Source organism: Patagioenas fasciata, chromosome 1 (assembly GCF_037038585.1).
Source record: "Patagioenas fasciata isolate bPatFas1 chromosome 1, bPatFas1.hap1, whole genome shotgun sequence".
In the NCBI taxonomy this organism is placed as follows: Eukaryota; Metazoa; Chordata; class Aves; order Columbiformes; family Columbidae; genus Patagioenas; species Patagioenas fasciata.
This window is the reverse complement of record NC_092520.1, coordinates 32,973,759-33,117,937: the sequence shown is the minus strand read 5'-3', so window position 1 is coordinate 33,117,937 and position 144,179 is coordinate 32,973,759. Positions and strand designations below refer to the sequence as shown.

The 144,179-nt window shown below is 41.7% G+C and overlaps 1 protein-coding gene across 13 annotated transcripts; it reads right to left on the bottom strand.

The window, feature by feature from the left end:
• Positions 1-43,397: 43,397 nt before the first annotated feature.
• On the bottom strand, positions 43,398-137,633 carry TSC22D1 (TSC22 domain family member 1). 13 transcript variants are annotated; one of them, XR_011738092.1, is made up of 7 exons: positions 136,834-137,632; positions 133,357-136,220; positions 105,027-106,435; positions 103,574-103,635; positions 100,741-100,897; positions 99,493-99,663; positions 96,347-98,505 (listed from the first exon to the last, which is right to left on the bottom strand). XR_011738092.1 is itself a non-coding variant. In XM_065852720.2 (4 exons), exons 2-4 carry the CDS (start codon positions 136,185-136,187, stop codon positions 44,553-44,555), a joined length of 3,141 nt encoding a protein of 1,046 aa, XP_065708792.2. In that variant the 5' UTR covers positions 136,188-136,220; positions 136,834-137,614; the 3' UTR covers positions 43,398-44,552. The 13 variants fall into 13 exon arrangements, 4 of the variants coding, with proteins under 4 accessions (XP_065708792.2, XP_065708710.2, XP_065708862.1 ...); XR_011738093.1 differs by having other exon boundaries at positions 103,574-105,104; positions 106,331-106,435; XR_011738096.1 differs by having other exon boundaries at positions 106,331-106,435.
• Positions 137,634-144,179: the final 6,546 nt, after the last annotated feature.

The window sequence follows — 144,179 nt, the reverse complement described above, 5'->3', positions numbered from 1 at the left end:
ACATAGCGGTCACTTAGTGCTTTGAGTGCTTGCTCAATACGTATGGTGACACCCTGGCCAATTGGGGAAATTCAGACACATGCCTTTCTTCCTATTTTATTTACGGCAACATATAGAATTAAAGAGTGTAACTGAAAGGAAAGTTTTCCACAGACGTGAGCAAGGCTGGAGAATTCACTTGCAGGGAAATAAATTCTATATGAATATATTCCATAGGTTGATTCAAGTTATATTAAAGAGATGATCAAAGCATTTAAAGATTATGAATCACTCTATCCAGATTCCAGATGTAATACTCTTTATTATTCTTAATTTGTGTGAAGTTTTCTCATCCCTTCCCCTCCCATTTAAGAGATCATTTGCTGTATAAAATACTCCTTTACAGTTCTACCTCATACATGGAGCAGGTGATCCTGAACGCATTGCAGCAGGCATAGCAGCTGATATAAGCTCCCTGGTTAAGGTCTGACACTAACCTCTGATGCAGAGCTGCTCCAGTGTCTTGCATATAAGGGAAAACCAGCACAAATGTATTTGATTTGTAACTTTAAAAGGACTTTCATGTGGAGGTTTAAATTTCTTTTATTAGTAGACTTAAGAGGAGGGCATCATTAACACATAACAAAGGAGGCAGCACTAAACTATTACCATAACGACAATGTTTTAAAAAACCCACTACTTAGAGGTTTATAAGGTTCCTTTGAAAGATTATTATAGCAGCCACAAAACGGAAACAGAGGAGAGAGTTTCTTAGCTCTGTTGTGCCTTCCCATACTCTTTTGGCCCTACACAAAGAGCTGTGCCTGGTCTAAACACAACTGTAGCCTCCCTTAAGCAACCTCCTTGGCTTGGGGCCACCCAGAGATTTCCCTATGCCAGAAAGATCCCCTGATAGGATTTAAGATCCCATTGTGCCATTGGAGTGAACTCAGGAGAGTCTTAGTAGTAAAACTGGAGGAATAATTTAACAGCTGAAACAACCACTTTTCTTCTCCCAACAGCCATGTATCAAATAAGACTCTCTGTTCAGCCATTTTTTTTCTGTTTCACTTTTCATGTTTTATTTTTCTAGGTATTTTCAATGAAAGGTACCATGGTACTGAAAATTCTCCAAGCAAAGCATGACGATGTTTCAACACAAGATGTCTAAATGAAATGCTATGTCTTCCCTAATACTTTAATATTTGCTCATTTTGGTCATATCTAGCAAAGAAATTGAATTTCCAAAGCCTCCTGGTTGCCCTCAGAGCTGCCTTTAAGTGTACTCTCCATCAGATCCAGCTCTGCTTACCCAACGCAAGGTTCACACACTCTTAGAATCCCATATGATAAAGATGTCATTAAAAGCTGTAAATATGCATTATTTCAAGATATTTCCAGATAAAGCAGTGACACTGTATTTTAGCAGCCTTTATTTTCTGCAAAGCCCTGTCTGAGTTGCAGAGGAAGGAAGGGGCTGGCTGGTCCGGGAGAAGGAACTCAGCTAATCTTCCCCTAGTTCCTGCCAAAGAGCATCCCCATGCCTGCAAAGCTGGCACTGGGCCCTCCTGGCCGGGGCTTTCCTTCCCCCTGTCTCTACCAGCCAGCCAAAACTGGCACTCTCCTTGGGGTGCTGAGCGAGATTCACCTGTCCCTGGTCAGCCCAGTGGTGCTGGAGATCAGAGGGGAACTGGAGATCGGAGAGGATGGGTGACTGTCCTTCAGGCAGCAGCTGCCTTTCTTCTTGCCAAGGAGAGTCATTGCTCTAAGATGGCATCCCTGTGGCCAAGACAGTTTTCTGGTCTGTGAAACTTATTTTTTACTTCATCACCTGTATTTTCCCTTTCGGCTTTTTTTTTTAGGACCTGCCTCAGCCTTAGTGCAGCATGACTTAATCCACTGCTTTTGATACTCTAATAGATTCCACTCCTCTGGCCTCGTCCCATGACCTCACTGCTCTGCTCTCTCCTCTGCCTGATCACCATCTGCCACAGAAAACATCCCTTTTTCAGCACCCAGTCTCCCTTGTGTTGTCTCCTCCCCACCCCACATCCTCAGACTGGTTTGTCAGAAATCCCACGGCGTGCTCCTCACAGATGTGGGGCACTACCCCTCCCAGCTCCCCAGCGCAGGGAAGGACTGGAGAGAAAGCTGTCTGGAGCATGAGCTCATGTTTTCCTAAAATAACCAGGAACCATGCGCTTAAACTCAACACCTGGGGCAAAGCAGGAGTCGCTGTTAACACTGTGCAGCCTCCAAAGCAACCCTCGCATGTGGCACAGCACAGTGCAAGCCAGAAACACCAAGGGGCTACCAGTCCTCCAAGGGTGACTAATCCTCTGCTGCTAAAAACAGCTTCCAGGGGTTTTCCATAAGCAAATTTCCCTGCAGGTCGAATATTGACTTTTCACCTGCTAAATACAAGAACTTTACTGTAACATCCACACCGATGGATTTTTCTTTTTTTTTTTTTTTACCGGCACAAACCACAGCTGGTAAAGGAAACCTCGCTCTTTCATAAGTGATGGCAGCATCTGATCCTTGTTAACACCCTGCTCAAATGCCAAAAAATTGCCCTTCCAGTAGATTATGTGGGAGTGTGGAAATGAGAGTGAAGGATGTGAGATAGACATGCAAGAGAAGACTGGAATGTAAGGTATATTGCATGTATGGACGCAAATGTCTAGGGTCCAAAGAAAAGGTGTAGAAAATAACCTGTTGATATGGTTGCTCGGAGAAGCACAATGCTACATCAAAATAGGTGGTCCTGCCAAAAACACATCACGCTTGGCAATTTCAACAACAACAACAAAAAATGTAAAAACACACAAGTAAAACCCTCCAGACCCTCCTTTCAGAAAGAAACTGCTAAGAACAGCCACCAGTTCTTCAGAGATACCAGGATCTCTGTCCCATCAGATCTACAGGGTCTTGCTGCTCCTCTTCTCTCAGGCCACCAGGCCTCCACATCCTTTCAGCGCTTCTTCCTCCATGTGAATAAAAGCCACATCTCCAAGAAAACTGAATGAACACACGGCTCAGGTCATTTTGGGGAGAAATGTATACACAGGAGGAATTTCTGAACTTGTTCAATTAACATCTTGCCTCAACAGACTCCAGCACTATGCTCTGCTGCATATTTGAGGTTTGCAGTCAAGCAGTGGAACTGTGTAACCCACTATCTGAGACATGACATATTGTTTGCCAGTCCTGACTGTCCCTGACAGGTTGATTCACCTTATAAATTATTTGGGTTTCCAAATGAAATAAATATTGATTTTATTTTGCTTATTTTAGGATCAAGCAACCCACAGGTGGGTGTGTCAAAGTGCCTTCCCCATACCTCTCCTAGGAACAATACCGTCCTTGCACAAATGTTAATGAAAAGTAGAGAAAGAGGTGTGCATTTGCAATTGAAATGAGACTACCTTGAGAAATTGCCAAAATATCTATGAATAAATTTCCCCGTTAGCAATGTTATACCAGCTGCTGAAGTCTATGGAAAACAGGTACACCTATCTCCTCCTAGTTTAGAGCACTCACCCTTCCACCTTAGAACTTCCGATTGTAATTTTTGCTCAATATCTAAACACCATCCAGGCCAATGTGAGCGCTATGGTAAGGACCAGAGATCTTCTTTTAGGAGGCTTCATTTAATTCATGGTGCTGTGGAGGCTGTGAAGAAGCAGTACAGGATGTGGCATTTGGCAGTGCACGGCGAATGGATTGGTGTGGGGCAGATCACTGTGGCTCAGGTCCTTGAGAACATGGCAAATCCTTGAAGGCACTCTGTATCTCCATCCTGAGGACTCTGCAGCAGCTCAGCGTGAAAAAGATGGGTGCCAGGGGGTGACCCTGTCCTGGTCTGAGAAGAGTGATAATATAATTCTTCTTTTGGTTTTGACTCCAGAGAAGGGTCAAACAGCCCAGTGTGGCAGAGAGGCAAGGTTTCAACACCTTGAAACAATCAATTCTAGTACTCCCAAGAGGCAAGAGACTGCCTTCAACTTACTTCTAATTAATTTACAAATTAGCTGGCTAGCCCATAAAGAGCATCATGCACTAATTAAGCCCAGCTGCTTTATGGGAAGAGCTACAACAAAATCTGTAGACTTCTGGTACTAAAAGGAAATGTCCTATCTGCACATTATTCAACTAACACTCATTGCCCCTGGATGTTGTTAAAGCTAAGAACATGTTTAGGCAGAAAGAATCCTAGATCCTGAGGATATTCAAAGTTATGATCAATAGGGAAAAGAGACAGTGTCATTAGTGCCAGTGGCTACTTAGGATTTGCATCTCATGTTGGTGGAGAGCCACAGTTGAAGCTTTTCTCACAGTCCCAGCACTCATAAGATGCTCTCCCATGAGGTTTCTCCGGTTTCTAATGAGCTGTAAGCTCACCCTGAGCTGGCACCAGTATCTGTCTCTCCTCACTGGGGACCAGCTTACATTCATGAAACCTGTAGGAACTTAACTATTTGTGAGACCTCCTCTCCTCTGCTCCACGTGGGAAAGATTGGAGGTGTTCAGAAGCTGCTGGAGGCAGGAGAGCAGACAGGGAGGGAGTCAGGGCTTTGCACAGCCAGGCAGTGCATTGGTTGCATAAGCCCTGTGTCTGTGGGAAATCAGACTTAAAACCTTTTCAGAAGCAATATAAACATGTAGCCTTTTAGGACTAAAGTCGTTTATGCAGAAATTTCCCCTGTGGTCAGACTATTTCATAATTATCCACACTGGGATGTCTTGCATTTTGCTTTGAAGCATCTGGTTCTCGGCATGCCACCATTAGTTTGATCCAACAGTTCCTACCCTTATATAATAGCAAACCGTTTCATGGCTATTTCACACAAGATGTCTCTCTTTTTGCCCACTAAATGACCTGGAACTAGAACACAAACATTCTGTTTGCACAGTTTTACATAACATTTGCCATAGTTTTCGCACAACACTATTAAAGACTAATTTGTTTCTGTTCCCAGGCTGATGGAAAGCAGTTCTTTTGGTAGCTCGATTGCGTCAGTGTTCTTTGAAAATGTAAATAAAGATACTGAGATAAGACCTGTCCAACTACAGAGGCCTTTTTCTCTTTATGTTTACCAGATACTTCAAGCTAAATAAAATTACTTCTTGCACTTGATCTACCTAAAAACATGCTCAATGAAACGATAATCAAATTTTCTTATATATCACACCCCCCCCCCAAAACATATTGTGGTCACAAGCAGCATCCAAGAGGATCTACACAAACATTTTTCAAAAAGGCATTCTGAAAAACTACTTAGGGTCCCAAATACCACTTGAAAAGCAACCTAACTCCTGAGATATGGGATTTTCAGGGAGATTTAGATTCTTGAGCATTTAATGGCCAGCTTGCAAGAAGGAGCTTCTACTTAGCAGAATCTTTGAAAGTGTTGCTTTACCAGCTCCTATTGATCTGGATGGAAATGCATTACCTGTTGACACCTGACAATCTCACTGAGCACTCACCATCATCTTCATTGCTAGAAAACACCTTTGCAATGGGATTTAAGTATGTTTTTTCTAAACTGTCTTTAAATCTTTCTTGCTAGGCAAATGGCAAAAGTATTCTCTCTGCTTGGTTCCTTTGGGCATGGTGACTTGGAGGTCCATTTCCTTGGCAAGATTTCCTGAATTGCTTGAATTTTCAATAAAAACATATGGTTTCGGAACAATATCTTGCAAAACTGGCCTTAGAGTATTTTTAAAAGATGGAAATATGGTCCACTTAACATGTGAACCACTCTCTAGAGATGCCCAGTTTTGAAAGACTATGGAAATTAGCTGCATGTTTACCTCTGATGCTCCAGGTACAGGATGAATCCAATCCTAGACTTTTGACATATAGCCTCAAAATATTTAAATAAGCTTAACAGGTCTGGCGGTAGAAGGTGCCTACAGTTAAATGGAAAAAGACAGTGTCTCTTTCTGTCTTCATCTTTGTCTCTGCCTCTGCCTTTGCTAGATTATTTCATCCTGGACTTCATTTCATCAGATGCTACATAAGGATCTTCTGGTCTCTGAAGCAGAGAAATCACCACCAATTAGAAATAAATGATGACGTTACATTCATTTTGCTGGGGTTGATGTTTTAACAACTACTACAGTTGTCACGGTCTTTTATGTAACATCCTAAATAAGAAATACCGAGAATCCCTAAGTGTAAAAATAAGTTAAACGAAAAGCAAGAAATGCAGGAGGCAGAAAATGATTAAGATCACATCAGTTTTTTATAAAGACTGAACACAGGGCATGTAACACAAAGTTACATGAGTGAATTAGCCTTCAGAAGGGCACATGAGCTATCTGCTGTTTATGGTACAACATGAAACTGCAAAAACACATTTCAAAGGGAACATTACATAGAGTAACAGAATTTTACTTGTTCAGTCCATTCATCTTCTGACACTTCTTGGGTTTTGTTTTTTCCTGTGTATTTTGATAAGCCTAAAGAAATGTTGTCAGTTTGGAATTGCTACCTTATGCCAGATCCCAAGATTTATTATTTGAAAAAAAAAAAAAAAGAGCAGTCAGATAAGAAACCTGAAGAAGATTAGTCATTGATAGAGGAACAAGGCCACCTTCAAGGTCAGAATATTTCAGGAGCCACAGAAATTCCTCCTGAACAATTCAACATCACATCCAACAGTGCATGACAAGAGTTTCTGGAGGCAGAGTGACCCAGGGAGGTGTTTTGCTCCCACTAGGCCTATGACATTGCTTGAAGCAACAGGCCAGACACAACCATTTCCCTGTGTTGGCTACTGATGGAAATGTCTTTAGAGGAGCTGAGAGCCCAGTAAACCTCCCCCAGAGTGAAAAAAATAAACAACTCAGCCATGCCTAGCACTTCCAAATTCACCGTGCATCTTGCTGGGGACAAAACCATGGTGGCTGAGCTCTGAAGCACCTCTCACCAACACAGTGCCCCGGAAAGGCTGTGCCAGTTCAGCTTTATCTCTATGTTTAATAAACAACCAAACATCTGTTTGATGAAATCAGCTTGGACAGAAGTGCTGGACATTTCAAGCACATTTTAACAATGTCTGTGACCTTAAAAGATTTGTTGTTTCCTTAGTGGAGCTTGACACTGCTTGCATCCCCTAAATCCCTTTGCTCTCTTCCCCCTCTTTTCCTGCCCCCAAAAAGGCCACAAAAAATTCAAGGTGAACTAGTATTGAATTAGTAGCTACAACCAGAACCTTCATCAATGTGAACATGGTATTCATAAATCTTTATCACCAGCAATTTTTTTACATATCTGGAATGCACTACACTGCAAATTAGTCCCATTTGTCCACTCAGTGCTAATGCCATTAAAATCAAACTTGTTTGCCGAAGTACGAGTCCACAAATCCCTGGACTTGCTAATTTTTCCGTTTAAAAAAATAATCTTGATTCCTAAACTAGATTTTACTGAAAGAAACCTCATTGTAGTTGGAAACTACACCCTTGTAACTCAAAGGAAAATTAAGAGCAGACCACCCTTTGTTTGAGTTGGCACTGAAGGGCACTTTAGCACCTGTGCTATTTTCTTACACCCTGAGAGCAGCCCCTCATTCGTTTCCACTCCAACCCTGTATTTTTCACCTCTGTCTCTGCCTGTGGTTGCCACAGAAATTTCAGCGTGGCTGGGACAACAGAAAATATGATTTCTCACTTTCCTAGATACTGTTCTGAAAAAAAGAGGATCCTTTTCCCCAGAAGCTCAATATTTTCTTTCCATATTTTGTTACCAATCCCCCCACCTCTTAATGCTTTACAACTAGTGCTTCACCTTTGAAATCTGGTTTCTGATTCCAATTATTTCCATTTTCTAAATAACTTCATAAAAATTCGCCTTAGCTGACTATAGATGTTAAAAAGTTCAGCTTTTTAGCTGAGGAAATACATGCCTTACTTGGCCATGGAGAGATAAGGTGAGCAGACAAAGCAGTAAAGGCCGGTCTACTGCATAAGTGAGGGTGTATATTTTTGAAACAGGGAATGCAAAACTATACATGCTGAAACTACCTAAAATACAAGAAAATTAAAAAAAAAAATAAATAACTGCATCATTTCTTATCTCTTCTACATCCTGTTTGGTGAAGAAAACTCTGCAGTGTCATGCAAGAAGCCTTAAAATGGATATTGATCGTGGACACAGTACAACAAAAAGCCAAAGCTTTGATAACCAAGCATTTTGCAACCTCCTGTTGTGTTTTAAGAGGGAACGCAGCCCTCACAGACTGCCCAGGATGCCGTCAGGTGGGTGAGATGCGTATGGCTCATGAAAACAGGCACAGTTAGTGCAGGCAAGAAAACAGCTCTTGACAAACAAGTCCTCTTCCCTAGGGGATTCAGCAAGCACCAGCAGAAAGGGTTAAGAAATCGGGTTGCCCACTGTGAGCTCCTATCTTGTCCCCTGCTTTTGGTCACCTCTGAAACAGTGATGCAGGTTTATGCCGTAACCAACGCCATCCTCGTGCATTTCTAAGCCAAATGTCCTCTGCACATCTGTGTAAGGATTTGGCATCCCACTGAAGTGCAATTTGCCTTAATCAGAAATAGAATTTGGCCTGCTGCTCAGTGACTACCAGCTGCTGTAGGAGAGAGGAGGAAGACCCAAAGGACCATGGCTGCAGCCCACAACCACCGCTCCAAAAACCCACCTTCCAATGCTGCACAGGCAGCATGTTGCCCGTCCCCACCACGGGCAGCCCACCGAACGCTGAACCTCAGCATTGCTCCCACTCCACCACTCCACCTCCCACCCAGTACACTGTTGTGGGCAGGCACAGTGGGGAGGGCAGCTGGCAAGCAGATGATGGGCGAGTAGCTTCAAAGGAGGTGCCAGCCACTTCCTGGGGACAGCAGCAGCACCACAGCCCTCCATATGTGTCAAAAATTGATGGATTTTCCAGGCCCCACTGGCATGTCACCCTCTGTGTCTTTGTCACCACTTCTCCTCATGCCCCCTGCTGGGGCTGACACCTCTGAGCAGTGTCATACAGGACAGCAGCAGGACCAGCCAGCCACCAGACTGGCACGTGGTGATGGGATGTAAACAGGCATGTGCAGTTGCCTTTTGATGCACACAGTCTAGGGAGCATGGCAATGAGGCAAAGACTGTGGGCATGTGAAGTGGAGAGATCCAGGTCCCAGGTGAAGGAAACCTGTCAGAGCTGGTGACACGTCCAGGCAAGATGGAGAAGAGAATCATATAGTCATAGAGTCATTTAAACATGGAATAGTTTGGGTTGGAAGGGACCTTCAAGGCTCATCTGGTCCAAACCCCCTGCAATGAGCAGAGACATCTTCAACGTGATCAGGTTGCTCAGAGCCCTGTCCATCCTGGCCCTGAATGTCTCCAGGGATGGGGCATCTACCACCTCTCTGGGCAACCTGGGCCAGTGTTTTACCGCACGCATTGTAGAAAATTTCTTCCTCATGCCTAGGAAAATTTCTTCCCCATGACAGATGCTCACCTAGGGAGGCATGGCAGGGGCCAAAACATGGTGGATGGGTGAGCAGCTCAGCACGGTCCCGTGGCCTGAGTTGTCACCCAGGGCAGCCTGAGTGGGGAACACTGTACATAGTTGCTACTTTCTCCTGAAACAACCCCAGACCATCTACCCAGCAGCTCCTGGGTTGCTTAGCCCCGGTCAGCTGGGTCAGCAGGGCTGGGTGTCTCTGGGACAGCCTGACCCAGCTGCTGTTCCCAGCCCTGCTTCTGCCAGCCCAGAGCTGCCTGCTTCATAGCACATTTCCCAGCTGTGCTCCAAGGACTGTGTCTTTGGGAAGTGTTTTTGCAGCAATAAAGCAGCATTGTCACTGGGAAAAGTTGCATTTTAATAGCAAGTGGAGAGGACTGTTAAATGCTGCAGCAAGTCCCATTTTGCACTAGTCATTGCCTCTTTTTTTTCTCCTCCATATGTACCCCATATGCAAGTATAGCTGAGAAGCTGACGTAGACATTTGTAAAACAGGAGAGCAGCATCTGAAGCTGCCCTGAGAATAATGTTCTGGGCTCATTAATTCTGCTTTTTCAAGAGCTGTGGAGACCCCAGAGATCTGTTATATCTGCACTTTTGAATTCCCTCCTTGCAGGTAATTATTATAATAACATGGACAACTGTGATGGGGGCGTAGGGGAGAGACCTTCCCACTCCTTTGGTCTTGTGCCATGAGCACAGCTCCACAGCTGACATGGCATAGGTGGGTGGATCCCCAAAATACCAACCCACTCTTTGCAAGGTTGTGATGAGTCTGGAACAGTAGGAATGGGTCTGCAATGGGTCTCCCACCCCAGCCTCTCCTACAGGCCCTCCACTGCCGTGAGTATGGGGCATCCAGCAGTGCCTGATCCATCAACCTGCTCTCACTCTCAGGGGTTCCTCCTACCACAGAGTGGGACATCACCCAGAAGCAAAACCTACCTCCAGGCCAGGTTTCATGATCCAGTTTCAGCCACAGAAGAAGTATGGCAGTCCTCTGCTCTGTCAGTGGGGAAGTCATAAGATCCTTCTTCAGTTTTAGCCGAGGAATCCATTGCCCTTGGAATCATGGGTTGCATGTGGATGGGCTTCTGTGTCCTTTCCGCCCTTCTGCTCATAGGGAATATTAATTAGCTTCTCTTCTTCATATACCCATATGAAATATGCCATGAAATTAAAAAATCATTAAATAATGGTGTTCAATGGTGTTCAACAGCATCACTGTGCCAAAAACTAGGCAAATCAGACAAAGCAAGCTAGGCCCAGAGAAATTACAGGGAGATCTTAGCACATCACTTAAAAGGACTCGAACTGCAGCATGAAAAGCTCTTTGTAAGCTGCTCAGGCTCCTGGGTGGCTGCAGCGCTTGTGTTTTCCCCAGAAACATCAATTTTTTTTGAAATTCTGGTCCTTATTCCCACATGGACCACAGGGTTTGTGACCCTTCGAGTGCCATGCGTAGGTGAGTGAGGGAGTAGGCTTCCCTGGGCTCCCTACCACCCCTTCCAGCTGGTCCCTAACTGCCAAGGATGCTCCCTTCCCCATCCAAAACCCCAGTCTCCCATTTCCAAGTGCTCCATGGAGGTAGCTCCCAGCAATATGTCTACGATGGGGCCACCTGAGGATCATTTGCTGGATCCCCTGCCCTCCTCACAACAGCTGGCTGATGGCTGCTCTCCTCTGCAGGGTATTTTAAAACATTAGCACCCTTTTCATGGCCCATCAGGTCTCCTAAGTCCCTCCCTGCTTGCTAAAATGTACCAGGAGGATGGGGATGAAGATGTGAGTCCTCTTGGCTTGCTCACCAGCTAAGAGAAATTGGGGCTGCATCTATCCCTATGGCGAGAGGAGACCAGCTACCAGCCACAGACAGGAGATCCTCTGGGACCAGCTCATTGGGCATTAACCCTCAGGCAGAATCACCCTCTCTCGGCAGTAAGACAGAGAAGCAAATGAGAAAAGAAGATGCAAGGCAAGGTGTAGAGCTGAGGAATGATGGATTTAGGAAGTGGACTGTGACAGGGAAAGTATTTTTACAGGTCTCCATATTATCTACTGAGAAAGAAAATTTTTGATCCTATTTTGACCTTTGTTTACATTTCAGCAGAGCAGACAATGACACAAATACGATTCTCTTACAAAGAGCAACTTCTCTTTATAAAGATGTGTCATTGTAATAAACACTATGCTTGATAGTACTTAGTTGACTTTTCTATGAGTAAAATTAGGCAAAATATTCAAAAACCTACAGCAATGGATATCTTTTCTGTAGCTTTTAGGAGCCTTCCTTGAAGAGAGACACAATTTACAAGAATATCTTAACAGGTAGAAAAGGTAAAAATTGTCATTTTCTCTTAAAACCTTTAGGACATTTTCTGCAAAACTTCTTTAAAACGATTTGTCTTTAGGAGCTCCTAATATCTCTTAGTTTAGCTCTACCACTTTAAGTGTTGTTTTAGAACCACTTCAGCCCTGTTAATGTGCTTCTGTCAGACAATGGAGCTGATATGAATTTGCCATTAATTGGAGAGTGAGGCTTCACGTGTACCAGACTAAGTGATTTACTTTCAAAGTGCTGTTATTATGGTTGTAGACTGCATTTGGTTGCTTAGAAACCATCCTTATCGATGTTTCAAGTTTTTTCCTGATAGCACGGTGAACGGATAGCACCTTTATTTTTCTCTCAGCAGTTGTCAGGAGAAACTATTTTGTCAAAACCACTGCAAAAGGCAGCATCCCTCTGTGGACAGGTAAGAGGATAGCTGGCATGTTGATTTAGGCTGAAAAGGTCCATTATTCCAAAAGAGGAAAAATCATTTTAGAAAACAGTATTTGGCAGTGGGATGCTCAGAAACTTATTGTTCAACTGGGGGAAGAGGAAGAAAAAAACTTTCCCATTGGGTGGGAAGACGGATCTGACAAACAGCCTATCTAACAAGCAACAAATGCTAAGAAGAAGGTCTCGGCAATGTTTCATTAAAACCACAGACACATTACCAGTGTGGACTTTAGGCTGCAACTCATTAGTAAATGAATTCTATCTGTGACAGCCTTGTCAAACCCAAGCTTTACTGATTACATTTGGCTTTTAGGCAGTAATCCCTAGGGAAAGTGATTTATTTCAGCACTTGATGAGTTACTCTATTGATGGTAGCGATAATGACATTATCTTGACATAGGTTAGCATTTATAGGCCTCTTGGAAGGAGTGAGTGTTCAAGGGGGATTTAAATGAAGACAGGAGGGGAGCCAAGCACAAGGGTGAGAGAGCAGTTAGAAATGCTTGGAAAGTGCAGCCCACCTGTAATAGCAAAGTGTTTTACAAAGCTGGGCAAATGCTCGGCTGGACACCTTCCACAGGCCAAAGCAGAGAGGGCTGAGATGGAACATCACCCCAGGCTGGACAGCAAGGCTGCCCACCACCCCACCTCCTCTCCCAGCTGGGCAAAGCTGGCTTTGTCTCCTCTCATCTTGCAGCTAAACCAGGAGCTCCAGCAGGGAATGAAACCCTTCTTCATGTCCTGCTCCCAACCTGGAAGCTTTTCCAGGTGTAACCAGGAAATTAAGTCAAACATGTGATTATCAGGGAGTAATAACGTGTAAAACCAGAAAGAGATACAGACACAAGCAAAGCACCGACTTAGAATGCTGTGAAGAGTAGAAACAGGGTGCTAATAGCTAAAATTAATGCCTACGTGCTTCCTCAGTAGTCAATGAAGAGAAAAAGGGGAGGGAAGAGGGACAGATCTGAGCATCCAGCAGCTCTGACTCCTGTTTAGACAATCTTTTTTTCTTCCACTATCCCTGGATCAACAGAAAAACATTGGGTTCCTTACGGAACCAAGTCTTAAGATCAAGGTAACACCCCCTGGAAATCCAGGCATTAACCTACCAAAGGAATTTGTTTCAGCCTCATGTCTGCCACTATAATTCATGCAATGCAGCTATGGCGGCCCAAGCTGTCTCAACTAGCAGGACATAGAACAGGAGATCCAGGAGAAATCAGAGCTGCCTTTAAGGTACATCTGATATAGGTACCATGGGTGAGATTGCTCTGTAAGATCCAAAGTTGTGCCAGTTTGAGTTATGAAGATGGTCCCTGCAATGTAGGGGATGAAACCTGAGGCCAGCCAAGGCCAGGAACCAAGGCTGTCCCAGAAACAGATGTTTGGAAACCCCTTAGTTTGAGAAGTCTTTTCCAGCTTAGGAGAAATCAAAAAGGGATCTGTAGACACTCGACAGCTCTTTAGTAGGTTAAGGTTTCTGTTGTCCTCCAGCTGGCCTAGCAAGGCTCATTCTGCAGGAGGAAAAGCACAGCAAGCCACCCTCGGTATGCCATGGACATAAAATTGAAGCACCAGTGCCTTTGGGGATTGATGCATTCATAACCTGTAAAACAACATCACAATCTCAATTCTGCTGATCCATCTTTAAAGAAAATATTGCAAAAACTTACTGCATGGCAGCAGCATCTGTGGGCCTTGCGCAAATTCAGGAGAAGGTTTTACATCTGCTGAAATTGTTCTGTCAATTTTCACTTGAGAATATGTGTCTCAAAGTGCAACGAACATGTGCCATGTCATACTGATCCAGTATCACCCCAGCTGTAACAATGACAGCAAGAACAGCTCATCTTTTTCAGTAATTAACTCTAATCTGAGAAGACATAGGTGAGTAATTGCAAGAATAAAGGCTGTTACACCTCCAAGAAATAAAATTTAATTTGTTTTTTTTTTCAGCTTCAGTGTCTAGCTGGACCATTAAGTTGCTTCTGTTGCAAATCAGAAGTGTGATACAATTAAATAGCAAATCTAGTGTCACTGGTTTTATGGCAATAATACCTTTTAACATCCAAGCAATATCACACCAAGTGAGCTTGAGATACGATCTACAAAATTAATTTACAGCTTTGGGAAAGGAGTCTAAACGATAGCAAATGACTGGATTTCACAAAAATTTGTTTTCTTGTTTAAGGAAAAATGTCAGACTAGCACGTAGGGCAGAATGTCAGGTTAGCACATAGTCCTAAAAAGCTGTTTCAAAACAAAAAATCTGTGTGTTGAGTCTTTCACTGGATCAATGTCATACATATTGTAAAAAGCCATAGAGTGGACTTCTATTTACCTAAGGAACATGGGTATTGTAAATTGTAATGAATTATTATGTGAGAGCAACTATCAATGAAGAGGAATTCTGGAGGAACTGCAGGAGGAGATGAACTGAAGACACATTTTCTCTGACACACCTGACTCCCACTGGGCAGCGCACAGCCAACCCCCCCGCGGGCACCAGATCCTCAGTTCCCAGGAATATTTTCTAGAGAACAGCTCAGCTCCTGAAACAGTTGGAAGTGATGTGTGTGAATCAAAAGAAAAACTATAGGACTAAATGAAGTGAATGGCTTAGTCATAAGTCTAAATTACCAAATAATGCGGAGAATAATACTTTTCACCATGTAGCCGTATTAATTTCCACGCACACCAGTGAATTTTGAAAACAGCATGGGGCGGAGCCACTGGCAATATGTGGCTGCTGTGCTATTCCAAATGGCCTGTCTATGCTGAGGACAATGCAAAATATTATTTTATTAATCTTTCATTCTGATTTCATGGCAGTCAGTGGTGTTCGTGACTGTGCACAATGACAGGCACCAGTCCAGAGCCTGTGCTGGCACAAGTTGGATTTGTTCCATTGACCCCAGCAGAGCCGTGCTGATTTACACCAGCTGAAATCTGACTTGTAATTTCTGCCTCGAAAGGATTAAACTTAATTATTCCTTTATGTTTGACCCACAGCACAGGGATATCCCAGCAACCCAAACCCAAGGGCACCCATCTCTCCCCTCAGCTGTAGTAAACACCCCCATTCAAGCCAGTCTCACAACAGCTGCCTGACAAGAAGCAGAAATTGTGCTGTGGCACTAGACCCATTGACCGGTTGGTTTGGCCATGAGGAGTTACAGACCAGGGCTTTCAGAGTGAGGGGGATTTTCTGGGGGGCTCCCAATGCCCACCCTTGCAGGTGTGGCTTTCAGGACCAGCCCCACTGGACAGTGGCCCCCAAAAACTGAGACCTCCCATGGACAAAAGAGGGGTTTGACCCTTCCCAGGGGCTCCCCTTGTGCTTGATCTGGTGGTGGCTTTGGGGTGCCCTTGCTCTGGTGAGGATGGAGAAGAGTGAGTGGGGTGGCCTCATCTGCCTTGCAACGTGTCACGTGTGTTTTGTCTATCAATATTCCATCATGTCACCCTCCTGCTGGCTGTCTCTACCTCCTTGTTTTTCTACCGCTAAATTACCCTTCTTGAAAGCTAATATGGAGTGGGCAGACTACTGCAAAACTGCAGGTTTTGCAGTATGCCCTGGAAGTCTCCAAATCTTGGACCAACAGGGAAGCAGAAAGTACTTTCCAGGGGATGATTTAACATGCAGGTCCTGCCCGCTGGACCATCTGGACCACCCGGTCCTGCTCGTGATGGCCTGTGGGCAGAGAGACTTAAGTCAGGCCCTCTGAGAATGTCGGAAGTCAAATCATTTGGGACTTCAGAGGTTAAAAAAGAAGCACCTTAGATCACGACCCTGTGCCAGAGCCAAGCAACAGCCTGCCGGATCCCAGCATGACCCATCGCCTGTGGGAAGTGCTGCTGAATGAGGACACATTGCCACACTGCCCTGCGCTCACTGCAGTTTGACGGATGCTTATAAGCAGCATCTTACACAGAGTCCATTGTAGTGATCGTGCCTTAAGGCTGTGTCCTTTCTTTCCAAGCAGAAGAGGTTGAAAGCATGCATGGAAACTATTTCTCACTGGGCATATCGGTGCAGAAAATTCCAACAGCCTTTTTCCCCCTTGCTTCTCAGCCTGCACACCCTCACACTCCTTTCAGTCTTTAGTTTTATGCAATTATTAGGACAGTTTAGGTCACCTGTTGATGAACAATTTGCAATAAGCACATTATTTTTTGTCCTGCATTAAAGGGGTTCCCTGGTGACGGGGCTACAAAGCAGGACAGGAAAAACATGGAACATGAAATGCACTGTGTTTCCCCCTGCACAACCCAAGACAAGGCAGCATGCTAGGGAAACCCTAGCTCTGATGAAGTCAGTGATCACCTCTTCCAACAGCCTTAGGATTTTGCCTCAAATTATATATATTTTTTCCTGTATGGAACTGACCAATCATCTGTTACGTGAGAAACAGTGTCTGAGTTTGTTTTGCAAAGCATAGCTGGGAATGTCATGATGCCTGCTTTTTACGTAGGCGCAAACCAATGGCTTGGCTATAACCATTTAAAAAACTGCTGTTGCTAAGCTGTACCTATATGGAGTTGATTTCACTCTGTCACTTCACTTGAAGACCTGCTGAAATGCAGCTGTTAACCCTAAGGTATGTTTCCTTACATCTCTGAAGAGAATACGCTGGTTCATTAATTTTGCTGTTTCATCTGGGAAAGATCAAATCTGGAAACTTTTTTCTTTTTTTTTTTTTTTTCTGTTCTCTTTAAGTCAGTAATTACACTGTCTGTGAGAAAACAGCAGAAAGGAAATTGCTTCTAAAGGACGTGGTAATAAACATGTCACGTATATCACTTAGCTGGCTTGTGTTTATTATTAACTCGGAATGGGAGAAGACTCGAGCCGTGGTGCGGGAGCGTGGCAGACTGGTTTTCCCAGGAGTGTGATTCCAGACTGTGCTGATTATTTGCACTGAGGGGACCCAATCCATACCTCATTAACCAAGTGAGGGACCTGGGAACCCCATCACTGCAGACACTTCTCCACAGTTCAGCAGCAAGGAATTCCCTAACATTTCCCTCTTTGCTAATTTCCACTAACTGAGGATTTGGCTAATTTTAATTAAACCACTTCGTACTGAGAATAACTTCTCTGACTTCATGCTAATGCCAGCCAGCAAAGATGACAATCCTCCTTGGAAGTTGTCAACTTGACGAACTTCAGCTGTGATCAACTGAACTCTATCACCCACAGAGATTAACCTAAAGATGGTGGCTTGATGTTGAATACCAGACAGGAGTCCCAGGGTGGTGGGTGAGAAACCCTATGAAAAGTCTCATAAATTTCAGTATAACCAAGATTTCACCTTTATCTCTAAAGCATGTATTTTTTCAGGGTAGATTTGCTATCCTTTAGATAACTCCTAAGCTGTAAAACAGAGCTCAGTCTGCTAAACAAGTAGCTACTTAATCTGGTTTTCCTGTTTCTTTGCCTGAGTGAAATGGCAAAAGGCAGCTCGCAGGTATAGTTGAATCTGGCCAAAGCTTGCCCAGATTTTTCTGTTGGAATAATTTCCTTTACAGAAAGACCAGGTAGCAGCAACCAAGTAGCCATTGCAGGTTGGCTTTTGGGCAGCACTGGAGCTAGAGAAATGGTTTGGGCAGTCAGTTGTATTGTCAAGTTCCTTTGTTTTTAGCACAACCTGGAGTAGCTCTGTTTGGATATCTGATGGTGGGTCAGCTGCACCAGGGGCCCCGGGGCAGAGACCCCCGTGTCTTTCGGGGGAGGTAGGAACAACCTCTCTATGGTGTATGCTGGGACTTTGGAGCCATCCTGAGACACTGAAATTTCATTTTGGTTTAGGAAGGATATTCAGATCGGCTGGCTTTGGGTCACTTCATGGAGCTGACTGCACAGGAGTGATGCTTGGTGAGGAAACACATGCTCTGATGGGTGTTGGATCATGCAAGTGTCCAGATCAAACAGGGCCAGTGTAATTCTCTGTGGTTGGTCCCAGGGTGAATATGACACACAATCAAAAACAAAAAAGGCACACACATATGCACAGCTCCATGCAGTACATTTCCCAGGGCACGTATTTTGAAAGATGTCCATTGGCTTTGGTTTTTTTTCAGGAAATTAAAAGGGTGGAATCCACCCTCAAAAACTGTTTCTACTTAATTTAAGTTAATAAGCTCCACCAAGACAGCAATTATTTTTCTGTTTGGCTGCTGCCTCTGTTCATTATGCGCATGTGTATGTTATTGTTATTTATCAGTAATCTCCTCAGAGCTATACAATAACACAAGATTATGACATTTGCTGCTCCCAGAGCTTGCTATAGCAAACACAAACAAATGATCAGTGAGAACTATAACAACTGAGCTGCTGATCTGAGCCAATCTTTCATCTGTGGTCGGAGAATTCAAGGAATCACGAGGTGGCTTTTCAGATTGTCAGGACCGTGAATTTACATATGATCCATCAGGAAAGGCTAGGACATAATTGATGCACATATTCTTTCGAGGATGCTAGAACTTTTTCTTTGGTTTGGAATTTCTTTCCCCCACACATGGCACTGGTTTGAAAGTATTTAAGTGGTGATTATCCCTTATTTTCCTACTTTATTGGCAACAGTGAATCATGGGGACAAACAGAATGTATGCAATGGTGTGGGGGAAAAAAAAAGTACATTTCTGAGTTAAGAAAATGAACTGTGGAGCAAAGACCACAGCTTGATTACACAAGCTTATTCACTGATGGAAATAAGTGCTGTGGCAGGCAATTATTTCCAGATCTTACCATGCAAGAAAGGCAAACTGTTTGCTGGAGAGCATTCATGAGGGTCAGATGATGGAGGGAAAGGCCAGGAAGACAAGAAGGAAAGCTTTCACATCTCTTTTTCAAGCTGTCACATGAAAGAAATGCCTGCAGTAACACTCAGTGAATGTGAACAGGGGGATGCTTGCAAACTGCCAAAAAGTCCCTCAGTGGGGCGGAGAGAGGAGAGAGAGAGAAGAAAATTATCATTAAATAAAACAATAAGAGAATTGCGGCCATTTCCTGTTATTTTTGTTATCCAGAGCTGAGTGAAGAGAAACAAGTCATGCCCGTCCAGGGCTACCAGGATGCTCTTATAGGTGATGTACAGATGTCTCAGGTGTTGCTGGTGAGGGGCAACTCAATATGGTTGCTGGTTATGTGCCTTGGGTATTCAAGGGCAACCAGGAGGAATCAATCACAGTAAGAGCAGAGTCAATAAAGGTCTTGGACTTGACTCAACACCACATGAGAAAAACAGTAGTGCTAAAAGCATGCGCTACGGACCCCATCCTACCTGCAAAATCACCTGGTTTTGTTCAGAAACTGTACTGGTCCCAGTGGCATGTGTGCGCACATCAAATACACCACACGTACTTATAGACTTCTGCTAAGCGGGAACATTTGCTGTTCAGCCCCATGTTGGCACCTCGGTGGCTGCAGCACCCCTAGATGATAGGCACCTGTCCTGGACGATGGGCGCTTGGAGGGTTTACAGTGGCCCCTCTCTCCCCTTGGCCACAGAGGGGATCCAAAGCATATGTGCTTCTGCCAAAGACACCTGAGTGAGGTGTTCAAAGCTGGTGGAGCAGCTCTGGACCTGCAGGTACAGGTAGAGCTGCTCCAAGGTGACCGGGGACCAGCATGCCCTTATCTGCAGGCACAACAGCTCCATTAGCCCAAGGAGCTGCTCAGGACGAAGCGACGCCTGCAGAAAAAGCTCCTCAGGAAACGCAGCCATTCGGGCGTAAGAAAGTGGGTCCTGCTATCTGCAGATAACGGGCTGAAAAACAGGAAGCGGAGGTCAGGAGCAGACAGCCAGTTCTCACAACGGCGGCATGATAGCAGTGACCTTCCATGGGGTCTGTGCAGCGACCTCAGCTGCTCAGCGTCTTCATAAATGGCCTGGAAAAGGGGTGAGGACTGAGGTGAGACAGTTTGCCGATGATAAGAAGTTATCCGAGGACAAGGACATGCTGTGGGAACGGCAGATGGCGTGAGTGGTCAAAGGGCAGAAATTCGACACAGATAACTGCAAAATTAAGTATTTGGAGTGAGAAAAGAGAGTCCTAGATTCATGTGGGCGCTGTCGGTCAAGAGCTCGGTCCTGTGTTTAGTGTCCACCAAAACACAAGCTCAACACCTGGCAGCAGTCAAAAGAGCAAATCAAGCACTAGAAACCTGCAGGAAAGGCACAGAGATCCCAGATGTTGGAAGGAGAAGATTCACAAGCCCTCTTCTCCCTCCTTCCAAAACATTTGGCCGCAGCTGGAGAAGGACACTGGGATGGATGTGAAACCAGTCTAACCCAGGCAGCCAAGCCTGCTCTGTCAGCCACAGTGTCACATATCCCAAATGGGAGGTCTCTGCACCACACAGTGTCACAGACACCACCTTCCTTTCTCTGTGCCCAGTAAAATGAGAAAATATGCAAATAATATGAAAATTAGGCCCCTACGCCTTTCTGCAAGGATAGCATAGTCCCCATCAATGACTGAAGTTCTTCCCAGAACTTAATGATGAGGTTTGAAATGTCAACACCCAAGGCAAACAGCAGAATACCAACCTTGGGAAGCTCCATCACGTTGTTTGCTTGTTTGTCAGCTGAAAGTTGGCTTAAAAAGCAAGTAGCAATAGGTTTATTGGTTTGTGGTTGTTAGTAACAATCTACTCTGGTTATGGCCATGCAGCTACACCAAGGAGCACGCTCTCTCTTTTGGTACATGTGGTCACACTTCTATGACATCAGTCTTGTTGCAGAGCTACTGCAAGCAGCTGGACAGTTTGCCATGTGTTTTCCACACTACAGCTTGAAATAATTCTTGGGGACGTGCTATATCCTGAAAGCTGAGATAGCCCCAGACTGAAGGAACTGGAGAGCTGCCTGCACTCACATTTCAAGAACCAGTCGGTCTATCACAAGTGGGCGAATTACACCAAAACACTCACATTTCAAGTCCCAGATTTCTCCCTCAAGGGAAACCCTATATTCAAAGGGCTTGAAATAAGCGGTGCTCATCAGAGGATGATAGCATGTATCACAAGAGGAAAAGGTCTTTGCTTTCAACTCAGACAGCATCCTTGCTGTCATGAGAGCCATTTATCCCAAATTCACAAATTGCCACCTAAGGGTTTGGCAGCACATTGTATCAAGGTGTCAGCAGCCTCCACGGACCCAGACACAGCAAGAGATGGGACAGCAGGGAGGGTCTGTGTGGGATACACAGAGAAGATGTGGGGAACAGATGTAGAGGCATGGTGGGACATGCATTTGGGACCATTGGGGACATTCACGGGGTTTGGTGGGACATGTGGAGCATGTGAGGCACATGCACGGCACACGGGGACACTCATGAAGGTGCAGAGGGACATGTGGAGACAGCGTGGAGCACACTGGGTATGCTTGTGAAGGGGAACACTCATGAGGTTGTGGTGGGACACATGGGAGCACAGCTAGACATGTGGAAAAGCACAGCTGGACAGCCATGGGAGGACAGCAGGACACATGCAGGGGTGCACTGAGATGTGGGAGAATGGAGGAACGCATGGTCACAGGTGGGCGGCACGTGGGAGCATGGTGGGGGCAGGTATGGCCACGCATGATGTGATATAGGTGGCAGGATGCATGGGGGGTCACAGAGTCGGGACAGACTGTGGGGCTAAGGGCGACACACAATGCTTCCCCTGGCAGGCGTGCCCACCTCCCATAGAGGCCGATGTGTGTCCCAGTGCCATAGCCTGTGGTGGGAGAGGGGACTTGGGGGGCTGCACACGCATGGGGGACCAGAAGAGCTGGCATCAGCAACCTCCGCTGCATACCCTCCCCCTTACAAAATGTATGTATAAAAGAATTATACACAATAAAACATATACAACAAATATATTTGTAAAATTATATGTGTAAATATGCTTACAATTAATTCATATATCTATGAAACAAGAAAGTAATGATGGTCAAACAGTGGATGTGGATGGCAAGTGAAAAGCACAACGAAACCCCCACCCGCCGGAGAGGAAAGGCGGTCCAGCCCTGGTAAGGCAGTACTGGAGTGGCACACGGGGTGACAGGGCTCTTGGGGGTACGCTCCCCCTGCTCCTGGGGCAGGCAAGGGTCCTTATTCCTTGGCATACTCTACAAAACGGAGGAAAAAAAACCCATGCCAGTTCATTGCAAAGAGTGCATCTGCCCCAGCGAAACCAGTAGAGGAAGTGTGAGACCCCACCCTGTGAAAAATAAATACATACGTGAGTGTGTCTGTACATCTCTGCATACAGATGGCTCACGGGAGGGGTGGCTTTGTGGCCAGAGGGTGCCAAAATCTCCCCTTTGTGGCTGTGGCAGCTCTGCCTGGGCTTCACCACCAGCGGGTCCACCCATCCACCAACACCCCTCTCCAGCATTTGGACTGCTGAAGCTGAAAATAGCCAAAAGCTGACTTATGAAAGAGGGATTTTAATTTAAGCCTAGCCTGTCTTAATTTAAAACTCATTTACAGTTCTTGCCTCATCTAAATCCACCAACAAAAGGAGATAGTGGAAAGTAAAGCGTGGATGTACTCCTTGATGTGTTCCAGTCCTTAGGGAAAAACAGTAGATTTACTTTTCTTCTAAAAACCCACAACTCAAAGTCAACTATTACAAGCTAATTTAAAACGCAGTGTTTCTACAGCCCAGTGCCTTTCTGATAACAAGATTCAAGGGTTTGGTTGGAATTTTTTTTTCATGTTTACATTAAACCGAGTCAATCTGTTGTTTTCTTTCGCTACCACCACTTGTTGATGTGCGAAGCAGCACTTGCGCTTGGAGTGCCCATGACTAACATCAGGAGTTCCTGCTGATGGCACGAACAGCCTGAGATTTTCGGTTGCTGCTCCAGTGCTTCCTCTGCCCACGGTCTCACACAGCTCCAGGTCTCACCCCTTGGGTCAAGACGATGCTCCTGCTGAGTTGCATTGTGCCAGTTAGCAGGATTTTGCACTTTTTGCCCCAAAATTGTGTTCGAAGTTTGATTGTCACACTCAGCAACATATGGGTGCATCGCCCGTGTGGGGGAGACCAATGTGGATGAGACCCCTCGAGTTGATCACTCTGAACCTCCTTCTAATTTAAAACAGGGGTCACGGGGGTCGGGCACAGCTGGAAGGTCTGCCCAAAGCCCCCCTGTGCCAGCAGGGACCTGCCCCAGGACTCGTCTTCACAAGGTGGGTACCCAGAGTGGGGCAGAGGACGGGAGGGCTGTTGGAAGACACTAATGGCACCAAAATTAAAAATGGGAAGGATTTTTTTAAAAACAACAAAAAAAAGGGAAAGCCAAAGTAGGAATTCAGTCACTCTTCAGAGCCAGGGGGAAGGAATCAAGCCTGTTACACAAGCCTGTACTCTGCTGCTGCTAAACTCTACCCATTGAACAAGTTTAATGAGTAATTATCAGTAGATGTCAGCTGTTATTTCAGTCCTGGCAACAGCTGCATTTTGCATTTAGAGAACATCTGGTTTTGTTGGGTTTTGGGTTTTGGTGGTGTTTTTTTGTTTGTTTGTTTATTTTTTGTGGGTTTTTTCTGTGAATTTGTTAAGTGCCATAGTTATTATATCAGTATTTAATTCTTTTTTTCTTTTTTTTTTTTAATCTTCAACGTGTTCCGTGAGTACCATGCTAGCAGCATGCATGAAAATGAAACTCAGCAGTCCAAAATTACTATAAATTAATGAACTTCTCCTTTCTGTTTTCTTGCCCAGCTCCAGAGCCTTGCCTCACGCTGCGTCATTGTACTGACTTGAAATAAACTGAATAGAAGTTGCAACATCTTAGCACATTTCACATAAGGATATTCCTGGCACATGCTGAAAAGCATCTATTTTAATGGGGTTTGAGGAAGGGGACATAATTTAGCTGGTTGTTGGGAGGAGGTGTCTGTATCAATAGTGACCGAAGCATCTCAACAATAGAAAAAGAAGAAGAAACCTCCTGGGAGAGAAATGCTATTGGGCTGTTGAAGCTGTCGGATCCTGGAGCATCCTCTATTTTATTTACAGCTCCTCTGTGACTAAATGCTATTTTCCAATTACTATATTGTGTTTTTTTCAGTTGGGCTCCTTGTCCTTTTTTCGAAGCAACATGACCACATTGTAAACTGTTTTTGAGGAGCGTTTACTGTTTGAGGTTAGAAGCTGAAACCACAGAGTTCCTTATCTTGTCTTTCTGCGACTGTTTTGACATGAGCTAGTAGGGCAAAAGAGCAAAGCGCTAGCAACTGAAATCTTCTTTTTCCCTCTGTCCCCACCCATATTCTCATGGCCACAGGACCAGTCTTCTGTAGGACCCAGCTGCTGTCTCTCTTTGGTTTTGTTGTCCATGGAGCAGGTATGAACATGCTTCTGAAGGGTGGGAGAGAGGGGAGGCAGCGGACTGAGCTGGAAGATACAAAGCAGTCCCCACCCTGGCATGGGTCCCACTGAAACCTCTCTTTGTGGCTTAAGAAAAAGCTCTGGAAAATGCAAAAAAAAAAAGTTCATTTGGCCACTTTTCCTCCCCAAAATTTCAGCATTTATTTTTTAACTGCTGCTAAGTTTTGCTAACAAATGTGTCTGGACTTGAAAGCTGGCGGGAGTTTTGCTCAGCACGTGGGGCACTGGGCAGTGTGGAGATGCTGCTTGGGGACTTCTCACAGGCTGCAGGTTGGCATGTGGTGTGAGAGTGCAGTGACTGTCACTGCTGCCATCTGAAAAAGCTTTGGTGAGCCCAGGTGACAAAAATCTGCTCTTGTGGTTCAATTTTAGGTTACAAGCTTATTAGAGACTTCTAACAGGGATGAAATGGGTCACCTTCCTAGGAAGGGATGGGGCTCCTGGGGGGGCTGTGAGGGTCAGATCCCTGTCTTGCACCACACTCTGTTGGTACCTGGAGGCCCTTCAAACCTGCTCAAGCTTTCACAAGCCTTAAAGTGCATTTTGAAAGCATTGCTTTTTCCATGCTTCAGTGGTCATGAGGGATACATCCCAACATGACGTTTTTATACAAGGACAAGCATGTTGGTACAAATCATTTTGTAAGGCTATCTCCTTGAAGCATCCCAGAATTGCATGGGTTCAACAAAGTCTGGCCAAGCTGCATTTGGTACTTAGTCCTGTTCTTTAACAACAGCCATATTTGGGCTTCTGTGGCTTTTTTACTCTGTGACCTTTAACTAAGAAGAAAAAGGTTAAAAAAACAAACAAACAAACAAAACACACACACAAAACACAACAAAAACCCCAAAACAAACAAACAAACAACAACAAAACCAAAACACAGCTTCTTAGACATACCTGTTTTGTTATCATTATCTACAGAGAATTATTCCTTGCTGTGACAAGGTACCCAGCAGTTTCAGGCATCCTTGGGCAGACAGCACAAAAGCTGCCTCCAGTGCATACTCCCTGCATGTTCGGCACATCAAACCAGCCCAGCAGCAACAAACGACACAAAATCTGCCCCAGAGCACCTGAAGCACTGAGAGGAGGATGGAGAGGAGGAGGAGGCAGCAGCGAGTGCGGAAGCTGAAGTGTATTGTGACCAAGAGCAAGTCAACAGCACACAGCAGATTAGGTAGCTTCATTTTCTAAAGCACATGGCTGGATTCAGGAGATGACACAATTTTTCTAGCAGTAAATGAACGTCTTGATCGACGGATTGATTTCTGAGCAAAAACATTTGTAGTATTGAACCCCAAGCGGTGTTCATTATTTGTGCTCAGCTGCAAGCGAATTACATGGAAATTTCGCCTGAGAAACAGAATTAGTTTCATTATCTGGAGACCCATCTTGGAAACACTGTGCTGATAATGACCTGGGTTTAGTGCTGGCTCCCAGAAAATCTGACTTTGTTCTTGAATAAGACAGCCAGGGGGGCTGTGTTTAGACAAACGCTTCCTGCTGGCAGAAGCCATTTCCGAATCATTTGTCCAGCTCCGTGCGAGCCTGGATGGCTTCACCTCGGCGGGTGACTTCTCCCCACCGTTCAGCCCTTATCTCAAAGTCTAACCTGAATCCTGCTCCTCCTTCAATCTTCAGGCCATTGCTTCTTGTCTGCCACCTCCAAGAGTGAAGCAACAGCCTTTGTTTCTGTTGGTACCTGTCACTGGAACTGTCCCCATCCACCCCCTGCTCATTTCTTTCCAGGGAGGGCCCTTAGTGACCTCAGAATTTACATGCACAAGTCTGCACCTTCTATGTATTTGAGCTAGTTTTTGTAAACCTCTCCTTAGCACCAAAGGTCAAAAATGCAAACCACACCTCAGGTTGGCCTCTATAGCTTTAGCCTCACAGATTTTACACATAAACTCTCTTTCATATGGGATCAGCCACCATTTCACTTCCCACAGTTCTTCTCTGCAATGCTGTGACATTGAGCCTAATCTTTGCCTTGCTGGTAACTGCTCCCTGTCCCATCCTCAGGGGCTTGGCAGGGGTTTGGGTTCACAGCTCCAGGGTCCCACCTGGGGGAAGTGATTGAAGGATATGATTGTGTTGCCTTCCCACCATGTGTGACTGGTGACCTTCACAAATGGAACTCCCAGCACAACATGTCACATCAGAAAGGGCATCTTCTTGTTAGCTACTTCATCTCCTATACAGAGCAAAAACTTATATCTCTTGGACACGAGGATGAAGTGTGATTCTTCCCCTCCTTCTTCATTAATCTTCTTCTACAATCAGTAGAAGCCACCAGCACCTGGTACAGGTGCTGCTCGGCTGAGGCTGGTGGCCGGAGCTGCAGAGGGGATGAGACAGTGAATGGCACCTCATGGTGATGGTGTGAGTGGACCAGAGATGTCCCCCCTTTAGGGCATCCCACCAGGTAGCATCCCTGCCTGAGCACCAGCCCAGGCACTGCTGCAGGTCAGCGTTAGGGCAACGTGTCCCACTCAGAGGTAACATAATTCAGGTGTGGAGGGAGGTGTCTCCCCCTCTTCCTCTCCGCTGGCTAGTGAGGAAGTGGGGTGACCTGCTCAGTTCTAGCTCATTGTTAAATATCTACGATCAAAACCTGTATATGCTACTCAGGGCTAAACTAAGGCTTGCAAAGTGCCTGGGAGTGAAAAGCATCCTGTGGATGTGCAAGGTCACTGCTACTGAAGGTGACCTCACCTGCCTGCACAGCAGTGTGAGACTGATGCACATTTCCATGAACTGGAGCTGACTGAGGAGCCCAGTGACCTCTCTTCTTCTTTTCTTTTTTTTTTTTTTGCTAATTTGTTTGTTGCACAAAGGATTGACAGGTCTTGCAGCATGTTCCAAAACACATGTTGAAAGCATCCTCCTCCCAGATGCTTGCAGAGACTGCAGCACATTTGGGTACCACAGAGGACAGACCACGCAGCCAACACCTGCTCTTCTCGCAGCTTCTCCCCACTTCACCCTTAGCAGGTCGGGTACCAGAGGTGCTGCAATTGCTTGTGCTGGTGCTCATGGGACATTTCCCCCATCCAACCCCATCCACATGCCCCAGATTCTGAGAGTGCCCAAAATTCGGCACAGGCCACAGGCCCATGCGCAGAGGCGAGCTCAGCCCTCCAGCCTCACTGGAGGTTGAAAGCATCCCTCCATGTGCCCCCCCCGCACCTCGTCCCATCTCACACCCTTTCTACGCTTTATTTCCTGTAACGAATTTGCTGTGCTGGATCTGTGGAAAGCAGCTGGAAGGGTTTCATGCCTGCGGTGTTTTTCTCTTTCTTCATCCCCCTCACCAAGCTTGGATCTATTCAAATCTCCTTTTTTTTTTTTTTCTTCTTTTCAGCACGGCTTCCTACAGTTTCAGGTTTTTGGCTGACATGGGGCTTGAAATCTGTCTTTCCTCTTCCCTGGTGCTTCCTCCTGCAGTAACCCTTCGTGCACCACTTTCTTGCTTTCTGCAAGTACGTGGACATGTGTTATGAAGAACACAATGGAAAGCTGGTGCCTTTTCAGCAGGAGGGCTCCCACCATTCCCAAATTACCCCATTAAGCTCCTGAGGGTGGTGGGGGCATTGGCTGCTTCACCCCATAGATGCAGACATGCGAAAGAAGAGCACTGGGGCGATGTGCCTCCAGCATCCATGTGGTTCCTCACCTTCCCATGGGCTTTTCCAGGAAAAAGTGGTAGTGATCCCTGTCTCAGAGCCTCTGGGACATGGGGTCTGCCTCCTCCCCAGCCCTCCTCATGTTTTTAGGATTTGGCATGAGGTTAACAGCACCTGATCTGAGTGACAGTACACCGGTGAAGAAACCAGCCTGATGGTCCACTAAACATCAATCCCTTTCAACATTGTGCTGTCCCCCTCCATTCTCTCTTTGGCTTTTTCCTAATCATAGAATCATTTTGCCTAGAAGAGACCCTCAAGATCATCGAGTCCAGCCATTAACCTAACACTGTCACTAAACCATGTCCCTGAGAATCTCATCTTTTAAACACCTCCATGGATGGCGACTCCACCGCTTCCCTGGGCAGCCTGTTCTAACGCCTGGCAACCCTTTCTGTGAGGAAAATTTTCCTAATATCCAATATTACAGGCAACACCCAACAAAGCCACATATAAGGAATGCCATGGTGATGAGATTTCAGGGCACAAGACAAGCTGTGCCAACTCCATCCTGCAGACGGGTAAGGTGGATAGATGTCCAGCACTTCGGCAAGTAAGAGGATTGCAGGATTACATGCTGAGGAACATTTGGGGAGCACAGCCATCTCGTGTCACAGCTGCCTCTCTTGGTAGAGCAGCTGTGCCTTGGGCTTGGATACCCCCAGTTTCGATGGCATAAAGGCAAACAGGTTTCTGGCTGTCTCACACCTCATGCCTGATCCAGGAAGGCCAGCAGTCAGCTCTTCCATTTGGCAGATGCCTATGCAGCTGGAAGCCCTTACTGGGACACCAGCATGATGCTCCACCACCAGCCAGCCGTGCAACTGGCAGCTGCCCATGAGCATCCAGCATTTGCAGGACACAGGTACCAAACATCTCAGCTGTTGCTGTGTCAGTGGTGATGGCTGCACGTTATTAGTTAAGAGTTAAAATAGGGCAGGATGAGTTAGCAGAGAAAGGGGAGTGGGAAACCTCACTGGGATTTTACCAACCTACCTAATGGCAAGGAGCTGGAACAGAAAAAAACATTTTTGCTTTTCTGTTGATTTTTTACCGTATTGGTGAGCTGGTCTGATGATTTCCCTCCACACTTGCTGGGGTGTATTTGTGTGAAGACTGCATGTGTGTTTGTTTCTGGATGCCTTATGCTGTGTGTATACTATCATAAGATTCTGTTTGATGCTAGAACTTTTAAAAGTATTATTATTATTATTGCAAACAAATGCTTACGCACAATGGTGTGACGTTGGTGCCCTCTTCCCAAACAGCCGACTCCTGATGGTTTGAGTCAGGCTTGTCACTCAGCACTCTTGTTCAGATCCCTAGGTACCACAGTTAACCGTAGAATCATTTGGGTTGGAAGGGACCTTCAAAGGTCATCTAGTCCAACCAACTCACGTTTCTGCTCACAAACACCAGACCAAGCAGTTCTTTTAGGTTTCATTTTTGTTTAATAGATGTATTCACCAAAAATATACTCTTGCTCATCTGGAATTTTTTCTTCGATATTAAACAAGCCAAAGGCAACGAGGTGAGAGTCATCCTTGCTGGACTGGTCAACCTCATCTTTTTAAACAAGACAGGTGTTTCCAGCTCCCAGCCCTGCTCCGTGCCCCATCCCAGCACTGGTGTGGGGGAGAGGCTCAGCACCCTGCAAAGCCAGCCCGGTCAAAAGTGAATGGCAAAGCACAGACCCCCCCACCAAAAAAACAGTCACCCTCTATAAATGTTCTTCCCTACTTTCACTTCACTTTTTCTCTATGTTGCTTTTTTTTTGTATCATTTCATGGCATCTCGTTAGTGTCGCATATTATATAAGAATATCTTACTAATTTTTTTATTCTGTTTCATTTTAGAACTATTAAAACCATCTGCCACTTAGTAAACACTAACATATTTTCTTTTCTAGATCAAAGTGTCTCCTGTCTGTGTTGTAATGGAAGTTTGACATTATTTTTTTTCAAGACAGGCAGGAGACACTTTGATCAGGTGCCAAACTGTTTCACTACAACAAACAGGCAACACTCTGCGCTAGAGATGATAAGATGTTATTATGCACCGTGATGATTTCACGACATGTCAGCCACAATGTTAAAAAACCCACCCTACGTAACATATAACATTCAAAATATCAGTGTGAAATTGCAAAAATTTTTCATGAAGAATTTATGAATTGAAAGCATTCCTTTCATATGTTTTCTCTACAAAACTGTGACCTTTTTGTAGCATTTTTTGAATTTTTTTCAATATTTTCCATTTCAGCAAATTGGTATCTTCGGTCAAAAATGCTCTGTTGAAAAAATTCTGATGGTGTCGACTTGAAAAGCTTTTCTTGAAAGCCTTTCTTATATACAAAAAAATATTGTCCCTGTCAGAGAACAAAAGAATCACCTGCTGGCTTTTTCGTCATTCCTAAATAAATTAATTGCTCAAGGATTATTTCATCCATGTTTCACAAACACGCCGCTCCCCCCCACTCCCTGTACACATTTGCCTCCAAGGAGAGCCCCCAGCTTTCTAATAATGCAAATATTGAAGCTACGTGCTGGGGGTGGTGGGGAGAATGCACATTGTCTTTTCTGTCTTAATTTGCATGCTGAAGAGCAGATGGGCTCTTTCATAGTCATCTACAACAAGTTGCAGGGCACTGAAGAGAAGCTGGACATGACTACATGACCTGTAGTCCCCAAACATGGGAGTTGCAGGTGAAGTAGGTGAGGCAAACAGCCCCTCTTCCTACCCTTAAAAGTGGATCTGCTCTGGTTTTGTCAAGAAATGCCATTTTAGATTGCCAGGTGGACATCCACAGCCAAGAAAGGATTAGTTGTCTCCAAAGGGCATGGAGGATGGAGAAGGTACCTGAAGCCCAGAATGAGTGGTGGCGGAAGGGCAGCAGCAGGCACAGGCGGAGCTTGTCTCACCAGCTGGGAAACACGGGCACTCATTTGAAACTTGAAATTTATCTCACCCTAAAAGAGGTGAAAAACTTCAGAGGCCTGAAATTTGGTTCTCTACAAAGATTATAAAGGAACCAATGATGACTCTGTTGTAGAAATCAGACAAAAGTTGCATCAAAGAAAACTCTGATTCGGTGTTAGGAGGAAAAACAAACAAACAAAACAAAACAACAACGACAAACAAACAAAACCCACAAACAAACAAACCAAACAAATAAACTGGATGAGGTTGTCCAGAGTGGCTGTGAGATCTTCATCCTTGGAGGTTTCCAAAGTTCACCTGGACATGGCCCTGAGTGACCTGCTCTAACATCAAAATTAGCCCTGCTTTGAGTAGGGAGTTGGATCAGATGACCTCCCCAGGTCCCCTAAAGTTTTAGTCATTCTACACCCATGTTGTGACATCCCTACAGTCATGTGGGATGAAACCCAGCTCAGGAGAGCCTGAACCTCGTTTGGCATCCTCACCTGCTGCATCAGGGACATCTGCTGGGTCAGTGGTGGTGCAGATCAACATCTCCCACACTGGGGATGTGCCGCTGGAGGAACAGCACTCAACCCTTCCAAGACAAAGTACTTGGCTTCCTGCGTAACTTCATTCCATAACATGTGTTTGAACCTGTTTGGGGTTGAAGGTCTTGTATCACACCACCCAAGGTCAGGAGGAGACCCCAGGCAGCACTGGTCTGCGGGCATTTTGACACAGGGGGGTTGTTTGTAGCAACAGAGCCGCATGTTGATGCAGCATCAACACACGGAGCACATCCAAGCGCAGCCCAGGGCACCACTCACCAGGGTTTTGTGTCAGTACAAACACACACTGAGCATGGGCCACTTCACACTGAGCTCTGCTCTCCTCCCCTGGTGCTTTGGGTCGGCGGGTGTCACTGCCTTGAGAATGACTTTCCAGCATCGGTGGAGCAAAGGCTGCTCAATAAACGACTGAGCCTTAGCTCTTCTTCTCCCCATTTAAACGCAGGCTGTTTAGAAACAAAAGCCGCAGGATTGTGTAAGTTTGTCATTTCAACCCAGTGGTAAGTATTTTAATGTGCAATAAATCATTATTGAGGGAAAAGGTCAGAAAACCAGAGCCTGCGAGGCTAGAGGGGAGAGCTGGCCATTGCAAACCAACTGACAGGAATACAAGTCAGGTGTTTTGTTCCCTAGGGCTCCCCCAAAATGCACAGCTTTCATGCTTTTCTTCCTGAAAGATGGCATTCAGGGTGTGTCAGTGCCAGGCAAGGTCAGTCTATCCTGCAAAGCTGAGAAGTCGGTATTTTCTCCTCTATGAGAAGGTTGTTTATTTCTTATTATTACTGTTAGTACCTCTTCCCCTTTCCTGCCCTCTCCAGGCAAAAATCAAAGCCTTTCCTACCACCTGCCACGCTTTAGTGCCCCACAGGGTCTGCAATTAGTTTGTGCCCTTCCTCCACACCCCACATTGTGGACAACTCAGCTAACCGCATGGCCCAGCATGCCCAAGGGCTTCCCTCCTCACCAAGAGAGGGAAACCAACAGGAAGCAACAACCACAACTCCCAAAGAGCCCATCTCTTCCCACAAGAAAATATTTTGGAGCTGTGCCCTAAATACAACAGTTGTTGGCCAACAAGTCAGGACAGTCTACAAAAATCTCCCCACTGGCCCAGCATGAGGACCACGTGGTGCCAAGGAAGAGATGAACACCACAAAGCACCATGAGCCTGTCTTGCTGCAGGAGGCACCATCAGCTGTGCTCGTTCATCTCAGTGAAGAAGGACTTTGATTTGGGCTAACAAAGGGGGTAGGGGCAATGCATGCCAGGATAAACAGAGTTCATAGGGCCACAGCAGAGACCCTTGGAGAAGTGCAGCATAGCGAATAGCACACCCTTCGACAGCAGGGAGAATCTGAAGACCACCAGGGTACCATGCTGAGGTGCCTTATACACTGACACCCCAGGTCCCAAATGTGTCATTTGCCCCATCTGTTCCTTAAACAGGTTTTTATAAGATATCCACGCCTCTCCCAGCACCAAAGACATCTCCAGAAGGACTGATCTATTATTATGCTCCCCTCTTTGAAGCACCTTGCCCCCATTAAGTAAACAGTGCAGAACACCCCTTGTATTTACCTGCTCCAGAGAAGCCCTTTGGTTTAACTCTGTGAGGACACATCTGCTGCAGCAGCAAGGTATGGTATGTTCTGTCTCTCTGTTTGCATGGATCATGAAATGGGTTGCCTACACAGCCATCTCCAGATGGAGCAGTCCCGTGCGCACCCAGACCTTTGTTAGCAGCTGCCAGACTTATGTGGTACGTGAGAAACCCCTTACATGTAATTATAGGGCTGTGGTGTTTTGCTTAATTATTTGGCTAACAGTAGAAAACAGCTGTCAAGAGAATTTCTCCCTTGGAAACCTCCGTGTCCACACATTTTAGGACAGGCAAGATGATAAACTAAATCTCCTAACGGGCTCAGGAGAGACAGATACTATTATGTGGGTGCTGGGCAAGAAAAGGGTCAAACTTCCACTTTTTAGAAAAACATCTCTTTTCTCCTTCACTACGCTCCTGGTGCAGTTCTGCACAGACAACAGTACATAAGGGGACTGGAGACGGGATCATTACCATGGCTGGTTATTTTTGTTGGAAATGGCCCTTGCTATTTTTCAGTCTGGTTGATTTAGCAAAAGAGTTTCTGGAGAACAAAAAAAGTCAGTGCTTTCTCTTGACTTTGTATTGCAAAACTCACTCTGAGCTCTAGCAAATTGGTTGTCAGAGGGTTCTGGTTCCCCAGACCTGCCCTCCCTGGGGGCCACGGTGAGAAAACACAGAGGGCTGTGTGGTGCCACCAGCTCTGGTTGCCTGGGCACCAGCTAGAATCATAGAATGTCCTGAGTTGGAAGGGACCCACGAGGATCATCAAGTCCAACTGCTGTCCCTGCACAGGACAACCCCACAGTTCACACCATGTGTATGTGACAGCCCTTTCTCCAAGGAAGCTCCCTACTACAGAGCAGTTGGTGCTGCACAGTGCCCAGGTTGTAGATGCTTTAGTAAAAGCACTCCGGAGAGTCTTTTGGGCTGAATAAATGGATGTCATTGATTTTGAGAGGTTGCAGGATTGTGCAACCCCAATTTGGATGCTGCTTCTCCTCACCTGTTTGTTCAGCTAAAAGCCAGCAGCCCTTTGCCTTTTCCATCTTTGTTAAAAACAAAAAAAAGGTTGCAACCTTTATTTCTGCCTTAAGGAACAGACTTAATTGCTTCTGATGATCCAGAACAATGCCATCATTTATTCCCTCTCCAAAAGCAACCAGTATTTCAGCTTGATTATTTGCATATAATATGACTCACCAGACAAAATATTGCAGGAAGAAAAATGCTCTTTGATAGATAAATCAATAAAAGGTATTTAAGAATAAGGATCCAACATACACTTAAATATCTCAAAATTATCACACATCAAGCAAAAACTTCAGCCCCACTTTGTGACCTGGGAAGACTGATCCTGTGTTTCTGCTTATCCCCAAACCCTTAATTAATTTATTGCAGGATCAGGGCACCATACCACCCAAGGCAGCTTGTGCTACTATCAAAGCACACAAACAAGGCACAACAACACACCAACACAATTTCAGAGATGTTGAAACATCAAAAACTCCCAAAGTCAGGCCCAAATGTGTAATTTAATCTTAAGAAATAATGTTGGATTTTTTTTCTCTTATTTCTTTTCTGATTTCTGGCTTGATGTATCATATCTCATCCATATTTTCAGCTCTTTTTCTCAGAAACTGGGAGGTAGAAGCTGATTCATTCAGGAACTCAGACTTTAATGGGAACATCACATCTATCTGGCATTATGATAAGGTCATCAGAAAGTAAGGCTAAGTAGCCTCATTGACAAACTTTGGAGTTAAGTATAGCTAGAAATGGAGTTTTGTGAAAATTCAGACCAAAAGTGAAGGTTGCTTTTATTTTCCATCATAAAAAAAAAAAAGAAAAATTAATATCTGTGAGTTTTCATGTGCAATATCTCAAAAGTGTGGAACCCTTTTCATTTAAACCTTCCCTTAGCTGTGTTTGCCTCAGCCCTGCCAGGACAACATCTTCCTCAGAGAAAGGGAAAGTTTGCATGGGAATGAAAGGGAGCCATTTAATTATGTTTTGTCTAATGATTCACCCATGAGAGCAAATAAAATTGATGCTAATAAGGGATGCCAACACTCAAAGTCCTCTCCTTTCCCGAAAGTGGAGAATGAATTCTTCTAAGTGTCCAAGCGGGTAGGCAGAGATGAAGGTGAGGAGACAAGGTCTGCAGAGGACACCATGTGTGAGCCTACCTGAAACCTCAAGGGTGAGGACTTGCAAAGGAGCTCATGACAACGAGTGGCAGGCAACATGTCTAGAGCAGAAAGTCTGAAGTGATGCCCTTGGGCTAACAGCATGGGTTGCGGCCAGTGCTGGGCTCCAGGCATGCTGCCATGCTAGGGGGCAAGCATGAGCACTGGGGAGCCAGACTGGATGGGGACAACTGGGGAACGGTTGCTCTTGCAGAGTGAGCAAAAGGATGGAAATGAATTTAAACACACACCTGGAGGACACGTCCAAAGGCAACCATAAAACGTGGGAGTCCAGCTGCAGCCTTCAGTTTGAGAATTCCCTCAGTTGTTGGCTGCTGGAAGGTGAGAAGATGCTCAGGGACAAGAACTGCTCTACTCCTTCTCTCACGTGCCTGCTGCTGGCCATGGCCATCAGATGCTGGGCTGGGTCAGTCCTCATGGATAGCCCAGGTAGGGCTGTTACGGATGGGTAATGCTCCGAATTGCTCTGTTTATACTGAGCAGAAAAGCATCACTGTAAGCAGAGAAACATCAGTATCACAGCACTGGCACCAGATAGAGCAGCAGGAACAGCCCCTGCTGAACACAACTGAGCTCACACAGGAGGTCCCATGACTCCAGCAAAGGGGATGTCTAACAGAAAGTCCCACCTTTAAGAACATAACCATATTTTTTGGGGAGTAGTACTTTGGCAATGGCTTCCCAGGGACAAGACGGCGGGCAGTGTTCCAGCATTGGGGTGCAGTATTTTTATGCCAGGCACTTCACTAGCGGTGTGTTCTCCACCCACACTGTGGGTGCCACAGCACACACTTGGTGAGGCAGGAGCTGGAACTCCCAGGCTGTGCTGAAAGGAATCCTTCTTCACCGTGGGGTAAGACTTTCATGACCAAAGCCACCAAAAATCACCATGTGCAGAATTGCCCTTGCCTTCTGCAGGGTGGTTTTTGTTTATACAGGTTTGGGGTTGTGTTTTGGTGGTGGTGATTTTGTTTGGGTTTTGTTTGTTTGTTTTGGGGTTTTTTGCATTGCTCAATCTTCTTGACTAATCCAAATGCTCACCTTAAATCTATCTTGAGAAAAGGCAAAGGATCTAACCCTCCTGTAAGCAACAGACTCTAGATATGAGAGTTTTTTCCTCTCTAAATTACTAATAACTGATACCTGTATTTTCACGACCCCAAAAGGAAACTTTTTTTTAAAGAAAGGGGCATTTGCCACTGAAGCAGCATGGTGAAATGCAAACAAAGTTGTGCTGCGGGTTGATTTTACCTCCAGGCTGACAGTGAGCAGCCACGCTGAGATGAAATAAGAGCGCCCTAGAAAACCAGAGTGTTTTCCCCCAGGGTACGCAGTGCAGAGGTGCAGCCCTCTCCTTGTCCTATGTGCCTCACCATTCACTGGGGGCAATAACCCTCTTGATGGGACCACAGCTCCTTGAGGGAAGGATGGGTGGGCAATGGCCAGCTGAAAGGCCCCATCCAATGTTGCTTGGTCTTATGGACCCTCCACCTCCTGAACCAACAGGCTCAGGATGGATGGTCCAGGGGGTCTGGGCATGTACATTTGCTTTGCCAAAACCGAGAGGGCCCAGGAGTGGGTTTAAGCACTGCAGGTGTTGAGGATGCTCCAGTAGGATATCCCCCAAATCTCCTCTACTGGCCACCCTTTGAAACAGATAGGGGCGCATGCTAGGCTTCCCTTCCCCTGTGAGATTTCACTTCATTTATTGAAAGTATATTAAGAATATGTATTTCCATTACAGAATCACAGAATGTCAGGGATTGGAAGGGACCTCAAAAGATCATCCAGTCCAATCCACCTGCTGGAGCAGGAACACCCAGAAGAGGTCACACAGGAAGGTGTCCAGGTGGGTTTTGAATGTCTCCAGAGAAGGAGACTCCACAACCCCCCTGGGCAGCCTGTTCCAGTGCTCTGGCACCCTCACTGTGAAGAAGTTTCTTCTCATACTTAAGTGGAACCTCTTGTGTTCCAGTTTGTACCCATTGCCTCATGTCCTGGTGATACAGCTATTGCCATTCCTTAGAAAGCCCAATTGCATTTATGACACTTAGAAGGGTAAATAGAAGTAACTGCATTCTGGGCAAAAAGGCTGTCCTGGTCCAGATCCTCTACACAAACCCATTAAAAGGGCAGCTGCTGTTCATTGAGAGCACGACTGAACTTGATCCACCACCATTGCTCACTGGATTTAAAGATAAAGCTGATGGAGATGAGGAGAAGGGCTAGGGGACTTTTTCCTGCACTGCCTGTGAGTATTTACAATTCTGTCCTCTTCTCACCTCCTCCTGACAGAGCTGAAGCACTTTCATTATCACCATTAGGGTGGATCCCTCATGAATGACAGATAAGTCCATGGCTGCAGGCACTTACCAAGGCTTTGCTAAGTCCTGCACTCAGAGGGTCCAGGCAGGTAGAGCACCCGGACTCCTCGGGGCTGTACTCAGCTGCATTGCCATGACCCCCATTTGCTTGTCTCCCATCCCAGGTAAGCATCAAACACGCTTCTCTGTCAACTGCTGGCATGCATGAAAGTTTGCAGTGAGCTGCAGCCCACATCCACTCCCCACATTCACCTTCGCTTCTCTTTGGGTTTGAGGTTTTTGTCAACTGCATCTTTTTGAGAAGGAAGCCCACACAAACCTCCCTTCTGAACTGCTTTCATTTGTGATTTTTGCGAGCCTTTATGTTCAGTTATTAGAAATGCTTTAAGCAAGACCAGTAAAGCACTTTGTAATGTCCTTCTGGATCATTTTAAACAAGGTTGTAGCACATGTCAGGGACCTGCCTGACATTCACTCGTAGCTCACCTTTACCTGTAGGACCAAGGAAATATTTTTGAAGAGCTGTTCCTCACAGGGGCTCAGCGTTCTGGTCTGCCCAGGCGTCTGGGTTGCACCTTGGTCACCTCATAGGGTCACTGCAAGCAAGAATGGTGGCCCTGGAGCAGCCGGCACCAGGGGATATGCCCTTACAGCACTGGAGACTGCAGAGTCTGTGAAAATAAATAAGGCAAGACTTCTGGTGTGAACATTTGCATCAATTCATCATGCTTTCATGCCTATGCAAAAGATGCAATAAGTTATCCCTGGAGCACCTTTGGAGCTTCTTCATCCTACCTCCCAAAGCAAAAAGACACTACTCTACAGCAACCACTCATGATACATCATAAAGCAGATCTCGTGGTTCCTGACTTGTGTCAAGTTTCCAGCTTTTCTCCTGCTTTGCAAGGAAAAAAGAAATAGACTCCTACCAGCCTCCTATGAGGAAGGAATCCTCATTTCAAGCACCCGTAAGCAGAGCTGGTGGCAGGAAGCAGCAGTGTTGGAGCGGAGCCCTGCAGCCCTGGCAAGCCCGTGGTGCGGAGGGCACTGTGTTCTGGCAGCGGCCGGTTTTGCAGAGATCGTGAGTTTAAGCACATATCTAATTGAATTGCAGATGTCTTTTCTGATGGCTATCTGAGAGCAAAGCTTTGATTAAAGCAGCAGCGGATAGGCAGAACAGGCTGGTTCTCAGTAATAAAACTAATGGCAGGAAGAATGACCATTTACTGCAGCCTCCACCAGAAACATAACAGAGGCAGATACTTTAAACAAGATCTTTGGGGGAGATCTGAGAGCTCAGCATGGATAACCCAGCTTCCAACTCCAGCTCCTAGAGATCCTGACTGTATATTGGACTGAAAAGCGGTTGACTGTAATTTAAATAATGCACAAATAAGTCTCCCCCGCTTCCCATACTCCCTGATGAACAACAGATCTGCTTTCGTTTCTGAAGGCAATAGATGTTTGTTCTTCTTGACTTCATGTTTTAAAGACTAACAAATTTTATTTGCTGCCCTTTTGTTCCTTCCAAGATTCAGGTGAATTTGCCCTGAGCTTCCACTTGCCAGATCTCCACCTCTCACCATCTTACAGAGCCTTTAGAGCTTTTCGAGGGAAAACTTTTATCAGAGCTCTCAGTCCACCCAAACTAGAAGACTGTAAACTAGAGTGTTATGACCTTTTCTTCCCCCCACCCCCCGTAGCCACTTTCTCATGACTTGAATCGCATCCAACACGCATTACCACATGCACATCACTGAAAAACCACCCCCACCCAACACAGCTGAAGAATCAAAGTTAAGCTTCAAGATGACGTAAGAACCTGGCTTAGCTCAGGAACAAGCCTTTTGAGAACTGTTTTCCCTTTCCTCAGCTGGCCATTATGATGTACCCAGATTCCTGTTGTGCTACATTTTGGGGGACTCTTGGCCATGTCCTACCCAAACCCCCCTGCCTCTTGGCCCAGTACAACTCTCCTGGGGGCACCTCAGTGAACAACCATGGCCTGGGACTTTGTTTCAAGGAAAAGCCATCGCAGTTTCGCTCGTTTTCCCTTTTGAACTGCTGCCCTTTTCCGATGTATTTACAATGTAAGGAAGTCGGTTTATTCATGGTTTGGCTTTTAACTTCATTGCTGAGTTTGGCTTTGCTCCTGTTGGAAATTGGACCCCAATTCAGGAGGGCAGTTGCCAGCGTCTGCTCGAAACTTCTTGCCATGGGATGTTCAAACACACCGTTTGTTGGCCTGGCTCAGCACGTACTCAATGCGGTCAGAAGGGTTTGTTACTCATGGCAGGAAAAGGATCGGGCCAGTGTTAGGTGTTTTTCAGACTGTCCTCAAACAAGCATTTCAAGTGGCTGAGCTCCCTCCAGCCTTCCCAGGAGATCCCTCCAGCAGGCATCCTGCATTACGTTTTGTCCATGTAAGTTACATTGACCAGTCATGGATGGAATTGGGCTAATTTCCAGTTTAGGTGAAGCCTTGGATTTATAGCTTGTTTCAGGTTTGCCACAGCAGAAAACTCTCCACAAAGTTCAAATGCATAACCCCAAAGAGAGAGGAGAAAAGCAAGAAATAATGCAACGTCTGTAAGACGTGAACTGTTGCGAAGGCACTCAAGATGCTTAACAAGAGGTTTTGTGAACAGCATATGTTAAGCTGAACGAGTATGCCTTCAGTCAGCAAGCTGAGTACTGCTATTTTGCCCTACGAGGAATAAATAATAATTAAAATTCTTTGTATTGAGATTAATACATTCATTGTTAGCTACAGAAATCAAGGGTGGTAATTCCCAAATAGCCTCGCTGGGTTCTTTCTCCAGTCGAAAGGGGGGAAGCTGCCTCCCAGGCACTGATTTATTCCTTAAGAATTAGGGAGAGGCATCTCTGGGGCACTGCATTTACCCCACTGCTGCTGGGAGGTTTTGTCTGGGTGCTCTCCAGACAGTCTTCAGGCACGTTATTGAAGCACATTTCTCCAAGTATTTACAGAGCCCCTCAGAATCTGGACTTGCCTTAGAATTGCCAAAAATTATTGGTTTAAAACAAAAAGTCAGGAGAGGGAAAAAATCGCAACTTGTTCTCAGTGATAATCTGCTTAGATCAGTCTACTATATTGCTGTTAAAAATAAAGCAAGTGTGCAGCTAAATGTCAACAAAAAGTTAAATGACAAACAGCTTGGTTATAGCCTGAAGAGTTACTGAACTGGAGATACACAAAGAACAAAAAGCCTGACATATAAAAGACAGACTACATTTAATTTGATTCTCACTGTGGATGAAAACCTGAGCATTTCAGAGTTTGTACAAAGAAAAATTCTGGTGGAAAAAGATTCTTGACTATTGACAATGTTTGATTTAAAGTGCTCTGAAAAATCATTTGTTCTAGAACAAAAGCAATAATAAAAACAATTCATTCCAGAAGTATTACAACACAACCCGACTGAAATGCCTACTCTTTGTTTGGGTCTCAAGTGCAATTTTAGTCAATTTGAATCTGTTTCATGGAGGCTTCAGTTTTGACAGAGCTATTGCTAAAATAATCTCAGCAACAAAACGTTGCTCTGACTAACAATCCATAAACAGCTCCACAAACTGGCTCTGTGGTTTTAAAAGTATTTGGTATCCAAGACTAAATGATCAGATTTGCCAACATTAAAGCATCATGTACTAAAATTATTAATGTATTACCTAACTGAAAACCTTCAGACATCCAGATACTGTATTAAAGAACACTTAAAAAAAAAAACACAAACCCTTGCATTTAGAATATATTCAGGCTGTTCTTTAAACAAAGTAAAAGAAGTAAACCCAGAGGTCTATTTCTTTTTTAAACAAAAAATAATCCTTTGCAAATTTTGGTCAGTGAAGCAGGTGAAAAAGCAGATCTGTGTGTTGACTTTTTTATATACTCAGTGTTACAGACTGGAAGTGCTAAAGAGACATTCAGAATATAAAAGCAACTGCAGACAAGCCATTTAAACAGCACCAAAATTAGCATTCCTTTTGTCAGATCCAGATAATTCAAGTGCTGTTCTGCCACAAAGGCTATCATCAATTTCTAATTTTAGCTTAATCCATCAAAAGAAAAACATCTCACATTTCTCGCTAGTGTTTTCCTCATTAAGAGGACTCTTAAATTACGTACTGAAACCTCAAGAACACAAACTACGAATTAAAAGTTCACACTCCCACAGAGACACACTCACACACACGCTTTGATACACTAATCCCAATGAAGGTAACACAGCCCTTGCGCTGTGAGACAGATAAATGGTGTCTGAACTGCTGCATGACCAGTCCCCAAAAGCAAGAATTTAGCTGCAAATCACACAAAAAGGTGACTGTCCTGCCTTTGAACCTTCAGCCTTCTCGTTTCCTCTGCTGCACCTGACTATTCTGAATTACATGAAGTTCCACAAGAATGGTATCTCCTGATTTTCAGTATATGAAGTAAGCAGCCACATGAGGCCATGTAAACCAACTTTGTAATTAACATTTTAAGTGAGATTAATTCCTTGTATTCAAATTTTAGGATGCCACTTTCACAGTTGAAGTACTGTCTTACTACTCCTCAAAAGGACTTGACCGTTTTATCCCATTAATTGTGAATACTGTAAGTGTCCAACATTCACATCCTTAACACCAGTAAAGAGAATCCACCGTAAACCTGCAAATTCCTTCACTCCCCCAGCTACAGACTATCACATGCTATCTGTAATCTTTCATCTAGAAGCTCATAAGTTTAGATTTGGTTATATTTTAGTTATCACTACTAAAAAGGATTAAATGATTTTTCCAAACTGAAGGGAAACAGCTCTATCTTTGCACAGGACTGGGAATTCTCCTCAACACTTTCACAAGGCAGAAATAATACAAGTTTACACAATTTCAACTCACAAAAAATAAAATGAAATAAAAGAAATAAAAAGAAATAATCAAGGTAAGAGCTGTAGAGGTGAAAGCAATAAACTTTTGGACATGGAGATTTCAGCCTGGTCTCATAAGTGGCATTTTTCAAGAGAAGGCGATGCCACAGCTGACCTGCTGGGGCAGCAGTAACGCTCCCTGCCTTTGTCACCCCAAATTTAGCGTGTCAGAGCTGCTGCCAGCATGGGCTCCTGCTTCTCTCCTGCTCAACGTATAGAACCACACAACAGTCCTGACTGCACAGGACTGGACCAAAACAAGGAGCTTTGCTCTTAGTCAGGCCCACAATTCCCCCTTAATTTGACTTCACACTCGCTGTGTTTTTAAGAAGCAGTAGAAAGCAAGAGCTGCATTTTTTGGCTGAAACTAAAGCTCTGAAGCCAACAGAGAGGATCTTGCACCCAGACCTACGTTTCCTGACCTCCCTGCTCACGTAAAACTGCATTGCAACATGTTGGAAGTGACTGCAGTTAACATTAGTACAATATACAAACAGTGATTTATCAACATTGTATGCTTTATTGAAAGTTGACAAGTGCAACAGTTAAATACATTGACGTGTTACAACTGTTTAGAGAACATGCACAAAAACATATGCATACTACTATACAGATCATATGCAAAAACTCCATACTGGGAAATCGATTTTTTTTTTTTTTTTAAATTCTTTGCTAGCAAGAGTTTGATAATTTTTGGAGTGGTTTTTCCTGTCTTGAACCAAACTACAATGAACAAAGATTTACTTCAAGATAATCAGCAGCCAGGGAACTTCAGAAGTTACACAAACAGCATAAATCTGCCAAATTCTGAACAGTTGCGTAGGTGCATTCTTATTTATGTAGCATAAAAAAAAAAAAACTTTCCAAACTTCTTCAGATCAGCCAATGAAACAACTAAACTTCAATCTGTACAACCTAAATAGTTACAGTTTTCTATTTTACAAAGTAATTACACTAAATACACAAATATACAGTAGGCAAATAACCTTCATTGTAATTATCCTATGACCCAACTGTACGTCACCTACCTGCTTTCTATATATAATACAGCTTTATGCACCTGTCCACTGCTTCAGAAAACGGTGCAAATATTTGCACTTAAGGTTTCAGGTGACAATTAAGTGTTAAACACTGAATTTACCTTTCTCCCTGTTCCTTAGATCCTATGCACCAGTCCTCACTTTGGAACCCCAGTGCACTATGGGGGATTGAGCCATCGCTTTTTACTCCAGTCTATTTCTTCATATTTCCAAGCTTGAAAAGCACTTGTATTAGTTTTATCACTGGATGAGTGGAAGATTTAAAAAACAAACCAGAAAAATTCAGGCATGCAGCTTCGTTTCTCAGCCATTTGCAGAAGCTGCTCAAGTCCCCAGTGTACTTGTGCTAATTCTCTGGAAGTTTATTTTACTCAATCAACCTAAGAACAAAGACTCCTTCAAGCCAAAGGGGGAAAAGGAGGAAAGAGAGAGACAGATGAATGCGTAATTCACGGGGGGAGAAGCCCCTCCTGATGCGTGCAGGCTGTGGAGTCCTTAGTCTGGTTTGCAATGTGCATTGAAATGGATGAAGGGTGGCTGCGGCGGATTCCCGCTAGTCCTTCTTGCTCTGGGCAGTCCAGAGGCCAGCGATCACGATGGCAATGACATCTTGAGCTACGCTGATGGCCCTGACCCCTGTGATGCCGGCTGAGCAGGCTGCTGCGTTGTCCCTTGTGACTGGGAAGAGGAAGGCGGGGAACCAGTCTGCAGCTGTGCTTGGAACTGGGCGAGCTGTTCCGGGCTGGCAAGTGTTTTTAGCAGAGTGTTTTCTTGTTCCAGCTGGGAGTTCTTCTCTATCAGCTCTTTGATTTGCTCTTTGAGGACCTCCACCTCCTCCCTTACTGCGTACATCAAGTGACTCTTTACCAGATCCTGAAAAGCAGAGGAGAGCGTATGCATCAGGAAAGCAGCCCCATGCCAGTCACGGGCTCCCACCCAGCTCAGCTGGAGATGAAGCGAGCTGGTGCAAACCCAGCCCTGCTCAGCACAGAAGAGGAGGGCCACAAGCCCCCTGGGCCAGACCCGCGGCCAGCAGCCCTTCGGCAGAGGAACAGGGGCCGGGCAAAGCGCTCCCTCGCAGTGGCCGGGAGCTGACAGAGCCCGGTCGCCCCAGCTGAGGACATCACCGGGAACTGGGTGGGGGGGCGCGGTGCGGGTGTCGCACACGTGCGGCCCCGGGGCGCGCAGCATGCCCCGCCCCCGAGGTAAGCCCCGCCCGCGGAGGCAGGCCCCGCCCCCCGCGCACCGGCTGCAGCCAGTTCTCAGCGCAGGTTGCCGCATTTCCCTCCCTCCCGCCGGCCCTGCGCGGCCGCGGCTGACGTCAGAGCGCGGCCCGGCCAATGAACGACCGAGTTATTTATAGCCGGGAGTTAAAGGCTCGCAGTTTGCCTAGCAACAGTCGGCAGAGCCTCCCGTGAGAGCGGCTCCAGGCACCGCTCCAGTAACAAAGGGCGGCCGGGCCCCAGGCGCAGCGCGGCGGCACCGTGCCGGGGGCAGGGCGGGGGCCGGCCCGGCGGCCCCCGAGGGGCTGCTGCCGTTCCCGCGCACCGAGACGCCTGGGAGAAAGGCACAGAGGCAGAGGACGCTTGTGGCTGCAGCCCGCGGGGGATGCACCCGTTTGGCAGGGGTGTCGCGGAGTGGGATGCGCTGCGAAGAGTTAAAAAAACGAAAGTACTCCAAAATACCTCCCTCTTGCAGGGGTAAAACCTCACAAACAAATGCTTTCTGCCCCAGCAGCGCCCCTCCCCCGCCGCACGGAGCCGGGATCAATCGTTTGGAGAGGCAGGCGCCGAAAGCGATGCCGTCATTCCCTGCCCGGCATCGATAGAGAAACGAACGCATTCCTCCCCTCTGCAAACCTTTCATCAATAAAACGACAACTAAAAAAAAAAAAAAAACCAAAACAAAACCAAAACCCAAAACAAAACAAACCCAAACCAAAGCCGTGCTTCCCCCTCCCTCCCCGGCCCCGCTAGAAAAACACGTTCCCGCACGGGTTAACCATCGCCCGCCGCATCCCGATATTGTTCACCGCTTTAAACATCAACAAGGTTTTATGCCCCAATCGGTACGTACCATCGCTTGCTCGATTTTGTTGTCGATAGCTACCACGCTTGCACCAGAGGAGCTGCGAGAAAGAAAGAGAGAGAAAAAAAAAAAACATACATTAGCAGCGGCTGAATTATTTAAGAGCCAAGAGACGCGGGCATTGGTAGCTAGTTGGCTGAGAAAGTCATCCTCACGCTGCCCTGCCGCTGCCGCCGCCTCACCGGGATGCTCCACTGCAGCAAAGCAACCTGTGAAGCCGCCCCGAACCCCCGCCCGCAGTCGGATCAGATATCCCGACATTCCCCCCCCCCCCTCCCAGCAGACCACGAAGATGGAGCTTAATTGCAGGCTGCGGCAGAGGCGCTCCGCGCCGGGGACGGCATCGCCCCCGGGGAGGCGAGGCGAGGCGGGCGCCCGGTGCCGCCGCTGCGGCTCCCCCGGACAAAGGAGCCAGCCCGGCGTTCACCTGCCCCGCTACCGCCGCGCCGGCACGGCCCCTCGGACACAACACTTATTTACCTACTGTCGAGCCTCAGGGACGAGTTATCGGTGCCCAGCAAAGACGATAAAAAAGAAATCGAGAAGTGTCTCAGTTGATAAACTCCTAGATCCATTGCCACTGGTCTACAACATTGGGCATTCATGCAATCGCGGCCAGAAACGCTCCCCGGAGAAATCAGGTCTCCCTCTCTCCAGACGTGTGCGGGCGCTCCGGGCGGCGGGGCAGCTCCGCCGGGCAGCGGCGGGGCCGTGCGGCGGGACCCTGCGGGGCGCGGGGCTGCGCTCGGCCAGCTCCGAGGTCAGCGCTTCGTCGCGCCGCACAAAACCTGGACATCCCGCCACCCCCCATAATTTATGCGGCGGCGCCGCCGCCCATTGGCTACGCCGCCACCCGGGCCCCGCCTCCATCGCATCTCATTAGGAACGCTCCCCCACCCCGCGCAGCGCCCCCTCCGGACCGGCAGAGCCCTGCCCGCCCCGCAGCGCCCACGCGCTACGGCCCCGCACGCGTGGGAGGGCTCACTCTGCCACCCCATACCCGCGAAACCCTGACACGCGCGCTGCCGGAGCGCGGTTCACCGTACCGATGCTCACCCGCAAGAACGGAGAGAGAATTAAAAAACAATATATATATATGTATAAGTATATACATATACACTAATAATACAGCAGGGGCTGTGAACCGGCGGGGAAGCCCAGTGCGGCCCGGCGGGCTGCCAGCCGCCGCCGCCGGGAGCGCGGCCGCGCCGCCGAGGGGCCGCACTTGGCCGCGCCGACACCGCCACCTCTCGGCAGCCGGTAGTACCGCCCGCTAACGACCAGCCCCGGCTCCCACGGCTGCCCGCCCCCCGCGCCGGGAGAGAGACACCCGCCCGGGACCACCGCCTCGGTCCGGAGCGAGACCGGCGCGCTGGACCCGGCGCGGCAAGTTTCAGCCTCGCAGAATAAAATCCGTACCCGCTTCGTCTGTGAAAGGCGGTAAACGCAGACACACTGATGCCCACGGCAGAGCAAACTGTTTCACACTCCCACGATCCCTGTTTATCCCTTACATAGGTCTTATTGGCCCATAAACCCATTCATGAAAAAAAATACTCAGCCATGAAATCATCCACAAAAAGCACACACAGCACAAACCTGCAGATTTCTAACAAGCCAGCTGATGTTCTTCTACAGTAACAGGGGAAATGCCTATTCCCTCATTTTTAAATTGTACTGTACCATACACCACTTACAGTCTTAAAAGTTGCAGCACATGCATTAATAATTTAAGAAAAATCCTTCTCCCACCTAACTGTGGTGTATTTCTCAGCAAATGTTATATGCTCCTCTTGTGTGCCATGGAACACAACTACTGAAGTCACAGTCAGTCCAAACGATCCTCTCTACCATTAACGCTTCAGGAGACCCAAGGCCGAATTACGCCACCACGAAATATTGCCACAAGAAACAACCAACCTCTAAAACCACTATTTTCTAGACCAGCACTTTCACCAGGCATTACATGACTTAAAGGCACAAAAATAAACCCCAAACCCTCTTCAATTCTCTACGGCACACTTCTCCAAGAACTATAAGTCACATATATGTCACAGGTGTTGCTCCTAGAGAAGCAGGAAAGCCAGGAGGCACGGAATAATCATCTTAAAGCTAAATTTAGCATTTGCGTATCTGCATCATCCTTCTTAGTTTATTTATGTTGTCCTAGTCTACTATTCTTTCATTCAATAATGCCAGCAGAGTAGTACAAACTAATCCTATTCACGAGAGAGGTCACATTTAAGAATAACAGGTCCTCGTAGCCGCTTTCCGGGTACCAAATACGATGCACATCCCACAAGGGCACAGCTCACCTTGCCCTCAGGGTACCTGGGGAAGTTGCACAGAACAATGCCTAACAGGCTGAAAATTAAAGGAAGCTTTTTTTAAAAAAAAAAAAAAAAACACAACAAAAAAAACCAACACAAAACACCTCCTTGCCTGTATTGACTTGCAAATGTAACAGCAAGTAAATTAGAAGCAACACATTAAAACATATGCATCAGGCTCCAGCTTCCCACGTCCTGATGGACAAACATGAGTAACCATATAGTGTGTGTACCCTTCAACTAACCACTTTCTTTGCAGGGGTTAGTTGGCTGCACACAATGGTGCTCATCATATTCAGTGATCAAGTGAGCCATTTATTAAATAGTTCCAAAAGCACATCATCTGTACTGGAATCTGTATCAGCTCCTGTCCTAGAGTTGATCTAAATTAATGTTTTATGAAGGGTTGGGGCTTGGAAATCAGTAATGTCTCAAATGACTCCTCATCATGGCAGTTACTTGGGACACCAGAGTTTACAAAATTGAAGCCCAGGGGTAACCTCAGTACCCTGAAGCTCTTAATCAGAAAACATCAGGTTAGGTACAAAAAGTGAGAAGTCCTATCTCTGTTAATCAGATCATTACAAAATAACTCAAGATCACAGACACACATGCCTGAACAGACATACCCTTGAAACACTTGCTTTGCTCTTGCAGGATAGACAACAAACATTTGCATGTATTTTCATTCATACATGAAAAAATAAAACTCATGGATGCACTCCGGGATGATTGTTAGTTGTGGCATAAGGATCGTCAATTATTAAATGCCATTAATCCACTTATGACAGAAAAATGATATGATTCTCAGACTAAATTAGCAATAAATAACTTCCCCCTCTTTAGTCTATATTAATACATCTTCATGAAGAGATACAGATATGCTCCTAAATCCAATTCCCAGTAAAGTCATTAACCATCTTCCATTAGCTTCAGTGGGCTTTTAACAAATTCCGTCATTTATTTTTAGATGCCTGTGAGATGAGTTGTGATTCAACAGAAAGCTGCCAGCTGCATAAGTAGGACTACACATTAATATGCATGTTGTGCTTTGCCCACCCTATAAAAAAAAAGCAAAATGTGTCTCTTGATGGTTGAGAAAGCTTTGAGCTCTCAGATCATCCAGGAAATAAAAAAACGTGACATGTATCACTTTCATCCCCAAAACTGAGCAGCGAGGGAGCATCACTAACCTCTGACATTCATCTCACACTCTGTCATCTGCCTTGGTAGGGACAGAGACTCAACTCCGTATGTAAAGGTTGGGGTTTTGCTGTTGCTTTTTAAAAATTAAATAAAACTTCATTTATGCAAAAATAAAACAATAAAATTTAAAATAAACCAAAATAAAGTCTAATTTATGAAATAAAAGTATCTAAGGAAAATAATCCTACAAACTCCATTTCCCATTGCTTGCTCATTGCTTAGTCTCCTCTCCTGCCTCTTCCACCATGACATTCAACACCTACTTCACCCCAATTATGCAGTTTTGACTCACCCTCCCTTACAACCCCCTAGAAGGGAGTCACGAAGAATACCCTGTCATTCAAAACCTTCTAACCATCGCTTTTAACACCTCATTAACAGACACTACACAATATCAGACTCTTGCAAAAGCTTCCAATTTTGCACTTCTGGAAGCAGAGGTGAGAAAAGGCTGCAGAATCCCGTATTTCTGGGCTTGCACTGTGCTGGACCAATTCATCCCCCTGTTAGCTCTGGATTGGCGATGGCAGGGGACATTTGTTGGGAGTCTCCTTACACGGAGGGTGACACGCTTTGGAAACCTGTACATCCATGGAGCGCCCCAGGTGTTCACAAACTGCATAAAGTAATAGGAAAAGACTTGATAGAGTTACTGAGAACCGAGCAGAGCAGAATACAATAGCGCTAACCAAATAGTTCACCAGCCTCTTTGATCCTCAAAGAAATTAACTGCTGAAGTTGTAACATATACAGTAGTCAGAGACATTTTAACACGTTTCACCTTTTGTAGTGTTTCACTTCTTAAACACTGTGTTTCTCCCACTAAATAATTCCCTCTTGTCTCAATTTAATCATGCTAAGCACTTGAAAAAAAGTGCTTTTCATCTTCAGCACATAATGAGGGAAGTTGCGGCACAGATTCACTTTGTCTGTATGCAGGTCTGGTTTGGCGTATTTCTGTGTGCGTGTTAAAAATGTATCTTCAAGTAACTTGCTCCCTTTAGATGCCAACATTAAAAAGCCCTACAAGCATCTCCTGAATTTAAAATAAATCTTGTCTTTTGACTACGTTGCAATGAGACCACACCAGAAACTGGAAAACGACAATGTCTGTCACAGCACACTCTCACTTTACGCTATAGACAGGCTCAGATCCTGTGGCTTCAACTAAAGTTTTCAACTACAAAGTACAGAAGAGGTTAACAACAACAACATAAAAAAACTGTTAATTACTCCATAAAAGACTACAGTAATGAGATTCTACATGACATCTGACTTTACATTTCACTTGGCATCTAAAAATGATCAATAAATGACAAAGCACTATTCTGCCTTAAAATTCATAAATTCAAAACTATTTGTGTATTGACAGCAACCTCCCAGTATCAAACTTATGCAGAATTGCTCCAAGCCAACAACCAACCTAAAGAGGACTCCGGCTGCAGTTGACATCAAGGACTGGAGGACTATTTATTTCAATAGGTCATGAGGTTTTGGTTGTGGTTTTTTTTCCCTCTTCATCTCAGTAAAGGTACAAGATAAGCCTGTCTTGTACTACTCAATGATTTTCTTTTCCCACAGTCAATTATTTTTTTAACATACTAAGGAAAAAAGAAGAAAGATCACATTCAGATAGTCCAAATAAAGATCACAGTCTCAGCCAACTTCCTTTTCCAGCCCCAAACTTGTATTTAGTATTCTGATTTAAAGAACATAAGCCTTTAAGAACTTACTGCTCAGCTCCAAAGGCTAAAATATACTTTATTTCTAGTTTTAATTCTGCATATTTCAATTTATGTACTATTGCCAAACTCAGGAACCTCTTGCTACCAGATATTACTCTGTCAGTTTTCCTAAATGTGTATTTATCCTCCCCCAGAGAAAAGTTATTTGCATCTATAATTTGTTTTGCTAGGAAGTGGTTTTCAGTTCCATGAAAAACAGATAAAAGTGAAAGCTAAGCAAGATGCTAGTGAAATAAAGTACTATATTTGTAATTTTTTTTTTTTTGGCCAGATGTGCAAGCATAACTAAATAAATATTCAGTGGAAAGAATACATACAGCCCGCTGGGGTTCTGGAAATAACCTGACAGTATCTCTAATGACAATGCATACACAGAAGTATCATGCTGTGCACTCTGCAGAGGAGACAGAAAGCTGCATTTAAAAGCAAGAAGATAACCATGTAAGATCAAAAGACAAACAAGGAGCAGTTCTCACTGTCTCCTCTGAGAATATCCTTTTTCTCTTTTACAGGCAACTAATTGCTAAGTCAATCCCAGTTGTTTTTAATGAGAATTATAATGATCCTACCAATTTTAATGTAGGCAAAACATATTAAGGTCTGTGTCAAGTACTTGGATATAGTCAGATACAGAGATAATCCACTCTTCACTAGGCAGAGAGAACTCTGCAAGGAGATACAAGCCATCTTAAAGCAATTCTGATGCTGGGAGAGGTACGTGCGGCATCCCCTTCCCTGAGACCATTGATAGATGACCATGTAGCAACCAGGCTGGGATGATGGACCAGGCACATTCGGTGAGTTTCAAAGTCTCCTCATAGAGTCAACTGAGGTCTACCCTACCTCAAAACCTGAAATTGCATCCAGATGCAACACCACTCAAATTTAAAGTGTTATACATTTGCAGTAACATCTAGTTTGGGAAACACAGGCTTCCCTAATTTCATATCCCAGCTTCAAATGAGTAAGTATAAAATATGTAACTTCATTAAAAGTGAAAGCCCTCCCCAGTATCCCATGAGCTACCCTTGACCATGGACTGCAAGTGGAAAAAGATCCACCAACCGTGTTGGCATGCTGAAAGTTTTCAGTGAGACATCTGAGCCAGAAATTGATTTTACTTCCTCCAGAAAGTGGCAAATGACTTCACTCAGCATGCTGTCACTGTCCCCAAGATGGAAGGGGAGAAAAAACATTTAGTGCCACAAAACAGCATATGTACAAAACTGATGTTACAATCTTTAAGTTTTACTACCTGAAGCATGAAGCTGAAATTAATTTTTCCTTTCTGCAAAATGAAATTTGGTTTAAATGATTTTACATTTAACTCATAAAAAGAGCATTAAATTTCCTGTTCTTACAAGTAGCTTTCATGGGCAATGCCTTTCTCAAAGCCAAGAACACCTCAGAGTAAAGCCCACTTACACGAGCATTTAACTCCACTTGTTCTAACTGTAAACATCAGATTTTTCAACCACGTACTCCAAAATTAAATGAAGAGGAGAGAAAAGAGAGTCACTGGAGCATTTCAAGTTACACCTAACATAACAAAAGAAATATAGCAAGTATAGGAAGTGGTTTGGTGCAGTGACATGACACACATTTGGAAAGCTGAAGTTCTCTATACTGAACAGCCTCTCTGATGCAGGGGGCCAACAGCCCAAAGAGGGACAGCGGCTGACACTCACCCACCCCACCTTATCTTGATAGCACACAGTGGGATTTAGTAATCAAATTAAAAACTAGCCCACTTAACCTGTAACTGAGAAGGGTAATCTTTTATTGTTCTTTTTAAACTCTCAATATCATCTATTTCCTCAAGGCTGTAGGAAAGTCACACAAAGTCACACAAAATGGGAATACAGTCTTAATGACTGGTACTAATTGTGGAAGGAGAGGAACGGAGAATTTAAACTCCGTTCATTTCCCCTGTCCCCAGCCCCCTGTAAAGCCTATGCCCATTAAACTTTTTTTTTTTTAAACCACTTAATCCCTTCCTTCCTCTTTTCCCACCTTGCCTCCTTTTACTAATTGTTCCCCTTGAAACTATATTGGAAATCTTGGATCAACTAGTAATTTAGTCACACTTATTAAGAAATTATTTATATGGCATAACAGATGGCATACACTCACTCCTCACTGATTATCATTTTCCCTTTGATGGTCACATCTTAATTCAACACCGGAAATTAAGCCTGTACTTCCCACAGAAGTATATCCTACTAGAAGTCAACACAAAGTTGCTAGGAAGAAATCCTTAACCAGCATTGTCCCATGGTCTTCAGGAAGATGGGAATGAAGTTCCCTACTCTAGCTTCTACAGAAATTATTAAAAACAGTGATGATCAAAGGAGGAAAGTACATAAACAAAACACAAAACCACAGTGCAGGAATGGAGCAGCCAGGAGGTGGAACCCAATCTCCCATGAACAAGGAGGAAGGTCCATCACTACTCGGTTTTTGAGGTGGCACATCACCCGTTACCACCCTGTTGTGTAGAAACATTTTTAAGGCCATTCTGTTAGGCAAGTCTACAGCTCACTTATATGCATGGTAGAATAAAGACAATAAAATGAAAGTTCAATGCTACTTTTCTTCTTCAGCAAAGCCCACAAGACAACAGACCTCCATCCAGGCGTCCATTTGCACTTATTCAACTTAATTCTCTTTGCAATCACTGACAAATGGCTTCAAACGTTTTAGCAACACCAATGAACAAGTTGGTGAATGATCTCAGATTAACTCACCTGGCTCTAATGCATGTATGTTACGCAAATTTGTGATATCATATTTCCTAATTTCTGAGTGGTCAAAACACTCTGCTTCAGTTGTGCCTCAACCCACAGTCTACCATCTTTTGGTGACTGCCTAAAAAATTTAAAGAAAATTCAAGGCTTGCTGTTCTGTCCAAGCACAAATGTTCTTTAACAGGCGGAATTCGCTCTAATATATTTAAAGGTATTTTTATACCTGAATGGAAACTTTAATTTGAAGAAATCAACCCCCGTGTACCTCTACCCATTCAGGAAGTGCATGGGGAATTTCCAGAAACACATAAGAATGTGACTTGATTCACCAGATTTATTGCACAGAGTGGTGTATCCCAAAGTCCTGCTCCCCTTTATCAACCACCAAACCAGCTATTTGCTGGACGATTTCCTACCCAGCCTGTGCTCCCTTTCTCCCCAAAACTCTTCCTGTGGAAATAAGGACCTGAAAGGAACCTGATGTATGCCTGTGCTTCAACTTGTTACGGCGTTGAGTAACAGGTACAGCTAGACCCTGGAGTGAGAAAATACTCCCAGGTTTCTTAATTCAAGCATAGCTTTAATGATTTAAGAGACACAAAACCTGCTGACTCACAATCGCACAAATCCCAACAGAGTGTATCTATGTAAAAAACATTTACTTTCTCTTTGCTGAAGGAAGAAATTGTAAAGCAAATACCATTTTGAAACAGAATGCAAGATACCTGGGAAAGTACATAAGACTATGAAATGAGGTGTACTTAAAAATTACCTATGGAGAGATAAATAGGTATTTAAACCTGACCTGATTATGCCTTATGGCTTTAGAGATATATTACCTACTTTGTCACAACACTTCATTCCTGTAACTCTGCCACACTGCAAACTAAAGAGAACAGTCAGAACAGATGTGCTGGCTCAGCATATTTTGAACATGTCACCAGAGCACCTTCTAGGCCAGAGAGTACAAATGGCTGGCATGGGTCCACATCACCTCCAGAAGGCCTGTACATCCTAAAATCCCGGTGCTCCTTCTAAAGTGAAATTTCAGCCCTCCTCAGTACCTTACTGCTCCTCTAAAGGAACCCCAGGCAGTAGAAATTCCTCATTTTCCATAGGACTGCATCTTCTAGCTTGCGAACAGCAAGTACCTCGAGACCGTCAGGTCTGCGGCGGCCACCACTGACATTTAGTCACCCCTTGAGCCAGGCATTTTGCAAACAGCAGAAGATACACTTATAATCTTCTAATACACAACTTGTGAAGGGAAGATTCCAGCATATTATTTCATACCTATTCAATAACCAGGTAATTGTCTTTATGCAGAGCTGGCTAAATTTATGAGTGGCATCCTGTTTATGAAGCAGCCCAGACTATTCCCCCATACTGCTGATGCCTGTTTTCTGGTGGATATCCACCTAAAATATGTTCCATTAGCTGTTACAGGAGTTCAAAAACAAGGTCTGAGCTCATGTATATACTGTGTCAGGCACCTGGTACTTCTCGAAAACAATTACCTCATCCTCCAGAAACCACTGTCATTAAGATGACACCTTGAATCTTTGCGGCTTAAAAAAAACAACCTCAAAACAAAACAAAACCCCTACAAAAACAAAACCCAACCAATTCCAGTATCAGAAGTCTGATATGAGTAACCCACTTAGTAACACACAGGAGTCCAAAACAGCTCCCAGGTGCATTTCCTCATTCACACACGGGGTGTTAGCCCAGATGCCCATTTTTCTACAGCACCAACACAGCGAGCGGCCACACTGCTGTCAAGTTCTAGGAAGGAGAAAATAAAACAACCTTGTTGAGACATAGGATTTAAAGCCCCCAGTGCTGCAGTGTCCCACCAAGCACAGAGGACAAGTCACCTCTTACAAAAACCATCCCAGGCGGCCTCCCATCCAGGGAGGCATCACCAGCTCCCACACAAAGTACCGACTGGGGGAATTCCTCTCTGACTCTTTCCAGCTACTGCTAAAGCTACTGCTAATTGCAGGTAGGTAACATCAATCAGCAGAGTACAAGCAATCATGACAGCTATAAACAAAATATTTGCAAGTGAATGTCTGACTCACAGGGTAGCACTGGCGCAACTGAGATAGGCTCCTGTCTTGAATTAGTTTGCCCAAACCTGTTTTTCAGCCCCATTTCTGAAGAGCTCAGCATTTTAAAACAAGCTGTTGATAAACTGAAATGCATCCAAAAGACCCATCGAACGGATTCAAAGACTGGGGCTGGGGGTATTTACTTGTACTGATAAACGGAAAGATGTCAAGGTACTTGAAAGGATCCTTGGAAGGACTGAGATGCAATTTAACCCGAGTGAAAAAATACCTTTAAACAGAAAAAATACTAGGTTTCGGGAGCTGTTAGATTTTTGGTTTAATTTTTCATTTTAGTGTCCATCTAATAATTATCTCATGATGAATTAAAGTCTGACTTTTAAAAACTATAAGAAGGACTAGCTCATAACTACAGTGGGTTTTCTATCCCTTGATACCATCAGATAGAGACTAGATGCCTTTCACTAAGGTATGCTTTAAACAAACTGAAATTCTTACTGAAATTCTGATAGGGGTGACCTAAATATAACAGTGCAAGACTGAAGGTTTTCTCCCTGCCTTCAGTATCATTCATGTATTTTAACCAACTACAGCCCAATTCAACCATCTCAAGAGCAAGCAGGTACACATAGCACTCCCCTCTTCCAGTTGACACCATACTCAAGAGGCTGAAGCATCCCCTGATTTGTTTCTCCCCAGGCTTACATCTTCTGTGTTTCCAACCAAGTTTCAAAAAGAAATATGGAGTATGCTACAACACTGTTTGTTCAGTATGAAAATGGAGAGGTGCTGATACACAACGGATCTCAGGTGGACATGGCCACCAACCTGTGGTCTGCACTCCAAGGGAAGCAGGAGCTCCTGCACACCCACGTAATCACCTTTTCCAGCTGCCTGGAGCCCAGACAGCTCCTCAGTAGCACAAAGACTTCAGGGATGCCCCTTCCAAAGCACCTTCATGGAGCTCCAGTGCCTGAACTCTAGATCTTGGATGTCATTCTGACAGCCAAACTTGAGAAAGCATAAAGTATCAAATGTAATTAGGAGTAAAAGCCCTTTCAGTCTGCTGTAACCTGCCCTTAACAAAGGACTGCAAGTAGGAAAGATCCACCAACTGTGTCACTACCCTCAAAGTTTTAAACGAGATGCCTGACCTAGAAATTGCTCCTCTTCCCTCCAGAAAGTCCCACACAACTGCACTCTCTCTCAAAAAGAGACCCTATGTCTAACCCAGAGAAAAATCAGATGTTTCTTTGGATTTACTCCATGCGTTCAGTAGGGTCAATTCTGGAAAGAAAATGTAACTACGTGCAACATTAGCCCAGAGCAGCTGCGAGAGAGCTGAAAGTTTCTCCTTGGTTTGAAATGTTTGGTGACATGAGAATCAGCCAACCTTAATTCACAGAAAAACAACTAGAGCAAAACCAGCATCTCTGCAAGAGAAACTAGAGGAAACAAAAGCAAACAAGTAGTAAACAGGAAACAGTTCATTTAGTACAAATACAGCAGAAAATATCCAATTTTTCTGCACAGTATTAACAGATGCAGATTTTGGTTTATGACTAGAGGTGCTACATCATGCTGCTATGCATATCAGCAAAAAACAGTTAAAGCAAAACCTCTTAATAATGCAGAAAGGTTAAAGAAAAATCAGATGTCTGTTCCATCACACTTTTTTCATCATAGATTTTGTAGAGTAGATTGGTTTGTGGTAGGAAACAACCTTCTCAATATTACCTTTCTTGTTCAGTGTTACACAATGACACAGGTCATTGTTGAACACACACTGTTCAAGCATAGCATACCCATTGTCATTATATTTCAACTGCTATTATAGAAGATTTCCATTACGTTGGTTCCCTTAGGCATTCAGACGAATTAATTCAGTATATTTTTTAACACTCATTTGAAAGTTCAAGCATGTTTTCAGAAACCGCCGATTGAAGAAATAAAAATTGAGGTTTTTTTTTTTAAAAAAAAGCTTTCCAATGTATAAATTTTATTCTTTAAAGAGGCACCTATTTACCACAGGCAATACTACAAATATAGCATGACAAGAATATAAAGTGAAATGTATTAATTAGTATTTGTCAAAATTTATATAATAAGAGCAAGGCTTTTGGATCTTAAGGGTGTGGCATAACAAAAGCACCAGTTCAGAGATCAGAAGTTATGAAGAACACATTCTGTGCTCCCTCCCACAGAAAGGTATTTGCCTTCTCAACACAGAACAACAACTCTAAAACATGAAGAGTCAGGGCATTTTTTCCCCCCACTGTCATGTATTTTTAACTCAGTAAAATAACTCTTCCTACTCACCCAGTTACTTCACATTTCTTTTCAACACCAGAAAGGAACTCAATCAAAACCATGCATTTTCATATTTCATTGTTTATATGGAAAAGGAGGTTGATAAACCTAATTTGAAGACTAGCCTATATTTCAATGCCTCTCCAAACATTTAACAAGGCTAATTAACTAAATATTTCTTTGAACACGTAACAAGACAGAAGACAGTATATATTATGTCTAAAAAAATATACAAATGAATACAAACTTGTTTTGATAATAAGTTTCAAATACTGTTAAAAGTATCATTTTTAGTTCAGCATTACAACACTTAAGACTTGAAATAACTGGAACAGTGTGGGGCTTTCTTATGAAAGGAGGAAAGAAAAGTACTGTACTGCTAAACATTTTTTAAATATGGAATATTTTAAATATTGCAGTAAAGGTTTTTCAAGACATGTAGACTTTCAGTGAATAAGCAAACCACCCTGCACAACACAGTACTCTCAACCAGTATGATACTCTTAGCTTGAAACAGTTTGAAATAGTTTTAACAAGCACCAAGTACCTTAGTTTAGGAGAAGCACTTAAGTACTTGCTCAAATAAAATAGTGTAAGAAATATTTTTTCAAAAAAAAAAGGAGGAATACAAGCAAATCAAGCATCTAAAAATTAAAACCTTTATAAATACCTCTTTAGATGCTGTTCCAGTTCCAAGAATAACACTTTCATGGTTATTTGGTCAGAGCCGTGCCTCTGGACAAGTGTCACTTTCATTGATGTATCTATTTAGGACCTGCCGATCGGTTTCCCCCACATGGAAGGTTGGGAGAAATACCTCTCCTTCCTGGGCAGCCGCAAGATTAGCATTAGCATTCCACTATTAACCACGGGTCCTGAACTCCACAGCACTTTCAAGAATCACAAAGCCTCGCCCGTTAAAGATTATCCACTCGCTTCTATTCAAAGTTTGCGGAGTTTAACAGTGGTTGGCCACAATCAACAAAAACAAGAAGGGCGAAGAGTGACGACGCTAAGGATCCTGAGGTCACATGGTCCCCTGTTACATAAAGCATCAAGAGAGATTAACATCTTTGCGATTAGGTTTTCGAATCTCGAACAAATGCATCTTCTTTCAGCAGCGCCAAATTCATCAACCCTCAAGTTGATTCAGCCTGCTCCCGCTTTGTGTAAAGCACATTAATCGCTCCAGGTAGCTAATTCTGTTCAGGGAAAGGCGGCTGAGCCTCAAAGTTCTAGTGCTTAATGGCAACTGTAATTCGACATAGAACCCACAAAACCTAGTTTGCTAAAAAGTATTTTACACAGGCAAATCCTATCCTTGATTGCTATTATAACAAGAACTGGTGACAAGAGTTACAGACGTGCAGCTGGTCAGGGCCATCTGCAGACCAGATAACGATAAAAACTCATCACGCATCAACTCAAAATTCTATCAGATATTGCATATACTTCCTCACAGGAACGCAGATCACTATAAGGAATTTTTGGTGCAGTGTGGTACATCTACATAATGTAACTAGGATACTACTTGCATAGATACTATTACCCAACATTGCTTCAATGTAAACATACTCCTTCTTCTATCCTGGTTTGAACACTTTCAGTGTGAGCAAGAGTTGACTGCCCACAGTACATAGAAGAGAAGTCAACAAGCTTCTCCTCCCTTGCCTACACATGAGCTGGAGATAACCCCTCACCACAGAAAAAGCTGGCTACTTGCAGCATGTGTGCAGGAAGCCCCATCACACAAGAGAACACGGGCATTGATATTACACTTTTCCAGCAGACCAAAACCACAAAAATGCAGAGCCAACGAGAAATCCAACCTAGCAAATGATGCTTGGGCTTACCACTGCCTGCTAAAGCGATGTCGGATGTGTCTCCTCAAATAGATTTGCCTTGTAAGACTATATGGGGAAGAAATAAGTTGACTCAGAGCATGGCCATCTACCATTTAGCTGTGTTTCTGTTGTACCTTGCCAAGGCACTGAAGAGGTGCACGAGAAGCAGGTACTACATGATAAAAAGAAAAGCCTGGCTTGGAGGAGGGAGGAGCGAACCAGTCCTACTTATTAGAACCAACAAGTCTACCATCACACAAAGGGAGCATTTTGGTTACAAGGTAGGAATCGAGAAAACAAAAAGGAATAATGCAATAACATTTCTTTTTGGGGTGGTGCGGGGAGAGGGGCAGTGGGATTAGTTCCCCGATCCCCGAGCCAAGAGAATTCAGATAATTTAAACTGGGCATCAGAGCTACTAATTGTGAAACAGTGCAAAAGTATTTCTTAAGGGCCTTTCCCAGAGCCTGGTAGGCCTGGCTTGTAAGGACAGAGCATCATGTTCCTTTTAAAGTACATCAGGGAAAGTGAAGCAGGCAAGTTACACTCTACAATCAACGTTTCTCTCATTACATCAAGTCCATTCCAGCATGGAAATGGTTAATAGCCACAACTCATTTGAACGTTCTCCTCTCAATCCCATCAAAAAGCCATGGAGGTGGGACCACTCAGATGGTGGAACAGTTATACTCCAGGATCTTGGTTCTTGGAGAAGCATCAGACAGGTGTAATGGTCCTATGAGAGGGGCACTTGCTCTGAAAGCAGAGTTACTCTTGAAAGCTTCAAGTGAAGACCAACATGGTACCGCTGCATATTTACAAGAAAAAAGGTGGGGAATGATTTGTGGAAGGAAGTAGACTTTCACCAGGCTTTAAAGGAACAGTCAGCTAGGAACAAAGGGACCAATTATAGCAATCAACAACTATTAAAGAGAAAGTTTGACCCAGTATTATTGAATAACTTCAGCATTCAAGATGAAATTTTACTTATAGTAAGGAGTCTTGTTTATTTTAAAGAGCCAAAGCATCAAGCTGACAGGGAAATGCTCAAAACTAATTCCAGAACGCTGAATCACAACAGAAATTCTAATTTTAGTGGCATCCTTACATATCCTTTCATAATCAGAGACTTAGTACAATAATAATCCCTCCTGAATCCCACTAGTCAGGTTATGTTACATATCACATATCCTACAACCTCCCTTGGCTGTGCTATAAACTACATGGCTGACTAGTGGCAGTCAGGCTCTGTTGGGTCTGTATCCCACAGAACTGCACCAACAGAGCTGATATAAGCTGCTCGTCTCCTAACCCTCTTTAACACTCTTCTTGCCATCTCTGTCACCTGTTTTCCCCTCTGCAAAGCTGCATGGTCAACACCAGATAGGAGGACAATCTTCTCTATAACTGTTGTGCATACAGTGCACGCACCAGTCACAGGTGTTTTCCAGGATGCCTAAAACAATGGACATACATTGAAATATGCTGGGGTGGGAAAGGGATGAAAGCAGCGATGATAACCTTTCCCATGGACAGTCTTTGCTTTCTCCTTTCCTATTCCAAGCTGTTCTCTGAACAGGAGCTCCATCACACTAGAGGCTGTGCCAAGACGGTTTAAAAAAAGGTCCACTAAGACATGCACATCTAATGTTCTAATGCTGCTCTGACTCAAATTTGGGGTTCCTTTGTAGCCAGAAGGATCATTAAATATTAAATTACAAGTAGGGGGGGAGGGAAATCAATTTTTTAAGAGACACAAATCTAAGCACCAAATATAATTTATGAAAGGTGAGTAACTGTTCTATCAATGTATGCTGTAAAAGATACTGTAAAATTATCTTCCCAGCATCCTCATCAGCCTAGACCAAAACCCTTGCAATTCACTTTATTAAAAGAAGTCATGTCAGATTCAGTTGGAAAATGAAAAGCAAATGTAAATATATGCACATGTGTAATGCAGGACTACTGAATATATTCAGGTGTTTCATTCTGCAGAGAAGCAAGTACGCTGCTGGGCCCACAGTGAGAAGCCATCAGGAGCTCCGTCTCTGGGAACACTTATCACCTTTCCTTGTGCTTCAGCCCCAATTTTAGTGATGACTTTGCAGTAAGGTAACACTCACAGGCTTCATTTGATGCTAGTTCTCCAGTTATGCCAAGTAAAATGGTTTCTATACCACTGATCTAAAAGCACCTAATTCCAACTCATCACCTTTTTATCTGCGAGTTTTGTGCCCCACAGGAGTCTTATTTGTTCCATTTATTGCCTTCATGAAAAACAGCAAAGGATTTGCTTTGTCAGTTACCAGACTGAAATCAAATTAAGTGTTAAAACATAACTGCTTCAGAAGCAGGTATTTTCAGCAGCTATGTGATTTTGCTTGTAAATATTCCCATAAATTTGACAATTCCAGCTACAGTGACTTCAAATAATTAAAAGTATTGTTTAGTTATGTGCAGGTCAACAGCTTACAGGTAATAGAAACCAGAAAGAAATTGTAAGTCAACTGAATTAACTAAGCAATGGAACATTTTTACTGCTTTGAAAAATAGCCTCTAGCTGCAACCAAAAAATGCCTGAAGTACAAGGATCATCTTTCTTCTCCTGTCACATTCAAGAACTCAGCACCAAGCTACGCTTTCCTTCCTTTGTCCTGAACCATTCTGGCTGTTATATAAAGTGACAGATTGCACACAGATGAGTTATCACCGTGGGTACATTAGGATGTCAGATACGGGTAAGTTTTAGCATTCAGTGAAACAAAAAAACAACAGGATTTCATGCATGACAGCATCAGGATATCTAGGTTCTATTCCCCCTGCCCATCGCTCTTATGCCCAAAGGGGAGGAGGGAGCATATTTCAAGGTACTTAACTTGCTGTACTCCGTGACAGTTTTGTTTTGAAACAAAATCCATCAGCCCAAGTTTTAGATTTAACACGGTAAGTGAAAGAATCTGGCATTCGGCCAAGAGAATTCACTGTTGGTGTCAGTCTGAATGCAGCACAGCACTCGAGCACAAGCTCCCCAGCACGTCACACATCACTGAGTCAGCTGCCAGACCTTCACCGGGTAAAAACACTTCGCAGGTTCATTTTCTGCCTACTATAGAGGACTTCAGAGACAGCTTGAATAATCCACCTCACCATTGGAATAACCATTGGAAAAAGCAGAAAATAAAACACAAGCCAACCTTCAGACTACAGATGTGAAAAGCTCTACAGTAAAAATGTCAACTTTGATGTGATGCAACAAACTAAGAATAAATTTAAAATTCTGATTTGCATACAAGTGCTTGACAAAGCAGAAAATATATCAAACATTGAAGCTCTTCTGGAAGCTTTAAAGCAACAAACTTGCAATCTTTAAGATGCTTAAGGGTTAAAAAATTTCTAAAATAGAGATCCAAGAGTGACATAAGCCAAAATTAACCAGGATTTCCACAGTTTCTTTGGTGATTACAGCACAGCCTCCAAGACTACTACTTTGGGGATTCAAAAAGAACAAAGAAACATTTATGTGAAGTTGGAGGGCTTATTGTTGCAGAAGATGCCCCAGATACCATTTGCATCATAAATTGTTGGGCTTTGTTGTTTGTGGGGTTTTTTTTGTTTGTTTGGGGGGGTTTTGTTTGTCTGTTTTGTTGCTTGTTTTTTTAATGCTTTGTTCCCCCCACCCTCCCACCAATCTTGATGGAGTACTTGGGCACAAAGAGTCTTGCAAGGCTGCTAGTCGGTGACAGCAGCACTCAAAAACCAAATCTTACTTCAGAAAATATTCATTAAAATTCATCAGTGAAGCAATAGATGCTTGATCATCAAAGGAAATAAAACTTGACAACAAGAAAAGGTAAAGATCACATAAACGCTGTACAAAGACACCTGCACCACAATGGAAACCAAAGCAGTGAAGTGAAAGACAGATGCATGAACGCCAAGTTGAGAATTATCTCATTCCCAAATGCTATCAGCAGAAATCACTGCTGTACCTTTGCTATCCTCGCATTTTGAACAGATGTACTGAAGTGCAGTTAGAGAGATAGCTTTATTTCAGTCCATCATTAAGCAACTCAAAAAATAAGTCTCTTTAGCTATCAACATCCTAACTGAATATCTAAGGAATATTATACAGCCTTCATAGTCATCACCAAGCAATATATGAAGTAAGGTTTTCAGTTGCACAAAGATGAGCATGACAATTGCACAGAATTAGCCTGCTGTTTTCCACTTAATTTTTGTTTTTATCTTAGTACCACCACATACACTGCCAACAAGAAAATCCTCCATGTGTGAAAGATCAAGAAACACCTACCAGAAAGATCTTTCTGGGCCTGAAACACCCACCTAGCTCAGGAGCTACATCTAGTCACAGCCAGAGGCAGAGGCTGGGGTAGAAGCCAAAAAAGCAGGCAGATAAATGCAACTTTCCTACTGTATCCTCCTATCTGTCAGCAATCAGCAGCTTGAGCAGTTCCTGCACAAGAAGGAATAACTTCATCGGTTATAATAAGTTTAATAACTCAAGAGACTTTTCTTCTAAGAACTAGTCCAGCCCTTTTCTTTTAAAGAAATTACTCACATGACATAGTTCTGAGAGACTGTAAAACTCTGCTTGGTGAACTCTGTCTGAGTTAACTACCCAGGGAAAAGACAGTTTTCAAACTATCCAATATGAAGCTTCAACCACCCTGCCTGCTAGGGAGATATGAATTTGAATCTCTAGAGCAGATTTGATTTAAGAATACATATTAGGAACACCTGGAAGCCACCACAAGCATGAAGGAGCAGCTACAGAGAGTCAGTCTTCTCCAAGAACCACTGCAAACCACAAGCAAGTGCTTTACATTCCACTAACTCAAGTCACTGAAGTTCTAGGATTTAATTCTATTGAAGAACAGATGTCGTCAAAGTGTATTAAAGCTGTGGAACTATGTTATTATTAGGACAAAGAAACGTGATTTAAAAAAATGAGTAAAATATCTTGGGGGGAAGAAGGAATTATGAGCATTGGTACTGGGTATTCCCATAAGAATATTTACTGGTTACTGCTTTTTCTGTTGTGGAGATCAGTAAAATCAGATGAAGCCTACAAGAGACAAGCCCAGTCTATCTACTCCTATAGGCGAGGCACCTCTACCCTGGCTATGCTATGTTATCCCAGCCTAAAGGGAGTGCTCCTCTGCTCCAGCACTTGTGAAATCCAAAACAGCAGAATCTCTGATTAACAAGAAGCCTGATTAACGTGGACTGACACAGCACAATAACAGCAGCTCAGCATTTTTTGCTGCAAGGCATTGTCAATTTATTTTTCACGTTGCATCAGCTGAATACAAAATTAATAATGAAGGATTTATGGACATTCAGCTAGACTTGAGAGGACGGAACCCTCAGCACACATGCACATGCGTTTGGTTGTGTCAGGTTTTTTTAACCTATGCATACAAGAGAAAACTTCAGAGAACTATGAAGCTGCTCATCACACAATCTATGAAATGGAGCCTCACAGGGGTAAATTAACTTCAACAGATAGATGTAGCATAAAGCAGGACTCTCAAGCCTTCCTATCGAGAAAATCTTCACAGGACAATTACAAACCAAATCCACGTCTTGCCCAAACCTCCAGACTGAGACACACCAGTAGATGTGGGCTAACAGCAACCAGTTACAGCTATTCCTGGATACCAGAAAGTCCTCAGTAATACAGGAACCCTACAAATTACAGCTGACATTCCTTAAGCATTTGGTGACAGTCATATCAAAGGAGTAAGTTAAATTATGACAATCTAGTTCTAATCATTATCATATAGGAAGAGTTTTTAGCTCTGCAACTCTTTCTTCCCATGAATTTTTCCTTTCTTTCAGATTCCAGAGAGCAGCCTGCGCTCAAGTCGCAGTTTGGGCCCAAGAAGCTTTGAGCCCTGTGAAGCTAGCATCTTATTTTTAACAAAGTCAACCCGTTTCAAAAAGGAGGCAAACAGAACAATGCAGCATCACCTCTGAGACACTACACAAGCACAAATTCATACAGAAGCAACCAACCACTTTCGGCATTGTGAGCACAGTAGCTGCAACGTTGATGCCCTAAAGGAATAGAGACCGCATTTCTCTGCCACAGCTAACATTTTCCCAGGGAGGAAGCAACGCTTCACCATCCTGATTCTCTTATTCATTTAAAACAGACGCTCTGCAACGTGAGATTTAGCTAAAAGCATGATTCTTTGATGTTTAGACCAGAATAAAGCCCTCCAGGAGCCCGTTTCTACCAATGGGAAGGCCACTCCACCAGGCCCCTGGGCCACCAGGAGGGGAGGTGCTGCAGCAGGATCTCTCAAGAGCAGCACAACACAGGTGCTGCCTGTGCAGGAGGACAAAGGGTGTCACTTGCTGCTGAAACTGAAACTCCAGGCTCTGACAAGTATTCTGTGCATCATCTGTCCTCATACAAATAACCTTCATAGAATCATTTTGGTTGGAAGAGACCCTTAAGATCACCAAGTCCAACCACGATCCTTCATCTTTCTTTTCGGCGAAACCTTCTCAAATAAGCTGATTTCTGTGAACATACACAAGTGCTTAAAGAGGTTTGACAGGAAAACAGCAGTAACAAAAATAACACTGCAGGTAGCAAACTGAATGCCTTGCCATTTTAAGCCACAGATACTATAAGGGTTTTTTTGCTGCAGTGAATCCCATCAGTGGCCCACCGCGAATGCTTAAGCCACATTAGTTCAAGTGTCACCAAGACCACAAACATGAAGGGTTAGTTCCTTCAGCAGGCATTAGAAGACAGTACTAATCCTATACTTGATTATTTTTACTGTGAACAATTAACTCTTAAACAGCTCTTACCCTTTATCTGTTCCAATATCCTAAATTGAATGTGTTCGGTAATGTTTATTTCAGAAAAGGCTGGAAGTCACAACCTCTAATTTTCTTATCTGGCTATATAACAACAGCAAGTAATTCTGAAATTAAGTGCCTCTGACAAAGCATTTTCTTCAGAGACCTATTTTTAGATTTCTTCCCTTATCAGTAGGGAGCACAGAATGTGTGACAACACAGATGTGCCAAAATGCCCCTCTTTTAAACCAGAAATTGGGACTTCAGTTCCACAACCAGTAATTATCTGTCATTTTATTGAAATTAATTGCTCTAATCAGCTAAGTAAAAGTGATGGGGGTTATCTGGGAGACCAAAATAGAGGTTTGGAAGAGTATTGCTGCATCTCACAGAGCAAGAGATCATTTTTATATATGCTATTATTAACGAGACTGAAAAACGTATTTATCATGAAATTAAATATTAATTTAACAGAACCACAGAAAAAGCATCTAACTACAAATTTGGAAACTAAAATAACATCGGAGAACTACAAAAGATACAACGATGAGAAGAAAATAATAGAAAAAGGCAAGTGAAAGCAGGGAAGGAACAGGGAGAAAAAGCAGTCAGAGAAAACATCAAGGGGAACGAGGCATTAAAGAGAGAAGGGTCAGGAACCGCATGAGGGAATGAAGAGGATAAAGGAATTACAGGCTAAAAATACCCAAAAGAAAGGTAAGAGCAGATGTTATTTTTTTTGGTACATTTAATACAGCATCTGAAAAACAGAGCATTTCTGGAAATGCCAGATTTTTCTGGAAAAATAGAAATATAGGAAAAAAATACTAAAGTAAATTTACAGTGAGCAACTGCCAAAGCCCTTCAATTTCCTCTGGCAGACCAGCACTTCGATTCATTACCCAATGCCATGACATCCTTGTCTTATGATGACAGTTTTTGGAAGAGGGGAGAAAATTAAAGAAAAGAAAAGAAGATGAAAATTCAAAAAAATTAAAAGATCAGAAATTTCAGACTCCCAATCGCTCTTCTCCAAGCAAGTGAGCAAAAACATCCAGCCTATGATGACTCTGTCTGTGCACAACAGCTTCTCCACCACGCACATTCTCCCGCCAGAAGCCCTGCGGTTCGGTATCACACCGGCAGCCCTTGGTTTAACCACTACAGCAGGTGCCTTTTCACACACAGAATCACAGAATGTCAGGGATTGGAAGGGACCTCAAAAGATCATCCAGTCCAATGCCCCCACCAGAGCAGGAACACCCAGATGAGGCAGAGCTGCACCAAACAGTGCAGCAATGAAAAGCAAAATGCCAGCTTACACCAGTCTTTCCACAATCACAACTGATTCAGTCACTGCAAACACGAGGATTTTTTAAGAAAGTGGCGCTCTGTGCAAGCGCCAAACAATGCAGAGCTATTGTCACTGCTGTGCAGAGCACAGGGAGGAAGAAAGTGAGCGGGCATTCAAGTGGGGAGGACAGATGGACACAAAGCTAGTTTATTGACCTATCTGCATCTCAGCTGTAGTTAATAATGGGTAACACTTCCTATTGTTCACTGAAAAATGCACCAGAAACAGTAAAGATGATGTGCTTTTAGTGCATTCCAAAAAGTCTCTGTAATTCTGGCTTCTGAATATTAATCTATCAAGTTATAAGAACTCAAAGGTCTCGTTTCCAACTTGTCTGAAAAAAAAAAAAACGAATCAAAGTTTATCCCTTTCTTCTTCAGTGAACAGCTCCATATCCCGTTAAACATCTGTGGTGATCCCTATTGGTACATACATACTGATTTAAGCCCAAAGATTTAAGTAATCTGCTCAGGCATTCATGTCAACAAGCTTTCCATTGAAAAAGGCTGAACTTTTCATGTTTTAATAAAAGGCATGAACGCAGCTAACAAGACGAGTTAAATAACCTTATTTTCCTCTCACTCCATTACATGTATTCCACTATTATAGTATTTCACAATGGGCTCCAACTAACTGCCATTAAAGGTTCTCCTACTTCATCCTGCCCACATGTTCTCGCCCTCTCCTTTGCACTGGATCTATCGGAAAATCAAAAATTATTACCTGCTACACCATGTGAGGAAAACAAAAGAGATGGCAGAAATGAGTGACTGGCAGAGAGGGAGGTGTTAGAATATATAAATGTTTTTCATTCTAGGCTGCTTTCCCCTTCCTTACACATACACCAGCTTCACTATCAGCATAAGGTCTTCCAGGAAGCACCAGACAGGAATTGCTACCATCAAAAAGCAAACATGATTTTTTTTTTTTTTGTTATTATCTATTTAGGTGGGGTTTTTTGTTGTCATTTTTAAAGAAGAAGAAATAAGAAAAGTAGATAAGGAAGATACTACTCAGGCCATTTTCCTGGCTAATCATCTTTCTAATGATATCCATCATGGCAGTAGGATTTCCCTCTCCTGCCTACAGCTCCATGTAGCGTGCCTGATTAAAGATCCATTGCACACTGCCAAGCAGAGGGCTTGCTCAGTAAATACAGATATAAACAGACTGATATTTGCCTGTGTCAAAAGTTTATCAGAACAGTTGAAGAATCACATTCCAAAGGAGATAAGTAGGCAGGCAGAAAAGACAGGATTAAAAAAAAAAAAACTAAATTATAATCTAAGATATCATATTAAGAGATACAAAACAAGTACAATTAACAGTAAGCCTGCTACTTCAAAGTTACTTGAGAAGTGACTGAATCACCTGTACCTAGGAACAAAGAGATATTGACACAGATAGAGCATTATCTGATTATTTTATTCAAAAAAATATGGTTATGTCATGGATTTGTCACCTGTGACACTGTCTGGTCCATTCAAAGGAACCCTTCAAGATAAGCACACAGTTAAAAACAAAACAGTCTGCTTGCAATCTTACTGAACATAATTCACATCCTGCTTATCAAGGGGTGTTTCCCTAAGTTTGCTTCGGCATAGGCACAGTTAGATGTCTAGAGGGTAAAACTCAGCCCAGAGCCCATTGTCCCTGCCTGTTTCTGCACCGATCACAGAAGCAGCTCTACACATTGATTCTCCTACACTACGGTTAACCATGATAAATATCCTCCCCTCTTTTAAAGCAGTTTTTTTCCAGCATAAGCCAAACTCTAAAGCTCGTTAAAAAAAAAGAAACCACGCACAAACACACACACAAAGTATCAATTCAATGGACTATGAGAACTCTAAAAGCCACTGGCACAGCACCTAACAACACACTCTGGCTTCACAAGGTTACTCAAGCTGAGGTCCTCAGTGTGAAGGAACTTCATAGCAGCTCCTGTGCTTCTCCTGCTTCTGAGCCCATCCACCACTTCTTCCCCACCTCCCCATATTATTTTCTCTGCCCTTTCTGGCATTTTTCTCTTTGGTTTAGTTTGACTGGCACATAGTAAACATTTCAGTGTCCTCTCCCCAGCAGAAGACACACTTGCAATCAAGTTCGAAGCATGAGGGAAGTGTAAAAGGATGGATAGACACAGACAATGGATATCAAGCATGCGTAATTCAACGAAGCTACAGCTGTCTCCGTAGAAAATGGAAAAAAAAAACAAAAAAACCTGTTTATTCTATCACACCACACTGTAAGGAAAGCTGAGATCCACAGCACAAAAGAAGATCAGTCTGGCACCTTTAACAAAGCCAGAGACAACAGGAAAATAATAATAATTCTTAAAAGAAGGAAAAAAAAAATCACTATATATCATCCTAAACTGCATAGACTAACCTTAAAACCATCATATGTTCAGATATTTTTACATTTAGTTCAACACCTCAAAAAAAAGTGCTGAAAACCTAGCAATAGTGATTGCTTGCAAGAAGAATAACTGGATTATGATTTTTAAAGACCTGAACCTTGGATACCTTTTGCTCTGCTACTGAACAAAAGAAACCGCAACATTGTCTTAATTCTGTTTTATTATTTACTTTCATTATTTTCTTGCCATTTTCAAGACAAAATTAGATAGTTTTCAGCCTGCTGTTCATGCATAAAATAAAGTTTTTACTAGAATTAAAAGGTAGTCCACATAGCACATCTTTGTTTTTAAAGCAAATGGTTACTGATGCTGACTTGAGACCTCCCTTCACTCACCATTTAGATGGCTGAGTTTTTCTTCTTTAAGGTCCCTACTTTATAATAGCTCAGCTGCCTATAAAACACTCACATCTCCATACAACAAGCATGGAAGACAAATTATCCATTTTTGCTATAAACGCTCCTCTAAAGGCACAAACGCAACTTTTTCAGGTTTTCTTATTCTTTACTTCTGCAGCAATTTAATTTTATATCAAAATTAAACTGCCACTGATATGAGCACTGGAAATCAGCACCTAAAATAGCTATGCAGGTTTGTTTGTTTTTTAAAAAAAGAAACACTTATCCTTCGACCATGTACATAATGTTTGAGGAAAACCAAAGGGGTCACGCATATTTTTAAACTTCCCATTCAGCACAGTCTACACAAAAATAGGAATCAGAAGTGCCCAATGCTTGTGTAACCAGAAAGTCCCCAGTGTCACTGCAGGAAGGCTCAATGTTATCCACACCAAGCTGCCCCTGGAGGACTCTTTATGTATGGAATTAACTTTTACAGTCACACTAAGACAGAAAAGCCTCCCCGTTTACAACTGGGAACCTGAACAAGAAAGATAAAAAGTATAAGTACAGGTACAGGCCACTCACTATTTTTCTCCACACAATTTGGGAATCGTTCAACCACAACAATAAGTAAGGATGTCTTGGGAGTACCGTATGTGAGCAAACTCTGTTCCAACACAATATATTACTGACAGTGCAGCTTCAGATGAACATAACCTAGCCCTGGCAGTTTTGAAGCTTTTTCTGCCTTTCCCTCCTCTGATGGGGGTCTGTGGGCTTGGAGAGGCAGCCACCCCCCCAGCCTGATACAGCTGTCTCGCAGAGGTCAGGCAAGCCACTAACAAGTATATTTTAAGTTAAAAGCTGAATATAAATGAAATCTACATATGCAGCCCCAAATCGGGACTCTGCAGAATCAGTCTATAAAAAGGCGAAACAATCACCGTCATATGTAAATGTAAAATAGCCAGATGTGGTGTCAAAAAAAGCAACTGTAATGCTATTAGCTACTTCCACCAACCCACGCCCAGAAGCCCATATATAAGGTCAGTGGAAATCTCTGCCTGACTTATTGAGTACCATTTCACAAACGCTATATGCCAGCAGAGTATGCATCCCTGTAGATGACAGCAGAGCACCACTGGTCCTTCCCTCAACCAACTAACTCCCACTGCTGCTAGTTTGGTCAGATGCAGATACAGCTGTGTTTCCAATCACCAGCACATGCAGACACCAGTTATTTTTTACCAAAGCTGTTCTGGATTTTACTGGCTATCAGATGATGCTCAGAGTGAATCCTGCTTCTAGCGATACAAGCTGCTTAAGAGTAAAATCCAAATCAATAGTTCAGGACGTTAATAACTTGTGGGAAAATGAAGACCTCCCAAATTGTGCAAATTTCTTATGTTCTGCCCATTTCCTTCACCCTGCAGAGCCAACACTGAACTCCGTCACCTTTTTTCAAGCAAGCAAGCAAGGACTTGACCTTCTTCCCCTTTGCAAAGTCATTCCTCCCATAGTGCATTCACTGCAGCCGCACACCCGAGATCAAGCTTCCGCTTGAAGTTACAAACAGTTTCTGACGATTCCCGAGTATGATACTTCCACAGGAGCACCGCTTCCGTTTAAACAGGGTTACCTACCCTGTTCACGTTCATTCGACAAAATTCAAAGAAGCAAAGGCCAAACCCGTCTATTTCAGCATCCCAGTCTCCTGAAGGGCGGAGGAGCCAGCAGCGACTCAACGCCGCCACCTGGTGGCCGCCGTCAGAGGGACACTGCGCTCCGCGCCACCAGCCGGGTCCTGCGCAGCGGGAGGGCATCGTCACCCGCGCCTCCTCACCCCCGTATCCTGCGGGGGTGCTCACCCCACACCCCACTGCTACGGATTTGGGGGGGATATAACCCTCCCGCAGGCGCGGAGCTGCCGGTAGAGCCCGCCCGGGGCGCCGCCGCGGCCGCCAGGGAGCGCTGTGGTCGCGGCCGCCGCGCAGGGCCCCGCAGGCCGCTCCTCCTGCCACCGTCCCGGGGCCCCCACGGCGCGCCCCGCTCCGGAGAGTCCCCCGGAGCGGACCTCCGGGCTCGGAACTGCTCTCACAGACACCGAAAGCTTGCCATAAAAAAAAAAAAAAAATAAATAAAAATCATGAGATAACTCCCTAAAAATAAGATGCTGCCACTGGTTCAAGCTCTCCTCTGTTACTCCTGAAAACTTTTATCTCCCTGAAAACAGTCTAAAAAAGAAGACACAACAGGCCGATTTTGCCTGCATTTACACAGATAACAGCTAAACGGGGACAGAAGCATCTCCTTTCTGCACAGAGGCCGGGCATAGAATCATAATCATTTCAGCTGGAACAGACCGTCAGGATAATCGAGTCCAACCATAACCTAACTCCAGCTCTAACTTAGACAAACTGGATTGCTGATTGGGAGCTGTGTCAGGACAGTGATGCATAAGACCCTCTTAGGCAGGATTTATACTATCACAGAAATATAACATATTATAACAGCATATAACAGCATCCAAGCCCAGTGACAGCACTCAGAGGTGCTGCAGACAAAACTCAACTTCCAGAAAAAAAGCAGGTTCTCGGATGGGTGTGGAGCACAACCCCAGGATACAAAACTGGGACCTGCTGGCCACATCTGTCCCCAACTGCTGTGCATCCCCCCCAGGCCTGTACCATGCATTTCCTACCTGTTTTTATACTCTCCCCTGCTAATTTTTTGTACTACAGATAGCATGTCAAGGGGAAGCTTGCAAAGACAAAGTCCTAGAGAAAATCCAAGATGGTAAATGTTTGCCCTGAGCCCATTTGCCATGAGCATCTCTGCCCACAGGCTGCCCTGAGAAAGTGGGTGCCTCCAGGACACAGTAACAGCCCCAACAGCCAGCCCCTTCCCCAGGCCACCCAGAGTCACTCACTAAACTTTCAGGTCTAAAGAGAGCTCAGGGCCAAAACCTGTGCTGGTTTTCTCTCCGAGTAAATATTTAAGGCTTTGTGCAGGCAAGAGAGGCCCAGATAAATCTCCCCTGGGCTCCAAGTACAGGAAGCCAGCACAGCTTTGATTGCTGGAGCCTGCTTGTGAATGGGTCCAGAACGAGACAGTGATCTGAACCAGACTCAGAACACACCATGTTTTTCTTGGGAGAGTTCACCTCTAAAACTGCAGCAGATAGGCTGCAGTACACCACACTCTACCAACTCAAGCTATAACAACACCCTTCCTTCCGACAGTCCTCCAATCAGTGACAAAGCCACTGGCAAGAGCAGCAAGTTACTGATGCCACATCAGAGCATCCACACTCGGTGAGAAAGGAAAAAAAGGTATTTCACATCATGCCTCCATAAATTATAAGATATTTTTTTTTCCTGCAAAACACTGAAGTGACAATATATTTAAAAATCCTTGTCCCTTCCCAACTGTAAAGCCAATGTCACATCTCAGATTAAAGTAACCCTTATATTAATTGGATTACCGGAGTCCCTCTGGTGTCTTTCTGAAAACTCCCCTGAATTTACTACTTTCCATTACTAAGAGGTTACCTGCTCACCCACAACAAACACATGCCCATGGCATTGCACCTTTATTGAGAAATGACCCTTATTCATTGTGCCAGCCATGCAGCGTATGACAGGAAAAAAAAAAAGTAGTTTTAACTGAAGATGCCAAAAGGGTCATCACACTCTGCCCCCCAACCTAATCCGACTTTGCTTTTTAGCAGTTACCTTTGCGCAAATAATAAAGCCACAACATACTGTGCACTCAAATCCTGCCCTATTTCCAGGGATACTACAAGAAAAAACAAACAAAACAAAACAAACAAGTCCTTGCTGAACCTAGCTTAAGAAAGTACACACAAATGCATATGTGTGCACATAGGCACACAAGTGAGGTGGGCATATCAGAACGCAGATTTTAGACAGTCTTAATTTCCAAGACTTTTTCCTGCTAGGACGTATTTCTAAACATGAGACTACTTTTTCAAATATTTCATTAGGAAAAATGAAAAGCTTAAAAAAAGAGTGGTCCACTGTGCAACCATTTTCTCTGTGCTGATGAATATGTAATTCAGTGTTTTTCCTCTTTATGAACAACCAAACACTTGAGGGTATTGGTTTTGTCTTCTTATTTTTCTTCTCCCCCTTTTTTTTTTCCTGTTTGTTTTAACAGAGCACCAGCCAACATGGCAAAGACTTGTTCCTCAACTGCCAAAAGCATCACTAGTATAAAAGTGATGTCAGCACTGTTTTGTTAGTGAAGTTGGCCTGAAGAGACAGAACATACACATTTTGCCAGGTCAAGCATTAATGGAAACTATCGTTAGTTTGCTTAGCCCAGCAGTATGAAAGTTCCTAAGACAAGACAACATCATCAAAAAAGATCTGGGATCACCTCAAACTTAATCGCTCCAGCTCAATTCCTCTGAAGATTCATAAGCTCAGAAATCCAATTCAAAAAAACTCAAGTGACTGAAGACATGGCAGATGCAATTGCACACATACACAAAAAAATTAATCCTTGACTTTTTTGCACTCATCCACCTCACCTTCAATCTTGCTGACTTATGTATGCATGCACTAGAACACGGTATTTTACAGAAAATACTGTGAACTCAAAACCAGGAATTTTATGCAGCCTACCCTTCCAAATTTGGTAATGAATCAACTGTCATAACAGGATTTGACAAGAGTCTGAATCTTTTGTTACTGTGCCAAGCTGGAGTTTTGTCTACTACTGTAGTTTCAGTACTGCACGTAGACTCCATGAATTATCTGATCAAAACCGTATTTATACTTCTAATTATGAAAGCAATGTTTTATCCAATTATTTCAGTGAATTGCCTTAGTTTTCCTGGTTACTCTCTTAAGTAGACAAGTTCTTTCTACTGTCTACTCTGCATGAAATAACAAGAAAACTCTCTGAAAATGGACCTTGACCAGAATACACAGGGAGAATTCTCAAGGGCAAGTATTCTTAATTGACCGAATGTCTTTTGCTATAGGTTCTACCTGAAGTTTATACCTTCAAGATATGGGAACAAGTAATGACACAGCAGGTACAAAAAAAAAAAAAAAGAACAATGAAGAAAAGTAGCTAAAATGGAAGCCTTCAAAACCACATAGTGAAGTATAATACAGGTGCTACTAACCACAGAATAACAGAAAAAATCAGATTGGAAGTGTTCTTCAGCTTTCATCTAGATCAACCTCCTGCTCAAACAGGGTCTAGCTTCAAAATTAAGACCATGTTGCCTTCTGAAACAACTGAACAAGAGCAGACGGAGCTCAAAGTTCATAAGCACTGTGAGCCTGACAGACCACCACAAGTTGGAAGGTGCCACCCGAAAGACTAAGCCTGAGGACTGCTGAAAAGCACTAAACAAAAATGGTGCAGACTTCATATGGACCTTGCATTTCAGATCAGCAAAGAGCACACGCTTGTGATTCCCCACCCTCAACTAAAACAGCACAAGTTATTTTGTGAAATAGCAGAAAGGAATAGAACAGGGCATCTGAAGAACTAGCAATCAGTTCCCAAAATAAGACAGCTCTAGGATACAAGAACCAAGAAAAACTGTATGGCTCATCAGAAGTACAGTTAGAAAACTACAGCATGCAACTCCTCAGAACATACCTTATATTAAGCTATATTTTTAAAATAACTTCAGGTATTTGGTTTCAGCACTCCTGGTTGGAGGCCAAACCAGAACCTCAGCTCTTCAACAGCAGTAGCATTTAGTATGTCACACACGTAATCTTGCAACAGTTTAAGTTAAAAGATCACACTAGTCTGAAAAATAAAAAGTATAAATAACTCTTCTCCCTTCTGCATGTTTTTAAGGAGGAAAGTCACATTCCCTCAGACTTCCCTGGCATGGGTCAACAACGCAGCAGCTGAAGAGAGTACAAAACTCAGTACATGAAACATTTTCAGAGGTGCCCAAATTCAATCGGAACTGGGGCGGGGTGGGGGAAGATATCAAAGTGAAAAGTAACAGAATCACAGAATGTCAGGTATTGGAAGGGACTTCGAAAGATATCCAGTCCAATCCCCCTACTGGAACAGGAACACGCAGATGAGGTTACACAGGAAGGCGTCCAGGCGAGTTTCTAATGTCTCCACAGAAGGAGACTCCACAACCCCACTGGGCAGCCTGCTCCAGTGCTCTGACACCCTCGCTGTGAAGAAGTTTCTTCTTATATTGAAGTAGAACCTCCCGTGTTCCAGTTTGTACCCATGGCCTCATGTCCTGTCATTGGTTGTCACCAAGAAAAGCCTGGCTCCATCCTCATGACACTCACCCTTCACATATAAACATTAATGAGATCACCCCTCAGTCTCCTCTTCTCCAAACTAAAGAGACCCAGCTCCCTCAGCCTTTCCTCATAAGGGAGATGCTCCACTCCCTTAATCATCTTGGTTGCCCTGCGCTGGACTCTCTCCAGCAGTTCCTTGTCCTTCTTGAACTGAGGGGCCCAGAACTGGACACAATATTCCAGATGCGGTCTCACCAGGGCAGAGTAGAGGGGAAGGAGAACCTCTCTTGACCTACTAACCACCCCCTTCTAATATACCCCAGGATGCCATTGGCCTTCCTGGCCACAAGGGCACAGTGCTGGCTCATGGTCATCCTGTTGTCCACCAGGACGCCCAGCTCCCTTTCTCCTACACTGCTCTCCCACAGGTTGTTGCAAAACAAATACATCAGTCAGACAGAAGGCAACTGGTTTTACAGTTACCCTGCTTGCTTTCCTTGCAAATGCAATTATGACCAGGTTCTAGCTCTGAACCATCCAGAAACCTCAAGAAGTCAAGACAGTGTAACTGTACTACCAGGTCACGCTAATAAGATCCAATTATGTATTTTGAAACAATGGTAACAACTACGTTGTAATTAGATATCATGTCATGACATCGGGTGCAGACAGCATTGAAAAGACATCTATATCCAAACTGGCAAGAGAGATCCTGTCTAAAGACCCTGTCTAAAAACCCCAGAAGACTAATTCAAAATTTTGATGCCCTGAAGACGGCACACTTAAGAAAAAGTATAATCCATTTTAAAAATGCCAAGCCTGTTTAACAGGCAGCTCTAGGTAATATTAACAATGCGGCAAATATTAGAATACTTTAGTCTTAACTTTGTTAAAATCCTGCCTATGAATCTGCATGAGTTTTCTATACTTTCGTGCTGTTCTGTAACACTCAAATGACCATTTCCACAAAGTCAAACACCCACGAACCTCACGACTATTTCCTTCATAATGTATCACTCTGAACCACTGTTTCAGTCCAAATGTTTAGATGAATGCTGCCCAAATTAAACTACCATTAACAGTTTGATAAAGTGCAAAGATACATATTTGGTTAATAACTCAGTGAGTACTGGTCTCTACAGTCAATTCCAGAACTTGAAAGCAAAATAAAGCAAAAGAGAACAGAAACGAATGTTGCTGATGTCTATAGTTCAGAGAAAAAAAAAAAAAACACGACACCACAGAAGAAAGCGGAATATACTAAGTATTGAAACTGTATAAATGAACTGGAGACATATCTTAACCTTAAATCATCGCATTTAACACTATTTTCAAAATGTCTGTGTCACACAAATAAAATTTTAAGTCTTTTTGAAGTCTGTAAAGAGCCAGTTGCTTTTTGAATCCCAAGCACTGTCGCCTGCACCGACTGCTGACAGTAATCACATGCTTAACTGAATGACTTTCTATAGCTTCTATGAGTTAAAGATTGACGTTTCTACCACTTCAATAGCTCAATGGTCAAAGTTATGACAGAATTTTAGTGGGGCTTTTTTATGCTAGAAGTTGTACTCTAGACTGAGCTTTAACAGCACGGTTAGAGACACGTTAGAAATGTTTGCAATACATGTTTGCCGAGGTTAAGAATAGCCCAAAGATAAGCAGTGGCCTAAACTTGGCAGTTATGAACTGGGACTCTACACAGGCACAAAACATTCTTCTGATGCTCAGACTCATTTGTTCTCAAACACTGACTGTCCCGGCTCCAAAGCCACACAAAAGTTTAATGAGGTGACAATCCTCTGCTGTCACAAAGTTTTTGAGAGATTCAGGTCACTGAAAAAAAAAAAATCTCCATGGGGAATTTGACACAACAGGAATTCACTGAAGAGAATTAGATAATAGGTGCTGGGAGTTGGGTTTTTCCCATCATCAAGATTAAAAAAAAATATCTTTTTTCCCCCTAACATTAAAAGAAAAAGCTCACACTTGGTATCAGAAAATGTGCGTATCCTTGAATCTTGAGGAGGATTTAAATAAAATCTCTGACAAACCCATTCTTTTCAGGGGAGTCACCATTCACAATAACTTCTTTCCCAAAGCTTTCAGAAGCTTGAAACACCTTAAGACAGTCTTACCTTTATATCCATCCATACTGAAACTAAACTTGGAGGGGTAGATTAGCAGGGAAAGTAGAAGTCCAGCAACACCAGTGGCCATTAAGTGCATTTCATCAGCAAGAGTGGCATACTGGATCTATCTTCATTAACAGCACAGCATTTCCCATTGTATTTGTAGGAAATACCAACTTGGCAAATTTAGCATTATTTGACTTCACATGTCATCTATGCCATTTCTCCAGAAGCCACGGTTATTGGGAAAATAACTTAAAATCATGGTAGCAAAAGAATAATTCCCTCAACCTATAAAACACATCCATTTAGCCTACAGTGAAACATGTATTTTATAAATTTTGCATTCCACTTGAAAAATAAAGTATACTTAAAGCCTCGTTTGTACCAGTAAAGCCCATCAGACTCATTATTTCTATTTAAAATTTTATGTAAGGACATTCATAAATACCCCGAATACAGACACACTAACAGTGACTTAAATAAGAGTAATCGTACCTGCCTGCTCTGCATTAATTTTATTTATCACCTGTTAGCATAACAAGTAAGGGTCCATTAAGTTCAAATGCTTTCACATGAGAAAGCTGCACTGAATCATTTTTCAACTCATAATTAAACAGGACTTTTCCCTAGGATTGGTGATCAGTTCTGAAAGCAGATCAGGACAGATTCTTCACCTAAATTAGTCAGACATTAAACTTCTCTCATGGCCTTCCTTTTTTTTTTTCCCCACATATTCTTACTAGGAAGTAGCCAGGTTTCCATTCATTTTAAAAACAAAACCAGAAAGAATTGCATTTTGGTCTCTGAGAATACAAGGAGATTCTATTTTCAGTGAAATAGCACTGCTTCACATCAGCATGCAAGGCCACTACATTTCACAATCATTAAGAGAACGGAACTTTCAGATTAACAAAAGGCAGACAACAATCTGGATATTTCTTCATCACATGTAATGGACAAAAAGTAAACTATAACAATTTAGATTCAAGCTTCACCTCAATAACTGTCTCCCTGTCTGAAAACAGAAGATGACTTTTCGTTCTTCTCTAAAATAGCTGCATCTCAGAATAACTTTCAACACAAAGTTACTCCAGCTAGTAATGGATATTAACACCATAAATACTTACTGGAAATAAAATGTTGAATAAATGGTTAAGCTAAACAGAAGAATTGTTTTCTTCCTCAGATCAGCTCTCGAACACACTAGCCATAATCAACAGTATGATCCTCAAATACTAGCTAACAAAGAAGCCCATAGAAAACATAAGAATTAAGAGTTAGCAGAGTCCCAACAGCAGAGCTATAAATAGTCAACATATACCAACACAGGAAACCACCAACACAAAATGGTCAAAATTACATATACACCACATAAAGAATCTCAGAGATTCTTTCCTTTCTTACCGTAAAGAGCACAGAAAACAGTGAGAATCTCATTAAGTTCCTCTCCCTCCACATCATGGGATAAAAGTTCCATGTTTTCATCTAGATAATTATTACTCTTGTCATTTGTGAATTATAGTGTCACCCATTTCCAACTGAAACCAATGCATTTATTAACTCAAGCAAGAAGGATTTGGGCTTCAAGTCATTAAGTATTTCAGAGATACAGGTTAGCTTATCTATAATTAGCATTCCTGATGATTTAAACATGGTTTGATGATTACTAAATTCATCATCTTTAAATAAACACTTCTGAGTCAGCACCAGCAGAATAGAGACATTTTCATCAACTAATTTAGCTTAAGACTTCTTGGCAAGCAAGAATAGGGAAGAACTGATAGCTTTTATAAGATCGGGGAAGGCAGGAATAGGCATGCAAGTATATTAACAAGTAAAAGGAAAAATATTATCATGAAACGGAATCCAGAATCATTGCAGACAATTGTTCCCATACTCTGATGTTTTGCATTTGAAAGTGAGTAATCAGTAAGCAGACACTACATAGACAAAAAAAAAAGTCCTTATCTAAGTATTCAGGTAAGGGACCCACCCGTTTTTTTATTACGATTAAATACTAACAAGCTGTACAAGTCAAGTTGTATCTTGTAGAAGCTAACAATATAAAATGGAAAACACTTATTCCCATACTTAGTGGTCAAAGAGGATGAAGCTAATGACTTCTGAATCAAAGATTTAATCCCCTAATGGAGCCACAGAGTTCAATTGCCAATGATGAGCAGGAGTCATCTCAGCAAGTCACCTGCTAAGCAAGCCTGGAAACAATGAGAAACCAAAAAACGCCATGTATCCATAGCAGAAAAATGTAGAAAGCCTGAAAGGACACGTGCCCAATAAATTCCTCAGCAAACAAAAACTAAAATCAGGTACCAGAATTATTTTATTAGTTCATTATTGTTCAGAATTGAGACCTTCCCACAGCTCTCAAAGATCTGATCCACATTAAAAAAAACTCCACAGATCACCTGAACTACAAAATCTCGTTTCCAATACAATGGTGCCACACAAACCTGACTGTCAATCTTTATAAACACTCTCAAAAAATTTTTTTCAAAGAGTCACATAGCCCTTGACGCTAGTTTATTGATAATGCATACACACCCCAATAATTGCACTAGAACACAAATCATTTTGCCTATCAAGTCTTAAAGTCTGTTTTGTCTACAGACTCCTTGGAAACTTGGTTTGCATAACACATTCTTTCCAAAATACTCCTCTGCTGAAATTAATATCTGTTTCTCTCTTTTTTTAAAGATGAGGCAGTTCTCTTCTAGTTTCAAAATCTCAATCTAAATTTTTATCTTAAATTCAGCAGAGGACCTTTCGTTCCATCTTCAAGATACAGGCATTCCACTCCATAGATTTTAACTGAAATCAACTCTTTCCAGATTCAGTAACTTGCTCAGCTTTTATATCTCACATTTACTGATTTATTCCACACTCCACATTAATATATCAGAGACCTTTAACTCTCTTTTCTAGTGCGTTACATCAGTCTCCAGCTACTAGCTGCATACCATTCCTCAAATAGCACAAGCCATTCAGATTTTTTAGCAGTACATACACATGAAGCAAATCATTCCTCATTTTTCCCCTACATCAGTTGCTCTAAAATAGATGAGACTTTAGAACGATGCTGTGTCTAATAAGAGCTTCTTCAGAGGTCTGACCATATTTTAAAACTACAATTAAAAAAATGTGACAAGTGTATCTGTAATGGGCACAAGAATATGGCTGAACACAATAGCAACCTATTTGCACCGTGCCTGTCACATATTGAAACAGCCTTGCAGCAAAGTGTCTGAGGTTCCACAGAGTACAACAGCATCAAACATCTATTCACATGCTCACTACATGTAGCTTTACACTTTTTCTGGTTTTTGTCTGGTGGCAATTTCCTCCAGCAAAATAGGTGGCTGAAAGAAGTCACCAAAGCAAAATATTTTTTTAAAAGCTGACAACTTATATAAGTTTACAATATTACTAAAGAACAGTTTAAGTATCTAGAAGGTTTTATAAATGATGGCTTTTGTTCAGATTAAGCTTATGTCATTACAGAGAAACTTATTACAGGTTTAATATGATTTGCAACCTCCACTAAACCAAAATAGAGGACTATTTCAGGAACTGGAGACACTTAATGACATGCTGCTTGTCTGGATTTTTCTTTAAGGGACACACACCAGGGAGAAGGCTTCATGGTCAGATTCAGGACCCTGAATTTTTCCCAAGTAGTCTAAAAACAACTGAAAATGCGCTACCAAAAAGATCTCCACAACAGTCTGAAAATATTCTTAGTAGAGGTCTAGCAGGGAAGCAGGACTGTCAAACACAGTATGAACACTTAAAGTTGTATTTTAAACCAAATGTTATCTTCCAAATTATATATATTCAAAGTTAGTTATAAATTATGTACTCAGCATCTGTAAATTTTTACATTAGAATAATTCTCCATGATTCCATTTTACTAAGTTTCTTATGCTTTTCATCAGCACAGTACATTTGAAAACCAGAGTCAGTATCTCCTGGAGTAAATTATCTCAGTTGTTCAGTTTGAGCTTCAACAAGGAAGGACTTTTTGAAGAGCTTCAGCATGTTTTTTTCAGACCCACATCCCCTTATTAGCAGCTGCCGAATGCAGCAGTCCAAGGTGATGCAGCCCCAGGGTCCAGCCCAAGAGCCAGGCTTAGTACACGTTCCCCATAGGCACCCACACAAACACATGTGCACAGCACGCATATGCAGAGCTGGCCACAGACCCCAGCCTCCCCAGCAGCTGGGCTGCAGCCCCAGCTCCTGCAGTAGCCAGCTCCTCCAGCTGCCTCATGAGGATGCACACGTTTTGCCCAGACTTCACATCCACTCCCAAGTTTGTCCTCCTGCTCCTGGCTAGTCCTGTTTCACAGCCTCCAGGGATCACACACTGACACACGCATCCTCCCTCAAGCCCCTGTCACCTGTGCTCTGATTCCAGCTGCTTGCACCAAGATCCCCACAGGCACACACAGAAGGTGACCCCTTACCCAAGAAAACAATTAGGAACAGTTTAATGAGGAGACAGGCCAGACAGTGCTGATGAGGGCATGGCCAAACATACTGTCCAGACACTTGCTTACACAAAACCAGCCCACTTTATCCCTTTGCCCCTGTATTTTCCCCATGGTTATTCTTTCCCTGACTTTTGTCCCTCCCCTAAGCATTCCCATTCTGAGTTGTGTAGACTCCCAAAATGTTCTTCCCTGCATCCCACAAGTCCTGCAATGACCCTATTTCCCCTTTCCCCTCTGCAGGCTGATCCCACAGAGACCCTTTACTCATCAAGTGTCTGTCACCCAGATCCCCAGGGCTGATGATCTCCAGTGACAGCCCTGGCAGAGCCAGGTTTGGGGGCTCCTTCCTCTGATGAGGTTATGAGGGTTTCCCCACTGCACCTCGGGGCTTCACTGTGCCTTTTCATCACATAATTATCACCCTTAGTATTCCCAGGCTGAACATCCAAGGCCATTCCAAGAGTATTTATCAAAGCTGTGAAAACCATTTCAAAGTTCAAAGCTAACATGTTTGGAAAATCATCATGTTCACCACTTGTTTTAAAGTTGTGGGGTTTTAAGTTACAAAACCCAAGCACATCATTTATCAGATTTACTTACTCAAGTTGTTGCGCTGAAGTGTCAGGTGCTTGCTCATGTGTAATCCTAATACACATTTTCCAGCAGTTATCAGGACACTTAAGCAATACAAAAAGCACCACATACCTTGTTGACCATATCATATTATATTTGCTTTATAAACACTCATGACAGTTAATGTTATTGCTAAGCAACTGGACCATCTACCATACAGTATTTGCACAGCACTATCAGCAAATGAATGATTTTGAACTCTTTTAGTTCACAATGCAAAGATTTACACACCTAACTAACAGTGAACAGATTATTTTAAACTGTCGATAAAGTATCTGAATCACTGGATGACAAAATACTCATTGTCCACTAGCATTTAAAAGATTGGAACTATGAGGAGATGAAAAAGTATAGGAGGTTTAGTTGTACAGGAGATGCCAGGAAAGCTGAAGTTTTAATTACACAGCAGCTCTGCAAGGTAGAGGAAGCAAAACTAAAGACATTATCTGGAATTTGCCAAGTACCTTTTTATGCCTAGAAGTTGAGGGAACTCAGCTCCCTGTACTAGCTGCTACAGGAGTTGCAAAGATGCAAACGTGTTCACGCACAGAAGAAAAAAAATTCATCAGAAAATGGAAGAGGAAGAGACAAAGAGGAACCAGTGCTGTGTTTCTTGTGTTACAACTGAAAAGCTGCTCTCTTCCATTGCCTCCCACAGATTACCTTTGCCAGTAACCCTAATTCCGTCCTTCTCTACCAATACATGGTGTGATAGCTCTTTCAGATCCTTCATTTCCATTTTCTCTGAAAAGCAGAGGCTTATTTTTATTTAAATTTAAACCTCAGCATTTCCAAATTATTTGATCTCAATGACGTAATTTAACAATCTGGTAAAACAGCTACTATTACTGACTTTAACGCCTCCTCCACAAGTTCCACTAAAGTTAAGTGGTGTATTCCCTTGTGCAAGAAATCATACAACAATTCACATTCAGAGAGAGCGACGAGCTTGGCCAGACAAGTTGAGGGACAGCATATGGCTTGGCAACCCCACTAAGGGGGGGCAAACCAGGTTCTTGCAGGTTTTATATAGGCAGCAACACTTCAACAGCTGAATTTCAGTGAACAGCTCTCAACATCTTGCCTAAAAAACAAGTCATGCTCTCATCACTGCAATGATGAACTGAAACCCTGTTGATCACAGCTATGGAAAGGTCAAATATATAGTTAAGAGTCAGCATAACATTTTAAATGTCCCATTTTTCCATGCAGAAGCACCACCCCTGTTGAGCAGTGTAAGCAGCCATGCACCAGCTGAGCAGCAGCATGAGGAGCTCACATATTCCTGTAACTGTCAGGTCAAAACAGTGGGTAATTTTAGCACTACTCCACAAGAGCTGCATTTAAAATAGACAGATGAATGATATGAATTTGGAGTGACGGGTGAGACTACAAAAATTCTGATTACCAAATGTCTGGAATTGAATGTTATACTAGCTAGATATTAACCCAAATATTAGTTAGGCAGGTTTTCTAAGCATGGAGCTTCACAAAGTCTATGGCCACCCACACAACCATATGTTTAGGTTATACCAGACATTCCCAACATAAATTGCCTTAATTTTTTCGTTTGATCCTTCCCCTCACCATTATTGATTTCTCACCTGTACTATAATCAGGGAAGCTGTGACACTGCCCTTGGCAGCCTATAGGTCCACAGGAACACAAGTGCAAGGAATCACGCAAAAGAGGATATACAATAGATTTAAGCTGCTTTTCCAGAAACACCGACCTGTTAGAATTGTTTGTGAAGTTTCTCAGACAGAGAATATCTTTTCTGTGTTGAACATGAGAGAGGAAGCTTCAGTTTGTTCATAAAGCCAACATTACAACAGCTGGCGTAGAGGGAAGAAGAAATGGCAAGAAGGATGTCGTACCCACAAAGTGGAAGTGGGTAGCCAAGACAGAATAATATTGCTACTCTTTAATTTAAAAAAAAAAAAAAAAAAAAAAAAAAAAAAAGAAAAACCGACAAAACAAAAACCACACAACCAAAAAACACCTTGCAAGGCAGCACTCTCGAAATTTTAAAACATACAGCTAACAGCAAGAACTAGAAAGAGACACAGTGAGGCTGAGGAGGAAAGGACAACTCCTCACCTCTCCAGCCTTACAATGTCTGCTTAACATGAGCTGCATTAGTAAAAATCTGTTCTCAGTGGAAGAATTTAAACAATAGCTCCCTCAGGTTAAACAGTTTTATGAAACAATAAACATTTATACAATAACAGTACCTGGCATCAGAGAGGACTGAAGCCTCTGTGAGTTACACATCAACTCATCTTCATGTTAAAAATGTACGGTATTATGAAGACTGCATCTCTGAACTTTTCCAGGGAGAGTCGGGGAATACAGGAGGAAGTGGTACAAGACAAACAGATCCTTTTAAACACATTACATATGCTTACTCAGGTCAACAGTCACAGGTTTTTAAATAATACCATAAAACCACATTATTTCTTCAATATAACAATAAGAACGAAAGAGAAGGGAAACAAATCACACCCTATCAGTGTCATTGGAGAACTACTCACATACTGATATATATGGATAATTTCAGTATTAGAATGCAATTGTGTCAAATTTATACTGGTTTAATTCCATTACCAAAATAATAAGTTGGACCAAATTTAAACACTAAATCCTGGCATATCTGATTATACTAGAACATCACAGTGATAAGAACATGAAGGCATGGAAAAAAAGAGGCCTTTCAATAACGTATCTTTAGACATACCTAACAGTTATACATGGCCTAAAATTTATCAGAAGGAAATACTACAGAAAGACTTACAAGAATTTCATCAGTTTCAATGTTGTTGATAAGAGAAACACAAATTTAAAAATCCTTAGTCAAACTTACAGATTCACCACTCAGGTTACAGAGGAAACAACCACATTAACATCACCAAGTATCCCTTACACTTATCAACATTATTTTAACTATTTGTGCAGATTCTCCTTCCATGTAAAAACACCAGTGCAGTACTTAGTTCAAAGTATACGTATAACGGAAGGAAAACAAAGTCTTTATGGCTCAGCAAAAACCATTTCCTATTCTCACTTACGCTTTCAGTCCTATTTTAAAATGCAGTCAGCAAGACTTCAGACAACTACTTCAGTAAATGGTGGTTCCTTTATTGTAACAACTAGTCTGCTAAGAACAACTTTTACTTGGTCTACATAACATCAAAATAAGCTCTAGAAAAAGGACTGGTAAAAAAAAACCCCACAATAACTCCAGCCTCAGATTTGTGTTAACACAATTAAAAAGCTGTGTAAGATGCCAAGTCCTATATCTGTACAAGCAGAAAACACATATTTCTGCATGTAAAGCACCATCTGCAAGCAATAAACTTCTCTATCTTATTCTGGTCTCCAGGAACATGAATAATGGCCTTTCCACGCAAAAGATACACAGCTGGAGAGGGTGCCAAGATAAACCTGGAGCACTTGTGTTTACTGTACCAAGTCGTACACAATCACTAGGAGTTCCCAGGAACAGCCTCTCCTGCAAGCCTGTCTGGTTTCTCCCTACACCCATCTCAAACCACATCACCTATTCCGACATGCTGACATAAATAAGTTTAGTATAACCGAACAGCTGTTTATATGCCCCAGGAACAGAGGAGAGGCCCTAGATCTCCGTTAGAAGGGTCTGTTGTAACATCGCAACAGCACTAGCAGGGCTGCTTAACACAGCATTTGGGAAAGAAGCGCTGCCCTACACACTGTCACCCTACCAAGCAACACTGATGTTAAATAAGCACGTGTTTAGAGTCAGAAGGTTCCCCAGAACTTGCAAGACAGAACAGGCGACTGTGTCTGCCAGAAATACTGACATGCCCTGCAAGGGTACATCCACTTACAGAGCAGAAACTGAGACAAAAACTCCTAAGAGATACCAGGAGCTGGTAACATTGTTAAACAATACCTGTCTATCCATAAGGACCATGACATCTCTATGAAAAAAATTCATTAGCCACCTCCCAGGGAGGCTGCACAACAGACACAGGTACCCTGTTACTGCCATACTGAGTTCTTATGCCCTCCCCACAAATGGGAAATTAAAGTGCTATTAATGAATCCTTTTAAGTTCTCAGATGAATGAAAGATCTCTTCATGAAAAATCTTTTTATAGATGGCCTCAGGACTCAAAAGCACCTCCTCAAAACAGAATCTTGAGTTGACACTCTTGTAACTACAAGACAGAAATAGGAAACCCACTTCAGCACTCCAATCCACTTCTAAAGCTAAAGGAGTTCAGTATTTCCACCCGCTCCTCCAGTTGGGACCTCTGGTCTTGTTCTTACATATTGCTGTGGTTGTGACTGAGAAATACTCAAGTTCACCATATCTGAGGTTTAAAAAGTCCTGAAAAAATAAGTTGCAGGTCATGTTATTTCATTACCATTTCTACAGGACATCATTCCACTTCCCTCAAGCCCTAGCCCACTTTATTCCAAGTGAGCTGGCTCTCACTCAGGTACTAAACCATCAGAGTGGCAAAGCCACCTCTTGATAAGCAAATCTAATGTTGTTTTGTAACATGGAAATCCCTTCTAAAAACCACACAAATACTGGTCCTGAACCAGACTTGTACACTCTTCATATTCGTTTACAACTTTCATATTTTAAACAAGTTAGTAACATATCTGTTCTTTATCACTACAATAGATACCATGAACAAATTAAGCAACTTCTTTCTTTAAACTTCACAATTTAAGACCAAAGAACTAGAACCACTAAACACCACAAACAGTTTAAAAATTCATACTGCTGTCTCTTTTACTTAAAATGCAAATCGGCGCCCACCAAAACCCATGTCAATACTTTATTTAAAAATGAAAGAATTAACTAACTTAATGCCTTGTTAATCCGTCTGTGCTCAGCATGTAAACCTCGCCACCCTTACAGGTAAGGGCATTCAGGTCAAGTCAAAAAAGCAACATACAAGAGTAACAGATGGCAAAGAAAAAAAGCTTCCTACAGCCCTGTCCAGGGCCAGAGGAGCATCTCTGCTGCAGAGACCAACCACTACTCCTGGCAGGGACAAAACCCGTCAGTTACACATCAGTGCAGAATCATCAAGAACTAGACAGATGCAGTATAGTAATACTGTTCTGAAAAGCTGGGGAAAAGTTATTTTAAAGCCCTTACCTGTTTAGTTATGAGGTACTGGGTTTGATGGGCTTTAAATTCAAAAGGAAGAAATTCAAGTTGTGAGTCCTCAAAGCTGTTCACAAAAGTGATATTATATATAATGCAGTGGTGCAGAATCTCTCTCTACAGAAATAGACGTACATCTATATCTGTTTATACAGATATAGACATAAAATCTCATTTGCACAGAAAAATATACCAGATACTCCAACACACTCTTACAGACTGCAGGAGTTTGAAGCTGATTAAAATTCATGCTTTTAGCTTACTGAGCACTTCAGAAGATACAACGTAATGGTTTTGAAGCTGTTGAAAACAACATCCTCATGGAACATCCTCACTGAGACATCTGCATCCTTAACCCAACCTCCTCATGAACAGATGAACAGCTTCCCCTGGAATCCTTGCAGAATTTGTTATCTCAGCCTGCTTTCTGCAGGGAATCACATTAGTTGCTCTAGTTCGAGCTTATTTTGGTTTTAACTTTCATTTTAAAGGTCAGTATCAGCATCTAGTGCTATGAAGCAGCTCTTAAATTCTGATGTCTTGAATTTATTTAAATTTACCACTTCTCTTTGACCCTTCAGTTAAGTGTCACACAATATACAGTACCATCTACAAAACCTCTTCAGTGTAAAAAAATATAAATACACATTATAGTGTTATTCAACTACAGATCCCTTTGTAACCCGATACATACATATCTGTGTATATATATATATGCACACCCCCAGAGAAATAATACTCATGGATTGGAAAGATATTGATTTCTTCTATATACAAGAGCATAGAATTTTATATAAAGCACTACAAATACATATTTAGCTCCCTTACCTGCAAGAATGCTTCAGTTTAGCAAAAGACTATTACAAACAGCTGAGGCTGCCACTAACAGCTCAGCAGAGAAAAAAAATAAACTTTTAAATGTTTAACTGAAAAAAAAGAAGTATTTCTATGCCCTTTATAGGAAGAGGACACTACTACAAACCCAGTCAAAGAATAAGGTCAGTGTGCTAAATAAGGCAGGCACCAGGCAACAAGGGCAGAGGGCTTATTAAAAGTAGATGGTCTTCGCTAGTAAAGTCTCACACCACTCACAAGTACTTACAAAAAAAATAAAAGGACTCAAACTGTGGAGGAAAAAAATAAACCCACACAGAAGATAGTTATTTTTGTGTCACATAAAAAGAACATTGTATCATGTATTGTACTTCATACTACATGTCTAAAAACTCCACCTTAGTAGGATTTTTGTTTTCACAAAATCCTTAGATGACAGCCTAGACTTAAATCAGAATTTTGGAGGAATAATTGTCAATTTTGGGTGCAAATGAGGAAAGTCAAGTTCATTTAGGGGTGTAGATAAAACCCTTGCCCTATAAACCAAATGAATTAATGTTTGTACTGAAATACCATCCATGGGTCTCATCTAATAAACAAGTCCCTCTTTGGCATCTAGAGAAAAAGGGAAAAAATAACATCCTAAACTATTTTATACAGATTAAACTGAAGCTCAGATTTGAGAAGTGAGGTGGACACAGCACTCATAGAACATTACAGTCGTTCCAATTCTAAGTTAAAAAGGTAAATTCTTGTCTTTTGATACAGGACAAGGCTGCCTTTCTTCCAGATTAGCCTATTTCCTCAATGACTTTATGGGAGATATTGAAAGCAATTTATTTTCCAGGTTTATCTAACCTGCAAGGGTTCTCCAATGGATGTGGGGAGCTTGCTAAGTAAATAAAACCTCTTCATTGTGCCAGAAATTAAAGAGGAAACACAGGAGCAAAGAAAAGGGAAAGAAATATGGGACTGTGCCAGTTTTATTGTACTTGCTTTTAGCTAGAGCAAAAAAAAACCTCCTTCAGGCAACAAGAACACCCGCCTTGCAGAATGCCAGTCACTGTGATTTACTCCAGTGCAGTCCACATAAAAAATGTTAAACAAACAAAAAAAAGAGAGTCCTAAGAATAACTGAATATCAGATGCCAATCAAACTGGTGAGACTATTCACTGAACCAAGGCATTACACAACATGGTTCTCAAGTAACTCCAATCTACAATCCTGTGCTCTGTGCAAAGAAGCTAATACAAACAGCTAGTCCAGTCATAACATCTTGCATATACCTTAGTATTTATGTAAAGGCAGAAAAGAGAGTTTCTTTATAAAGTACACTGAATCACAGAGCAATCCACATTTTGAAACAGTTGGTGTTCCAAGAGGGACACAAAACAGATGGTAGTTCAGGGTGACATGTGGTGATATAAACCATTCACTGCTTAAGCGTAAAGGCCAGTGAAGATCCTCAATTTCTCTCATCCATTCATATATGGCATTAAAGCCCTTAGAAAAAAATGTTTAGCTTGCAAAGTTGTGAGGAACAGGCAAGCTGCATAACCCTTTGTATCACTATATTGCCATTAAGATAAAAACTTTTAAATCTCTTTGAAGGAGGGAGAAAATTAATCTGAAACACTAACTTAAATTCAGCTACAAGCAGGAATTTGGATGTTAAGACTACCTGGAGAGACAAGCAAAATGCCCTGCAGCTGACGTACCACCACACTGGAAGCACTGGCTTGACTGGTAGTTGTGGAGATATACTTGAGTCTTCCAAGTAATATGTATTTTTGGAGAACAATGTGAGGACTGATAAGGGGACAAAAGTTTCCTTGATTTTTCTTAAACATTTATTCTCTGAACATAGTACTAATGTTCATCTTATTTGCAGAACTGCTTTATTAAAACAAACAGTTCTGAGGTAGTTAAAAAGGAAGTATTAGAGAGACCTGAGTAGTGTACTCTTTCAACAGGGAGAGATAGGAAAAGTCTCCAAAGCAGATGTAAGTATAGGGAAGAACAGTTTAAAAAGTGCAATAAATTTAGCATTAATACAAAGGAACAGATACTTAAAATATATCATCTCTCCAAATATAAAGGGAACAAAAATGTCAATACAGTAATCACTTCCTGGAACACTCCTCAGCATAATACATAACAGAAGAAAGCATTATTGTTCCCTAAGATACTCAAAATAATTTCATCAGGTGCTTTGTAACTATTGCTTTAAAAAATTCAGAGATCAATTAAGCAAAAACAATATTAGTTGTGTTCTAGAATACTATAGAGGTAAAACTGAGAAGAGATTAACACACGAAAAGCTAAAAAGTTTGTTATAGCACATTCTCATTTTTACAACTATTCTTAATTTATTAAGAAAGGAAACAATGTAAGTTCTTTCTGTGAATGTCCCTATTCTCACGTCCCTATCAGTTTTTTTTAACCTATTCCTAATTTCAACCAGATTCAACAGAGGGTTACAGCTTCCAAAGACAGACGAGCTCTTAAAAAGTTACATAAACGGCCAAGTCCAGGAGCCCTCCTAACTTGTCCCTACTTTCCCCTTAAAAAAAGCTGCAGCATTAACTCAGCCAGTTTAGACACCATTAGGTGATAAACATAACCAGTGCCCAAGGCATAATAAAGTTTTGAATAGGTACTTATACTTCATTAGACACCAGAGAACTTGACCATACAAGCTACAAATCTATAGGAGTTCAGACTTTAGTAGTGCCATTGTTTATGGGGAGGGGAAAAGCTTTGCTGCTGCAGGTGATTTTCTGTCGGGTCCACTGCCTGTTCAGGGAGTTTCTACATTACCTGGGTGTTTGTTATTCCATTAATCCAATTCCTGCACTGTTCCAGTATCTGACTCAGCCTCAACTTCTCTGTAGTCCTGAAGTCACCCAGAACACCCCAGTGCACAGCCACTGTGCTCAAGTTAGCTGCTCGTCACATTCTCTTACATGCTTCAGTCTGACTTCATCTCTCCATCACTGACACATGTACTCAAAAGACTCTGCAAATTAATTTTTCATGCTTTCTCATCTAATGCAAAGTATGATCAGAGATCAGGAAAACATTTTTTTAAGTATTTCAAATTTTACTACTCTGAAAAGTTCTAAAGACATGCCAGTGGCAGGTGTGTAAAAAACCTCCTGAAATACTTGAATAGATAAGGATGCTTTCCCATGTCACGGTTTATGCGTGTTCAAGGTAATTTCCACGTTTCTGAGAAATTCATGTTTCATATTCACATTCTACTTCACTTATATTGCACACAAACCAGCATTTCCTAGCCTTCCATAACACCCTCCCTCACTGGTAAATGCCAAGATATACAACTGCAGCACAACATAACAAATGAGAACACAACTAAACTTCTACCTTAAGGAGCTGAGATCTCCTGATTTTATGCCTAAATCCATAGGGAACAAAGTTTTGGAAAAACAGGTAAGAATCTATTGTCAATAATTTCTGCAAAATGCAATGTCCAAACAGTCTTTCCATTCTTCCTGCAGCCCCACACAGAATACAGAACAGTGTATTTCACCTCATGTTTTCAACAAAGGTTTTCTACCAACAAGAAGCAAAAGGTTTGCAACCTCATGCTGCCTAGGAACTTAAAGCAATTTTAGTCAAGGTAACATGCCGAAAAACGTCCATGAGCTGCAGAAAATTCCATCAGATTTTGACTAGTATTAAAACTACAAAAATACACTGATCTACTATTTAACCTGCAGCTTCTCTATAGTGTTGTTAGATAAGTCTTTTCATTTTTCACCAAAAAGCTAAAATCAAAGAGAGGGACAGTTAACTTCCCTATATACCATGTCAATTATTCTAAAGATCACTGAAGGCGATATCGATTTCTAAAGAGTACCTACCCTGAAGAGCAGTATACATTTGTTGGCAATCTTTCTGCATAAATGTTACTGCAACTTTAACGTAGGCTCTGAGATAATTCCGTCCAATGGATAAACCTCAGGTCAAGTCAGCACAAAGGTAAACTTGGGGAAAGCTACCTAAATCATATTTCAACTATCAAAAGTCAATTATGATCACATCATATATATAAAAGTTTCATTATTTGTTCAAATGCTGTTTACTTCAGAATTACACATTATAGCATAATCTGAATTTGGCAAGTGAGAGTCAGATACTGGCAAGGTTGAAATTGTTGAAGTAGTTACTAAGAAGAAAACCAGCCCAAGCCATATTCCTCTCTGCTTGTGCAATCTCTTACAACTGTCCATCAGGATAAATACAATTATTTCGCCCCTGCTCGAGTTATGTTTTGGATTAAAAACAAAAGGCAAGTGATCAGAGAAGCGTCACCATCATCAGTAAAAGAAACATGTACTTAATATGGACTTCAAAACCATTTTTAAAATAGTTCATTCATAAAGCTATCCATGCCATTTACAAAATCCACCTTCTTATGTAGCAAAACCCAACAAGTCCTGAACAACCCACCAACTCACCTCATGTTGCCGATACCAACTTATGGACCTCGCTAGGAGCTGTGCAGCCGCCAATTCTTCACAAAGTCCATGCAAGAAACAAAACTGGAAGGGTTCAACCATCTGTTACCATTGCTTTCAGAAAGCCTTTTTCTGGTTTTCAATTAAAAGCACTTTTCTAAACTCACCCATAAATCACATTCATTCTTTCAGGGATCAATAACAGATCTGGCAAAGCCACAGTATCAATCTACTTTCCTCAATAATAAAAAGCTGAAAAAGGATTTTTGTTCCTGCTACCTGCTCTAATCCCAACACCCTACAAAACAGGACTGGAGCAATGAAATGCAGCTTACAGCACACCACTGCTGAAGGAACCAGGCTGGCTTTCAGAAGTTCACAGTAAACTGCTAATGTTTTGCTACCCACCTCACTCACTGCAGGCAAGGGAATATACACACCCCAGAATCTATGCTCTTTATTCTCATCTTCAGATTTATGAAATTGACAACATCCTCTGATTTGCAAAAGGAACACATTTTTGATGCGTAAATCTTCCTTAAACTACTCTGAACTGACAAAGCATCTCACATAAATCAAACATTTAACACTAGTTGAAAGAGTAAAATTTTCCCCCAAATTTCCTGATTTTTAGAGAAGGCTTCCTTACTCTCAAAGCACCCTGTAACAGAAAGAGTTGCAACATAAGCCACAGATGATAGAAGGTGGAAAGCAGCAAGCAAATCTTTCAGGTTAAACAAGATAGCTCTTCTGAGACAGGATAAAGGGAGCTGTCAACAGCCAGGATTTTACTGCCTGGCTATGAGACAATTAGGAGGAATTGGCATCTGGTCAAGAAGATGTAAAGGGTTACATAAAGTGAGTTAGGTGGCTCAAATACTCAAGGAATCTCAAAAGGAATAGAAAGAGGGAAAACAGGAACACTACAAGTCTATCTTGTAAAATTCAGTTAGCACTGGGGATTAAAAACCTGTAAAATCGTACAGTGTTTTTCCATGTTCCCTGGTATTCTGGAGTCAGTCAGAAGAGTCACTTGATACTCATACAATTATGTTAAGTACAATATAAACAAGAAAATGGTTTTAGACATCTTTATTATTTAATAACACAAAGGCACGAGTTATTACTCTAAAGATGTATCAAGAATCCAGGATTCCAGCTGCAAAACTCAGAGCATGATAGTAATATGCTAACACAACACCGATAGACAGTAAGTATCAAAATACTGACTACAGAAAAGCAATAGGTTTTTGTGTGGTTGGTGTTTTGTTTGGGTATTTTTTTGTCTGTATTTTGTTGTTTGTTTGTTTTTTTCCTTCTAATTGTGACTAAGGAGAGAGAATAAAGTCATTTTAGCAACTGAGACAATAACATTAGAAACAGTTCTCAGTGGCCCTGTTATTTTACTGTAAGTATTTAGTGCTCATAAGTATGTGATGGCCTTAAATTTACCTTATACTACAGAACAAAACAACCAAAAAGTGTGGCAAGTATACCTATTAAGTAAGGCACGAAACATACAAAACCTTAAATGGACCAGAAGTTAGAAAAATAGGTGTTTTCAGCTAAAAGTACTGCTGGCACAGATGTTAGTATTTATTTCTGAGACTTGCACATCTGCAGCTTGTAACTTCTAGATTACTCCTGTTCAGCACACAATGTTTGTACCTACAACAACCACTCAATCTTATGGTCATCACATACATATTTCCACATATTAAAAGTAAGTCTTGAATTTGATACATTAAACTGATTTCTCTTTAAACTTCAAAGTTCACAAGTGTTACTGTGGTTGCATAGTTTAACACATACATCTGACTATCAAGTTTTCTAAAAATACCAGTTTATAAATTTAGCATTTTACTCCATAACCACAGAAGCAGCAAGACAAATAAGTCTGATATTCACACCAAAAGTAGTATATTAAAAAGCCATTCAACAGACCTAAATTTCAGGAAGTCCAGTGAAAATGGCTCACTACGTAAATACACTTAAATAGCACCATCTCAGTAATTGTTTTTAGAATGTACCAAGACTGCAATGCATTCCGGCATAGTAAGAAATTGCAACTGCCATGAAGCAGTCGCCTCAGGGCTACTTAGGATTGTTCAACAATTTAAATGCACTGGTGAATTTAATGAAAGATCCAGGCATTAGTTTAATAAAAGTTTCATGGTAACTGATTAATTGGATTCAAGCACAAGCATCTGACTAGTTTACCCCAACTGCCAGAAGCAGAAAACAGGAAAACAACAGTGCTCTTTACTTACTGCCAGAGGGTCCAGTTCACCCTCCCGCCATCCCTTCTCTCACACAGCTTCAAAACAAAGCTTTCCCCTTCCCTAATCTGAACATTAAAACTAAGTCCTATTCTTCCAAACTCATCTCCTATAGCAGAAAGAACAAAAATACAAGGGCATGCGCGTGTGTTGCTCACTACTGCCAAACACAAGGTTTTTATTTGAGATCTCGCAAGACATTTAATTATGTTTGACTATAGAATCCCTCAGGGGAAAACAATTAAAGCTTTCTGCTTTCTAACAAATAACTTCTCACTCTTAAAGAAAACCCTAAGTTTTTCCACTTTCATAGCTCTCAACATTTCCAATGTACCTTTTCTCAACACAAAACAATAGTAAACCTCAAAAAATGCAGTACTTCCCATACTGCCACTGTGACATTTTTGGATGAAATTTGTTTTTACGCAAACTTGGAGAGGTAGACGCCTAATACCATTTTCACAAGAGGTTTATTAATATCATTTCTAATAATTTAACTGGACTGCAAGCAGAAAAGGCTTTACAAATGTAACAGTCTGAACCACAGAACCCTGTTTCACAGATTCACATGGCATCTCCTATGAAGGGGACAGCAAGATCTAATCACACTATTAGACCTGTAAACTCTTGGATTTATTGACTTGATCTTCAGATAGGAAGATGCCAGGTTTAGGTTTTATAAAAGACATCTTTATGACATTGTAACAAAAAGACCATGAGAGGCCAAACTTCCTAAAGAATGATGCATTAGAAGTAATTTTCTGCCTAGGCCTCCATTTCTAGGGTGGCTTTGTGTGATGGAAAGAGGAGTCGTTTCTTTCCCAATCCCATTTTTGTCAGGAGATCCTGCTTAAGAGGAAGGCCAAGATCCAAACCCAGTCATCTTCCAGCAACATAAATGGCTCTCAAGATCTTCTGTTGAAGGCTTGTGATGCAGTATAAAGGTTAGAAGGTGTCCTGAAGCAATTTGGGAGGGAATGAAGAGGGAGAGAAGAGTCAACAAGATGCACCAAAGTAATAATGCATGTAACATAGTTCCAAATGACTTCAACTCAGCACAAAAGAGGAACTGGTAAAATCCTTAGAATTTCATTGCCAGTTTTCAAGTGATTCCTTTTGCTAAAAATCAAAAGGAAATTTAGAATAAACTGCCTGTGTCAGCAATGACATAGCTGGAGAAAGAAAGGCCTGACTGTGGGCTACCGATGTTTGCAAGGAAGAGGCTGTTGCTCTGCACAGCGCGAGGCAAGGAAGGCAGAATTTACCTGAGCTGATTCTACCGATTCCCATTCTCTGAGCCTGAGGGATTGCTGATCTTGTGGGTTGGTAACACATCCCCTTAATCGGGGCATCCCAGTCTATTTCCTTCATGTGGGCAAAGAAACACGACTTAACAAACCCAGTAGCCACAGGTCCCTCTGAAGGCAGAACATATTTACACGTTTGGAACTGGGGAATTTTTTCAGTGCTAGGAGTCAAGCCGTATTTCAAACCCATTTGGCGGCTTCTATCTTATTGCACATTCACACCTAGCACTGGTGTAAAGAGACAGGGAGGAGATGGCAATTGTGTGGCTACGGGCCATATACAATCGCTGGCCTTACCTTGGCCCCAGCCACCCGTTTCTGCTCTTGACTTAGTTTCCTGTCTAGAAAAGGGTCAAACAACAAATGTCATTAGTGCTTCAAAGAGCTGAAGTATGAATATGACCCATGGACAGGAAGCTTACACAGAAGCATAAAAACATTATTTCCAAGTGCCCAGGATATTTTTTTTTCTCTCCTCTCTCTCTCCCCCACGTTTTTTCTTTAAACTGCTCACACTCTTCCCTTCTCTCAGTCTAGAGAACTGGAAGATAATATCAACAAAAAAAGGCACAGAGAAACAGCATAAAGTCCATCCTTCACATCTGAGCGGATGGTAGTTCAAAGGGGCCCTACCTACCTGCAACCCTGCTTGCCCAAGGAAAAAGAGACGTGCAAATCCTGGAAGCAGATCCTTCCCCAAAGGAAGTTTCTTTCTGAGTCTGCAACCTGGAGCTTTTGCTTGAGACTCAGTCCTCTGAGCGGATTCTTTCTTCAAACTCTCACACTGGTTCTTTACTTTTGTGGGCAGCTGGAAAAAGAATGAAGCCGTAGGCTGAGGCAGGGACTCCATACGTCCAGGATAGGGAGGCAGAAAGACTGGAGGGGAAGGAAAAGTGCTAGTTGGTAACTTCTTGAATAATGATCTGCATTCCCTTGTTTCCTGTCACACAGAGACATACACATAGTCACTGCAATAGGGGAGGATGACAAGAGATGGGTACTAGACATGCAGTTTTTTCATGCTCTGATGCCAACAAAAAACACAACCCCAAAGTTTTGAGCTGGGAACTTTCAAGACTTTTAAGACATCTACCAAGAGATGTGATCAATCGTAAGATGTTTTGTCCAGAAAGTTCTCTCAGTTTGTTACAAGTAGATGTGTGTGTGTGTGGAAGGGGGAAATAACACATTTAAGTGCTCATTTCTTGGAAAAAGATTCCACATCTCTCCTCTGTTTGCTTTCTCTCAAGCAAATTAAAAATGGCATCTATTGCAATGCAGTGAACATCTCCCCATAATCTCTTTAAGAAGAAATTATTATACTTACCTGAGTGTTTCCCTCACTGACCTCCTAACTCCACCACAATTCCTCTGTAAAGGACTTACTCCAATCTCAAGTCTTCTACTCTATTTGCAAAATCAGACCAATCTAACACTGACAGCAGTTTAACCCTCTTGTAATAACCTCTGACTTAACGTGGGCATGTTATGATTGCTATGGAGGCTAGGAACCTATGCAAGTTCCTGGATCTCGTTTCTGGATTTCTAGAATACTAATTTTTTTTTCCCTGAAAACCTAGATGTCCTAGGAGTTTTGTTGTTACTTGAACAACAAAAATACAATGTATAAGAGAGCTGAAATCATCTTCTTCACAAGTCCTGAAAGCTGATAGACTCCTGTGAAATCTTGTCAGCAGCATGGAGCCAACATGCAACAAAACAGACCTAGAGGTCTGGACTTAAACCAGTTATATGCAAAGCCACTTGTGTTCACCGGTTATTATCCATCGCAATACCTTTTGCACCACAGCAACAGTGTCTGGCATTTGCATGTAGGGTAACCACGGAGCTGTGTGCTTCACATGAGGAGGCACTATCATTTTACCTGCAGCGCTCTTCATTGCTCCCAAGACACCAGGTAGAGTATGATCCAACAGTTAAGCAAGAAGGTACGCTACTCATTGTGTTTGATGCAAATTCACTTAATTCATTCTGGGGCAATTTTGCTGGTGTTTCTTCATCCTCTCCTTCAGAGTACACACCTAAATAGAACAGCTTATATGGTTAGGTATCTCACATATCCTTCAATTCTAAGCTTTCCCCTCCTCAAACTCCTTCACTGTGCTCCAAATGCAAGGAGAAGCTGGGGGGAGGAAGGTGGCGGGGGAAGCTAGGTTTTGTCTTTAAAAGCACAGCAATAATATTTTTTAAAAGGCATCTTTAATTTTTGCAGTTAGAGTAGCAGACAGGAAAACTTTCTCCATTTTTTGTTTTGTGGGTTTTTTTTTTCCTGTTTGTTTCCTAAAAAGGCGACAGATAAAGCTGTCAAGGACAGAACCTGATATCCTACAGTAGTTAAGACCAAAACACAAGTTCCTTCCAGAGAAACTGCTTGGGCATGCACAATTATACTCTGCTTCTTGGTTCTTCTGAGAACACAGAATATGGTGATGGTATCTCAATTTAAGGTAAGAAGTCATGGTCTAAGCAACAAGACTTCATAGAAAAAAAAAGGATTAATTCCTTTTAATGGAATTTCATGACTTTTCAACAAACACGAGACCAAGTTGTGTTCAGTTTGACAAAACATTGCCTTTTTGATATTTTCAGACCAACTTTTAAAGATTAGAGAGTCAGGTTCAGCCTTTTCATCCCATGTGCATGTTTTTGTGAAAGAAGGTCTTTCTGTTTAGAAAGAATAGCTGAACAACACACCCATAAGTGTACCTGGCCAACAGATATCTCCAGGATGACGTTTATACTTTCCTCTTCCAGTAGAGGATATAAGATAAAAATAAGAGAAAATGTAATAAACAGAACACACTTAATGCAAATTGCTACCGCTCCATGCTTCCTGGCTAAGAAACTAACATAAAAGGACAGTATAATTAAAAGCACGTTTCTTCTTAAGATTCCCTTCTAAACAGATAACTTGCAATACCTTGCATCTCAGAAGCTCTTTCAAGTTGCTGATACTGTTACTTATAATCCATAACTAAATGACAAATACAGCATTATAGGTTTAATTTCAGGTAACGCGCTGAAGCCTACAAATGCCATTAACACTTCTGAAGGCAACATTCTTTTGTAGCTCAAAGCAATAGAAGGCATCAGAGCAAATCAAGCCACATGAAGCAGCACGACCCAGCTTATTCCAGGTTCCTTTCAAAGAGGAATCTGCCTGGGGCCTTTGAGACAACCCCTTTCACCAGCTAAAGATTCTGTTCACTGCAAAGACGACTCCAGATCACCTTCAGTAATACTGCACAGTATGAAATCACTGACTGAAGTTTCAGGGGTGTAGAACAGAAGACTACTTACTACTATTACTTACTAGTATTTATGTAGCAGTTCAGTAGAAGAGACAAAAATCCAATGTAAAATTTAAGGAAAAAAAAAAAGATGAGGACTTTGTCCATTGGTGTTTTCCTCAGGGAAACAGCTGAAACAAACAGCTTCTGGAAGATCAATGTGAAATAAGCTGTTTGGAATAACTTGTTTTTAAATTCCTTTCCTTACAATCAAGGTCACAGTATCTCTCCCTTTCCAAGAAAGGGAGAACCCTTTACTTCTCTTTTTTATCCTTTCATACACCTTTCTTCCCTTGAACAAACTTGTTGTGAACTCTAAAGAATAAACAAGGTTGGTAATTTTTGTGTTCTAGCTATCAAAAATACTAGCCTGATTGATTCCTATATACAGATATGTGTTTCAGGCTGAAACAATTACACCTTTCTGCATTCTGAGACAAGAAATACTAATACCTATTCCTTTGCTCTTCCAAGGTTTTAGAAGATTGGAAATGAGATCTAGAATAGAGCATCCAAAGAACATGAATCACTCTTCTAGAAATTTTCAGAAAGGTTTTTTTGTTGCCTCACGTAGATCAGTTCTGAGATGGGATGTTAAGCCAGTTTAAAGAGCTGAATATACAACAGCTTTTCTCTCAGTCACTGTACCATAGAGTTTGCTGATTTAACTCAAGTGCAGTCTGTGATGAGATCCTTCTAGTTGGAGCAAGAAGTAGTTATGGCCATGATGACACAAGAACAACTTATGTTGATGATCTTCAGATATAGATGAAGTCAGGAAAGGCACTGGCAGTTCTGTTTGTGAGCGTACAGAAGTCAGTAAGGAATCCTATAATCAATGTTGACATCATCTTTGGGCAAAAAAAGGAATCTCTGCAATGCCTTTCCATAGTGATCTGACTGTTGATAGATACTCAGAGAAAAACTCTCTTTAGTGCTTTCTTCCACCCTTGCTACATGGCAGGTTTCACTGCCACTCACTAATCCAAAAGCCAGTGAAGAACGATCCCCCTTTTTCTGCAGTATGGTTCTGTTCAATAGCCAGTAAAGAAAAAGTTTGAACAAAGGTGATGAAGTCCTACAGAATACCATCTGCAAAATAAGCAAAAAACTGAATCCAGGTATTTGGTAAGTGGTATAGAGTATAAGCAACAACACATTTTTTTATTTACAACACTGCAGCTCCAACAACTGCAGGATCCAAGTGAAAGAATATGGCAACAAAATGCAAACTGCCACATCTGATTCAAGTGAGATCGACTATTTCTCAACCACCAAACTGAAATTTTAAAGCATCATGCAATTATTCTTAAGTACAACTAGCCATATGGAGTATCTGCAGTTCCTAAAATGAAACTTGCTCTAGGTTAAGTATTATAGTTGTCACCCTGCTACCATTAGTCATACCTCCAGAAATACGTGCAGGCTGCAAACCCACTGCAGGATCTATGCACCAGCATCCAGTTGAACTGTTATTCAAAATAAATATTACAAATTTTAGTAAGGCATGTTTCTCCTGGAAACTAGCACCAACATGACATGCATATTAAAGTATCAACAGGAGTGATGTAAGGCTGATTGTTTAAATTCCAAGTTACTGACACTATGAAAAAACACTAGTTTTCCAAAACTTCTTGGGTATGGATTGTTCTGTTTTTTTGGAGGGCAGGGAAGAAGAGGAGGGTACTCAACAGGAGAGAAGGGAAGAAGTCAAAAGTATTACAACAACTGTATCAGATATTGTTATCAAGTCCTAAAACGGAGAAAAGGCAGCAAAACAATTGATCAAAGTGTTGATTTTAAGAGATTAAGTGTCACTCAACCCATCATTAAAAGCTAAACTTGCGAACAGATAGAATGGTAGAAATCTTGTCTTTCTGAATTCTAGAATTTGTTTTAAAGCATTTGGCTTCTCCAGAAATGTTTTGTGCTCAATTTCTTTAAAGGCCTACTAAAAAAAAAAGAAGGCCACAGCATTTTCTAGATTATCAAGACAAGGCGTATGACAATACCTGCTTGAGACAGGTACCAATCCCTGTAAGATCCTTCCTACCACCAGCTTCAGAGTAGTAAAAAAAATATGGTTTTTCTGAACTCAGTATGACAGAGAATTCCTGTCACAGCAACACACATTTGAGAAACACAGCCAGTATTTCTTGGCGCATATATAACAGCAGGAAAACACTAGGGATATAAAATTGAATGATTGGTTGATTACAGAAAATATTATATTGTAAAAATAATCCCCATTAATAGATGCATCAATTTTATAAAATTAAAGAAATGAGTATTTGTTAAACAATGTTATAATTATTTTTCCATTTTTAAAATGGTTTACTTTGCAAGAACATTTTCACATGTCTTTATTAACATGATTTTTGTTTCTTGTCAACTCTGTATGCCAAGCACAGTAGAGAGTAAACCTTTTTTTTGGCCTAAACCACATTTTAAATCAGATTAACAGACTTTACTGGCACTAATATAGATTTCTGTCATAAAGACAGACCTTCATTCAGCTTTAGGGAAATTCTGCTCTTATGGGCAGAGTACATGAGCTGATATTAAAAAGAAAAATAAATAAATAATCAGTGGTTTAAGACATCATATGATGCCATGTTCACTTTTTTCCTCCTTAAGAAAGCTACCTATAGCAACAAAGGTTACAGTCTTCATGGACACCTTGGAACATATTTGAAGAAATTACAAAATCCATAGTTTCTTAATATTAACAATGTCTTTGTACTTCACTTTTTAGCCCTTAATACATGGCTTGCTTGATTTAACTTGATTCCATTTACATGCAATTAGCTTACAGAGATTTCTTACACTTTTTTTTTTTTTAAAGTATCATTTTTCTTACTGATTTCTCAATCTTCACACAATTCCTACACTTCTCTTTTCAGGGTCTTTCAGCCAGTCTACTTGCAGAACCTGGAAGCTGAAATACTACATGTAAGCAACGTTAAGAGGTGTGATTCTAGTACTGTTCAATAGCCAGACTAGACTGGATGTCTGTGATACTGGGTTTTTGGTGGTGATGGGTTGAGGTCCAAACTGAACTTTTCAGGTGAGAAGCTACTCAAGGCTTCTCTCTGTAGGTTTTGACCTTTTTGATCATCTCTTTCATAACTTTCCTCTGGCATCTGGGATCTCTGGAGAACTCAAATGCAGTGAAAATGCCCTTTTAATGCAGTATTTACTCAAATACATGTATTGAATAGATTAATGTTAGTAAAAGGCAACATGGATACACTGGAAAATAAAAGCTAAACAAATGAGTTGGTTTTTTATAGTCACCAGTTTTAAGAAGTTCTTCTTTAGAAAGTACTCAAAACGTGCATTTCAGAATTGAGCACTTATGTTACACTTTCCATATCAAATACTAATTTCTACATCTCCTACATTAAAAGAACTTCCTGCCTCCAGAGCTTATAAATTCAGCATGCAATCTGACCAACAGGCTTGATCCTCTCCTCATTTTCAGTAGCAGTAAGACCTCCACAGCCAAAACTGGACCGAGTTTTCTAGTAACTGTTTCTGCTAAGACACAAGCTGATGTCAAATGCTATTGTGAGTTGTGTTAGTTTTCCAGCACTAAGAGGCATGTGATGTAACCAAAGCTTATTTTTGTCTAACACAAGCTGATGACAGTGGAGACAGAAGCCAATTTAGAGTCATGACTTGCAAACAATGTGCAAGCACACCATGATACCTCTGAACGTATAGTCTGACTCTTAGATACAAAAATCAAGCTTAAAAAGTCTTCAGTGCAGTCAGTTATGGTTTAGATTAGAATTACATTATTTTTACCTAGTAGGTGTAAACAGTACGTGAAATACACATTCTACACTACCTTGTACTGCTACCATGACACAAAATACGCTGGTTTTTAATTAGCTCAGTAAATGTGTTCTGAAGATTTCCTGATTTAACTTTCCTTTTCAAACTAGTGCCTCAAATTCATCTGTATTTTAGTACCAAATTAAAATAGTGTCATTCTCTGAAATACAATTTGGAATAAGATTGCCACAAGTATTATACTAAAAGTGTTCATAAATCCATTGAGGTAAAGGCCATTTGAAATGCACCATTTGGCCCTGCTTAAGTAAAACTGTATTGAGCTGTCCCTGTATCTTCTCTCCATGCAAGCACCTTCACACCTACCTGCTTGGACCAGCCAGAACTCCCAGCTTTTGCACTAGACAATTAACTTTGGCAGTGCCTCTTCACAGGCATACCAGTGTGCAATGTTTGACTGTCATTCTGTATCTGTTGAAATATTAGCATTCGGTTTAGGTTGCGTGAAAGAAACAAAACATACACAGTATCAAGTAATAAATTACAAAAGAAATACATATGAAAACACAAAGATCTATTTCTTACCTAGGCTTACTGTTTTAAGAAGATTATTCAGAACAGGGGAAAAAAAAAAGAGAGACAAACATCCACATCAAAATAGAAACTTACCCCACTGACTGATCTGGGTTGGAGAGTGTGTAACCATATACCAAATCTCACAGGATCATCCTTCCTTCGAGTCAAGACTTCATTGATAAAAATAAACCCAATCCAGGGCAGATAAAAAAAGAGCTTCTCACACACGCAGGCAAATACGCAAGACACTATGAGCCCTCTTGATAAAAACATCCTTAGAATCACTACCGAACACTTTTACACGATTGATAGACAGATACAATATGCATCATTTATTTTGAAGCAAGTTTGACAACAGACACCAGAGATACTCTTGACATGACTCTCTTAGCATGAAATTAGTTGCCTGATCTCAAATTTCTGTGCCAAAATGTAAACGACAGAGTTTCCTCAAAACTGTTATTATATTTAATAAGACACTTTTGCCTGTAAGTTCCTAAGATTAGCTGTCCTACGAAAGAAAAGCAAGGCTGCTTTCCTTCCACCATGCTTTCTTTCCAATGCAAGATTCTACAATCAGTTTGCACCAGGACCGAGAGATCTGCATTAAAGTTCCCAGGTTTTAGCCATACACTATACGCAAACTATTTTAATTTTATATTTAATAATCGCATAGCTACTAAAAAAGTAAAAATCTCACAAGTGTTCCATGCTGCCGTTAATTCTACATGTAAAAGAGCTCTTATTAGAAAACTCTTACACTCTCTTAAAATTAAGTCAAACTCCATCTTCTAGTTCACTAAAAGATACAAAAAGGAAAGCATAGTGCATGTGACAAAGCCTGACACAGCCAACATAAAGGAAACTGCAACACAGATGCCTAATAAAGTAAAAGTCCTTCCTTGCTGGCAGGTGTTCAAAAACCCCTTCTCTCTAGAGGCTGTCCAGTTAAGCATTATATTATACAGAATTCAGCTGAGAATGACTCTGTATTTAAGTGTAGTTACTGTTCAAAATAGATGTTTCCCCAAGTTTTAAATTATTCTTAATTCATTGTTTGGTATCTGAATAACTCAAATCCCCATAAGTATTTTGCAGACTAGACCAGAGGTTAATATGCGTAACTGGTTTTCCTTCTTTTTTTGCTGGACAGGTATGATATCGAATATTAATTTATGTAAATAATTTTACATCTGAACACCAAGTAATGTTCTATTCTCGTATTCCTTAACTATTTTTATTGTAGACTTCAGTCCAACAGAAAAATTCTCCTAACAGAACTTCCAGCTTCATACTTCAGGATGTGATTACTGTAAGTCTGCTCTTCCTAGCAATCTTTCAATGTTTTTTTTTTTTTCCAAGTCATATGGGAATTGCCATTTACCAGTCAAGTTCTTTCATTCTAATTTAAAAAATAAAGCATGAATAAATATATTTAAGTGGTCTGTATGACAGAAGATTCATATCCAGTACCCACTAAAATGGATTGTAATGGTACTTGCATAGGCAACAGCACAACTTCATATAGAATATTGGAGTGAGCGCTAAATGGCACACTGCAATACAGCATTAAAACATAGTGGAGGTTTCTACACAAATTGAATGCAGACTTCAGAAATATGGTATATTTAAGCCTACGCTAATCAAAAAGCTTGCTTTGCCAGCAATGTATCTTGATATTATGACTCAATACTTTAATTAAAATTTTTCTCTCTTGTACATTTAAAATACATAGACAGAAAAAAGAGGTGCAGTAGAAAAAACAAAAGCACTAACAAAGTCATAGAATTATTTAGGTTGGAAAAGACCTTTTAAGATCAAGTCTAACCATTACTCTAGCACTGTCAAGTCCACCACTAAATTGTGTCCCTAAGCAAATGTCTACATGTTTTTTAAACACCTCCAGGGATGGTGACTCCCACCACTTCCCTGGGCAGCCTGTTCCAATGCCTGATAACCCTTTCTGTGGAGAAGTTTTTCCTAATATCCAGTCTAAACCTCCACTGGCACAACTTGAGGTCATCTCCTCTCATCCTATCACTTTTCAGAGAAGAGACAGACACCCTCCATGGTACAACCTCCTTTCAGGTAGTTGTAGACAGTGATCAGGTCTCCCCTTAGCCTCCTTTCCTCCAGGCTAAACAGCCCCAGTTCCCTCAGGTGCTCCTCATCAGACTTGTACTCCAGACCCTTCAGCAGCTTCGTTGCCCTTCTCTGAACTCTCTCCAGCACCTCAATGTCTTTCTTGTAGTGAGGGGCCCAAAACTGAACACAGGATTCAAGATGGGGCCTCGCCAGTGCGCAGTACAGGGCGCTGCTCTAGTCCTGCTGGCCACACCATTTCTGGTACAAGCCAGGATGCTCTTGGCCTGAGGCAAAAAAAGGCATTAAGTAACTCAACCTTTTCCTCATCCTTTGTGTTTCTGCCCACACCCAATAAAGGATGGGGATTATCCTTAGCCCTCCTTTTGTTGCTCATGTATTTATAGAAACATTTTTACTGTATTTTACAGCAGTAGCCAGATTAAGTTCTAGTTGGGCTTTGGCCCTTCTCATTTTCTCCCTGCACAACTTCACAGCATCTTCTTCTCCTGAGCTGACTGCCCCTTCTTCTAAAGGTCAGAAACTCTCCTTTCATTCCTGAGTTCCAGTCAGGCAGGTGGACTTCCTCACTGGCTCGTCTCTCAGCACACAGGGACAGCCTGCTCCTGCACCTCTAAGATTTCCTTCCTGAAGAATGTACAGCCTTCCCAGACAACTTTGCCATTCAGGACTGCCTCCTGAGGGACCCTGCCAACCAGCCTCCTAAACAACTCAAAGTCTGCTCTTTGGAAGTCCAAGGTAGCAGTTCTGCTGAGCCCACTTCTTACTCTTCTGAGAATCAAAAACTATCATTTATCACTATGGCCTCTGATTATCCTATCATGTACAAGTCCTTCTCCATTCACAAACAACAGGTCCAGTGAGGTGCCTTCCCTAGTTGGCCCACTGACCAGCTGTGTCACAAACTTTTCTTCCATACACTCCAGGAGTCTCTTAGACTGTTTCCTCTCTGCTGTGCTGTACTTCCTGCACACATCTGATAGGTTGAAGTCCCCCACAAGAACAAAGCCTAGCAATCAGAAGACTTCTCCCAGCTGCTTATAGAATATTTCATCTGCCTCCTAATCCTAGTTGGGTGGTCTGTAACAAACCCCCACCATGATGTCCACTTTGTTGGCCTTCCCCCTGACTCTTAACCATAAACACTGAAGCCTGTCATCACCACCATTAAGCTCTAGACAATCAAAATACCAGCTAACATCCAGGACTACTCTACCTCCCCTCCTTCTTCACCTGTCCCTTCTGAAGAGTTCATAGCCATCCATTCCAGCACTCCGGTTGTATGAGTCATACCACGATGTTTCTGTGATGGCAACTGTATCATAATTTCCCTGCTGCACAAGGGCTTCAAGCTCCTCCCGTCTGTTGCCCATGATGCGTGCATTGGTGTAGATGCACTTCAGTTGCGCTATTGATCCCACCACCTTTTTGGAGGAGAAGCTCTAATTCCTACGTGACAATCCTCAGGCACTTCCCATACTGATAGTCTCTCAATACCACAATCAAGTCATAATGTGTTTTCATCCTTAACCGCAGTTCATTACAAAACCTTGGATAGAAACATTTATTCTGAATTCAACAAAACTACATGGAAGATGCTTCCATCTCCAGAGTGGGGGCAGAGAGCTCAGGGGGAGGCGTGGGGAAGGACATACTCCACAGCTTCAGTGGAATCACACACAACACCTGCTAGCAGCGTGCACACTGGCAGACCATTTTCAAAGAGCCAATAACTTCACCATGATAACCTTGGCCTTTAAAGAAATGAATCATTAACTGGACTGCACCAGATTTGAGCTCCACATTATCCAGAGCTCATTAACTGTAGCAAAAATACTATTGAGTATAGACTAAAAAAAAACTATGCAAACATATGATGATTTTTAAACTACAATTTAATAAACAGTGGTAAAAGACATTATCAAGAAAGTGCAAATATTTTAAAAGGAAAGTAAAGAGAGAAAATGCAAATCCTAACACTCTTCTCACTACATACAACTATACTTCATGTCTTCTTTCCCCACCCATTCCCCAACATGCATTAGCATAACATATATTCCTTCCCTCTTCTTTATCACTTAAATCAGAGCAAATGGTTACTCTGAGCAGCTATTCTGGCTATTTAGCAGCTGGCAATCAAAGTAGTCAGTATCATTTTACTACCCTGCTTTCCACCTATGACAAGTCAAATTTAAACTACATGTTCATTTGGAAGCATAAATATATAATGTAAACGAAGTTAATCTGACCTAAGAACATGACACTGTGGACAATGACGTCAGTCTGGAGTAATCCATCTCCACATGGCCTAGTCAAAGTACACAATTCAATGGGAGGAACCAGAGTTACCATGAGGAAGCCAAATTCACAAAAGCTTAATAATCCTTTTCAAAACTTCAGCTAACACTAAGCACAAAAATACAAGTTATAGGAAAAGAGCTCAGCAACTGCAACAATAAATTTGTCTCTGTGTCTCATTAGAATTACTCATTTTGTTTAGTAAATAACTAAAAGTTATTTAAAATTGTTTCAGTTTACATGCAGTTTAAAACTCCATAAACTTGCAAATTACTAGTTATTACACTTAAATGTTTTTAAGTCATAAACCATTTAAGACTCCACATGATTAAAGCCCATTACATACAGAACTTTCAATTTTGATTAAGTCTTAAAAAAAAAAAAAAAAACCCAACACAACATACACGACAAACCAAGTATTTCTACCAAACAACTTTTGAAGCCACTGCTCAACTTAAATCCAGTTTGACACCTCAAAGAACAGGGGAGTATCATGAAAGCGATGAAGTAGGTGAGCACAGCCCTATTTTTGCCCCCATGAGCGCAAGGGATGGCAAGAGGCACCCTGATATTACCCGTTCTGATGGACGATCACCAGCTCTTCAGGTAACACACCCCAAGCTGAGTGAGTAGCAGCCCAGTCTGTATTTTTTAGGTAGCCAGCAAGTCAGAAGACACAAAGCAAAAGGGGAACTACAGTTGGGAGGGCAGAGGAAAGAGACACAAGAAGAATTTAAATGATTGGGGCAAAGGGAAGAGCAGCATGGCAACAGCACAAGGATACCTACAGTGGCACAGTCAAGGAGACTACTGATGGAAATACTTATAAGCCCTACACACAGTTCTGTCCCCCTTTTTTTTTTCTTTGCTAAACTATAGCATTCATGGAACCTTTTGTTTATTTCTCAAATAATAAACAAAACAGCCAGGGGAAAAACAGACTTTAAAGTCAAACCTTTTGAGGTTGGTTCCTATGTCCTACACTCACCCTGTAGCAGAGCCACTGACTGGCATTAACCCCCCCGACCTGAACGCACTTGCAGCAATAGCTTTCTGCATTTATGAAGCCATTGCCAGGACTGAAGCCAATGTTATGGGTAAAATACTTAAGATTCAACATTAACCTGACTATTGCATCAGCCATGCTATTTTTAAGCACAATTCAGCTTTTCTTTCACAATCTGATGCAATCCTATATGTTTTTTGTTTTAAACACTGTTCAAACGCAGTTTGTCCAGCACCACCCTATTTGCCAAATAGTTAAGAGTCATTCTAATACCACACGATGTCTACCAGTAAATACATTTATTAAAAGCAATGTTTGTTATGCTTGACAATAGAGTTGCTAATATTAAATTTATCCTTCTAAATAATATGCAGAGTTGGCAACACATTTTTTGGTTTTACTTCCATTTTACTGGCTTAGTCTGTATGAAGGACAGCATCAAAACGTCTAGCATCACTCTGCAAAAAAGTTAAAAGACACCACAGGTACTAAACCCTGAAACAAAAGCTTTTCTAACAGAGAAGTGAACACTAAACAAAACATAATAGTTTACAATAGAAATTTTGAAAAAACATAAAGGTTTAAACAATCAAAGTACGGTGACTCAAAGACAGTTTTCAGCCTTCAAAACCTACAACCAATACGCGTTCTTATTTCTGCTGTCTTTCAAAGAGCCTGATCTGTTGAATTTAAAATCCAAATTTTTCATGTATTTTTTTTTAGTTTAAATTTGTAGGTACATGTTTTTAAGTTAATCAATGCACACATTAGCACTTCCCAGAGCTGGCAACCAAACATTTAAAAGAAATTAGGCTCCATCAAGAATATTTTGCAATAGATACAATTGTTCTTCCCCACAGTTCTTTTAATTGCCTGGACTGGGGGAGAAAGACATATAGTTCCCAGTTTCCAAGTACCCAACACTTCAGGAATCTCTTCCCCTTTAACCAACCAAAGCACGGACAAATGTTTTGAAAGTGTTCTCCAACTGCAAACAGTTTTGAGTGCCCAGTTTGAAAGATCATTGGCTCAGTTTCAGGAGCTTTCTTCCTTCGAGACCACCAATACAAGCGAGTTTTAGAAAGATATGAAGAGAGACTAGTCTGTGCTAGAATAAACACCATCCAAGAGACAGCATGAAATAAAGCATCAGCTAAAACCAAAAAGGTTTTACTAGCACATGAAGCTGCAATAAAATGAAATGCAACAGATGAGTCAGAAGTACAAACAAGAGAACTACACTGGAAAAAAAAGTTTCTTCCCAAACCTTTGGGACTGGGGAGGAACTAGCGGCCTTCACTATATATTGCTGTATTTTTATGTACCTAACACAAACCAAAGTTCAAAAAAATATTTCCACAGAGGCAAAACCACATTTATGAAACATTTATAAAAGGCTATGCAACAGAATTCTTCACACAGTTTTGCTGAGCTTTCATCAGTTCCTAAGGTGTCTATCTAAAAAAGCATCTTCCTACAGTTTCCAGATAGTTTACAATCTCAGAAAAAAAATGGGAGTCTGATTTGGTGGGCAATTTAACTCAATTAGGAGGCTACAATCACTAGTTTGTTTCTCATGTTGACTCTAACCTCAGACTTGATTTCATCTTCATCAAGCTACATTCAGGATGACATTTGAAATATAGGCAATTTCACAGACATAAGATTAAAGTATCTTAAAAATTCATTATGGGAAACCAGGTTCATCATTTGTGAAACTCCTGTTGTCATGTTGATATAATCAGACCCCAAAATACAGGACTTGGCAAGGGGAAGACAAACTTATCAATACCTGCTCTCTCCTGTTTCTTTTAGTACTTAACATCCTGGCTTTTTCAAAGTTTCACAGAAGTTCATGAAAAGGTAATCATCAAGCTCAAGACAATGTGTTTGCAGAGGGACATGCAGTTGCCAATTCTTTCACCTTTGTTTTGCCTTGAGTTATCTACTAAAGCCATTTAGCAAATTCAACTAAACAGGAAAATAAATAGTTTGAATAAATCTGAAGAAGGATTGAAAAGCGTATTCCATATTCTTGGCTCCTATACACCCACTCTGGTCTACTCACCAGCCAAAGTAAAACCACAAAAAAACCCGAACAAGTTCTGAATTACTAGTAAAACTAAAGTCCGAGCATGTTATTTTCACTCCATTATGCAGTTATGCCACATCCCCCACTAGTTAAGACGACACAAAATGAGGAAAGTGATGAACAGAAACTTTCCAACGCTAGAATATCTGGAAACAACAAGTCCGTAGTACCGCATGTCAGGTCTGGTGATCCCTTCAGACTTACCAAGATGCACACAGCAAGTCCAATGTATACACCCCTCCACTTGTGTGACAATCTACACCTACTTAGCTGCTGCTTCCTCTGGAAGGAGTTTCAGAGCTTGCACAGGTTGACAGCTGTCCAAAGCAACATGCTAACAGCACACCACAGAAAGCGGAAGAGTTGGCAAACAGAAAATGGCAGGTCAACAGGTTCCCTGTCAAACTTCATAGTGCTTCAAGTTTCTGTTCTCTTCTACAGGCACTAGTGAAAAGGAATTCAGAACACAAAAACTAAACCAAGGCATTTTCTTTCTTTAGAGGTCTCCCAAGATGATTGTCCCGCTCTGCTCTGCACTGGTGCAGCCTCATCTGGAGCACTGTGTGCAGTTCCGGGCAACACAGGATAAAAAGGATATAAAGCTACTGAAGAGTGTCCAGAAGAGGGCTACAGAGTTGGTGAAGGGTTTGGAGAGGAAGCCATATGAGGACAGGCTAAAGTCACTTGGTTTGTTCAGCCTGGAGGAGACTGAGGGGAGACCTCACAGCAGCTACAGCTTCCTCACAAGTGGAGGAGGAGGGACAGGTGCTGATCTCTTCAGTGACTAACAGGTTGAGGAGAAAAGCAAAGATACAGAGAGCAACCAAAGCAAGGTAGCGAACCACAGGAAGGAAGCAAGCTAAAACAAGCCAGCCATCAGAATTTATAGCAGTATCTACATCCAGTTTATTGAAAAATGGTTTGGTTTTTTTTGGGGGGAAAAGATAATAAATAAAATGCAGGTGTGTCATGACTAAGTTAAAGGTGTTCCAGAGAACAAGGAATAACTGCAAACTTAAGAGGACTAATACAAGTTAGGCTTGTAGTTTACACAACAACCTATGATACTTAACATTTTTAGTTTCAGTTCAGTGATGGAGGAAGATGATTATCTGTTCTAGTGAAGAACTGCCTTCCGTTCCTGTTTTACCTTCCTAGGTCCTAATTTTTACGTTCACTTCTTAAAAAAAAAAAAAAAAAGACAAGTAATCATGCTGCTTTGCTGCATAAGCAATGTATTTTAAATTGGATTTTTTATATAAATATTTAAAAATTTATAGAGTGTATTGAGTTTCTCACAGGATGACCAACAAGTTGAGGAGCTCACCTAACCCAACGCTGCTGCTCAAAGCAGGGCCAGCTAGCAGAAAGGAGTAAAAAGCTACAAAAGGAATAGTAAGCTGTGAGATGTTCCAGCGTACCAACCTCTGGGACTCAGAAGCAAGGGTAGCACCTAACAGACCACCTTTTCCTGCCCATTTTTTAAAAACTGGGTAGCAATGGTACTTGTACTTCACCATGAGAAAAAGAACCTGCATTTAAGATACCTGTACACTAATTTTTGGAAAAGCAGGCTTTTTTCTTTACAGGAACTATCACGCATTCAGTGAAGCACAATGTGCCACAAGACCACTAAGTAACTATATTTAACATATTCTAACACCTCATTATCAAATTGGTGAAACTTCTTGTTTACACATGTGTCACAATTTGATATTTCCCAATTTAGAAGAAGTCTTTCTCTATTTGTTGAGAACCTCTTCCAGGTAACACATCATACCTTCACTGACGGGAACAGTCTATTATTGATTTGTAACTAAAAATCTATATACAGCAAAAGCATCACATAAAAAGCTTGCATCTTAAAGTCTAAGTTTCAAGAGAGCAAAACATTTAGTGACGATGGTACATTCTTCTCCAACTGACACAGTCCTAAGTCTGTGCAATAACTGTATTTTAAAATTTATAACTACTTGTTATGAAACTGAAGAGCCAAGAGACAGCTACAGAAAATGTGTGAATTTTCTTTTATCTATCTGTATGACTTAGCCCAGGAAACACCAAAAGACATGAAAAGAGGAAGTGTGAACAGAAACAGGAGCTTCAAAGAGCCAGTTCCAAAAAGAGCAAAGATGGCAAGTAATATTCAGTGACACTATTTTTTTATTGACTTCAAGGGATTTTTCATCAGGATGTTTTGGGACACATTGCATTTGAAGAGAGTACATGCCAAGACTACTAAATAAACCAAAAAATGAAGAAAGCAAATAATTTAATGCCTCTTGAAGCATGAATATTAGCATGACTTTTTAAAAAATGATGAGTTATATTAACTCAAATCCATTAGTAGAATTAAGGAGACTAAATTTCTCCTCCCTAGCTGTCAAGTAAACACAGTCACTTGTGACCCTTTAAAGACAGTGATTTATTTAAACTGGGTCAAAGACTGAAATTAGCATGAGCATTTCATATTAATTTTTATGCTATGTATTACAAAGTAAGGTTTTAAACATCAAAGATTTGGAGATGTTTTACAGCTATGACATCTGTTCTGGTTTTTATAAACTAATAGCCAAATTAATGAAAGAAAACACTATATTTAACACAACTAACGAATAATCTCACTGGCTTCAAGAAAAAAATCCTGTAAGTACATGCATGTTTTCAGCTGAAGCTACATTATTAAAAATCTTAAGGATATAAAATGTTTAGAAACTACTCAAACAAAAGTCAACATTGTGTAAAATCAAAATCCTCAAGGGGAACATATCCAGATTCCTACTTTTGGGATGCATTGGTGCAAGAGATAGATGAGAGTTTCAAACAACTAATATAATCAGCTCTGCGTCAAACCATAGTAATTCACATTTCCCCACCCGTCCTGCTCATGTCCCTTTACTGACCCATTCAGACAAAAAGAAGAAACATAAATAAGCAGTTGAAGAACAAAATCTCAATGAATTTTTAGACAACTATGAATAAATTCCAACAGAAAATTCTTCCCTGGCTACATCACTCTTTTTCCTCCAAGGAAAAATGGGTTCCAAATATCTAGAAATAATAAGCATTTGTCAAAGGCTCTGGAATTAATCCTGCCTAGATACAGCACAGAAATAACTATCATATCATAAATGTTTTCTATCTTAATAATCCTTCTCCTAGATCTATGCAGGATTCCAAGAATTATCAAGTATAAATTCAAAAGTTAAGGAAGAGATTTACTTGTCCATCTCCCTTCCCAGCTGGAAATTCTACACATTAAACCTCAGGTGCTGAGATTTTTTAATTATTAAGTAGGCCTTCTATTATACAGCTAATTATTTGAACTGATTATATTAACATTTAAAGGACAAAAACTATTAACACAAAATAATTTAACAGGTTGTTTTGATGCTGGAATGAGATGTAAAGTTCTTTTGTGAGGCAACTGAACAGCTTAAATAACATGGGGAATCAGATCATCCAAACCAGAACAGAAAAACAGCATTACAAAAGTATCTGAATCAGGTTCCGCAGTACTTAGAACAGTTCATATTTTCAATATGAATTTCAAACAATGCAAAAATATTTGCATTTCAGTCTCATTCCAGTGAATAATACATTTATTAGTAAACGCAATCACTGAAATTCTACTTCTTTTCCGTCTAGTATCTCCTAAAGCTGCAGGATTTTACCAGTTCATATGTTAAAATGAGTCCCATACTAACAAGAATAACAAGCTTTTCCGTAGAGATCTACTTAACATGCAAGTGTTTCTATTCCCTCTGCACTTTGAGGGCACTGACATCAGGTGTCACTGATTTCAAAGCAATTTACAAACTATCAATTATGCACTTTTTTTTTTTTTTTACTTAAAAGAACTCGGGTACCACTTTGGTATACAGTTTAAAAAATATTTAAGCCACATCAATTAGCCAAACTAAAGTATTTAAATACTGAGCAATAGTAGAAAAATCAATCCGTTTCATCATTTTCTCTAATTAGTCTCAAACCTCTAATTACAAAAAGCATGATCACTTCCAAAATGCAAACAGCAGTGACAATTCTTTTCAAAGGCAAAACAGAGTCAGTACTTGCACTTCTTAGTTGTAATTAAAAAGAATATCAGAAGCACCCTACCTCAAGTCCTCAACAAGCAGAAAAAACATTCCATCCATCCCCACAGCCTACTAACCAGTACTGCATACTTCATACACTTCTGAAATCGTATCTGATGGCATAATAGAAGTTTTTACAAAAGGCACCTATTAAAACTACTGGCACTAAGTTATTAGATTGATTAGATTTTAAAAATTTCCTACAGAATTAGATGGCTAGTTCAGAACAACATAATCCTTTATGTTGAACTGTTCATCACAGGCATATCCAATTGTATGCGGGAAGCACCGCATACACATAAAATACTTACATGTACATCTTAAAAAAATATTTCCACAGTACCATAAATATGGAAGATAAAAAGACAAGATTAATGCTTGTAAGGTCAGCAAAAACCCTCTACTCTATGATACTGAAAAACCCTTCTGAAAAAGAAGCTCACCAGCCCAGTTATATATACCCACATATACTGAGAAAGTATGGCAGCTTAAAATAACACATACTATTACAGAGTAGTATCTGGAGGAAGAGGATATATTTACAGTCAATGGACTTGGTTTTCTCTTCCTACCTGTCCCTCCTCACCCATCAGTGTTTATTAATCTTCCCTACCAGAAGATTTCTTTTGTAAGAACATATTCCTTTTGGTCTTGATTATCAGCACCCCTTCTTTGTCCTGTATTTTGGCTACGCAACCACCTTCATGAGCATAGTTTTCCCCTGTACTCAAGCTTCTACTTCTGTCTTCAAAGATGTTGCTGTCTTGCCTTGCTCAGCAACATACAAATTGTTTTTTCATTATACAGACAAAGTCTAAAAAACACAGGTCAATAAACACATCAACTTCTTCAGACCCTTTTCTCCTAGGATGCTTTACAGATATCAAAGTTATGTTAGAGACATCAGGCACATTTTCTTAAGTGTAAAGCTACACCTAAGTTTCTACATGTGGTCACATCCCCCTCCTCAATCTTTAGCACAAAGTTTATCTTCCAAGAATGTAAGATGCTCATGTTTGTCCCTCTTCCAGTAGATGTGAACAAGATGTGATAAGTGATAAGCACTAACATAAGAATTATGGTTGATATTTCTATATGGATATTATATTCCACTTCAAACAACTCTGTATCCATTTCCTAAGAAATTTAAGATATTCAAAACTGAACAATTAATTCATCACCCTTAGCGTTCCCATAAACACAGCATTTCACAATATCTCCTTGATAATAATACGATGCAAACTTCAAACAAAGACTATCCAGCATGAGGAAGACATAAATTTCCTGAGCAGTAGCTGAAGTGTAAATAGAATACTTGCCTAATCCTATTTTAATTACTGCTACACTGCACTTTCTAATCACATATTAAACACGCTTCATTAAGGCAAAAGATAGTCTAGATGAGCTTATTACATAAAACAGGTTATAGACAAAAAAAAAATAAGTATAGAAATTCTAGGCAAGACACTATACTAATGTGCAAAATCACATGTTAACTGGCCTTATACATTAGTTATAGGCCATGGAATGACTTGTATACTACTTTTCTGAATTTTGTATTTTAAGCTAATATCCTCCAATACTACCTGATGCTGCAGCCAACAGAACATTTGAGATAATTTGTATTTGATATCTAGAAAATGTTATGGTAACAAAAAAAGACTAAGTTTTGCCTTTTTTTAAATATATTTAAACAAGATCAACAAGCTTCCTGCATTTCTAAATTTACTCCTCATTTTACTGCTAATTTGCAGCATAATTGCATTATTTGTGTATAATTCACATCACATGCCACTTTAAAGTCTAATCAAACATCCCCTCCAAACACCACGCAAAACTCCCAAAACGCCTACAGATGCTTCCAGCTTCTGAAGTAGGATTCATGGACAAGATGCTGTAGATCAAATACAATATTCATATTTAGCCAATAGCTACACGATAAGGAAAGAAACAGCCAGATACAGTAACTGGGACTTGTCTTAATCCAGATTTTTACTTAAATCCTTCCCACAACAGTACTCTCCTAGGGACCACATCCAGATCTTGTTCAAGCACAAACTAAGAAAAACATTCATTTCCACAGACTGGACAAGAAACAGACATTCTGCTCTGTGTAAGTATTCTGCTGCTGGATGAATTAAAACAGAAATACAACACAACGAAAAGAAAGTTATTTTCAAAATGTTACAAACTGGAAGTTCTAAATAAAGTCAGAAAAAACCCTAAGTAGATTACTTGTCTCCTTTAGGGTTTAGTAACCTCTGACATGCTTCCCAATCTGCAGAGCATCTGATATGCCAGCAGCTCGAGAAACCTAGAAGTCCTGAAAAACATGCTCCAAAATTTGTTAGTAGCATAAAGTCAAATTCCTCCTCAATGTTACTTACTTAAAGCATTTGACAAATCAGCACTGTGATGAGAGAATGAAAAAGTTATGCCAGATCTGAGAGTTCAGTAACATTCTTTAAAATGTACCCTGGTTGAAAAAAACGACCATACATACTGTCCTGTTCTCTTTTTTTTTGTTTTGTTTTAAACTGTGAAGACAGTTCAGGGAACTTTGGTAACAGCATTTACCTGACCGAATTGGAAGGGGAAGTACAGAAAGCATTTCACATCTTTTACTCAGAGTCCTTTGCAGGCAGCAGTAACACTGAGAACCTAGTAATTTTAAAATGCTTGCTACTTGGCTATTTATTCATTAGCAGCAACTAATGGCGCTATCAGCAGATGCTCTAAGAGGGGTTACCACACCAGAAGGCCTCTCTCCTCCCCCGAGGCAGGGTGTAACTACCAAGGATGACTCTGGGAGGAACAGGGAAGGAGACTGCTCAAAGCCACTCCTCCTCCTGGTACCCGCAGAGTCTGCAAAAGGACAAACGACACACTTCAATTCTGTCACACAAACACTAAACATATTTATATGTTTATAAAGAAGAACTGGCCTAGAAAGGCCTACAGTGTACCCTGACGTACAATCAAGTATCTGAAAAAATGCACTGTGCAACTTTAGTATAAGCTATTTAATTAGTCTGAGTTGCCAATAAGAATTGCTGCTACCTAGCGTGTCTTTACTTGTTCTCAAATATTTTGTTAAATCGGTATATCATTTTAAAAATTTATAAAACTTTAACATTAGAAGCTGCCTTTTGAAGTTTTGTTTAACATTTGCAGCATTTTTCTGCTTTTACAGGCCTGCAGGATGTTTGCCAATGGGGCTCTAATGCCAGTGCTATAGCATCCAAAATGCTATTTTAAGCCATTGCTGTGCTGACCATTACATTTTTCAAGCACGAGAACAGCTTCCTGAAAAATAACAATTGTGAATAAGTGTTTTTGTTAATAAATGGTGAATATCTTTCTTCTGCCTACATGACATCTTAATTTCTGACCTATGCTTTGAAAGAGTATCGCAGTTGTTACACTTTTCCCTACTTAATATTTGCAACGACCTCAGCTTTTGCTGCTCCATAAAGTCAATAACACACCATTGCATTCCAGCTAGTTTTTAGCAGCCATGGTATTAATTGCATTCACATTTCTACAAGCAACAGTCAAGGTATATAACATGGCCTTCTTCCATAACTCTGTTTTTCCATTTGACTTCATTAGTTTCCTCTCCTACTCTCAGACTTCAATATTGTTTTCAATAAAGTTTACATAAAAAGACTTATGTTTTAGTTTAGTTCTAGTTTAGAATAAGAAGGTATGGAGCAGTATCCTGTCTTCAATAGTTGCAAGCACCAAATACTCCAGAAGTCACAAAAAACATTGAAAGTAACAGGTATAGCAGATCTATCTCAAAAATGTACTTGCTTCTCCCAAATTGGTTAGAAGTAGTCCTAGAAGCTGAAGCCAGAAGTCATTTAATATTCCATATACTATTATAATGCTGTATAGTTTCTTACACATGTACACACATATGTACACTTTTTTTTTTTTTAAGTGTTGCTAACACAGGATCTCATGGCAATGAACTCCATAGACAAAACCTTTCTTAACATTACCCAAGACAATTTCGCGTGTGTCCTCTTGGTCCCTGACTATTTGAGGGTACACAAGGTACAGATCTTGTTCTACCCTAGTTCTCATTTATAATTTAAAGTACAAAAAAGTGTTATCATAGTCTTAGGTTCCTTATGAGTCATTGTCCCAATCAGAAGTTTGATGTAGTTTTACCATTCAGCTTTAGAGATTTGTTTCTCCGTTTACATATCACTTTGTCCTTTCATTTTGAATTCCTGCTAAGCCCTGTAGGTCAACTTTAGACTTTTTTTTTTTAAATACAACACTGCATTTGAATTCTGAGATGTTGTAGGACAGGCACACTTAACACAAGTTATATGTCCTTTACAGAACTCTCTGGAGTACTTGTCACGCTTTCAAAGAAAACACTTTCATCCAATAGCTTTGCAGGCACTAAACTCGTACATTCTAAATATTTTAAGTATTTAGACAGCAAATACAGTGATTAACGATGCCCAGAGACTGGATTCTGATGGTCAGGCACACACAAAAGGTGAATATAACTACTGCTAGCCACAACTCTCTGTTGTAACATGTTAATACTTATTTTTCTCTTTCCAGGGATCACAGTAGTCTCTACAAGCTGAAAATATCTCCATGAAAATCATAATCTACCATTTACATGTTAAAGTCCAATGAAAGAAAAAGGTTGCTCAATTACTTCACTATGCTCCAGCATAAGCAAGCAGCACTAGGAATCTAAACATCCCAAAAGCAGAGTCAGTGTAACCTCACAAAAGATGCTAATCCACGCTTTTACAACAAAAAGGTGACTCAAGGGATTTTCAATGCAGTACTATTTCAGAGATGGCATGCTTCATTATTAACAGGGTACATTCCCTAGAGGAACATACAGATTACTATCCTGCTTTGCTGTTCTGTTTTTTCATGAAGTACTAAAAACATTTAGGATTTTGCCTGATTTAAAGCATCACCATCTTAAAATCAATTCAGAAATCACATGAATATCAGACAGTGGTTCCTTTAGTACCATTTTTTTCGGTCTTTGTTATAAAGCAGTCAGCAAAGTGTAGCCCCAACTCACAACGAGGCCTTTTAGCTACTATCTCATAACTAATAAGAAGCTGTATTCCCAACAACTGCGTGTACTTAGCTCTAACGCACACATGCCTGATACCATTTCAAAAACTAAAATCATTTTCCCAACTAGAAAACTAAAGAAAAAAACCAAAATCACCATCAAAACATTTCACACCTCCTTTCCTCCCTCGTCTCTCTCCAATCAGATACATGCTCAGCAACTCCTCTCTTTCACAAGCAATTACAAAATTGGAAGGAGTCTCACAAACTTGGAAAGAAAGTAAAGAACATGGAAGCACATGCACATCCTGCACCATTCCCTGAGCATTTATGAGTAACTTGCCTTTTCACCCAATTTAGGATATTAGGTCTACTAAAGAAACACTTGGCAGTGCAATATGCTGATCCATTCTTAACATAATAACCTCATTCAAGAGAATAAAGAGGTACATTTATACTTTGAATTCATTTGAGTGCTACGGTAAATTATTTAACAAGTACTTAAAATATGTAGTCATTAACTCAGTTCCTTTCATTTTATTTTCACTTGGTCTTATTTTGTAAGAATGCAAGAAATGAAACCATAAAAGCAGTAATTGTGCCTTCACTCACCAGTAGGTTGGCCAGTTGGTTAAAAAAAAAAACTTTGTATGTTCAGATATACATGTACACAGATACACGGCATTCAGAATTTTAGACCAAATAATGTCCAAGAAAATCAATCAAAATGTTTAGTAGAAATTTCAACTTATGGCCAGCTCAAGATTTTCATTCAACAGCTTATAACATGAACAAACCATAATGCTGAATTTAAAGTAATTATTACTGCAAATTCCTTCCCTGCCAGATTTCAGAGACGCTCAGAGCTTGAGAATCCTGTACTGCAAGTGACATCAAAGGACAGTGACAATTAATACCTTGCACAAGTTTCCACACACATGACAATCATTAAACATCCCAAGTTGTTCTGCTTCCCCTTGCATGCCTTCTTTAGGGCAGGCATTGCTGCGTGAACCCTTGCAAAATCCTAGAGGAAACAAAAGCATTCCGCTTCCACCTGGCTCAACCTGGAGGTAAGAATTAAGTTGCTGTTCATAGTCCACAGACAGAACTCCTCAGAGAAACACTGAATCTTTTCACACAGGACAAAAAGACATTATGATACTTTGACACGTCTGGTAAAACTACCAAACTGAAAATAATCTTCCAAGAAATCTAGAGAAGTTAATTTTTTTTACTTATCCCAACTCAGGGGCAATACATGGCAAACGAGTCACTCACAATTCAGATTCTGCCTGAGACTTTTTTTTCTTGGCTCCTCTTTAAGAAGTGATATATTTCAAACTTTCAGTCACAACAGAAGTCAAAGCCATTATACATGAGTTACTGGGTTTATTTTTAATCACAATCGTCCTTACTAGCTATAACAACACTTAATACTTAAAACCACAAATTCAGTATGGTTACATTTTGAATTATTTTATTTCTTCAGTTTCTTACATGTAAGTTATGACTGCTAGTCATAATCTTTTTCATTTATATGCAACTGTGACAGAATTGGGCAAAGTGAAGGTCAGAGAAAGCTTAAAAGGCATTTAAGTTCTCTCTCATCTTGACAGGCATCCCAGCCCTCTATATTGCACAGGGAGTTCAAAGTTACTGGAAAAACATTAAAGTTTTTTTTGCTTACAATGATTTAAAAGTAAATACCATTTCTAAACTAAGCAGAAGCGACATATAACAGATACTAAATTCAGAAACTTAACACTTTCATCAATTAAAAGGACTGCTGACCAGATATGTAAGCAATGAAGATTAACACTAGGACTGTTACTGACTCATGAGACAAATGAGTACAAATAAAAGATCAGCAACATCTGCAAAAAATGATGCAACTTATGTCTGATTTGCACCTTCTGATCTTACAGGAATGAACCCACTGTAATGCTGAGAATACAGAAATAAGCACCGACTAACACCAGTGCATGGTGAAATTACCTTCTCTGCATAACTCATCTTTAAGAACTACACTGCAGTATAGTAGTAAAAAAAACCTATTATTAAATGCATGAAGCCACGAAACCTGTTTTTGAATATCCACATATCCACATTTTCAGCAGCTTTCAGTACTGTCCCTAATACTTAGCACAGTACTTTGATACTGTTGCTTAAGCAACTGCTGGAGAAGTTTGTATCTTCATTACACATGAAGAAATCAGAGCCCTGAAAAGTTCTTGCTGGATATCCATGCTACTTAAAATAACAACAACATACGAATGGAAGGTTCGACAAGTACTTAAATCACATACAAGCTCAAACAATTTGCCTGGGCAAGTGGTTCAGCACACTTGAGCAGCAGGTTATAAAATACATGACAATCAACTTCCAGTTACTATCAAATCTATACTGTACTAGAAATACTGTCTATACTTCTTTTTTTTTTTTTTTTTAAACAGATTAGGGGCCCACTTGCATCTTCCTGTTAAGCCTGAACTTCTGGAAGCTCTTCTGGTGCCTGTTTTAGCAATTTATAAAGCTGTACTCTTCCTATACTCAAAAGAATGGGTTATTCAAAAGTATCAGATGATCACAGTACCCCTCAAGTTTTATTAAATACAAAGCACAGTTTTCTGAAAGTTTCCTTGAGAAAAACAAACATCGGTTGTACCTACATTTGTTCTCCTATAAGGATTAGTCAGCTTAAAAAAAAAAAGTATTCTATCCTTAATGTTAAAAAAACTCTCAAACTGCTTGACTTTTACCTGAACTACAAGCTTGAATGCCTACAGTACTTCAATATACAACCTGATTGTCAAAAGTACTCAATATATATTAAGATTCACAAGCACTACCCACCTCAGGAAAGCTGTAGAGTAAACATTTAAACACAAAGAAAAAACATTTAAAAAAAACCACAGCAACACACATTGGTCTGAGTGCCCAAATACCAACGTACCTACATGTGAATCTTTCACTCTTAGCACAGTGGTGAGAGCTTGACTTCATGTATACATACAGAACAACACTTAGACTGAAGCATATTCATATGTTTGTACAGCCCAGTTTAATATTTTTTTAATAATTCACATAGCATTATTCTGAACTCACAGTAGTAATATTCAGGCTCAATATACACTTTCATTTTAAGTATCATGATAAAAACACTAGTGAAAATCTGGAAAATTACTAACAATAAAAAAGGTTTCAGTATCAACAGCAGTGAAACAACTTGGATGAAATCAAGACCTGTAACTGTAAGTTAAAACTGTGGAGTAGGGGGGAAAAAAAAATCAGGAGTCATTTCTAAAGTACAAAAAATAATGCCAAAATAATTCCAAGGAAATGTAATAACAAATGAATTGCTTGCTCAAAGAAAAATGGTGAACAAAGTTTACTGTGACTTTCCTGTTCTACCAAGTGTTGAAGATTTTACTTTGAATGTGTAAAAAATTTCATAAAATTGAACAAGTTCAATTATTAAAGCATAATATTGTATTTGAACTATGATGAGTATTGTTCTTCATCCTGCACAGCACCTAAGTCCAAAGTCCTCATACAGTAGGTGCTAGCAAGTAATTTAGTCCATAAGGTAACCAACAATGACACCTAAACTATCACAAGTGATACTCTTCAGCATTTGCATGTATGGGATCATTACAATCCCTGCCTGCCAAACATGTATAACCTCTAAATCTCTCTCTCGGGGAAGTCTGGTCCAGCTCGAAGACTTTTGCATGTAACTGCAACCACAAAGCAAATCCCACTTCAGACACTAATAATATGTAATAGGTGTTTGAAGGCTTGCAGAAAATGAGCTGATAAGGGTTTCTACACCACAACCGACTATCTTTGCTATTTGCTAGCGCATTCCAAAGACAGACCAGGAGTTAGTGTTGCAAGACATTAAAGCCAGAAAGATGATCAGGTGCTCCAGTTTGATACCATAATTATGCTGCACTTCCATCATGCAATTCGTAACTCTGTGAATGCTTTAGAACAGGCTAAAATAAATAAAGTGGTATCTCCAGTCACTCAAGTGCTCTTTCCATCATAGCTTTAGGCTATAGTTTCTTGTACAATCACACTGAGAATAAACTAGTTCCTTATTTACAGTGATCATTACCATGAAATAATATACTGAATAATCTTGCCCTTAGTCTCTGCTTAGTATGCTGTTAAAGCATGTTTTGCTTAATAGCATTGCCTTTGGTGGCCGGAGTAAATAAAAGGTATATCTCTCTTTCAAAAAGTTTTCAGTCATTTGTTAAAGTATAATACGTGCCACACACAGCACATTTTAGTCTCATAAATTAATCAATAATAGAGAGAACCAGTGCATTAAATCAATGAGAACAAAGACACACTATTCTTTTCTATTCTTGTTTACATTTCACCTACATCAACTGCAAACCCAGATCACAAATTATTCCCAAAGAGGTCATACCAAGAATACACTTGCCATTACACTCATATTCAGGTGTGCGCAGTTTCTTCTAAGAGATTAGAGGAGCAATATTACTGTTTACAACTTGGTCTACCTCCTAAGCTGTAACAGAGTTCTGAAAAGGCTTATTTATAATACTTTATTACCCTCTGAAGTGTACAGCATTATTGGGGTGGGGTTGTAGCATAGATGTGCTACCTATCTGCATGTCTTTTTACTTACACTTAAGGAAGGTATAACATATTAACATTTTGGATTGTTTGTTTGTTTTTTTATTATTTTCCCCTCCTGTCCTTGTGACTTTGCTAACTTACCACTGTTACTGTCATTATGCTGTTGCAGCATTATCTATTCACAGTAACCTGCAAAGGCTGAAGCACTTCACTACCAATATGGGGACTGACAGATGGATAACTCTAATTTCCAGACTGGCCTGTAACATTAAAAATGCAGATCCTGAGACAGACACAAGGACTTCTTTTCAACATTACATGTTTTAAAACCTTTTGTTTATTTTTACATACACAGATTATTTAGTCTGCTCATACACTGACAATTTCCAAAGAGCAGCCAAAACTGTACCGCTAGGGAACAGTTTCTGGAAATCACGTTATCAGTTGGAGAGGTACATTTCCTCAGTATCTCCAACAATCTGCCTTATCTTAAGTACTAAATTACTGCTTTTACAACCCCCTGAAATCTGCTGGTTCTTCCTGTCTTTAAAGACAACTGCAATACCAAGCACTGTAGCAATCCTTAGTTCAAAGAAAACCATGGCTTGCAGAAAATGCATCTTTTAAAGATACCAGAAAAAGGTCCATTTTAACAAGTATTGCCACCTAGAGCTGGCCAGAAAACACACAAGCCCCAAGCACCTAAATTCCTCATGGTTCTCTACTTAAAGCAGAGAGCTAATAAGGTCAGATCTGCCAACGGTAGGTATTTTATTTCATCAGATGAAATGAGAAGCCAGACTTGTCAGCGTAACACAACAGCTGCCACTATGTCTTTGCTAAAGTGCTCTCTTTTTACTCACGTAACTTGCCGTTACTGAGGGTAGCTATTTTTTCAAGTTCCATAAATAGTCGAATCGAAAATATGGAGATTTTTTAAAAGTCAGTCTCCCAGAATTCAAGTTATGCAATTTTAAAATTGGTGGCAAGACTCCGAAGCAAGTTGAAAATATGAAAAATGGAAAATAACAACACTGCCCCTAGGGTACAACTAAGAAAAAAAAAAAGAAAGAAAAATAACACTATAAATCCATGCTAACTCACCGTAAATCCTTTGTTGTGAAGGATCTTCTAGAAGTATCTTCTCCATTTTTCATCAAATACACATAAGCAGAACTTATACCAAATTAAAAAAAAAACTCTAAACCAGCTTACAAAATAAGTATGCAAAATAGTTATTGCATCAAAAATAATGTTGAAATTAAACTTCCAGTTCTACTTCAGTATGTTCATTCACTACAGCTTCCTAACATTTTCAACAAGTATTAAATTACATCTGTAAATATCTCATTTGTACTTGATAAACCATCCTACAATATACTTGCATACGTGATAAAAATTCATCCAATTTTCTGACTGTACTGTCACTTTGCAAGCTAGTACTAGTTATTACTACTAGAGATTCTCAAAGGTTGCACACAAGTCTTTCAATTCTCACATTCAGCTTTAATCTCTCAGCCTCTCTGCAGATTAATAACAAGCCAAAACATCCATCCTATAAACATTTCCTCTATCTTTTCCTCTGTCTAGCTGCAAAGAGATCTTCTAATAAAAAATTATCTTTAAAAAAACCTGAGAGATTGTCAGATAACAAAGAATACTTCAAACCTGTCAATTTTATCTGTTTATCATCACCTTTTCCTCCTTCCTCTTTTGTTTCACCCTTGGACGAAACACACAAACAGGTGAAAAAAACCTGCAGCAGACTAAAGAATGAAAGCAACTTGACAGGAAATGCTGTCAAGGACAAGGACACAGTTATTAGTTCTCTTGTCCTTCATTCACAAAATCTCCTTTTGAGTAATGGTAAACAACGTTTCAGATTAAGTTATTTTTGAATTCACTTACAACAGCCTTTATAAAACCTGTAAAATACATTGATTTTTTTTTCAAGTTTTCACTTCACAGGTCATTAAAGAATTATGCAAAGCTGTACAAAAATTTATTGCAAGACTACATACCATAATAAAGCATTGTCTACAAAGATATAAAATTTATTTTGCAGAGTGTAAATACACAAGAGAATTAATTGCAAAATAAGTATCTATTTTTCCATACTTAAGTTTCAAAAGCATAAAATAAAATAAATCCTCTTCTACAGCTATGGAGATGAAATACTGAGCTCAAAAGACCATGTCTAAGATGGACAGGATTTAATAACTGAACTGAATAAAGGTAACTGCTACAAATCCAAGAAACTATGAGGAAATAAGCAGTAAAATAAGTCCATACCATGATTTAAGCTAAGGAAAAAAAAATATAGAGATACTTAGCATCTAAAAAATCATGGCATATATTTTTCTGGACTGAAATATTAGAAGAGATGATGAAGCAATCAACATAAAAACATCTACGGTATACTCGACAGGCTGAAGCGAGAGTAGCCAGAGGACCTAGGTCGGCTTTTTTTTTTAGTACAGAAACTATAAAGGCATTATTTGTATTCTCTCTTTAATAAAATTTGCAAATTGATTTTCCACACAGCACTCTGCCAAGCAGTTCATTTTTAATATCTCTTATTTCAAGTCATAGTGAAGATTAAAAAAAAAAAAAACCACCACACACACACAAACACACACAACAACAACAACAACAAAAAACACACACACATACTGGGGAAATAAAGGTTACAGTTTTCAAAGCAGATAAACTCCACATTGTCTACATTTAAAAGGCCATGCTCTGACAATAGGCATAGAAAGAGCTGAAAATGGTATTCTAAAAACCGAACAGGGATAAAGACTCAAAGATACTGGCGTGTCTTTAAACGCAATTATATATAGGTTTAACTAAAGCTAGGAGTTAATCTAAACAAGGTATTACATGGGTCAGATGTTTTTTCAAAGGCACATTAAATGGAATTTTACAGCTTCTTCACTGGCCCAATTATGTCATCTCTTACTTTCTCCTGCCTTTTCCCTTGCTAGGGTTAGAATCACTTGGGATGTATTGATATAAATAATAATAAATGAGTGATATGTGTGCACATATAAGACAGAGAAATCTGGATTTTTTTACACACACACACACCTATTTAGAGTATATTCACTTTTTAAATGTTTATGTACTTTTACAATACACTACCCGTTTACCACCTGTAAAAGAGGGAATAATGTAACAGCCAAGAAAACTCTCAAGAAAACTCTAGTTATAAACATCCAAAGACCAGAGAAGTGAGGAGCCAAGCAACGTAACAACATATCTTGCACTACCTTTAGTAAGTGATGAAGTCTAACTTCCAGACAAAAAGAAATTCCAGAGTCAAGATGACAACACAAATAACACTTTACCCTGATATCGCCTGGAAGCAGAAACAGAAGCAAATCTTGCTCAGTTCTTTATGTTCAGGAATATACATAGGGACAACTTCAGCTGTAAGTTCTCTAATTTTACACAAAAGTAACCTGAACACTACTGCCATGCAAAAAAACCACTATTTTTGCTCTCCATTTAATAGAGTCATATCCTGCTCTATGTAACCCATCTAAATGATTTTCCAACTGCAGCTAAACAGAAGTATAGGCTACCTGGAGATGACAGATCGAACAAAGACACAACGCGCATGGGAGAAGAAAGGATATGATCTCTGGCTGGCCAAATAACAGAGGAAGAAGGTATTTCTGGCTATTGTTACCCTGAGGGATTTAAACATTCTGGAAAAAACTACCAATCACGACAAACAGCTAACATATGCTCTTAAAATCAGGGTACAGTCACGTGCTAGATTACATTTTCCAAAACACTGAGTATCAATGAGTTTAGGATTCTCTTACGCATCTCCTGAAAGCTTAGGGGTTTTTTTTTGATTGGTTAAAAAAATTAATATATACAGACACATATATATATAGATACCAAACACAAACATGACCTATTGAGAGAAGGGTTAGTGTCCTGGTTTCAAAAGACAGAAAGAAAGAAAACAACAACAACAAAACGTTTCCAAGAAAATTGACTGCTAGCAGCATAATGGTGACACTGTGGGCTTTAACACCTCAGTCTGTCTTCCACCACGTTCACGTACTTATTGACTAGAAAACATAATCAGAATGAAACAGTGTTGGAACTTGTCTTCCAGTACTCCTGGAAGACAAGCTGCTACTCATTATAGCTCTCTGGCATCTTAGAAAGACATGATGAAAGCCACTAAGGCAGTCAACACCTCATGATCAACATAATCAGAGACTGCTGACAGAGTACTTTCAATATAAAGAAAAGAATCCAGTCTCTCCCAGCAACCGTTTTTTTTTGTTTGTTTTTGTTTTTTTAATAAAGTTTGGCCACTGATACCACTCCTGATTTAAGTTATGGCACCAGGAAGATACTTAAGCAGTACTTCACCTCCCATCGCTACGAAATTTTCCTCACGTTTGGTTTTATTTTGCCTCCTCACCTGAGTCTCAGGTTTTCTTTTCTAGGGTTCTTTTCTGTGCTATCCCACATTCTCAAGGCAGGTTATTTATCTTAAAGTTACTTCCCCCATTAATGTAGTTTCTTCTTGTACAAGAAGTTCTTTGGGAGAACCACCACAGTCTTCCTGTCCATTTGTAAATGCTATCACAAGAGGTCCTCAATGCAATGAGGAATTCCCACGTGTAATTAATATCAAACAACTGCACTTTTTAAAACTGCCATTCGTATCGCTTCAACCTGCACATGCAAGCGCCTTTCACAACAGATGCTACTTCTTTGAACATAGTCAAAGAAATCAGAATATTCACATACCATTAAGACCAGTTAGTGGTCATTTATTAGAAAGGTGAAGGCAGGAGAACATGAGCAGTTTCTTATTCTGATGGTACAGAACTGGTGCCCCAGACTGAAAGGCTCACCAACCCTCCACAGGCCTGAGCGGTTCGCACAATGGATTAATGCTTTGAAGCAAAACCACCAAGACCAAAATTGCCCCAAGTTCAATTTAACGAGCCACAACAGTGTTGTTGAACCTCCCTTTTCCCACCATACTCATTTGCCTAAAGCGTCTCTTGGCTGTCAAAGAGAAGGCTTCTGCATTCACCACAGACTCACAACTGGTTCAACCTGAGTAAAGTCAGTACTTGAAAAAGTAAAGCCGAGGCAGGATGAAATCTAGGCTTGTGAAGAAAATAAAATCCACCTAAGAATAAATATTAATTATTTCAGTATAATAATCTAAACTACAATCACCACTAGCATACCCACATTCCACAGTATTCTTTTGTCTTCCTCTATACAATGGGAATACACACACTGTCACAGATAGTTAAACACAATTTACCCACGCAGTAGTTTCAGAGCATAATCAATACAACCCACCCCCTCAAGAGAAAAACAAGTATTTTAATATCATACCTACATATGCCGAGACCTGAGAAACAATTTTTCTAATTAAACAAAAGCATCACACCATTTCACAGAATGGCTGTAACAAGACCTGCAAGTTAGTGCAAATCAAACTACCAGTGTATCTTTTCTTTAATAAAGTTGCAGGCAGTCTTACCTCTCATCCTCACCATCTACAAGGGGCGTTGTCAACGGCAGCACCTTCAGTGGGAAGAGGGAAGCAGAGGATGGCACGTTGCTGCTACCACCATCTGAAACGGCTGATGCTCCAACACCGCTCTCGCCGCTGGCAGCTTGAGGTAAACCCACCAAGGAAGGTTCTGTAGGGCGCCTGCCATCTTCAGTTTGGCTTACAATTGATGGAGCTAGAGATTGTGCAGGGAACTGGGTAGAGCTGAGCGGCATCTGCTGCGGTACACTCTGTGCCACCGGCATACCTATACTTGTTGATATCAAGGAAGGCTGGCTAACACTTTGAGCCAAATTCCCATTTTGCACGGCTGAAGCTTGCGCTATATTCTGCGGCTGTCCCAAACCTATAGAAGCAGAAGGTATGCCAGCAGGCACAGCTGAACCAGCTTGACTTGGTGCAGGAACAGTACTAGCAGAAGGTATAGGGCTAACCGCAGGCAGCTGCTGGCCTGTCATCCCTTGGACTACAGATTCCACTCCTTGTGCCTGCGGCTGTACAGGTAACAAGGTGTTTTGCTGAGCAATGACCATTTGCTGAGGAAGGCCTGAAGCACCAGCCTGTAATCCCTGCTGCATTATTCCTGTCTGCACAGGCTGCACTACTTGTGAAGATGGAGGAGCAGCCGTTGACGGCATAACTGGAGGTGGAATTTGGTTTGCAGCAGACGGTGGTTGCACCACAGCGGCTACGCTTCCTTGCTGCCCAACATTCAGCATTTGACCACTGGTACCTACACCTGGTATCGCTGCTGGGGCATGTGCAACAGGCTGGGCTGGGGCAGCAGCTGGATGTGCTTGTACTGAAGGCTGCATGCTCTGTGCCTGGGCAACAGAAACCGGTTGCCCTGCTCCTACTCCAGTAGAACTGGGCTGCATAGCAGGGGCTGGAGTCTGAAGGATCTGCTGATGTTGAATGTAGTCTGGCATAGCCCCCGTAACAGAGTTCTGGTTCACTGGCTTAATGTGACCTGCGGCCATCTGCATAGGAACCGTCTGCTGCTGCTGTTGTTGCTGCTGCCCATACTGCAACTGCTGCTGCTGCACAACTGGCAGAGTCTGCACGGGCTGTGCCGGCTGAGAATACGGTAGCTGCTGTTGAGCCATACTTTGAATGGCAGGTTGCTGGTGGCCCAGAGATGGGGATACACCTAGTATATTAACTGGGGTTGGCTGAACCCCAGTAATAGTGGTTAGACTGGCCTGTGCAGGAGGTTGGACCCCTGGCTTCTGCTGTGGATAGTTTAGTTCTTGAGAATGCAGCTGGACTTGTGCAAGCTGCGATTGAGAAACACTCTGTGGTATACTAGATGTTGGAATCACCGGAGGAGCAGCACTGCTAAAATCCATCTGCTGCGGACCCACACCTTGAAACGCTTGCTGCTGTACCACAGTAGGTGCTCCCATTTCTCCGCTTCCCACACTTTCTGTATAGTGACTCAGTGTGCTTACATTGCTGCTAACAGAACTCCCACTGGTGCTCTCCCTTTCAGAAGTTGCTTCAAGCGGGTTTTGTTTTATCGTCTCTACTGCTTTGTTTACTGCTACTCCTTCTGAAACCGCAACAGTGTTTTCTTTATCATAGAATTCAGTGCATGTCCATCTACCTTTTTTGAAAGGTTCAGAACTAGAATCTAATTTTACAACCCTAAACCTTGAGGTGCCAGATGCAGGCTGCTGCTGGCTTGATCCTGCTGCCATTCCTGCAGTTGGATTAGTAACGTTGTTAATGACACTAGAGGAAGCACTCGTACCATTGCCAACACCACTCAAGATATTCACATTAACATTGCTGCTAGTTCCAGACAAAGCATTCACATTACCAGTACTCGTGATGTTGCTTAAATTCATAGTACCAAGCATGCTGCTTGCCACGCTAGAACTACCACCACCCATATTATTTAAGGTACTAGTTCCAGTAGCAGGACTTACACCTAAATTGCCAGGAGTACTTGTAGTGCGGATATTAGACACGACAGATGCCGGGGAACCAGTGGATGATGCAGCAGAAACTGGTGCAGTTGATATAACATTGTCAGAGCTTCCAGTTGTTGATAGTTTTCTAAATGACGGACTGGGCGGTGGTCCTCCAGAAACCGGGGCACTGCCCACCCCAGGATGCGATGGATGATGGTGTCCATGATGGTGGTGGTGAAGATGGTGGTGGTGATGAACATGATGAGGGTGAACACTTCCATTGATCACAACACTCTGCTGAGGGTGATGAGGCAGAGGAACATGCTGCTGAGGAAGATGAGGCTGGTTTGGAGAAACAGCCCCAGGAGTCTCTGCCTCTTGGAAGTTATTTAAAGTCTCTTCAGAGGAGCTCCTCTCAGGTTCTCCCAAGTCAGTGGCCCTGGATAAAGAAACATCCAAGATTTCTGAAGATGACAGGTCTTCAGTGTGGGACTCATCCAGGTCATCGTAGCTTTCTGTATCCTCAGCTATGCTGTTATTGGAGCTCATACTGGCTGATATTTGAGCAGGGGTCACGCTGGTAATTTGGAAGCCACTTTTCTTTTTCATTTGAGCTCCAGTCTGTGCAAGAGGCTGTGGCTGGAGCTGAGACTGCGAGAGGAGGTTCAGGCTTTGTGGAGGAGGGGGTGTCGGCTGTGGACCCGCTGATGAAGATGCTGCAGGAGACGGAGGCGGCGGCTGGACCAGCAAAGGCGGCTGATAATCCTCAGCAGAGAGGGCAGCGCTCCCAACGCCGGTACCTGGTGCAGTGGGAGCAGTAACGCAGCTGCTGCCGCTGCTACTGCTGCTGCCCCTTCTAGGAAACATTGCCGGGTGCGCCATCTTCCTAGCACTAATGTCTGCGGCTGAGTCAGGCTGGTGCATTGTATCGGGTGTATTTTAAGGGTGCATTCCCCCGGTGTGGAGAGAGACAGACACACACACACATACACACACAGTTAGCTTAGCGCCCGCGGCGGGCAGAGACACCACGCACAACCCCCCCGGCTCCCGCAGAGCACGGGCTGAACGGCCTCGACACCGCCGCTAACCACCCCCCGCCCCTCCCCTCCTCCTCCGCCCCTCCGAGACAGGGAGGGGGCGAGGGCCGGTCCTCCGCCGCCTCTAGATTAGCACCTCTGAATGTGACACTTCCAATCCTCCGCCATTCACTTTCTTTCTCCCTCTTCCCCCCCTCCCCACCCTTTTCATTCCCACTTCCACCCCCCTCCTCAGCCGCCCCCCGACTGCGCCTCTCCCGGAAGAAATGCCCCGCGGTAGCCGGCCAGCCCCGGGGGGTGAGCCCCGTCCTCCCCGCGGCTGAGCCGGGCGCCGCGGCTCGCCGGCAGAAACGCCCTCCCCACAGCGGCCGCCGCCTCCTCGGCGGAGCCAGGGCAGCCGGCGGGCCCTCAGGGCAGCCCGGCGAGGCGGCCGGCGCCCCTCGCCATCACCGCTGGAGTAGTAGGAGGAGGAGAGCGCAGATACGTACAGGACTGGCGCACAGCAGGGCGGCAGCGGCAGGCTGAGCCGGGCAGGGACATCCCCGTCAGTGGCAGCCATGGAGCTGAATCATTTTGGGTATTAAACAGACGGAATAAAGAGGAAAGAAAAGCAGCAGCAGCCCAACGAGAGAGTCCATGAAAGGAGGAAGAGAGGGGGAGCCAGCCAGGCAGCCTCTCTCTCCTCCCTCTGTGTCTGGCTGTCTCTGGAGAAGGCTCCGCTCCGCACGCTCTTCCTTCCCCCTCCGCCTCCTCCCCCTTTATAACAGGCGGCTCCCGCTCTTCCTCCGCAGAACCGCGCCTGAGATCAGTCCTCCTCCCGCCTGCGCGTCTGCCCCGTCCTTTCTTCCCTCCGGGTCTCTCCCGGCTTCCCCGCCGCCGCCGCGGGTCTCTCCCCCTCCCGGCCCCGTCTCCTCACGGAGCGCTGGAGGAGGGCGCTGCGCCGAGCTGCAGGGGGGAGGGGAAAGCTCGCCAAAGGGGAGGGCAGGCGAGAGACAACGTAAGATGGCGGCCGCGGCGCATGCGCGCCCCGCTGGCAGACATAAAGCCCGTCTGGCCGAGGCCGACGGAAATAGACTCGGCTCCAGTGGCGGAAATTGCCGAGCGCCGCCGAGCCCGGGGAGGGGGATGGGCGGGGGGTGTCCCCGCGTGGCGGCGCTCCTGCCTGGGGAGGGGGCGCCGGGTGGGGGCACAGCTGTGGCCGTGGCGGGCAGAGAGGCACCTCGCTCCCCGCTCTCCGGTCGCATTGCCTCTCGCAGGTGCCCCTCTCTGCCTCTTCGCCGGGCCCGCAGCATGACTGTGCCTCACATGACCCGCCGCCGCCTCCCTCCCCATCCCCTCAGCTCCGCTGCAGATTTATTCAAGTTATTCATCACCTTCTCGTTCCTCCCCTCCCTCCCTCCAGAATATTCCTGCCCGTTCTTTTTTTCCCCACACACACACAGGGGAAAGCGGAGGCGCCGCGCTCGAGGGCCGGCTTCTCCTTTAGTGCCCCGGGCAGGGGTCGCAGCGTTTGATTCCCCTCACGCCCCGAAATGGCCGCCCTCTTTCTCCCCCGCTTCCAGGCGCTCTCCCCGCTCGGCCGGGCGGGAAGGCCCCCGGGGCAGGACGACGGTGTCACCGGGAGGTGACTGGAAGCTGCGGGCGCTGCCACCGCGGCGCTGACGGGGCGGGAGCGGCGAACCCGGGGCTGGGGCGAGCACTGAGGCGGTGCCGGGGACGCGGGGCTGTGGCGGGGCGGGAGCGGCACTGGTGCCGCGGGGGAACGGCGGCCGCGCTGAAGCGCTGCTCCAAAAATGATGCTGTTCAAAGGTATTTTTAAGTTACCGGATGGAATTGAGGTGAAATCACCGGCATCCTGCCGTGGCAGCAATAGTCTGCCTCTCCCTTGTCCCAAACTGAGCTTCTCATCGTGGAGCAACAACTGTCTGATCTCTGAAGAGGCTCGATGCATGTAGAATGGCCTGAGTTGGAAGGGACCCACAAGGATCACGAAGTCCAACTCCTGTCCACGCATATGACAACCCCACAGTTCACACCATGTGTCTGAGGGCGTTGTCCAGTCTCTTCTTGAATACATGGTGTCCACCAAGAGATTTTTTCCTTTGCATCCTTGCAGCTGTTAGCATGCATAGAGCTGTGAGTACCCAGCAGGTATCTCTTGGCCACACAAGCCTGATAGATTCACGCCATGGGCATCACTCCAACTCTATCAGCAGGACCCTCCAGGAGTGCTCTCAGAGTGCGCTAAATTGGGGTGTCCTGATTTCCTGCAGAGCAGGAGACAGGTTTGTACCCTCTCCCCGTTTCTTCAGGGTGTGCACCAGTGCCCAGAGAACCTCTTGCGTTCCCACATCCCAGCAGCACGTCCTTGTCTCCAAACACCTGTGAGTTGGTAGAGGTGCCTGAGATCACTGCTTTGAAATCAGTCCAGTTTGCATGGAAGAATAAAATACTTACAGGACTTGACTGGCTCAGGCTAATTCTGTAACCTGCCTACAAAACCCAGTCATTAGGATAGTCAGCAGGGCAAGGAGGGGGAAAACAGGATTTGGGCTTTGCTGCAGTGAATATTTAAGTGCATCATGAAGAGCAGCAGAGCTTTAAAGGGAGAAGTGAGAGTCCGAGGTATTATATCATATGGCTGAGTCATTAGACAGTTCTTGTGGGAGATGTAAATGTTAGTTTCTCCAGTCAGAGAGGAGATTTGAGTCTCACATACTCAGTGTGTGGTGTTTAATCACCGAGGTACTAAAAAAGCTGTTTTCCTAGCTTGATTTCGTGAGAAGGGTGAAGGTTCATGGTCATACACACAATGGGAGCTTTTGCTACCCATTCCTGAATTTCACCCTTCCATCTTGCCTCTCCCTGTTAACCTAGTTTATCTAGCTCTCACTCACTGTGGGGACAGGGCTGGCTTTGAGAAAATCCTGCCTTTTGCAGCTTAATTCCTTTTATGTCTGGAATGCAGACATTCAGCTCAGGTCCCCAGATACCTGATAGGTAGACTCACAACCCTTGCGCCTTCTGTGGCTCTTGGACACTACCTGTATACAGATAGTGCCAAACACTACAAAGTGATCAACACGTAATTAAATAAGATTTTGCTTTTTCTGAAAGCCAGACAATGTTATTTAACTGATAGCCAGGTAGAACAGCTTGAAGACCATACTACCTGAACATGAGCTCCCTACAGGAAGGAGCCTCTGTGTGACCCTCACGGATTGCAGGAAAGGATCACAAACATGCCCATGATCTGTCTGCATCTTGATGCCTGATGCAACACTGAGGCCTTATATGTGTCTTTAATGAGATACTCACATGTGTAAACATTTTTGAAATGAGATCCCAAGGTTGCAGGCCAATTTCCATTATAAATTCCTATTCTGTCTGGTTTTAACTTTCTCAGAACAATTTCCTTGAGGAATTAAGTCTTCTACGATTAGCCCCAGCTCAAAGATGATTTTTTTTGAATGTTTGAACAAAGTACAACTACTTTTAAAGCACACAGGCTATGAATACAGATGAATATGTTTTGAACCTTTAAAAATCTGTGCGAAAGTAACTCAAAAAAGATTGATCTATGAAGTTGTGTGGACCTAATAGACATTAACAATCCTGAGGAAGAAATAAACGAGCAGTATTGTAATTGGTTAAATGTTTGGTTTTGCACATACCAACTGAATAACTTACATTCATTTTGAAATAAGTCAGTTATCTTTGGGGCTATATACTTCTCAGTACGACATGTGAAACAGTTCTTAAAGTTGATTCCACGTTGTTCTCCTCTTATATAAGAGAAACTGAACAAAAAAAATGAAATTCAGATAACACTGATAACTTCTCTGCATAATGTGGTCACTGGTTAGTTAATAATCCAAATGGCAGTCTCGTCTAGACAAAGCACATCTGAAGGAACATTTAAAATTATTTTCAATGCTGTCTGTAAATATGAATGTCATGTTACACGTACCCTTTTTCATTATGTATATGCTTATACTTCTCTTTCATTTTTTGTAAGACACTCTAAGCATGAAAATGGGATTCTCAAATTGAAGATTTTAATTCATTCTCATATCCATCAAGGTTCATGGAATTAAAATTAAACCATTGAAACTGGTAATTTAATTGCTATGAATTGTGTCATTTAGTTGTTGTTCAAAGTGGAAAAAGAAATTTCATCATATACCTCATTTACAAAGTACCAAATATTTCAAAATTCAGCCACAACACCATTGACCACAAATGGACTGTAGGTGAAATTACCCAATAGTTATTCCAAGCAAGTCCACCTGCTGGTTTTTAATGAACTCTATCAATCAGCTATCTAGAACCAGAGGTGCTTGTGTCATCACTGGGTGGATCCAGCACCTCGTTCACCAGGGACACTGCTCATGTCTACAGGGCAGACTGTCGTGGTTTAACTCGAGATAGCGATACAACCATGATAGCCACTCACTCACTCCCTCCCCATCCCCCAAATAGGGGAGAGAATCAAAAGGGAAGGGAGAAACTTGGACTGAGATAAACACAGTTTAATAAAATGACAAAATACTAATACACTGTCAGTATATATATGTATATACACACACACATATATATAGAAAATAGAGCATAAAATAAAAGATACTCAATGCAATTCCTCACAAACTCCATCCACACTGAGCAGCCAGTCCCAGGAAGCAACACCTGGTCCTGAACAGCTGATCTCAAAGAGAGAAAAAAGGCAGAAAGGCCCAGAGGCCTCTGCAAAATGGCAAAAGGCCAAACTAAACCTCCCAAACAGAACTCCCCTGGCTTTGATAAAAAGGGCAAAGAAGGTGAAGAAAGGAGAGAGATCCCAGAAGATGCCAGCTCTCCTTAAATATGAAGCATGATTCTAATGGGATGGAATACTCTTACGGATCAGTCTGGATGTCAGTCAAGCTCTGTCCCATCCATGCCCCGCTTCCTCGGTGCCTCGCACCTGTGGGCAGAGCATTCAGAACATACTTGGCTCTCAGACCAGAGCAATTAAATCATTGACTCTGTCCCGGGGTGTTATCTCTTGTTCTCAAACTAAGTCCAAATAATTACCGTCCTAGCTATGAAAAAGAAAGGTTTCTAACTGCATGAAGAAAACTAACTTATTTTCAGTCAAACCAGCACACAGACAGTCCTGCAACCACATCATTACCTTAACTGGGCACTGCTGGAGGGTTGCTTGGATTACATCTCCTACATACATGCTGCCGGAATGTGCAAGCACAGATGGTCTCAATGCAGCCCTTGCTGCCAGGTAGGGAGAGTGAGTGTCTGGAAGATCTCTTATTTCAACCTTAAAATCTTATCATTCAGGCTAGTGCAAGAGAACAAGATCTTCAGAGTGTAAATATTTAGAGATCTGTCTCCCATATATGTAATATTTCTTCAGACAGGAAACAACAAGCTTTGTTGCCACCACAGATTCTCCAAGGATACCAGAAGAAGCAGTACTTTAATATTTGCTTTCTTTGGCTCCTTTGCTCTTTGACACAGTTGTATGTGTTCATCCTGGCATAGTCAGTAGTTTATGTCTCTGTACAGAGTAATTATAAAGCAAAGATAGAGGAATACTATGGGGTTTTTTACTCAAGACAGTCAGAATAATGGAAAATCAGTCTGATGTGTGTTTTAAATCCTGTGTGACTGCTTCATAAATAATTTTCTAAAAACTTTAATGAAAATATTTTTTTTATGCTATGAAGCTGCCATTGTTAGTTTAGACAGAAGGCTTTTCTGTGTTCATTAATATTGCTGACTGTAATCTCCAATTGATTTGCAAAGATGTATGCATTTTTTTTCTTCGCTCTTAGAGAAATACTCATAAGAAAATTCTCACCTTTCAGCTCTGAAAAAGTTGTAATTCTGCTTCTGCATTTTCTTAGAAAGTTCAAGTCAAGTCTTGATCTTCCTTTATTGTTTTGTTTTTAGTTGGCTGGTTAGCTGGTTGATTGGGTTTACTGACTGATTCCAAAACGCCTACTGAGACATTTTTCCATCCTTATTTTAATTCTTATGAAATAATGTTGACCTTTGTGGAAAGTTTTCTCACAAGTTTTTGTTAAATAAATGCTTGCAGAAATGGACAATTCTAGCAATCTTTAGAAAAACCAAGTTTCCTTTAGACTAGTCAGGTCTACTCCAGTGCCAATATACTCAAAATCGTATCTTTTTAGATCATTTGGAAAAGTAATTTTTAAATATTCATTATACCTGCCCTTGTAGAATATGGCCAAGAAGGTAGTCTTTTTTTTTTTTTTTTTTTTTAGTGGAAATTGCATTCAAATTCAGCTTTTATTAAAAACTTCTGGAATCTTTATCATCGCTTCAAGCTGTGTAGCCTATAGTTGTATACACTGTGTGTCCTATATTGCAGGAGTGAGGGTTAAACATAATTCCTCCACCAGTCAAAGGACCACCATGTTTTCATCACTCTTACCATCTTACTCTTCTTTACTTTTCCATTTTCACTTGCATCTGTAGTCAACTGATGAAATTACATCTCATAGAAGTGCCAAGTTCTGGAAAGTATTTCTCAAATACCTCAATCTACAGTGGTAATGGCTGCAGTTCCATTGTAGTCTGAGATCATTTATTTAATTAAGTGTTTGTAGGGTACAGGTCTTAGATTGTTAACTGTTTGATCTTTGATTAGTCAGCCAAATGGTATATATAATTAAGCTGAAGATCAAATAAAATAGATGATCAAATCATTGAAAAATGGTCCAGTTGTTAAATAGACTCTCCCTTTTTTTTTATGTCTGGAAAATCTATGAGCAAAGTAGCGAGTCAATCAGTCTTTTAGTTTAGTTTTAATTTTTATGAATCAATCATAAACATTTGCACAGGACTATTTAATAGTGTTGGAAATGTGAGCTCTTAATTTGTAGTTCTCAGTCACAAAGACTGTGCGGAATTGTTTTCTTTTGACTGATCTTAACCCTGATAGAGGAAAGCACTTAGGAAAATGCTTTTTTTAAGAACACACTTTGTGTCCCCTGGCTACACTGGGAATTCTGTGATGTCTAGAAGTTCTGCAATTTATGTTTGATTTTTTGGAATGATCAGGGGTGAATGGGTCTGTTGTGATGAGGCACAAGTCTTTAAAATCTCAGGATAGGAATGAGTAAAGAGATTTTTTGATATTTTTTCCCCTGAAGCACCAGACTTGTTTGATGCAGAATGCTTTGGAAAAGCAAAACATGTAGCTAGTTAGTATTTAGCAATGCCAAACAATTTTTGTCATTATATCATCCCATAGTAACTGGAGGCAGACAGGCTATCCTAGTTGTGAATGGTACAGAGAAATCCTTCTTGAACTCATTTAGTTCTCTGAATCTTGTGTATCTAATTTTCACCTCCCTTTCAGCTATGTCAACAGTATTTCTTCCCATCTAAAACATACTCTGTGGAAGCAAATATTTGTCTGCACAAATCCAGAATTTTCTATTGGACGGTACTTGAGCAAACTTAAACGTTGGTTTTTAAATGTATTAGTCGTAGTGTAACTGAACTGCTTTACTGAAAGCAAGCACAGACTGGTCATGAGCACAGCAGAAGTAAACACAGTTTTTATGAGTAGTCAACTGGTATGTTTTTCAATAACTCAAGTTTATAAAAATCACCTATACTATATTATTTCTCTGCTAAAAGACATACAAACTTATTCACAGCAATAGGAAATTTAATTCCTCTGCTTCTCTGAGGTGTTTGGTTTGTTTTTCTACTTTATAATTATTCAGGCATCTTCTCTTTGATTCTCTCTGCATTTTAAATTACTGTATGTGACACTTCTGCTTCTGCTCACATACACTGA

What these genes read in the sequence shown, in the direction of transcription:
- TSC22D1 (XM_065852638.2), bottom strand. Translation starts at nt 136,229, where the DNA reads ATGCACCAGCCTGACTCAGCCGCAGACATTAGTGCTAGGAAGATGGCG. An exon ending in GTAGATGGTGAGGATGAGAG is followed by an intron (nt 46,066 to 133,356) that starts GTAAGACTGCCT and finishes TCTTTCTCGCAG; the next exon opens with CTCCTCTGGTGCAAGCGTGG. An exon ending in ACAAAATCGAGCAAGCGATG is followed by an intron (nt 44,811 to 46,013) that starts GTACGTACCGAT and finishes TCTGCTTTTCAG; the next exon opens with GATCTGGTAAAGAGTCACTT.